Source organism: Meles meles, chromosome 6 (genome assembly GCF_922984935.1).
Source record: "Meles meles chromosome 6, mMelMel3.1 paternal haplotype, whole genome shotgun sequence".
Classification (NCBI taxonomy): domain Eukaryota; kingdom Metazoa; phylum Chordata; class Mammalia; order Carnivora; family Mustelidae; genus Meles; species Meles meles.
The window spans coordinates 136,288,936-136,402,034 of NC_060071.1; the positions used below are offsets into that span (position 1 = coordinate 136,288,936).

At 39.1% G+C, this 113,099-nt stretch overlaps 1 protein-coding gene and 1 pseudogene across 2 annotated transcripts; one reads left to right on the top strand and one right to left on the bottom strand.

Annotated features, from left to right (window-relative positions):
- Nucleotides 1–18,495: 18,495 nt before the first annotated feature.
- On the bottom strand, nt 18,496–98,842 carry YLPM1 (YLP motif containing 1). 2 transcript variants are annotated; one of them, XM_046008038.1, is made up of 21 exons: nt 97,821–98,842; nt 88,701–88,937; nt 87,391–87,570; nt 85,644–86,638; nt 67,783–69,903; nt 65,036–65,156; nt 53,797–54,217; nt 53,595–53,687; nt 52,399–52,594; nt 51,793–51,911; nt 50,379–50,533; nt 46,818–46,880; nt 46,424–46,543; nt 46,001–46,177; nt 45,838–45,921; nt 45,472–45,555; nt 42,082–42,162; nt 38,874–38,925; nt 33,707–33,837; nt 19,229–19,411; nt 18,496–18,915 (listed from the first exon to the last, which is right to left on the bottom strand). In XM_046008038.1, exons 1-20 carry the CDS (start codon nt 98,691–98,693, stop codon nt 19,265–19,267), a joined length of 6,450 nt encoding a protein of 2,149 aa, XP_045863994.1. In that variant the 5' UTR covers nt 98,694–98,842; the 3' UTR covers nt 18,496–18,915; nt 19,229–19,264. The 2 variants fall into 2 exon arrangements, 1 of the variants encoding a protein (XP_045863994.1); XR_006818659.1 differs by lacking the exons at nt 18,496–18,915; nt 38,874–38,925 and having other exon boundaries at nt 19,278–19,411.
- LOC123944803 lies at nt 55,680–56,521 on the top strand (annotated as a pseudogene).
- Nucleotides 98,843–113,099: the final 14,257 nt, after the last annotated feature.

Sequence of the window (113,099 nt, forward strand, 5' to 3'; positions counted from 1 at the left end):
TGTTAGCCTCCAGAAGAAGAAGGGACTGTCTGAGGAAACGTTGAGGGCAGGTAGACATAATGAAAACAGTAAGAGAACATCTACCCCAAGCCTCACCAGCTCACACATCTACCTGCTCTCCGAGGAATCTGCCTCCTCCTTCACCAAGAGTCTTCCGTGCTGTTTGGTTTCTCACAATCTTACCCTTTCATGCTCACAGACTTGTTTTGTTGTTTCCAAATTCTCCAGTCACCCCTCAAACACACACATCGGGTCCTAGTCTTCCCTTTGAACTCCCTTCCCCTCCATTTACTGACTTCTGTGGCTCAGACTCTTATTCCTTGATAACCACTTCTGGCCTGGAAATTGAGCTTTGATAAAGAACGCTGTCTCTACCCTAACCTTTTCCCCACCTTCTCCTCAGGGATCTGATCTGTCACCCCCAACCCCTTCGCTCTCCTCTCCATCAACACCTTTCTTAAGAAGAGTTCTGCAGTTAAGTACGTGAGTCCTGGAGCCTGGTTTCATCCGGGCTCCAGCACCTACCAGCTATGGATCTCTGTAAGTTACTCTCTCGGCCTCAGCTTTCCCCCCTGTAAAAGAGATATAATAAAATAGCTCCTACCTCACAGTGATGTTCAAAGGTTTAGGTTAAAATAACACACGTGAAATTCTCAGCCCATTCCCGGTGCACGGCATGTTGTTAGATGTATTGTTACTTAGCAGTCCTGAACAGTTAGCAGAGTCAGGAATTTGCACAGCTTTACAGTGGAAAAAGAATTCTTAGCTTAAGAATGGCACTGATGGGTGACGTTATGGATAGAAGACGTATTCTGAGTTTTGTGTTTATTACAACCATGCAGTAAAATGCACAAATACCTATGGTGACAGCATGAAACTAAGCTTTAAACTGAGACGTTAACATTTTCTGAGAGGGAAAGAAAATCCAGCTAAAAAAGTCTTGTGCTATAAAGTCCATATGCTTTCTCTCATCTTTTTACAACAGTCCTGTGTTGATGATACTTGGCACATGACGTAACTACCATCGCTATTTGCTGTAAAGCTGTTGCTAAAGGCTTGTCTTTTACAGGCTGATACATTGTAGTCGGACACTCTCTTAACCATAAGCTTAGTGACTGACGAGGTATTTATAAAATTATTCAACTTGCCATCTTTAACAACTGTCCATTGAATAGGCTGTATGGCTTGAATATTTTCTTGATTAACTCCTGGATGGTTGTTCAAAACATCTTTGCAGTTGTTCCACTCCTTAGAAGGCTGGATGGGTACGTAGGAGGGTCCTATACTGACACAATCATACTTTCCCTCTCCTAATGTTTAAAATCCATGCTAGGATCACATTTCCATAAAGGTAAGCTTGCTTTATTACAAATAATCTGGTCCCTTTTCTGTGTGTGTGTGTGTGTGTGTATGGTTTTTTTTTTTCATCTTCTAGTCATTAATGTTGATGATCTCCCTCCTCTGCTTTTTCATGGATGTGGGCTGGTGATGATCTTTTTCAGAATGTTTAAGACTCTTAATGTTTTTTGGCTACTCTGTTCCTAAATAAGTTCTTTTTCAAATCCAGGGTTATGAGACATTGGGATTACCAATTTGATGCTTTGCTGAATTCTTACTATATTAAATCCCTACAAGAAACCCACAGTTATGCCTAGTGGCATGTATTCTTTACCCCAAAGCTGCTTTTGCTCAAGATGATTATCTTGATGTTTAGACACTTTCTCATCACATACCCCATTATTTCATCAGAGCTGAGCTTACTGGACCAGCTGGAATTTTCCAACCAATCAACTCTGGAACTCTTCTCTCCTATAGAACTCTGGCTAAAAATGGAGTCAGAAATGAGTTTCCAAGAAAGACTGGGGTGCAGCTATTGGAACAAAGCATACCTATAAGCAGTTTTGCTAGACTGTAGATTTATCAGCAAATCCTGGGAACAAAAGGTTTAATGACACTGAATTTACATTTCTAAACACCTTGGTTTTGATATACTAGGTGCAAAGACAATTAAGATCCTCATGCCATGTAAATGGTAGGATTATGTATCCTTAAACTAAGGAGATGGCAGTTACCAACAAAACCTAAGCGAGACGAAGTTTAATATACTGACAGTGCTTAGAAGATGGTATTGACTGTTTCCATTTCCTTATTACAGAATCATACCTGTTCACTTCAAACACATCAGGGGTTTCCCTCAGTCTTCTGTTTGAGGAACTACACAGGTGCACCATTTATTGCACAAGTCTCAAATGCTCTAAAGCTTGGCAGAGAAAGAACTTTCTAGCATTCAGTCCATTGCTGTTCTGCCAGAATTGGTGGATTTGCCCCCAAAGTAAAGACCAATAACAGATGTTTACATTTGGGGGTACAAATTTATCATTTCACTTCCTTCACATAAAATGACCGTGATTTACCTCCTTAAAACACAGTCCTTGATAAATACGTCTTTCATGATGATCACATAAAAAGAGAAAAGTCACTTTCTGTTGCTAAGCTAATACCTATGTCCACAAAGCAGCAGTCCCCCAAAATACAAAGTCCTGAACTCAGGCTGGTGATGGGACTACAAGCAAAGTGACTCATTCCACACCCCTTAAGAGTTCTTCAAACCCCACGTGGAGCACAGTATTTTGACCACAGTGGTGTTACATGAAGCCATGCAGGATAACACTGCACAGAAACTCCCCCCACCCCCACAGACACACACTTCTAAAGCTGTAAAAATCTGAATAACCTCTGTGGCATATTCTAATGTCAGTTCCTTAGTTTTGAGATCTCTCTGATTTATAGATGTTACCACAGGTGCAGACTTAGTGAAGGATGCATGAGAACTTCCCTGCACATTTTTTTTTTTGCAACTTCCTATGAATCTATAATTATTTCAAAATACAAAGTTAAAACACACACACACACACACACACACACACACACACACACACACCCGTATAGAATTAGAATCTGATAGAATTCTGTTGAAGGACTGATGTCTCCTAAGAAAGAAGCAAATAAAAGTCCATGCCACCATAAATGAGTGTTTTTATAAGGACATTTAAAACTACAAATAACAATTATCTTAAATACCAAAGTAAGTTAATTTAATAAAGTACATTCTAGCTTCTTTATTATTAATTTTCATTTTGTTAGGGTTTATTTGGTTTTTCTCTGCGTACACAGATAATCAGAACTATCAGCTAGTTCTGCTCTCCTCAGAATCAGAAGAGTCATAGAAAAATAGCCTGTCCCACCTACCCACTGCACTTGTTTTCTCCCATCCATGACCTCTACAAATCAGTCGTCTCTAAACTTTCCAGTTTAAATAACATCGTACCACAACTCACTTCTATTGTTAGGAAACTTCACCGCAACTGGAAAGGTTGTGGCTTGCTTTTAGGCCCAGGGGCACATATGTGTTTCACATTAAAAGACATTTTAAATCTTGGCTTTATTTGCTCCCAGGAAGCCAGATTCTCCATCTGCCTAGACTGTTTCTTGTCTAAAGCATCTTTGGAAACTGCATTAACTTTCAGGCTATATGGATTATATTTTGCACTTAACGAGTTTCATTAATTGTTATTGTTATTAACAAGTATCTTTCCAACATCACCAACATCTTCCACGCCTACAAAGTACTAACACACCAGGGCCTTTGGAAGTTATGACTGCTGAACTTATCTTTAGATGGATATGGAATAAAATTAAACATCTCCTATAGCCCTCTGGTTCTCAAACTTGGCTGCACAATGGAACTACCTGATGGGCTTTAAAAATTACCGATGTTGGGGCACCTGGGCGGCTCAGTCAGTTAAGCGTCTGCCTTTGGCTTAGGCCATGATCCCCAGACCCTGGGATCAAGCTCCGCATCAGGCTTTCCACTCAGCAGGGAGCCTGCTTCTCCTCCCTCTGCCTGCTGTTCCACCTGCCTGTGCTCTCTTTCTAATAAATAAATAAATCTTCAAGAAATAATAAAATCTTTAGGGCTAACTTGCATTAAAAAATATAAAAATTACCAATTTTGGGGGGGGACTGGATGTCTCAGTCAGAACATATGGCTCTTGATCTCAGGATCATGAGTTCAAGCCCCCCATTTGGTATAGATATTACTAAAAAAAATAATCTTTAAGGGATGCCTGGATGGCTCATTTGCTTAAGTGTCTGACTTTGGTTTGGGTAATGATCTCAGGGTCCTGAGATGGAGCCCTCATCAGGCTCCCTGCTCAGCAAGGAGTCTGCTTCTGCCTCTCCTTCTGCCCCTCCACCCACTCATGCTCTCTCTCCCTCAAATAAACAAAATCTTTTAAAAAGAAAAAACGTAAGGGGGCACACCTGGGTGGGTCAGTCAGTTAAGCATCTGCCTTTGGCTCAGGTCATGATCCCAGAGTCCCTGCTCAGTGGGGAGCTGCTTCTCCCTCTCCCTCTGCCTGCTGCTCCCCACAACCTCACTTGTGCTCTCTCTCTCAGTCACTCTCTCAAATAATAAAATCTTAAAAAAAAACTTAAAAAACATTTTTAAAATTACTGATGCCCAAGTCCCATCTCTAGACTAACTGTTATGACTACATGTTATGACTCTTAACTGTTAACTACATGTTACATGCAACATAACTACATGTAGTTAACATGTTAACATGTAGCTTGAGCCTTGGGAGTTTTAATAGATTCCCCACGTAATTTTTTTTAAAGATTTTATTTATTTGACAGAGATCACAAGTAGGCAGAAAGGCAGGCAGAGAGAGAGGAGGAAGCAGGCTCCCTGCTGAGCAGAGAACCCCATGCGGGCCTCTATCTCAGGACTCTGGGATCATGACCCGAGCTGAAGGCAGAGGCCTTAACCCACTGAGCCACCCAGGCGCACCTCCCCACGTAATTCTTAGATGTAAAGTTTTATAACTAATTGCTATACCATACAGCTTTTCGCATAGGGCACTATTTATATTTTGCCATTCTGCCAAACACGCACGCATAGAGAGTACTCTTATGTTCAAGTGCTAATGGAATCTAACCAATTATTCAACTAGAGCCTTACCAGCTCTTGGTTTAAGGCCACCATTGTCAATACGCTTCCCTGACAAACTTTAGGAATGCTTTCCAGATCTTGCAGAGTCCCTATCAACACACTCAGATTCACATCTAGTGAGAGCACAAGGCTCTTATCAAAAACAGAACATCTTCAAAGTATATCCTTAAAAAAAAAACCCAGCCTGAGTCATGTTGGGTTCATAGCAAAATAAAGCAGAAGATACATAATTTCCATATATTACCTGCCTCCATATAGGCACAGGCTCCCTCATGATTAATAACATTCCCACCAGAGTAGTGTATTTGTCACAACTGATGAAAGTACATTGATAACGTCAGCATCACTCAAAGTCTATAGTCTTCATTAGGGTTCACTCTTGGTATTGTACATTCTGAGTTTGAACAAGTGTAAATGACATGTATCCACCATTACAGTATCATACAGACTAGTTTCACTGCCCTAAAACCCCTCCCTTCTCACTAACCCCTAACAAGCACTAACCTCTACTATCCTCATAGTGTTGCCTTTTCCAGAATGTTGACATTTTCCACATTCTCATATAGTTGGGATTATATAATGTGTAGTGTGATTCTTCTTTCATTTACCAATATGCATTTAAGTTTCCTCCATGTCTTTTGATGGCTTGAAGGCTCATTTTTTTTTTTTAGTGTTAAGTAATATTCCATCATTCGGATGTACCACAGTATACTGATTCTTTCACCTACTGAAGGACATCTTGGTTACTTCCAGATTTGGGCAATAAATATTTAAATTTAGGGCTGCTATAAACATCCATGTTCAGGTTATTGTGTGGTCATAGTTTTCAATTCCCTTGGGTAAATACCAAGGAGTGTAACTTCTGGATTATATGGTAAGAATATATTTTTCTACTAAACTGCCAAACTGCCTTCTAAAGTGGAAGTATCCATGTTGCATTCTCATCAGCAATGAATAAGAGTTCCTGTTGCTATACATCCTTACCAGCATTTGGTTTCATCAATGATCTAGATTTTAGCCATTCTAATAGTATGTGTTGATACTTGGCTTTCATTTGCATTTCCCTGGAGACATATGATATGAAGCATCTTTTCATATGCTTACTTGCCAACTGTATATCTTTTTTTTTTTAAAGATTTTATTTATTTGACAGAGAGATAGAGAGCACAAGTAAACAGAGCGGCAGGCAGAGGGAGAGGGAGAAGCAGGCTCTCCGCCGAGCACAGAGCCCGATGCAGGGCTCGATCCCAAGACCCTGGGATCATGACCCGAGCCGAAGGCAGCGGCCTAATCCACTGAGCCACCCAGGTGCCCCAACTGTATATCTTTTTGATGACCTACCTGTTAAAATCTCTGGCCCAATTTTAGGTTGGGTTGTTTTCCTATTCTTGAGTTTTAAGTGTTCTTTATACATTTTGGATAATGGTCTTTTATCAGATATGTATCTTGCAAATATTTTCTCCTAGCCTGTGGCCTTTTAATTCTCTTGACAGTGTCTTTCATAGAGCAAAATTTTAATTTGAATCAAGTCCAACCTATCAATTCTTTCTTTCATGGGTTGTCTTTGGTAATCAAAAAGTCATCACCAAACTCAAAATCGTTTAGGTTTACTCCAATGTTATCTTCTAGGAGCTTTATTGTTTTATGTTTTACATTTAGTCCTATGATCCATTTTGAGTTGATTTTTGTCAAGGGTGTAAGGTCTGTGTCTAGATTCAACATATGTGTACACTGATGTCCAGTTGTTCCTGCACCATTTGTTGAAAATACTATCTTTGCAGGCGCCTGGGTGGCTCAATTGGTTAAGCTTCTACCTTCAGGTCAGATCATAATCCTGGAATCCTGGGATTGAGCAACACATCAGGCTCCCTGCTTCTTCCTCTCTCGCTGCTCCTTCCTCCTCCTGTGCACTCTCTCAAATCAATCAATCAACCAATCTTCAACAACTCTCTTTGCTCCATTGTATTGTCTTTGCTCCTTCATCAAAGATCAGTTGATTATATTTATGTGAGTCTACATTGGGATCTCATTTCTGGTCCCTTTATTTCTGCCTATTATCTATTTTGTCTGTTTTTGTCTTGATTACTGTAGCTGTATAGTAAGTCATGAAGTCAGGTAACAACAGTCCTTCAACTTTGTTCCTCTTCAATATTGTGTTGGCTATCCTGGATCTCTTGCCTCTCCATATAAACTTTAGAATCAGTTTGTCAATATCCACAAAAAAACTTGCTGGGATTTTGACTGGGATTGCATTCAATCTATAGACCAATTTGGGAAGAACTGACATCTTGACAATATTGAGTCTTCCTATCCATGAACATGGATTATCTCTGCATTGATTTAATTCTTCAATTTCTTTCAACAGAATTTTGTGATTTTCCTCATATGGACCTTGTACACATCTTGTTAGATTTATACTTTAGTAGTTTGTTGTTGGGGGTACTAATATAAATGGTATTATTTTAAATTTGAAGTTTCACTTGTTTATTGCCGGGTACATAGGAAAGCAGTTGACTTTTATACATTAACCTTGTATCCTGTAACCTTGTTATACGTATTAGTTCCAGGAGATTGTTGATTCTTTTGGATTTTCTACATAAATGATAGTGTCTTCTGCAAACAAAGGTGGCTTTATTTCTTCCATTCCAATCTGTGTATCTTTTCTTTCCTTTACTTGTCTTGTTGCATTATCCAGGACTTCCAATATAATTTTGAAAAGCAGTGGAGAGAAGGGACTTCTTTGCCTTGTTCCTGATCTTGGTAGGAAAGCGTTAAGTTTCTCACCATTAAATATGATGAAACATGTTAGCTGTACGTTTTTTTGTAGTTACTCTTTATCAAGTTAAGGATGTTTCCCTCTATTCCTATTTTATTGAAGTTTTTTTAAAAAATCATGAATGGATTTTGTCTAGTGTTTCTTTTATATCTGTTTATATGTTGTGATTTTTCTTCTATAGCCTGTTGTGATGGACAACATCAACTTATTTTTGAATGCTGAACCATATCTTGCATACCATCTCACTTGGCTGTGGTGCATAATTCTTTTTACACATTGTTGGATTCAATTTGCTAATATTTTGTTAGAGGTTTTCACATATATGTTCATGAGAAATCTGTAGTCTACAGTTTTCTTGTAATGTCTTTGGTTTTGATATCAGGATAATGCTGGCCTCATAGTATGAATTAGGGAATATTTCATCTGCTTCTGAAATAGATCATAGGAAGTTGGTATAATTTCTTCCTAAAATGTTTGATAGAAATCCCAGTAAACCCATCTAGGACAGGTGCTTTTTGTTTTTGAAGGTGTGTAGGTATTGATTTGATTTCTTTAATAGATACAGACCTATTCCAATTGTCTTTTTCCTTTTATAGTTTTGGCAGATTGTGTCTTTCATGTAACTGGTTGATTTCATCTAGTTGATCAAATCTGTGGGCAGAGTTGTTCATAGTATTCCTTTGCTATCCTTTTAATGTCTATGGGCTCTTTAGTGGTATCCCCTCTTTCATTTCTGATATTAGTTATTTATGTAAAGAATGTTTTTTTTTAATGTTATTTAATGTAATGGGTTTGTTACTTTTTTTTCTTTTTTAAAGATTTTATTTATCTATTTGACAGACAAAGATCACAAGTAGGCAGAGAGGCAGGCAGAGAGAGAGGAGGAAGCAGGCTCCCCGCTGAGCAGAGAGCCCGATGTGGGGCTTGATCCCAGGACCTTGGGATCACGACCTGCGCTGAAGGCAGAGGCTTTAACCCACTGAGCCACCCTGGCGCCCCTGTAAAGAATGTTTTTTAAAATTTATTATTTATTTAAGTAATCTCTACACCCAATATGGAGCTCAAACTCATGACCTGAGATCAAATGGCATGCTCCTCCAACTGAGCCAGCCAGGCACCCCAAAAATGTTCTTTTAATACCTAAAAAAAAATTAACTAGATCTTCTCATGTAAAATGGGTATTCCAGATTTGACCAAACTAATACTTCTTCTTTTATAGGGTATCAGAAGTTTTATTTTCCAGGATTATTCAAACTAGTGCTAAACAACATGTGTGATGTGAGAAAATATTTTCATAGCACCTGTGGATCCAGTTGTCATAATTCCAAAGGGAGAGGAGAAGGAGTTGAAAAAAAGAACTTCATGATTAAGGGAGATAATCTTCTCAGTTGAAAATTTAATTTCCCCACCATTGAAACATAGCACCTATTCCCAAAAACTTAATATGTCTTATCTATGTATGGCTACTATCTTGAACCTATTTTGCTTATACTTATCAATTCCAAATTTATTCAAAAGATTGAATTCAAATGAGAGCAGCATAAAAAACTGGATTTTAAAGTACCAAAAAAAATTTTTTTTGATATCCCAGCCATTAAGTTAGGACTCTTTCTTAAGCACGTGTACAGATAATTATTAGGAGGACATAAAAGGAGGAACTGTTTCCCTATGGCCCACTATTTAAATTCTCCTGTATTTCCCTGGAAAATTTGAAACTATGCCCCAAAAGGGCATTTACAAGAATGCTCAATCTAATCTTGTCATGACAGTGAAAAACTGTTACAAATAAGAGAAATAATCTACATTATTTAGATATCATGTAATACACACATACACATATGTATACTTATATATATGTGTGTGCATATGTATACACACAGACAAAAGGGGTCTGCAGACATGTAAAGAATATCACTCATGTAAAAAAAAACCAATAAAACCATATCCTTATAGGTACATATATATGTATATAAATGCACAGAAAACGATTTGGAAAGCCACACAAAAAAATTGTAACAGTTATTACCTCTAAGATTTTAAAATGTTTGTTGCTTAGTGGGGGTTTTAGAATTTGTAGTTTTTTTTTTTTTAATTATGAGAACAAATGAATTTGTACTTTATGGCTTGAATAAAATTTGAAAAAGTTAATGCCTCAAGACATACTTTAAGAAATCAAACATAGCAAAAGTATACCCACCTTGACATGGACAGGTACCAACAAAGAAGCTTTAGTGACACACATCCTCTTTCCCCAGTAGAAAGAGTAGAAAGCAATGGAGAGTTATAAGGACATTCTGGTAAATTCACAGCTGGGTATGGCTGCTCAGCCACTCTGCTTAGCCAAAGGGAATTCTTGCTATCTTCTTTCTCAATTATCTTCTTTCACAATTAGTGTGCACACACAGGTGCTTACCTGCCATCTTGATGAATGGAGGCACGGAAAGGATGTCACCCAAGGAGGAGGCAAACAGACATGCATCCATATGACAGCAAGCAGTGAACAAAAAATAACCTACTGCAAATTCAACATCAGTGTATTATGTAGATGTTGCAAACTGGCTCAGTGAAAACAGAATTATTTACTCCAAAATATCAGTCACAAGGTACTGATCAAAATATTTACATACAATCTATGTAATCTATGTAATATAACCTGATGTTTCCTCTCTTAGGGACATCTTTACAGTAATTGCCTTTTAGACATCTTTTATATGTCAGAAGTCCCAAATGATAGCCTGTAGGTAATATGTGGCTTCCAGCTGACTTGCTTTGCCACTACTCTACTGTCCTCAGAACATTTTGAAAAGACTGCATCTCATAAAAATCCAGCTTTCCACTTCTATCTTCATCTGGTTACACATTCTACCTTGCCTCACGGCAACCACAAGCTGGAGAAGAGCAGTCTCACTGGGATAGGGCAGGCACTCTGCATCCTCTCAGTCCCTACCATGCCCTACTGCCTTCCCAGGCTGAGAGCCAGTTGCCATTATCACTCTGCTTCCACTGCTGATTTTCTCACAGTCGAGTTAAGAAGAAAATGAACACTTGGACTTTTATCTCTACCCAGTGTGGGAAAAGTAAAGATACATAGTGTAGAATGTTTCGGGAAAAATTGGAAAGAGGATATCTTCCTGTGAGAATGAAGAATACTCCTACATGTCTAGTTTGCAAACAAAGTCTGTTCCTGATGAAAGAACAGAACATGCCATTATAAAACTCCTGGCCAATTCTCTCACTTACGTCTTCCTGTCTATAGCAGGCATTTGAACTTATGATGCATAGTTTATGTAATACTTATGGAAATGCCACCAACTGGAAGATACAGAGGCAGTGAAAAAGCAAACTCAAGAATTTGAGTTCTGTGAGTTACACATATATTGACCCATATGAACTAACTTTATATTTAACTCTATGCATCAATTCTGAATATGGTTGTTGAGCACCAGCTGTACATAACAGGTATTGCATATTAGGGATTCTACGGATGAAAGAAGAGCAAAAATATAGTTCTAACCCTCCAGGAGTTTGCATTTGGAAATGGGAAAGGATGGGGCAGAAAGACAAGACAGGCTTATAAGTTATTCTACTAGAAAGATAAATTAAGAGATCACAGATCTATGGATGGACACTTGGGCTGCTTCCATATCCTGGCTAATGTAAATAATGCTACAGTAAACACAGGGGCACATACATCTTTCCTTTGGGGGGAGGGTGTAACTACCCAGTAGTAGAATTACTGGCTCATTTGATAATTATATTTTTAAATTTTTGAGGTACTTCCACTCTTTTCCCACAGTGGCCGCACCAATTTGCATTCTCATCAACAGTAAGATGGTAATAATGTTCTTACTTACTATGGTGAGCACTCAGAAATGTACCGAACTGTAGCATCATTATATTCTACGCCTGAAACTGTGCATATTAAATCTACTTAAAAAAATTAAATAAAGGGGCTCCTGGGTGGCTCAGTGGGTTAAGCCTCTGCCTTCGGCTCAGGTCATGATCTCAGGGTCCTGGGATCGAGCCCCGCATCGGGCTCTCTGCTCCGCGGGGAGCCTGCTTCCTCCTCTCTCTCTGCCTGCCTCTCTGCCTACTTGTGATCTCTCTCTCTGTCAAATAAATAAATAAATTCTAAAAAAAAAAAAAATTAAATACATGTGGGGTGCCTGAGTGGCTCAGTGGGTTAAGCCTCTGCCTTTGGCTCAGGTCATGGTCTCAGAGTCCTGGGATCGAGTCCTGCATCGGGCTCTCTGCTCAGTGGGGAGACTGCTTCCTCCTCTCTCTCTCTCTGCCTGCCTCTCTGCCTACTTGTGATCTGTCAAATAAATAAATAAAATATTTAAAAAAATTAAATACATGAAAGCCACATCCAAAAAAGAAAAAAAAAAAAAGTGATCATAGGACAAATCAAGCAAAATCCTGTGAGAGCTGGAAGGAGGAGCAAGACAAGAGGGTCAGGGAGAGCACAGCTTCAGGGAGAATGGAGCATGTGAGCTGGGCCTTAACACACAATTCCTAAAGGAAACGGGAAATTTGAGGGAAAGCCGAAGGTACCATAAATCACAGAGTGTGCCTGCAGTGTAGTGTACATGTGGTACGAAGAGTGGAAGAGGAAGCTGGCGAAGTCGTTGGGATCATGTTACTGACGGAGTTGACTGCCATGCTGATGAGCTGTCCTTAACAAGATGGGTAATAGGGAACTTCCAAGTGAAAGAGGTTAAAATGCTTGTCCCTGGAGCTAGAGCAAACAGGCTAGTTACAGAACCTAAGGAATTACAAATTACAGAAAACCATAAAACGTGATTTCCTCTCCTCTGTTCTTACATAAAAATTCAGTACTCGTCAAATTTTTAAACTTCTGCAATTAAAAAAGAGGTATCAAACAACCTAGTGAGCAATAAATGAGACCCCAAGTGTACAGTTATACTGTGGGAGTGCAAGGAAGATGGTTTCAGAGGTAACCAACGGAATCATGTATTTACATCAGAATGTACTTCCAGGTCCACAGACATTAGGAAACATGCACCTGTGCACACACAGACAGCACACACAATACTGGAATGGTCACCACCCTAGAACTTATGAAGGCTTCAGAAAGAAGATATCATAGTTAAGGAAAAAGGAAGTGCCAAGTCAGGGACCAGGAAACCCAAGTTCTAGCCTTGTTTGGCCACCAAACAACTGTAGACTTTGAGCAAGTGATTTGTCTCTTTCGGCCTTGGAAACTTCCTCTCTGAAATGAAGGGATTTGACAGGAATGAACCCTAAGGTCTTTCCAACCTCTTCTCGAAATATCAAGAGTTTCAAACTGGCAGCCTTCAAGTCAGAAATGGCAGGCAAACTACTCAGGCCAAAGCATTTGCAAAAAAAAAAAAACCAAACCCAAAAAACCAACCAAACCAAAACCAAAATCAAAACCAAAATAAATTCTTAGTGCCCAAACACTGATTTCACATAAAAACTCAGATTTTGCACTTTTCTTGAAAACCCAGAAAACCTGGCAACAAGGACCCACATCCCTATATGGCCACAGTCCACTATCTATGGTTGACCAGGCACTGCCTCCCCTTTAGCCAGACCTACCTTGTTCTCCAGTTTGCCAGTCTCCACCCTCTGACTCACTCCTTTGTTACCTGTCCAACTGAATAAGCGTGTGACTACTGCCACGCTCATGGCAGACGGCTCCTCTATTCACTCAAGAGCTACTTGAGCCACGCACCGAGCTAGCTAGATGCTGTAAAAGAAATAAACATTAGACATACCTAGGAATTAGAACTCACCATCAGACCTAATAGGTGTCAGAAAGATTCCAAGTATGGTGGAAGAGATTGCTTCCATGCTTGAAATATAGAAGGATCTGCAATCTAGATCAATGTTGTCAAAAACAAGAATATGCATATTTGGTAGAAAGTGCAAGCTTCTTAAGTAGAAGACTCAAAGTCAAGTCCTTCCCTATACAATAAACCATGAACTCTATAACCTCTTCATAGGATCACAGATGCAAGGTCTTGCTGGCAGTCAGAGGGCTGTGAGTAACTCCAGAAGCTCAGCCCCACTCAAAAGGATGCCGGTGGACTATGGTTTAACGTGAAAACAATGGAGCCCGAGAATGGAATCCCACGAGTCACTGAGGTGCATAAATATCTGGGTACAGGGGACAGTGGCCTAAGGATTTAACTTTCAGTCATGTGTGGACCAGGGACTTATCAGTCTCTATGGCCCTCTAAGATGCATCACGATTCTTTGTCAGAATCCTATCACGCAGGATTTTCCAGGAAATAAGATCTGCCTTTGTCATTTCACTACGGCATCCCTTCTGATAGTTCCCCCCTGTGCTGTCCTGGCTCTTCAGTGCCTGTCACCCTCTGAGGATGTCTAAGTAAAGGATGCCATTGATACTGTTCCTTCATTGCTAGAAACCAGGCAAGCATAGGAAGTGGCAGAGTGATGGTGATATGTGAAATCAAACTTTGTAAGAGCAAAGACAGCATGGATATCCATCAACAGAAACCTGCTATGTTAAATCACACGTTAAGGGCATAGAGTAGTCTGTAGCTGTAAAAGGAAAAAGGGATGGAATGCTACTGAGCAACACGAAGGAACAAAGTGCAAACAGGCAACTGCTACCGCTTGAATGAATGCCAAGAGAATTACGCCATGTGAAAAAAGGCCAAAAATCCAATTGCAAAAGGTTACATCTTAAATGATTTCATTTATATAACATTCTTTAAATGTTACAACTACAGAATTGGAGAACAGATTAATCGTTGCCCCAGGAGATGGGGGGGTATGAGGAAGATGGGGGTGGATACACACGCACACTTGCTACACACGTGATGAAACTGCACGGAGATACACCTGCAGAACATAAATTCCATGCCATGAAAAGGACAGAAATATAAATGAAGCAATTGCTTACAAATTTTCAGTAAAGCTCCTTACAATACAAAGGTACCTTTGGGAAATTAAGGAAGGAGGGAGGGTGCGAGAGGGAAGAAGGAAAGAGGAGAGGATCAAAGGGGTAGAAGAGAGGAAGAAGAGGAGGGGGAATGAGAATGGGAGTGTTCCACACACAACATTTGAATGACCTCCAAGACACATTATTGAAAAGAAGAAACAAAATAAGGTGGTTTGTGCAGCGCTCTACCATTTGAGTAAACAAAACCAAAAATGTTAATACTTAATGCTTATCCACAAAACCTTTCTGAAAGGAAGCAAAAGAAACAGGCAACAATGGTTACCTCTATTGATGGGATGTGGAAGGCTCAGGGCTGCGAAGGAAGGGAGACTTTAATATATATGTCCTTGAACCTTCCGAATTTTAGACCAGATGAATGTATCACAAAATTACTTCCCCCCCCCTTCAATTTATGAAAAAGCAAATCCCTGACTCAGTGCTTTCACCTTTGTACACACCTGTGGTCTGGCCACTGCTTCCTGTTACTACTTAGTACTTAGCCTTTGTACCGAAGCGTCTTGAGCGGCCATACTGGTTCTGAAGGTCAGTTTCACAGCTTACCTGAAAATGCTTCTGAATTATTACTCTTCCAAACCCCCGCCCCCTCCCCACACTGCACTATTTCATATGGCATAGCTTGTTAGTTTAGTTTTTTTTAGTTTTTAGTGTTAGCATAGTTTATAGTAGCTGACTATAAAAGGTGATGATTATCTTCAAGCCAAGTGAAAATTTTTGATTTCAAAAGCAAAAAAGGGAACAAACCAAGAAGTATTAACAAGTAGTAATGACGATGATGATAGCTACCAGTTTTTTACCTTTTACTCTGTGCTTGGTACTGGGCCAAGCAGCTTACAAGTGTCCTCTCAATTGACTACTCACAGCAACCTCTGCTGGGTAAGTTTTGTTATGTGCACTTCATACATGAGGAAATGGAAGCTCAGATAGGTTAAATGATTTGCTTAAGGTCACATAACTTCTGAGAGAGGAACTGGAACGTGTACCAGGGTCTGTCAATACTAACAAGGAAGAATCATTCTTCTGTGGCTTTGTACAATTCATCTCAGTTTTGGTCGCTCTAAACTGTATCTGAAACAGCCATACAATTCCCTTGTAGCTGACGGCTTATTACTTTCACAGTCCTACCAGTGAGCCAGGATCTAGACACCAATTATTACCAAAGTACCTACAATTTGCAGTCAGCAGGATAAAATACTTAACATAAAAGCTGAGGTACCACCAAAGTAAGAAAACCTAGGTTGAAATTTTTAGTCAATCCAATTCAAAATTTAATACTCGGTTTGTCCAAACAACCACCAGAATTCTTTCACAAAGGAAAGAAATCCAACCAGAAAATTTAAGATTTTTGTCTCTGTCAATAAACTCCTGAATTAATCACTGATATCTAAAATCAAACATAACTTCTTGAAAATTATGTGAATCAAGTAAGTGTCAACAGACTACTGTGTATAACTGATGACTTTTGATCCCGTAATCAGTCACGATGTATTCTGAATAAGCCGACTTGACCCTAAATAAAATTATTTCTAAATAGGAAAAATCTCTGCATCTCATCAAGCACAGCTGAATCACTAACGGGAGATTTTTCACATTTAGTTTAAAAGATGTGAAACATTAAAGATACCAGGAACTTTGCCCAACACCAGATTATTTTATATTAAGACACAACACAGGATTTTAAATAAACTTAGTACAATTAAAATAAAAAACTTAAAACACATAACACACAGTTTTCTGAGATGATAAGGAAAACAATGTTAATAAGACAACTGTAGAATGCTAGCAAATAAAAGGAACTCAAATTTGGTCCTTTGTATTCCAAGGACATCTCTTAATGTACTTAAAATATTTGTGTTATCAAGGCATTTTCTACTCACACCAAATTTCTCCAAGCTATTCTTGGGCTTTTGACTCTATTCTCCATCTAGCGATAATGCAAATTCAAGAATTTTTTAACAGTCCCATTAGACTAACAAAGTCAAAAATCAACTGACAGTCTCCATTATTTTCTTTTGGGGGCCCAATCTTTTTTTCATTAATCTTCTTTCATTGAGGTTATTTGCTAGACCAACTTTCTAAAGTAGCCAACATTCTATGTTCATTCCCTAAGGTCATGTTGTTAATCTGTATCTTCCAAAAACCAGCAGAGGCCATTTCTGATGCTGTTCCCTCTTCCCTATCCCCTTTAGTATAAGATCGCAGACACGAAGTCATGGCTGTAAGGCAAAATACGGCAGATTTAAAGTGATTCCTGAGTGATAACCACTTCTTATTTCATTGGAATTCTGAATTCTGTTAGAACATAAAAAGGTTAAGAAAACTAAAGTAAAATATCCCCTATAAGAACATATATATGCTTCCATTGTCTTCTGAACTAGAGAACACATTCTGGAAATACTCTTTTTGGTAAGAAAAGACATTTGGTAGATTCAAGTGGGTCTACTGTACAAACAATAATTCTATTGGCTCTCTTGTGATGTACCTTCACTCAATATCATAAAAGCGGCTGAGAAAGATGGGTGCACAGAAGTGCACTGTGGGCCAATAAGCAACCAGAGTAGCTTGTTCAATACTACAGACAGTGGAAGTTATCCAATGTAGCAAATTATACATTCAATATTGACTTATTAATGATCTCAAAGCCTCTTACATGTAAAACATTCAGAACTTCAGAGAAGAAAGAAGAACAGAAAGTTTTCAGGATTCCCATTAGTCTTCAGTACTATAATTTCACATTCTTGAACCCAAAGCGATACATACTATCTGAATGCTAATAAATACCATTTCTGGTCACACAGTATTTAACGTAGGTCATAAAATTAAAAAGTTTTGCCCATAGCCCAAAAGTGAATATTACAAAATATTCAAGCCTTTTGTGAACAAATTTACAACTTGCTGAGTTGGATTACAAAGTGGAAATGGTGTTTGAGGAAGAAAGCTCCAGTCTTCTCTCATGTTAGGAAATGATGTTTCTTTCTTTGCAGAATGGAAAAGGTAAAAGAGGTTTTTCTTTGTTTGTTTTTTGCTTTTAAATTGGAATATTTGGGTGTTAGCTCTGTGAATTTCTAGGTTCCACCTCATAGTATCCATGAGAGAGGAAACTCTGTGCAGAAGTCCATGCTTTCCAATAACGAGCAATCTGGCAAGAACCTGAAAACCTGACAGGCTTAGAGGCTGCCTGCCAGAGGGCTGCGCATCTCCATACTTGTCCTCCCCTGCAATCTTGATGAAAACATCAACGATTCAAGTTTAAGGATAAGGCAACAAGTTCCGGAGTTCTTATGGAGTACATCAGTTCTGCCCACCAGGAATCAAATCCAGATGAGGAAAAAATCAAAGCAAAACACAGCATGAAGGGACAAAGTGGAAAGAAGGAGGAACAACAAGAGGATCAAAAAAAATAAAACGAAACATCCCAAAAAATAAAACAACGAAACATCCCGCTGTAACTGATATACTCCAGGGAACCGACACTTGGAAGAAAAGGAGGACAGGATACTGGCAATCATCTCTACCAGTCTTCAAGACGCCAAGATAGAGAACGAAATTAGCTATCAAACAAAGATCACTGAGAGCCCTCCTTGTGCTTACAGTATGCGCTATGGAATCACTAAGCTATATAACATTCAATGGGAAAGAGGTTTTGGGATGTTCGGCTAGCACGTAATTAGAACACACCATAGTAAAAGAGCAGTAAAAAATAAAATTAAGAAAACAAGAGAAAGGGGCCCATGCTGTATAGCCCATGAATCTCATCGGCTTTATCGTGAAAGTTTATTGTTTTTAATCCTAGTACAATCAGCTACCAGTTACATACAGTAAAAAACAAAAACAGCCACAAAGCAATGATGATAGAGATAGTCTGTGACATTGTACAGCGGAGGAAATGTTTTCTGTTGGACTCCTCCAGCAGACCCTCCACCTGGCTTCAGCAGTTAAGCTATCACTCCCTCCCTCCCCAAAATAGTTAAAAAGAAAAATTAATGTCTTGCTTGGGTACAGCAAGATTCTAATACCTCTTGGGGACACTGGAGAACTTTAAAAAACTAAAGTGGTAGAAACAAAACAAAAACCGAAACGTTGAAGGCAAGGTGACACACAACGAAGCTCCATGAGGTCGTGGCTTCAGATCACCTCAAAGCGAACCACCTGCAAAGAAAAGAAAAGGCTGTCATGCCACGGCACAGCAGGCAGAAAGTCCAGTACACTCCAGTATCGCACCATTCCACTCCTCAAATCTATAGAATCCAAGCTTTTCTCAACTCTTACATTAAGGGTTGCAGAAAATTGCTCCCCTTTCCAACACCGTGCACTGTAAATGTTGGCAAGCAGCACATACTTACTTTTTTAAGAACCAGAAAATAATATGAGAAGCATTTTTAGCAAAGCATGCTGTCTCCTTTATCTCAAACCTTTCAAAACAACCACCCAGTAGGCTCTTTATACAACTGTGCAATCTTACCTTAGAGGAACAATGACTCCGTTCAAAAACTAAGTATCATATATATTTGGTTCGATTGAGGGCTTTCTCAGCCAGGTGACCACTTTCATCTGTGATCTTCTCCCAATCAGTCTGTCCGACCACAAAACCTATGGCCCTTTTCCTATCTGCGTCCTTCTTTTCTTCCAGGTCCGCCCATCTCACCTAAAAAGAACACAGCGTTAGGCTGGGCTTTAGGGAAAATAAATATGGAAAGAGCTTCTTCACTCTCTGTATAGTCTAAGGGATAGGGTAACTAATCTGAAACCAAGAGATAAAAACATTAGGAATCAACTGGGGGAGAAGCAGAGAAAGCCATGTAAGTTACAGAAAGAAAACTCTGCTCAGTTACCAAGTCCTAACCCTTCCAGCTGCTGAACAGTTCAGCTCTCAGCTCAGTCCTGGCGCCTACCTTTCCTCTGTCTCTCTCCTTTCTGGTTCGCTGATCTTACTTTTCCCTCTGCCTAGTCTTCCTACCTTACACACTCAGTCCCTCCAACCTATTCTGCCAGAGTGATCTCAAAATACACATGGTTATGACTCTCACCTGCTTTAAATCCTTCCCCTGCCTAAAAAAGTAAAATCTAAGCACAAAGGTCCCTCTGGATTTGGCCCTGTCTACTCTCCAGTGGTGTTTCTGGGCAGTGTCTACAGCCTTTTATATAAGCCGTACGAAATTACTTCTAGCTCTCAGAGCACCTTGGGCCATTTCCCATTTCTGTAATTGTGCATATACTCGTCTCCTTCCTGAAATGCCCCAACCCTGTCCACCTGCCGTAAGTCTAGTCAGCTACCCCTGCTTTATCTTTCTTGTTCTTTGCCAATCAAATAATTAATCAATCATTGCTTCCTTAGAGCTACTTCTGGATTTTGACATGTTTACTTTTGAACTTTCACACTATATTGCAATGATCTATTTATAGACCTGTCTTCCCTAAGAGATTAAAATACCCTAGATCAGTGGACTTTTATTTATCTCTACACAACAAATATTTCTTGAAATCTAAACTTAGAAAATAGGGAGCTGTTACTATTTTCATTCATGAGATAAAGAGATGAAGAGATGGACTCAACTGCTAGCATTTATGGAAATATGTAGATTTTAACTACAAATACATAGATCAGGGATATTTCCCTTGGTTGGTATTCTGATATTTTTAGAATATAAGCAAATACATTTTCAATTTTAGTAATATATCAAATATAGATTCTTATATAAACAGTTAAAAAATAAGTAGATATATTCTGCAAAAGCTGAAATACTTGAGAAACTATGAAGCTGTGGACATAGCACCAAAGTCTGCAGAGATTATATATATATTTTTAAAGATTTTATTTATTTATTTGACAGAAAGAGTGAGCACAACTAGCAGGAGCATCAGACAGAGGGAGAGGGAGAAGTGGGCTCTCAGTGGGGAGCCTGACACAGGGCTAGATCCCAGGACCCTGGGATCATGACCTGAACTGAAGGCAGATGACCAACAACTGAGCCACCCAGGAACCTCATGCAGAGATTATATTTTTAAAAAAGATTTATTTGAGAGAGAAGAAGAGAGCATAAGCACACAAGTGGGAGGGGCAGGGACAGGGAGGGAGAATTTCAAGCAGACTCTGCACTGAGCTTGGAGCCTGACATGGGGCCTGACATCATGACCTGAGCTGAAACCAAGAGTTGGACACTTAACTGACTGCACCACCCAGGCACTCCTAAGATTGTATTTTATTTTTATTTATTTATTTATTTTTAAAATTTATTTATTTGACAGAGACCCAGCGAGAGACGGAACACAAGCAGAGGGAGTGGGAGAGGGAGAAGCAGGCTTCCCGCTAAGCAGGGAGCCTGATGTGGGGCTCGATACCAGGACCCTGGGATCATGACCTGAGCCGAAGGCAGCTGCTTAACAACTGAGCCACCCAGAGGCCCCATAAGACTATACTTTAAATTTAGCTTGTGATTTATTATCTGTGACAAGAAAACCAGAGCATGCATACTCCATGCTCTTCACACTGGACATAGAAATGCATTACTGCTCTTAGAGGTGCACTGACCATCCCTATTACCATAATGAAATGACTAGGCTTCTCCAAACAGCAACTATTTGGTCAAAGAGAAGATACGTAGTAATAGGAATGGGAAAAATTGGTAACACAATTAAAAAAAATTTTTTTTTCTTTAAAGATTTTATGTTTATTCGACAAAGAGAGAGAGGGAATACAAGCAGGGGCAGGGACAGAGGGACAGAGGGAGAGGGGGAAGCAGGCTCCCCATTGAGCAGGGTGCCTGATGGCAAGGGTTGATCCCAGGACCCTGAGATCATGACCTGAGCCAAAGACAGACACTTAAGCAACTGAACCACTCAGGCGCCCCAAGCCCAACTCTTTTTAAAAGCAGATTTTTAGTGAGTAAAAAACCTAAATTTCCTTCATGGACTTTAGTAGAATAAATAAATAAATAAGCCTAAATAATGTGGGCTTTTTGTATACAGAGCTCTCTGGGCTTTCTGCTATGGATTTATGCTGACTGTATTTATTTCGATAGATTCATACACTCTCTCAGTTGCCCTTGGGATCAAGGGGACACATTTTAGCAAAAAATGATTATGGTTAAGGGGAATGAAGAATGGACAGACTGGGGGTGCCTGAGTGGCTCAGTGGTTTATCTTCTGCCTTCAGCTCAGGTCCTGATCCCAGGGTCCTGGGATCGAGCCCCGCATCGGGCTCTCTGCTCAGCAGGGAGCCTGCTTCCCCCTCTCTCTCTGCCTGCCTACTTGTGATCTCTCTTTCTCTGTGTCAAATAAATAAATAAAAAATATTAAAAAAAAAAAAAAAAAGAATGGACAGATTGTGGCCACCGAAGAAAGAAATGGTAAACAGTCCACAGTACATCTTTGGTACAGAGTTAAACACACTGGTCCATCTTACCCTGAATAAATTAAGAACTAACTTTTAAGTATGTAGCTTAAATTAAGTCTTTAAAACTGAGATAAAATAAGAACACAGGATTAGAATAAAAAGTATGTAATTATTTTTTAAATAAGCAATATGTTTTAGAACAAATGCCCACAATTTTAAGTTGAAATTAAAATATTTTGGGGGCCCCTGGGTTGCTCAGTCGGTTAAGCATCTGCCTTTGGCTCAGGTCATAATTCCAGGGTCCTGGGATCAAGCCTCAAATCGGATTTTTTGCTCCTCAAGGAGCCGGCTTCTCCCTTTGCCTACCACACCCCTGCTTGTGCTCTCTCTCTCTCTCTGTCAAATACATAAATAAATCTTTTATTTTTTTTTTTAAAGATTTTATTTATGTATTTGATGGACAGAAACAGCCAGAGAGGGAACACAAGCAGTGGGAGTTGGAGAGGGAGAAGCAGGCTTTCCACCAAGCAGGGAGCCTGATACAGGGCTCCATCCCAGGACCCTGGGATTGTGACCTGAGCTAAAGGCAGATGCTTAACAGCTGAGTCACCCAGGTGCCCCCATAAATAAATTCTTTTAAAAAAATTAAAAATAAAATATTTTGGAAACTACTGTATTTTGTTCATATCTTTAATATACACTGGTGCTATATTAACATTATTTATTTGCATCTTGGACTCCTCCACTGGAGGTCTGCTCTTAAGAGGCCTCATTTGCAGATCTGACACACACTCACAACACTGCAGAATGAATGAATGATTACCAAAACACTAAATATCGGAGCAGAATAATGCTTTCAACTTGAAATGGTTTCTTTTTTTTTTTTTTTAAGATTTTATTTATTTATTTGACAGACAAGAGATCACAAGTAGGCAGAGAGGCAGAGAGAGAGAGAGAGAGAGGAGGAAGCAGGCTCCCTGCCAAGCAGAGAGCCCAATGTGGGACTCTACCCCAGGACCCTGAGATCATGACCTGAGCTGAAGGCAGAGGCTTAGCCACCCAGGCGCCCTTGAAATGATTTCTTAAATGTCAGTGCCTCTCTTCCTAGAGGTACTTTAACTGATATTTACCATCTTTTTTTCTCTTTTTTTGCCATTTATCTTAACCATTAAAAAAATGTACAATCCAGAAAAGTCTTGACTGACACTCAAAGGTTTGAGGTATATACGTTTCAGCCACTATCACTAAAAATATTTCTAAATGTGTGAGTCCTGCAAACAAGGGAACTGTTCACCTTCCATTCATCAAAGAGACACAAAGTCCTGGAGCTACCATTTTATGCCCAACTAAGCAACCAAAATTTTTAAAAAATAAATTATATTTTAAAAATATAACATTTCCATCAAATTCTAGTTATGATTAACCCTATAGAACTACCTTCTTGTTACAGTGGACATTAATCCTAGCAACCTGCCTGGTATTTGTAAAAAAACCTCAATTATAAAAAAAGCAAGAGACTCCAGAAAAGGAATAAGTTATGAATTCTGCATTAGTTGCTACCCGCAGGAGCTCCTTATGGTCTGGTGTTGATTTGGTGAGTGCTTTTAGAGTTAGAAACTATTTGAAATGAGGATATGAGGCAGGGGAGGAGTCAAAGATAAGCCACTTCAAAGAACTAGCATGTGGGGATTAAGGAGATGGCAGCAAAGGAGGAGGAGCCTAGGCTCACTCTGGCCCACAAATACAACCAGATAAGGATCAAATCATCCTCAGTAGCGGCACCTGGGTGGCTCAGTGGGTTAAAGCTTCTGCCTTCGACTCAGGTCATGATCCTTGGGCTCTCTGCTCAGCAGGGAGCCTGCTTCCTCCTCTCTCTCTGCCTGCCTCTCTACCTACTTGTGATCTCTTGTCTGTCAAATAAATAAATAAAATCTTTTGAAAAAAAAAGTCATCCTAAATATACCAGAAATCAAGCTGAAGACTGGCAGAAAAAACCACACAACTAAAGGTAGAGGAGAGGCCACAATGAAGAAGGTAGAAAGTGTGGAGAAGAATGAAGAAGTGTGGAGAAGAATGAAGAAGGTAGAAAGTGTGGAGAGGTAGAAAGTGTGGAGAGAAATGGATGCCGGCTGCTGTGGTGGGGAGGGAGCAGTGGTCAGGGAGAAGGGGGAGAGACATACTGACACACTGGGGAGTGCAGGGGAAAACGAATCCCCATCTAATTGTCTTGGAAAGCAAGAGGGGCTGAATTTCATGACTTCTGGTAATGGAGTTTCAAAAGTCAGCAGGCTTGGCTGGGAGACAGCCCTGAGGGCACTGCCCTGCTCTTGGAGAGAAGGCAGGCAAGCATGCAGCGTGGTAACAGCAATCTGAAGAATGCCTGTGGCATACAGTGGGAAGGTCATTTGCTCATCTCGGAGCATATCCCGCATATCCCGGAGAGAGCACTCACAGAGAAAGACTCCTCTGGAAACAAAGAACCGGCCAGCACCATTTCCCTCCCCTGCCCCGGAAGCATAAGCGCAGGACTACTTGTGGGAACCAACACAGCACTGACACCCAACACTTGACACTCACTACCTAACTTGCCTAAACCGAGACCCCTCCCCAGCTCGAGACCCCTCCCCACTCCGTGCATGCACAAACTCTGGTGGACCTGCCTCTCCCAGTCACACTAGCCTCAGTCCCAGCAAGCAGAAACCCTCTCCCCAAGACTGAACCAAAGTCTTGCTCACACTGCCATCTTGCGAGGCAGGAGTTTTGCAGAGCTTCAGTTCTGGCAGTGGGGGCAACAGGTCTCATTTCACAAACTGACCACAGCACACCTAGTTAAAACGTACTACATTCAGGCCAGGGACCTAACACTGCCCAGAGCTGGCAAAGAACCTCTGCAGATAACTAGCCTGAAGGATAAAATGGCTAGGACAAAAGAGCAGATCATATGCAGCATATACTCCCAGAAGCATATACTCCCGAAGTGCCAAGCCTTGGGGAATAGGGAGCACAGAGCAGGGCACTATAGGACCTCTTCTTCATAAGGCCATTACCCTCAAGAATGAGAGATGTAGCTGACTTTCCTAACACAGAGAAAGAGGCACAGAGAGTTAGACAAAATGAGAAAACAGAAATTTATCCTAAAGAAAGAACAAGGACAGGGTCAGAAATCTAAGCGAAACAGATATAAGTAACATGCCTAATAAAGAATTTAAAGTAATGATCATAAAGATACTCACTGGATCTGAGAAAAGAGTGGAGACATCAGTGAGACCCTTAGCAAAGAGAGAGAAGGAACAGCATAGCAGAGATAAAGAATAAAATAAATGAAATGAGAAACATGCTTGAGGGAATGAAGAGCAGGATGGAAGAAGCGGAAGAAGGAATTAGTGATCTAAGGAGACCCAGTAAGGAAAGTAATCAGGCTGAACAAAGGAGACAAAAAAAAAAAAACAAAAAACCCACAATTATGCAAAATGAGAATAGTCTTAGGGCACTCAGTGACTCTATCAAATGTAATAACATTCTCATTATAGGAGTCTCAGAAGGAGAGAGACAAGAGGGGACAGAAAATTTATTTGAAGAAATAGAAATAATAGCTAAAAACTTCCCTAATCTGGGGAAGGAAACATATCCACATCCAGAGAGCACAAAGAACTCCCACCAAAATCAACAAAAGCAGATCCACACCAAGACATATTGTAATTAAACTGGCAAAATATAATAATAAAGAAAAAGTCTTAAAAGGAACAAGACAAAGGAGGCAGTAACTTACAAGGGAAAACTCATAAGGTTAGCAGGAGATTTTTCAGCAGATACTTTCCAAGCCAGAAGAGAGTGGCATAATATATTCAAAGTGCTAAATGGGAAAGATCTGCTGCCGAGAATACACTATCCAGCAAGGCTATCATTCAGAAAGGAGAGAGAGAGAGTTTCTGAGACAAACAAAAAACAAGGGAGTTCATGATCAGTAAACCAGCCCTGCAAGAAATATTAAAGGGGACTCTGACTGGAAAGGAGAGCAAAAGTGACAGTATAAAGGTAGGAAACACAAAAGGAGTAAAAATGAATATTTCTGTTAAAAAATCAGTCAAGAGGGGGGGCGCCTGGGTGGCTCAGTTGGTTGAGCAACTGCCTTCAGCTCAGGTCATGATCCTGGAGTTCCAGGATCAAGTCCTGCATTGGGGGCGGCGGGGGAGTCCTTGCTCAGCAGAGGGTCTTCTTCTCTCTCTGCCCCTCCCCCTGCTCATGTTCTCTCTCTCATTCTCTCTCTCTCTCTCTCTCTCAAGTAAATAAATAAATAAAATCTTTTAAAAAATCAGTCAAGGAACTCACAAAATAAAAGGATGTAAAATATTACAACATATACTTAAAATGTGGGGAGGAGAGGCAAAAAGAATGAGTTCAAACTTAAATGACTATTAATATGGACTGCTACATGCAGAAAAGGTTATAAGCAAACCTAAAGATAACCATATATCAAAAATCACTAATAAATACGCAAAGAATGAGGAGAATGAAATCAAATACATCACTAAAGAAAATCAGCAAACCATGAGAGAAAGACAAGAAAGGATCAGAGAATACCTCCAGAAACAATCACAAAACATAATAAAATGACAATAAAAACATATTTATCAATAATTATACTGAATGTAAATGGATTAAATGCTCCAATCAAAAGACATATGGTGATGGAATGGATAAAAAAAATGAGACCCATCTATAATACTGCCTATAAGAGACTCATGTTAGACCTAAAGACACCTGCAGATTGAAAATGAGGGGATAGAGAAATATCTATCCTGCAAATGGATGTCAAAAGAAAGCCAGAGTAGCAATACTTACATTGGACAAAATACTTTAAAACAAAGACTGTAGGGGCACCTGGGTGGCTCAGTGGGTTAAAGCCTCTGCCTTCAGCTCAGGTCAAGATCCCAGGGTCCTGGGATCGAGCCCCACATCGGGCTCTCTGCTTAGCAGGGAGCCTGCTACCTCCTCTCTCTCTCTCTCTGCCTGCCTCTCTGCCTACTTGTGATCTCTGCCTGTCAAATAAATAAATAAAATCTTTAAAAACAAAAAACAATAAACAACAAAAAAAACCCCAAAGGTTGTAACAAGAGATAAAGAAGGACATAATAATAACAACGAAAGAGACAATCCAACAAGAAGATATAACAACTAAATATTTACGTACCCAACAAGGGAGTACCTAAATACATAAAACAGTTAATAACAAACATAAAGGAACTAATCAATAATACAGTAATAGTAGGGGATGTTAACACCCTCCTTACGTCAATAGATCATCTAAACAGAAAATCAACAAAGAAACAATGGCTTTGAATGACACTTTGGAACAGATGGATTTAACAGATATATTCAGAACATTCCAGCCTAGAACAGCAGAACACACATTCTTTTCAAGTACATATGGAACATTCTCCAGAAGAGACCACATATTTAGCCCACAAAACAAGCCTCAACAAAATTAAGATGAAAGTCATACCATTCATCTTTTCTGACCACAATGCTATGAAACTAAAAGTCAGCCATAAGAAAAAATCTGGAAAGAGCACAGATAGGTGGAGGTTAAATAATATGCTACTGTGAAAGAATGGGTCAAATAGGAAATAAAAGAAGAGATTTAAAAAGTACATGGAAACAAATGAAAATGAAAATACAACAGACCAAAACCTCTGGGATGCAGCAGAAGTGGTTCTAAGAGGGAAATATAAAATATTATAGGCATACCTCAAGAAGAAAAATCTCAAATAAACTTAACCTGACACCTAAAGGAGCTAGGAAAAAAAGAACAAACAAAACACAAAACCAGAAGAAGAAAGGAAATAATAAACATGAGAACAGAAATAAATGATACAGAAACTAAAAAAACAGCAGAATAGAGCAATGAAACCAGGAGCTAGTTCAATATCAATCAGTATCAAATCGATAAACCTCCAGCCAGCCTTACCAAGTAAAAAAGAGAAAGGACTCAAAATCACAAATGAGAGAGGAGAAATAAAAACCAACACAACAGAAATACAAACAATTATACGTGAGTATTATGAAAAACTATATGCCAACAAACCCAGACAACCTAGAGAAAGTAGATAAATTCCTAGATACATACAAACTACCAAAACTGAAACAGTAAGAAATAGAAAATTTGAACAGAATGATAACCAGCAAAGAAATGGAATCAGTAATTGAAAAACTACCAACAAACAAATGTCCAGGACCAGATGGCTTCACGGGCAAATTCTACCAAACACTTAAAGAGTTAATAGCTATTCTTCTCAAACTATTCCAAAAAACAGAAAAGGAAAACTTCCAAATTCATCCTATGAGGCAGCATTATTCTCATAACAAAACCAGAGAAAGACACCACTAAAAAAGAGATCTACAGGCCAATATCCCTGATGAATGTAGATGTAAAATTGTCAACAAAATACTAGCAAACTGAATCCAACAACACATTAAAAAAAATCATTCACAGCAATCAAGTGGGATTTATTCCTCGGTTGCCAGGGTAATTCATATTTGCACATCAATCAATGTCACATCAATAAGAGAAGGATAAGAACCATATGATCATTTCAACAGATGGAGAAAAAGCATTTGACGAAGTACAACATCCATTTATGATAAAAACCCTCAACAAATTAGGTTTAGAGGGAACACAACTCAACATAATAAAGGCCATATATGAAAAATCCACAGCCAATATCATTCTTAATGGGAAAAAACGGAGAGGACAGAAACAAAACAAGGATATTCACTCTCACTACTTTTATTCAACATAGTTCTGGAAGTCCTAGGCACAGCAATCAGAGACCAAAAAGGAAAAAAAGCATCTAAGTCAGTAAGTAAGCAGTAAAACTTTCCCTATTTGCAGACAACATGATACTACATAAAGAAAATCTGAAAGACTCCACCGAAAAACTGCTACACGAATTCACCGAAGTCACAGGATACAAAAATCAATGTGCAGAAATCTGTTACACTTCTATACACCAATAATGAAACTGCAGCAAAAGAAATTAAGAAAACAATCCCATTCACAACTGCACCAAAAAGAATCAGATACCCAGGAATAAACCTAGCCAAAGAAGTGAAAGACCTGTACTCTGAAAACTGTGAAACACGGATGAAAGAAATTGAAGATGACACAAAAAAATGGGAAGACATTCCATTCTCATGGATTAAAAGAACAAATCTTGTTAAAATGTCTATACGCTATCCTAAGCAATCTACACATTTAATGCAATCCCTATCAAAATAGCAACATCATTTTTCTCAGAACTAGAACAACAACTTTAAAATTTGCATGGAACCATAAAAGATCCCAAATAGCCAAAGCAATCTTGAAAAAGCAAAGCAAAGCTGGAGGCATCACAATTCTGGACTTTAAGTTAAATTAAAGCTGCAGTAATTGAAACCGTATGGTACTGGCACAAAAACAGACACACAGATCAATGGAACAGAATAGAAAACCCAGAAATGAATCTACCTACCCACCTACCATTTATAATGGTCAACATAAATTGACCATTAATATGGTCAACTAATCTTCAACAAAGCAGGAAAGAATATCTAATGGGAAAAAGTCTCCTCAACAAATGGTGTTGGAAAAACTGGACAGCACCACGTAAAAGAAAGAAACTAGACCATGTTTCATACACAAAAATAAATGTGAGACCAGAAACCACAAAAATCCTAGAAGAGAATGCACACAGTAACTTCTATGACATGGGCTGTAGCAATCTCTTCCTGGTCTTCTAAGGCAAGGGAAACAAAAGCAAAAATAAACCACTGGGACTACTTTAAAACAAAAAGTTTCTGCACAGCAAAGGAAACAATCAACAAAACTAAAAGACAACTTATGGAATGGGAGAAAATATTTGCAAATGACATATCCAATAATGGGTTAGTATCCACATTACATAAAGAACTGATCAAAGTCAACAACCAAAAACCAAATAATCCAATTAAAACATGGGTAGAAGATATGAACAGACATTTCTCCAAAGACACACAAGATGGCCAACAGACACATGAAAAGACGCTCATCACCACTTATCAAGGGAAATGCAAATCAAAACTATAACGAGATATCACCTCAAACCCGTCAGAATGGTTAAAATCAACAGCACAAGAAACACTAGGTGTTGGCAGAGATGTGGAGAAAAAGGAACACTTACACACTATTGGTGGGAATGCAAGCTGGCGCAGCCACTGTGAAAAACAGTATGGAGGTTCCTCCAAAGTTAAAAATACAACTACCCTATAATCTAGTAATTGCACTACTGGATATTTATCCAAACAATATGAAAACACTAATTCAAAGGGATACATGTACTTCTATGTTTACGACAGCATTATTTACAATAACCAAATTATGGAAGCAGCCTAAGTGTCCACTGATTAATGAGTGGATAAAGATATGGTGTGTGTGTGTGTGTGTGTGTGTGTGTGTGTGTGTGTAATGTGTGTGTATATGTAAATAATGCTAAGCAAAATAAGTCAGAGAAAGACAAATATTACACGGTTTTACTCATATGTGGAATTTAAGAAACAAATGATCAAAGGGGAAAAAAGACAGAGAGAGAGACGAATAAAAACAAAGACTCTTAGAGCACCTGGGTGGCTCAGTCAGTTGAGCACCCGACCCTTGGTTTGGGTTTGGGTCATGATCTCATGGGTCCTGAGATCAAGCCCTGCTTTGGGCTCTACACTCAGTGCAGAGTCTGCTTGAGATTCTCTCCCTCTTTCTCTGTCTCCGCCCTATTTATGCTCTTTCTCTCTCTCTCAAATAAATAAATAAATAAAATCTTAAAAAAGAAAAAGAAGAAAGAAAGAAACAGACTCTGAAGTATAAAGGACAAACTGAGGATTACCAGAGGGGAGGTGATTTGGGGGGGGAATGTGTAGAATAGTCCATGGGGATTAAGGAGTGCACTTGTCATGATGAGCACCAGCTGCTGAATGGAAGTACTGAATTACTACATTGTACACCTAAACCTAGTATAACATCGTATGTTAACTAACTGGAATTAAGATAGAAACAAAAAAAAAACAACAACTAGGATGTGCACAGCCTAATTCTCTTTGTTCACCCAGCTTACACAGTAAATTACATGGGATCACATACTCCATACAGTAATAGTTATTTGACTAAAAATAAACCAGAGAAAATATTTCATTTGAGATTATTCATTTGTTACTGAACTATAGTAAATTATTATTCCCAAGGAGGAGCTATTTCTAATTCTTTTTTTTTCCCTCCAAAGGGAGTTTTAAAATTTTTTTAAAATTCATTTATTTGTCCGAGAGAGAGAGAACACAAGCAGGGATAGAAGCTGGCAGAGGGAGAAGCAAACTCCCTGCTGAGCAAAGAGCCTGATGCAGGACTTGATCCCAGGACCCTGGGATCCTGACCTGAGCCAAAGGCAGATGCTTAACCGACTGAGCCACCCAGGCGCCCTGAGGTATTTTTAATTCTATTGCTCCAACTTTAAAACTGGAATAAGAGGAATCAACACAGGTAGTGCCTGGATAGAATGAGGCACACAGAAGGCCCCTAGTCTCCCTTTTCCCTCCTTTCCAGTTACATGGACATGGGTGGGCCTCGGGGCTGCCTGAACTATTTAAAAGAGCTTGGGGGGTACCTGGGTGGTTCAGTGGGTTAAAGCCTCTGCCTTCGGCTCAGGTCATGATCCCAGGGTCCTGGGATCGAGCCCCGCATCAGGCTCTCTGCTTAGCAGGGAGCCTGCTTCCTCCCCTCTCTCTGCCTGCTTCTCTGCCTACTTGTGATCTCCATCTGTCAAATAAATAAATAAAATCTTAAAAAAAAAAAAAAAAGAGCTTGGAAAACTGGAGTTCTTTGTAATGTTATCCAATGTAATGAAGTGTTACTGGCATTTTTATTCTCTTACAATAAATACTCTTTCAATATTAAAAGTACTGCAGAAATCCATAAAAAAGAAACGATGTGTAAAGATAAAGAAATGACACACAACGTCATCTTAATTAAGGAAATGCAGATGCCATTTTTGTCTTACCTATCAAATTGTCAAAAGTTTAAAAGTCTGGTAATAGCACCTTCGGTGTAAGTGTGGAAAAACAGGCATTTACTTACATGAGGGTGTATGAACAGATGTCATCTTTTTGGAAAGAGAGCTCACAGTATTTGTCAAACTGATAGAAGATTGCAGCTTTAGTGCTATCTACCCTAAGGATATACTTTCAAAACGATGCCAAGAACATATGCACCATGACTTTCCCCATAGTATTTACATTAACAATACAGTGAAAACAGCATAAGTATCCACCAATAAGGGACCCGGTAACTGTACAACCAAACATTAGGCAGCTATTTAAAAAGAATGGTAGGTCTGTATATACTTAAATAGGAAGATCAAGAAATATTATCTAGAAAAGGCTTATCCAGATCATATATAATATGATTTTTTACTTTGTTAATTTTGTTTTAAAGGATATACACAAAGGTCACTTTTCCTAAATTTAATGTCTATGAGGAAGGTCTGTACAATGTTTTGGTTACATTTCTCTGCTCCTTTTCATAGCAAAACTTCATCAAAAAGGTGTCTCCATCTGCTGTTCTACAGTTCATTTCTTATTACTTCTTTAGTCTGCTAAAGAAGAGAGTTAAAGGGCTTGTGCTCTTTAACTCTCTAAGAAACCTTGACTGATTACTGATCAATCAGTGATCTCCATGTTGCCAAATCTAATAGCCATTTCTCTGTTCCCAATTTATTTGCCTTCTCTGTATCATTTAACAATTACCTACTCTTTACTTTTTGAAACATTCGCCTCCACGTGAATTTCTATATCTGGAGGTCCTGTGTCTTATTACCATTTCTAACTTAAATGGTCCCTCACTGACCTCATTTTTTAGTCTCAAGCTGGACTCCCCTGGTTTTCTCTGACTCAGTAAATGGCACCACACACATGGCGTGCTTACGGCCAGAACCCTGAAGATTCACCTTTGCTTCCAGCCACTCCTGGACCCGCTATATCTAACCCACTAGGAAATCCCACAGATTCTTGGGGCGCCTGGGCGGCTCAGTTGGTTAAGCATCTCACTCCTGATGTCAGCTCAGATTATGACCTGAGGGTCATGGGATCAAGCCCCTCGTGGTCATGGGGCTCTGTGCTCAGCAGGGAGTCTTCTTGAGATCCTCTCTCTCCCTCTGCCCCTCCCTGCCCTGCACTCACTTTCTCTCACATAAATAAATAAATCTTAAAAGAAAAAAAAAAAAAAAGAACTCCACAGATTCTCTTCAACACGCTCCTCTGCACCTGGCTATTGTGCCCCAGGACAACAGAGCACAAGTGGCCACTTCAAATTCCGTTAAGGTTGACAATGTGCTGGCCACGAGATTCTGTTCTCCATTTTTAAAGTTACCTGTGCCTTTTAACCTGATAATTGGTAAGGTCTGACTCCTTCTTTTGATCTGTAATATGAAACAGTATAAATCCAATCACTCTAAAAAAGAGCATTCATATTCTTATCTGCCTATAACTTTCTAAAACCAGCTGCCTAAAGGAGCCCTTCACCTAATGGCAATTATTGACAAAGTCTCTTACCCTCTTCTTCCCAGGTTCAGAAGCACGAGTGTCGTAATCATCAGGGAGCTGAAGATAATCCTCCATTCTGCTGGCAATTGCCTCCCAGTCACGTTTCCTTTTAGTACCAGTTCTCAAGCCATCCAACTTGTCTGAGGGACAAACACAGAGCCGCAGCATTAAGGAGGAGTGTGAGTTTGCACACAACACACACACAAAGGAAAAGAAGTCTGGAACACTGTCAGAGGGCAGAGCCACATTTTTGAGAGCAGCATCACTTGCAGATCCAAACTATCTTCTTGACGGAGGTAACAATTCTGGGCAATTTCCATTGTTTATCTGGTGTTCACACTGGCAGGCATTACATGACAAAGTTGGTTTAAGTAATAAACATGGGCAGGGCAAGAAGTCACTTGTCTCCTGGGCTCCCACCCCACCAAATCACACGTCAGCTCTTGTGTTCTGAAGGAAAATGCGGAGACGGGTTTTTCTAAAAGCTATTTCTTCTACTCTTTTTTTTCTTTTAATGCAATATTAACACCACCCATTCGATCTGTAATCATGTGTGATACCGTGTCTTATGAGAAGTAGGTAGTACCAACAACTTAATGAGCCAAGCTAATGTTTAAAAAGGTTTTAGATGAATAGTTCCTTGGGATTTTGACCAGTGTGCAAGGATTCCCCATGAGTTAATGTTTCTGAGTAAGCTGACTGTACGAATCACCACATACTTTGGTTATGCTGTGAAGTGCTACTGACCATTCTGAGGCTAAGAGTTAGTCTGCTGAAGTGACCAGATCTAAATTTTCTTTCTGAATCCTCAATCTGAGAGGGCTAGGCTTCCCAAGGCCCCCTAACTGTAACCAATAAAAAGAAGAGAGATTGAGGATTCAGAAGACATGAGTTTAGAACACATGATGAAAATGTGTAGTCATTTTTAATTGGTTGTTAACACTGATTTTGAATTCCCTATGTGAAATATTATAAGTTATATATATTTTTAGCTACACTGAAGTACTAAACTCTTGAATCATCTGTGATTACATACACACACTATTATTAGGCAAGTCAATAAAAGAAAACCGAAAAATGTCAGAAATACACAATAACCACACTTCATTAAACTCCATAAAGGGTGCAGAGTGTATATATGATAAAAAAATCTGTTAGGCCCCAAGTTGGAGAGAACTTGATATGGAAAGGAAAATACAATGGAAGCAGTGGCAGGAAAAGAGGGTGAGTTTGTGCTTCAAATGTACACGATTCACACACAACTAACTGTACCACACCATACAGGCTTAAAAAACCAGTAAGATTTCGCATACTTGGCAAAGCTTTTATTTCCTAAAACCCTCCCCCATAAAAGCAGTATTACTGAAAAATCTGCAAGCAAACTACAACACTTTACAAAACTCAATAAATTTTTATCATATCACGTTGGAAAAACTTTTAACATGAATGAGTTCAACAGAAACGGTTTCCTGATCTCTTCTGTAAATCCCATGCTGTACCAAATGGCTCTATCTTCACGGGTATGACAGGCCGTAGTGCACAAATTCTTAAAGAAGGGATCCCTTGACTGCTCAGGGACACAGATTATGGTATTAGAAAACCAGTGAAGTCCCACAAACAATAAAACTGTTCTAGTTCAACAGTATACAGGATTACTGGAAGAGTAGGAAGCTCTAACACACTTAGTAAATAAACCTCAGACGATTTCCAAACTTAAGATTAACTTTGACATTAACATACTTCAAAGGAAAAAAAATTCGTATCTGAATTCCAAGAATAGAGCATGGCCAAGGCAGCAATGCAGAAGGGCAAGGGTGAAAACTGCAAGAACGTTTCCTCAGACACCGGGTATGTGACAGGAGTTACAGACCAGGAGTCCCATATTTGCAACATGGAAGATCAGAAGAGCAAGTACTTCTAGTCTGAACACCTTTGTTTGTAATGTTTAATTGGAAATTTCATTGTGCACAGCATGTTTAAAGCTTCCTTCTTGGGGACGAAGAAAGGTTCATACCTCTTCCACATGGCATCCTGGAAACCCAAACACACAGATGTATGGCATAAGGTGAGGGAAGAGGAATCTGGGGTGTTAATTACAGAAGACGGCTGGTGTCCCATACACCCATACTAATGACTTTCAGAGGTCTGAATTTCAAAAGATGAAGTTTTAAGATGAAGATGAAGGTCTAAACATCCAACTTGGCAGGTCACAGAATTTTCCCACATCTTCAGAACGTAAATATTATATAGCACAACAGCAAATTTTTGTAAATACATCTATGCATTTTCTAAATATAAATGGTGTTTCTGAAAATTCATTCATGGTAAACATAATGAGGGTTATGTGCCTATATGAATAAGTGCATTCCAACTGTGAAGAGATGAATCTGCCTGACACGTAGAAGGCTAATACACAATAACCGATAAGCAGAGACAAATGACAGATGAGGAAAGCAAAAGTACTTGGTATGGAGAAACCTATAATAGGATAACACTCTCAGACCTTCTCTTGGTTTCTCACAGTTGGAGAAACCAAAGCTGTATCGTCGGAATTTAAGTAGCTTCAGTGCCGAATCCGAGCATCTGAGGTGGCACGTAACAACCACCCTTGTATGAGGGTGCCTGTGTCCCAGCTGAGAAGGAGCCGGTCAGGGGCAACCGGAGTGGGCCACAGGCAGTCGTTACAACTCCACGACACCCATGCCAGATGCATTTCAGGCTGGTTCTGAATCTTTCTAAAATTACGCCACTCCTGATTTAACACTTAAACATCAGCTGAACTGCATACTGTACCTAATGAACACAGATCAAGAATCCGCAATGAGACTGAACCAGCTGCACGAAAGGTGAACAAGTTACTTTCTCATTGGCAGACTTATTTGTGAATCAAAACTCCCCAGGTACAGATGTAGCTCTTCTGGCTCAGTGTGTGAAACCGATGAAGCTTAGTATGTTTCCATCTCGCATGATCACGTTACCCAAAGTAATTTAAGAATGTTGGTAGAGTACTTACAAAAATTAATTGGACCTGGTAATCAATCTATTGAGTTTGTTATGCTAAAGAAGGCACCATAAATAGGTTAATTCTCAGATGAAAAGCCTCATGTTTTAGGGAAGAATCTTTGTTTCATTTGGCTACACGGACCAATCTCAAAGAAGCCAGCACTTTCGAGAATGCTCACACTCAATCTGCCTTCCTCCACGGGTAGATTGGCTCTTAAGGTAACAGAGTGGTACAAGATGTGAGTCATCACATGAAACATCACTGTCCCTCTTATTAAAACAGCAGCAGCAGCAAACATGGTGGATTTATGTTCTGAATTCTTACTGGACCTGCAGCGCCTTTAACTGAAATGTCTATTTAACAAATCCATTTCTGGAATTAATTGCCTCAAAGTCTTTCTTTAAGATGGACTGAACTTGTATAAAATGTATTTTCTGAGAAGCAAATGGTAGACAGGCCAGGATTTTTTCCAAAATCAATACCAAGTTTAATATAATATTTTCTTGAATATTTATCACAGCTAAATTCCATTATCCTTTCTCTTTAGAAATTAGAAAGAATAGAAAATGGACTGGCTCAAGTTTAAAAAAGCATTATCATAGATCATATATTACACAATGCCTCTGAATATTATATGCTTAGTTAAAATATTGATCACTTTTACAATCCTCTTGTCTCTTTATTTATGATCTTTTTGCCCCAAAAGGTAATTGCTATTTAGAGAACCAGAAGAGGGAAATGATCTTGCAGTCTTATAGGTTATTCTCAAAGTACAGTACAGAACTTCAAACAGACTTAATTTAATATCAAAATAAGCAGATTAAAAAAAATAAGCATATCTAAAGCATTATTATTTAGAAAGTAGTTTGTGATTATTATTTCCCTATGCATTTAATTGCACTTAAACATTTATAAATGCTTTAAAAGTTTAGAGGAAGAGATCACTGACAAAGATTTCCCAAAGAGGGAAGACTAACTTAAGACTATGTCAGTAAGCACACATAATTTTCACCTGTCACACATTAAAAAAAAAATCCTGGACTTTATATCAAAGCACCTATCCCAATAACGGAGTAATACTAAAGTTTACCGAACTACCTTTTACATAGGACCTAGTGAACGTCAATTGCTAACATGATCAGTTGGGCAAAATAAAAGGCAGAAACTTATGCAACTTGTGTAAAATGCACTCCTCTTACATCAGAAACACAATGTATCCCAAACAGTGAAGCAGCTAAATTACTCAGATTTGTTCTATGAACTTAAGATATTTAGATGTTACTTCAGTTTTGGAGTAACACCATGATACTAGAAGAGAAACGCAGAGACCGACAGTTCACTTCATACATTAGAAAGGTCAATCTTCCAGAAAGCCCTTATCTCATTTTTTAAGATTATTTATTAATACATCTTAATCAACGTGATAAATGATTCTCTTTAAGTGAAGTGGAAAAAAAAAAAGAAAAGAAAAAATGTTTTGCAATTATTACCATGAAATACTGGAAGAAAATCCACTGGATATGTTTGATTTTCTACTTGACAGACAACCTCACATTAAGCAACTCCAACTTTTGATTTAGACAGTAATTTCAACCAGTTTACCTTGTAATTTGCCACTAAAACCAAGCTGAAGGTAAGAATCTTATAAAGTAGGCTCCTCAAAAACCTGAATTACATATCTACCTCCCCCCACCCAGAAACTCTATTTATTATACAAGGAAAATAACTACCTTTTAAGGAATGTTTAAACTTCAATATTTATTATTATTACTACTGTTATTTCCCAAAGTATTCATCATCAGGTTCAGCTTTGGACTGCAGTTAAATACTCTTTTAAAAAAGTAGAAATCTCATCAGCGCTAACATTTCTGATTAATATAACAGAACGGATTTTAGAAGTGACAGTATTTTATCGCTAAGTTCATACTTTCCCTTACTCTAAAATCTTGAAGTGACAGTGAAGGTGATTCTTCTAAATACTCTTCTTTCACTCTGTCACAAGATGAAACTAATTAAACTGAAAGCGAGCAAAATAGACTGACGATGTAAGGTAGGCCAAAAATCTTGGTTTAAAGCAGAAATTTGGGGAAATTTGTTCTTCTTACAGCAGAAAGATCTATGACCATTACCATCAGGTATCACATATAAAAACAGGAAAAAGGAGATACCCACCTAGCTTGGCCTCAGATGTGTCCATCTCCCATTTGCTTTTCGGAATGTAACCCTAAATCGCACACAGAGAGAAGCTCGAAGGGTTAGAAAGAGACACATACATGCATATCACTGTTGAACTGGAAAAGCATTAAAACTGGGAACGGATTCAGTTTCCACTCACTAGTTTTATATATATATGTATGTATATATATATATATAATCTCCTTAAGGAACACACAGTCTCATTATCTCTGAAGAAACTGAATTACTCAATTCACCAACTTCACTGCCCAGATTTCAGAGTAGTCACTTCAAAATAGTATCATGAAGGCGCTTTGAGGCAGCTACAGTTCGGGACACACAGTTGTAGTCCGAACAACAGCTGGACATATGGTGAGGACGTATGGTCGTTATTGCACTAGTATTAATACCATTAAGAGTAGCAGAGCATTTATAATAACTAGCTAGCTTATTTTCTAAATACAACTGTGGTTCTCAAGTGATGGTACAAAGAGTGTTCTTTGAGACAGCTACTTTATATCGCAGTGTAAGTTTCAGTACTCGAAAGAAGAAAACATGGTATCACTAAACACAATTACGAAGTTCCAACTTCATTTAAAAATGACTCAACCCATTTACCGGTTAGATCTTACAAAGGCTGGTTTTTACTGAATCAACGTGAGAGCATTTCTTTTTCATCGGTTGGAACCTAGATTACTATTTTCAATGTCTTTTAAAATGACATTTTCCTAATATATGAAAAACCAGAAATCCCCACAGGCATTTATATTTTATTTAGTAAAACAAAACAAAACAAAACAAAACAAAAAAACCTAGGTGGTTTATTTCAAACAATGTCCTGTAAGATTTTCAAATTTCCCAATATACCTATTTTACTATATAGTAATCCTTTCTGCTTATTCACCTAGCAAGTGTACGGTTGCAATTCCTCTTTTCCTTTACTTGGACTCTGTTCTCTATTAGATCCTAACATACAGATCTTTAGTATTAGGGCTTATTATATAGAACAGATTCATCACAGGTGTCAGCATCTTCTTTTAAGAATTAGTATCTCTACTTTTGGGAATATTCAAGTTCATGGAACAGACTGATACAAAGGTAGGTTGGAAAGGATGCTGAACACTTCTTGACAACAGCTGCTGTGTATGAGTACTGGAGCATCATAGTTCTTCCAGAAAACCTACAGGTGTGGCACTTTTCTAGTCTTTAAGCCAGACTAATAATTCACTTTTCACTTAATAGGTAGTACTTCAGATTATAAATCATACCATCTTTCCCAAATGCATTTCTAGAACAAACCAAGACAAGCTATGCTGAAGTGATTGGCGCTAAAAGTACTGATGTGATTGATCTGTACAAGTCATATCTCAGAAATCACCTGAAAACCTTAAGCATCACTAGAATAACATATTTATAGATTCTGAATCATATCTACTAGGTTCACTGAAGTACTAAAGAAGGAAAAATATCATACCAGTGATCCCCCAAAAGGATTCTCTTAACCAAGGAAAGATTGGATTTTGCCCAGTTGCAGTGATTAGTACAAAGCAGAAAATGCAAAGTTTATTGAGAATTCCACTAAAATGGTCCAAATGACATGACACTTGCTCTTAACCCTTTAATTCTCCAAGAATCTTTTACTTTTGGGATAGAACCCAATAGCAGAAGATCTGGATTTGGCATTTTTGAATGGGTTAAGAGAAGTTTTAGAATATAAAGATATGCAAAATGAGTATATTAATTTCCTCCTGCTGGAACCACCCTGTTCTTCCTTAAAACTGTATCATCTTCTCACTGGTTGAAATGTTAAGCCACTTGGAAATAAAAGAGATAGTCCAGCAGGTTAGAGTTCTAAGGCTTCCTTGCCATGTTTTTTGATGTAATAATAGAGTATCACAGCGTGTTTCACTTTTCAAAATAAATAGTACCTTCAATTAAAAGTTCCGAGCTTTGACCTACACTTAGACAAGTCAGATGTTACGAACCATATCCTGAACTGAAATCTCCACAAAAGGAAGACGGAGCTTCAGAAAGCTAGCATTATAGACTTATCACATGATCACTTTCTAGGACACACGCTGCAAGTAGCCACAGGTCATTAGCCATATTCCACAACAGCGTGGGCCTTTCAATGAACTTCCTGCCTAAGTTTTAGATCATATATGTCAAAAAAACAACCTAATTAAGAAAAATATTTTGTTTAAAGAAAAAACATACTGAGACTCAAATGCAATTAACTTTAAAGCTTGTTTTTTAATCCGCATATGAAATCTAGGAATGTAGAGGTTGACACCATCTCTATGTACACACAGTTTCTTTTCAAAGTCCTCTGTATCACACATGGGATTGATGGGACCACTCCGTAGAGAGTCTATATTCTCTAGGGGTAGGAATCAGGGTTCTCACTTTGTACATTTCCAGAAGAGTATGAGAAGCAGCTTTAGCAAGGGCTGATGTATTAAATAAACCAAAGAATATTTTGAATTAAAAAAGCAACACTGTTTCAAGACATTGCTAATCTCTGTGCCTCATTAGCAAACACTGAAAAGTAACATAATTCTACAGGTCGCATATTTTTCAATGACAGGGTAAGGCAAACATCTCTACAGAGGTGTGATCAAAAGGATTTACAGTAGGTACACGGGAACTTTGAACTCACACTACGGAAGCCTCTAATAAGCCTCAATAAAATGCACTGCCTACACACTCAAATCATTTTCCCCGTCACTGGAAAGGATAAAATGCAGAAGAACAAATCAGCAGTCAGTGGCAACCCTCTGCCTTCTCATTCTAGAAGTTCTTCTGCCTCAGTTGACAGAAGCTCAGTTTTGAAATCTCGTAGCAAAGAAGAGACAATTATGCATACGTTGGGTATGCTGTACCACATATCTGCTGGAATGTAAGAATGCCTTTTCATATGTAATTGATTTTTTAAAAAAGTATACTTCCCTAAAGCCACCCACGAGTAGATGAGTGAGTACAGGGTAAGTTTAGCATTCTTAAAATTTTCATGTAACAATACAGTAGAGGGTTCTTCTGATCAGGGGAAAAAGAAAAAGTACCAGAAGTCTCCTTGAAGATGATTATAGAAATTTCTACCATTAAGGTGTAAATCAACAGTAGGAATCTGACCACAGATCTGAGATTAAACCCTTAAAAATTTTAATAGAGACACTTTGTTCAAAGTGGTTGGTCTGTCTCCTACCAGTTCGCTTTCCTCTTCCTCTGCATCTTTCTTTTCTTCCTTCTGTTCTTCAATATTTGCATCAAAATCCTCCATCTCTACCTGCACCACCCCAATAATAATTAAAAAAAAAAAAAAAGATGAGTTAACATTTAGAAAAACGTTGAGTCCCTCAGTGAGATCTGAAACAGCAAAGGTGCCCAAAGCAGGGCAGCACAGAATCACTGTTACATCCTAATTTTAAAACCCTAAAGTTTGAAACAGAACTTCTAAAAACACAGAATGATAGTCCTGCCTTTCATTTTCCCAGGATATCCATCTTAATAATTTCCTATGAAGATGCATATAATAATCTATGCTAAGTTGATGACTACCTGTTTTGAATGCCTGTGATTACCAGGATTTCTCTTCAAAACCTCTAGCAAGTATTTCTCCAATCCAATAAAACATATGTATGATTCAAATTTCAAAATGTAAGAAAGGGTATCGTGAAAAATAAGATGATAGTAGCTTGGCCCAGAATGGTAGCAATGCAAACAGAGAGTAGATGGATTAGAGAAGTATTTATGAGGTAAAATTGACAAAACTTGTAGACTCACCACATGCTGGAGGGATAAGTCTGAAAGTTTGTATAATATAGAATAAAGAGCAAAAGACAACAGAGTAGAGTCAAGGTTTCAGCTACCAAGTGATTGGTGGGTCTAATTACTAAGAAAGAGCATACCAGAAGAGGAACAGGTTTGGATGAATTACATAGCGGACAGGCTGAACTTGAGATGTACTAAAGTACTTGTTTTTGGTAAAGAATTCAGAAAATAATGGTAGAATTATAAAAATCACCCATAATCCCTCCACTAAGATATAACTAGCGTTAAGATACTGATAAAATTAATTTGATTCCTCACAATTTAATATTAAGGGCACATATGTGGCAATCCAAGCTACCAGAAAGATTATCTATATCAAATATACAGAATGATAAGAACCCAAGATAGAGCCCTAACGAACTCCAACATTTAGGACTGAGTAGGAAGAAAAGTCATCAAAGGAGACTGAAAGGAATGGCATGAGGAAAACCAGGATAAAGGAGACTCGCGGGAGCCAAAAGAAAAATGTTATCAAGAAGGTGGACATGGTCAACTAAGTCATATGTGGCTGCAGGATTAGGTAACAGAAGTAAGAATTATCTACTTTCATGGAAATCTTTGCTGAGAATGTATCGGAATGGCTGGGGCAGAAACCAGAGGAAATTGGTAGATGAATGGCACTGGGAGGTAAAAACACCTAAAAACACAATGACAACATTAAGTATAAAAAACTCTCATTCACAGGAGCTCAAACCAAACAGAAGTACACAACTGACTGAAAGAGAAAAATCTCTCCTTTTCATGTTCAAGATTTACTTCCACCAAAGTAAATTCCACCATAGCATTCCTGGTAATGTTTAACTTAAAATGAATCATGTGAAAACAACCAGACAATCCCAAATTGAGGGGTAGTCTACAAAACAACTGGCCTATACTCTTCAAAAATTCCTTGTCTTTCTGGACAATGACATGGCTGAGAAAGTATTTTTTTAATATTAAAGGATGGTCTCCTGGATTTTTAAAAATTGCTGTAAAGCCCATTATGGGAACGTTTAGTGAAATGTAAATATGGACATTCTATGAGATAATTCAGGAAATTTAATTCAGGAAATTTGTCCTACTTAATATAGTACTTTATCAATGTTAAATTTCCTGAATTTGATAATTGGGACTTCTAGTTTTGTAAGAGAATGCCCTTGTTCTTAGGAGATACATACTGAAACACTGTATTAGGGGTGAAGGGTTAAGGGTTATGAGGTTTACAACTTAACTCTCAAACAGTTCTACAATCACAGTGATAACAATAGTAGGAATAAGAAGACATATATACATACATATATATATGTATGTATATATGTCTTCTTAGAGAACGAATGTCCAGACGCATCATATGACGAGGTGCAGTTTCCCAGTGGTCATATATATATATCTGTCATAGCCAACAAAATCCTAGAGAACACAGGCAGCAACTTCTTTGACCTCAGCCAGAGCAACTTCTTGCTAGACATGTCTCCAAAGGCAAGGGAAACAAAGCCAAAAATGAAGTATTGGGGTTTCATTGAGATAAAAAACTTTTGCACAGCAAAGGAAACAGTCAACAGAACCAAAAGACAACAGACAGAATGGGAGAAGACATTTGCAAATGTCTTATCAGATAAAGGACTAGTATCCAAAATCTATAAAGAATTCACCAAACTCAACACCCAAAGAACAAATAATCCAGTCAAGAAATGGGCAGAGGACATGAACAGACATTTCTGCAACGATGACATCCAGATGGCCAACAGGCACCTGAAAAAATGCTCCACATCACTCGGCATCAGGGAAATACAAATCTAACCCACAATGAGATATCACCTCACACCAGTCAGAATGGCTAAAATTAAGAAGTCAGGAAACACAGATGTTGGCAAGGATGTGGAGAAAAGGGAGCCCTCTTACACCGTTGGTGGGAATGCAAACTTCCCAAACTGGTGCAGCCACTCTGGAAAACAATATGGAGATTCCTCAAAAAGTTGAAAATAGAATTACCTTATGATCCAGCCATTGCACTATTAGGTATTTACCCCAAAGACACAAATGTAGTGATCCAAAGGGGCACCTGCACCCCAATATTTATAGCAGCAACATCCCAAAAGAGCCAAACTATGGAAAGAGCCCAGATGTCACTGACAGATGAACGGATAAAGAAGATGTGGTAGAATATAAACGATGGAACATTACTCAGTCATAAGGAATGAAATCTTGCCATTTGCAACAACATGGATGGAGTGAGAGGGTATTATGCTAAGTGAAATAAGTCAATCAGAGAAAGACAATTATCATATGACTCATATGTGGAATTTAAGAAACAAAACAGAGGAGCATAGGGGAAGCGAGGGAAAAATAAAACAAGATGAAATCAGAGAGTCTTAATCAGAGTTTCCTGTGATTAATCAGAGACTCATAATCACAGGAAACAAGCTGAGGGTTGCTGAAAGGGAGTGGGGTATCTGGGTGATGGGCATTAGGGACAGCACTTGATGGAATGAGCACTGAGTGCTATATAAGACTGATGAATCACTGACCTCTACCTCTGAAACTAATAATATACTATATGTTAATTAATTGAATTTAAATGAAAAAAAAAGGACATATATATCTATATAAAGAAAAATGTGGCAAAATATTAACAATCAGAAATCTCAGTGAAAGTTGTGTAGGTGTTCTTACACGATTCATGCAACTTTTCTGTAGTTTAAAGTTTTTTCCAGATAAAAAAGGTGCAAAAAAAGGTGCAAAAAAATGTCCCTTCTGTGCTGCTTTCAAGGCAGAGGACACTCACCTCCTCAATAGCAGCATCTTGCAGCAGAGAACGAATGTCCAGACGCATCATATGACGAGGAGCAGTTTCCCAGTGGTCAGCCATCTATTGAAAGATTCAGGAAGTCAAGTTACCACGGGAAACTACTCAAAGAAAGACCAACTGAGCATTTAAGACAAATTTAACTAATACTGTGAAGTCTAACAGGCCAGTTTCTGGAAGAAGGCCACAATTTTTCACTTAGATACAAAGGATAAGAATCATTTGCTAAAGAAGGTAGAAAAGATTTTCTGAAAGTAAAGAGGATAAACAAGAACTTCTAGACGCCATTGATCATACAAACAAAATGAAGCTGAGACGACAACACTTCCTGTTTCCAAAAATCACCTTATTTATTTCTTTAAGTTTTCTTCCATGAATATTTCTCTTGCCACAAGTCTGGTTATCTGCGCTCATTTCAGCCAAATATACCTAAGAAAGAATGAACAGTGATTAAGCAAACAAATATAACACTTACATGATAATATAAAGTACTCTAAAGCTGTTTTACCTCAAAACCCTTGGTTTTTGCTGCACTCCAAAACTGGTCAAAATGTCTAACTCTGTCATTGATGGCATCCAGGATGATAAAGGGGAAAAAGCCGTCATCCAGAGTCTTTTTGAAAGTTTTGAACATGCTGGTGCGGTAGGTTTCCTCCATCTCAGCTTCGTATTCATATTCCATGACCTAATAAGACATCCCAAAAGAGATACAGAGTTAGTAAAAACAAAGAACCATCCTAAACCTCTTCCCTGGTTAGCTTCTGGATAGAGATAACTTTGTAGTCTTTCCTTCACACCTAAGTACTAAAAGTTTGTGTTCAAAGAAGAGAAATCTTTCTTTGTCTTCAAAAAAGCCACAATTACTCTCTGAACATTTTCCTCTCAATATTATTAATGAATCAGAGCACAGTCGGAGAGGAATATGCCATACCTTCTTTTTCACTTTCTTTCCAGAATCTGGGTCTTTTTCTTCTTTTTCCACTTCAGTGATGAAGTAATCATCTAAGCTTAGAACTCTAGGTGCAGGTCCTCCAAATTCTACCTCTTTATCCTAAGAATCATATAGTCAAGAGAGTTAAAGAGAATCCAAAGAATAAATTAATGAATGCTCAAACCAAAGTTCCTTCTCATGGCTATACAACATGCAATCTTCTGGTGGTTTCAAATCAAGCAAAGGCAAAAATATTTGTTTAAGCAGAATAAAATGTTTATGGGACAGCATCTCCCACATGGGCCAATAAGAATGAATCAAATAGGAAATACCAGTATCAATATCATACAAGAAGGAACAAAAGCAACGGATTTTTTGGCTTTCCCATACTCACTCGAATAAGTTTTGCAACATGTGTCTTTCCACTGCCAGGCAATCCTCTCATTATAACAACAATCTGAAACATAATGAAAAACCAAAAAAAAATCACTCAGAGAAGATTTTTTTTACAATGATATCTTATAGTTAAGTGACATGCCATTCTCCAGGATAGACCATATAATAGGTCATGAAACAAACCTTAATACATTTGAAAGGACAGAAATAATATAAAGTATGTCTCTGACCATAATGGAATGAAATTAGAAAAATTAATAGTAGGAAAATTTTGAGAAACTCACAAGTATGTGGAAATTAAACACCATACTCCCAAATAACCAATGGGTCAAGGAAGGAATTTAAACATCAGAAAATACTGATAAATAAATGAGATAAATAAAAATACCAAAACTTATGGGATGTAGCTACAGTAGTGCTTAAAAGGAAGTTTATAGCCATAAACGCCTATGTGAAGAAGAAAGATCTCAGATCGATAACCTAACCTTCACCTTCAGACACTGGAAAAAGAAAAACAAACTAAACCTGAAGCAAGCAGAAAGAAGGAAATAATATTAGAGCAGAAGTCAATAAAATAGACAACTGAAAAACAATAAAGAAAAATCAATAGAACCAAAAGCTGATTCTTGAAAAGATCAACAAAATTGATAAACCTTTAGCTAGACTGACTAAGAAAAAAGAGAAAAGACTCAAATTATTAGAATCAGAAATGAAGGATGGAACACAATTGGCAACTTTACAGGAATAAAAAAATTGTTTAAAGGAATACTACGTACAGTTGTATATAAACAAATTAGATACCTTAGGTGAAATGGGCGAATCCCTTGAAAGACACAGATAACTGAAAATGACTCAAGAAAAAATAGACAATCTGAATATGCCCATGACAAGTGAAGAGATTAAATTAGTAATTGAAAACTACCTGCTGATGTACTATATGGTGACTAACATAACACAACAAAAAAAAAAAAAAAGAAAAAGAAAAAGAAAACTATCTGCAAAGAACAGCTCAGAGGCCCACATAATTTCATCACTAAATTCCAACAAATATTTAAAGAACTCTTTACAAGCTCTTCCAAAAAATAGAAGAGGAAGGAACAACTCTCTACTCATTTTATGAGGCCAGCAATTCAAATCAAGCAGATATTCTAAAACCAAACAACAAAAACATCACTAGAAAACTACAGGTTATCTCTTATGGATATGGATGCAAATATCCCCAATGAAATACTGGCAAAGGGAGTACAGCAACATGTAAAAAGAATTATACACCATGACTAAATGGGATTTATCCCAGGGATGCAAATTAACATCCAAAAACCAATCACTGTAATCAATACATCATTATCAATAGAGAAAACAAACAAACCAAAAAAAAAAAAACCCCAAAAATAGAGAATAAAATCATACACATTAAAAAATAAAAATCACAAAAATCTCAACTGATGCAGAAAATGCATTAAAAAAAAATCCAACATCATTTCATGATAAAAACATTCACCACACTAGGAATGGAAGGGAATCTCTTCAACCTAATAAATGGCATCTACTCAAAACCTACATCATACTTCATGGTGAAATACTGAAAGTTTTCTCTCTAAGATAAAGAGTAAGTAAGGATGTCTACTCTTACCACATCTATTCAATACTGTACTGGAGGTAAGCAAGAAAAGAAAAAAAGAAAGAAAAGGCATTTGGGTTGGAAAGGAAGAAGTAAAACCCTTGCTATCTGCAGATGACATGATCTTGTGTATAGAAAATCCTAGGGAATCCACTAAAAATTAGTTGGAATAAATGGAGTTTAGCAATGTTGCAGGACCAATATATAAAATAAGATCAATATATAAAAATCAGTTGTATTTCTATACAACTGGAAACCCCAGAATGGAATTAAGCTAACTATATCAATAACAATATTAAAATATGAGTGGCTTAAACAATCCAATTAAAAGGCAGAAGCTGTTAGACTGCATTAAAAAACATGATCCAACTATATGCTGTGCTGTCTAATAGAGACCTACTTCAGATTCAAAGACAAATAGCCTGAAAATAAAAGGATGGAAAAGATAAATCATGCAAATAAGCAACCACAGGAAAGCTGGGATAGCTATACTAAAAATAGATGAAATAGATTTTATGACAATGATTTATTTAGTCAAAATGTCTGATGGAAATCTCTAGTATCAGTTTACTGAAATAGAATCTAACTATGTTGCAATATAAATTTAAGAATGTATACATCTGACACCTGTCAGAATGGCTAAAATCAACAACATAAGAAATAGCAGGTGTTGGCAAGGATGTGGAGAAAAAGGAACCCTTGTGCACTGCTGGTGGGGATGCAAACTGGTGCAGCCGCTGTGGAAAACAGCATGGAGGTTCCTCAAAAGTTAAAAATACAACTACCCCATGATCTAGCAATGGCACTACTGGGTTATTTACCCAAAGAATACAAAAACACTAATTCAAAGGCATACATGCACTCCTATCTTTATAGCAGCATTATTTACAATAGTCAATATATAGAAGCAGCCCAAATATCCATCAACAGATGACTGGACAAAGAAGATGTGGTGTATATATAATAGAATATTATTTAGGCATAAAAAGAAGAAATCTTGCCTTGTGCAATGACATGGATGGAAAGAGCACAATGCTAGAGAAATAAGTCAGTCAGAGAAAGACAAATACCATATCATTTCATTCACATGTAGAATTTAAGAAACAAATGAGCAAAGGGAAAAAAAGAGGGAGAGAGAGAGAGAGAAACAAATCAAGATACAGACTCTTAAGAGAACAAACTGATGGTTACTAGAGGGGACAGGGGTGAGGGGATGGGTTAAACAGGGGTGGGGATTAAGGACTGCCCTTGTCTTGATGAGCATCAGGTGATGTACGGAAGTGTTGAATCACTATATTGTACACCTGAAACTAATATAACACTGTTAACTAACTGGAATGAAAATTTAAACTTAAAAAAAAATACACATTTGGAGGTCACTAGGAAAACAAGCCCAAGCAAATCAAGTCTCCTAATTCTCCCTCTTTTTGTTTCACATGCCATAAAACCAAATCCACTTTCCACCTCTTCAAAATAACAGAGCAATGGATGGACCTCTTATGAACTGTTTTCTGAAGTTTTCAACATCTTTTTCTGCCAAGCAATTAATCTCTAATTTTCTAAATTCTATAGGGTAAGCAGTATGACATTATATAATGACTTGGAGATGGTATGATGCCTTGACTCTGGTATTACCATGTCACAGAAAAATCGAGAAATTCTACTCAGGATAGTTTTTAATTTTTTTTTTTTTTTAGATTTTATTTATTTATTTGACAGAGATCCCAAGTGGGCAGAGAGGCAGGCAGAGAGAGAGAAGGGGAAGCAGGCTCCCTGTCAAGCAGAGAGCCAGATGTAGGGGCTTGATCCCAGGACTCTAGGATGATGACCCGAGCTGCTTTAACCCACTAAGCCACCCAGGCGCCCCTCTACTCAGGATATTAAAAAGATTTCCTATCAGCCTCTGATTGACAAAAAAGTCAACTACATAGGACTTACTCGCTCAGGTCGGCTCTCTCGGCCAGGGGGTTTCAAAATATCATCCACGTTCTTAGATTCGGGTTTCTTCTCAACCCGTGGAGCTGGAGGTGGCTGGTGGCTTAGTGAAGGAGCTGGCAGGGGCATTCGCTCCTCTGGGTAAGTTCTTCGTTCTCCTAGGATTCCAGCAGTAGAACAAAATTACGATTTATATGGTAATTATTATTATTATTATTTTTAATATTTTATTTATTTGACAGCGAGAAATCACAACTAGGCAGAGAGGCAGAGAGAGAGAGAGAGGAGGAAGCAGGCTCCCTGCGGAGCAGAGAGCCCGATGCGGGGCTCGATCCCAGGACTCTGGGATCATGACCTGAGCCGAAGGCAGAGGCTTTAACCCACTGAGCCACCCAGGCGCCCTATATGGTAATTATTTTAAATTTTAACTCTCTTCACTCATGCTAAGGTAATATAATTCATGATTTTTGGGGGGGTCACTTTTAACCTTAATGAGAGAAAGTCTAAAGAAACATAAATCTATTAAAATCAAGAAAATAAAAAGATTCAGGTACGATTTCAGGCAAACAGAATGTCCTGAAAAATACTGAAATCATCTTTGTATTAAATTTAGCAAAAAGTTAAACAACTGGACACAGAGGAAGAATAGTATATACTTTGCCAGACAGGCCCAAGTATGTACCAAGTATGATTTTGGTAGTCTGTCTGTAACTTCAGCTTTACAGCTGAACAAGAGTCACCAGTTTAGGAAAGCTTGTTCTTTCAAACAGGTATGCGTTTCTAGTTTAAGTGCATAGTGGTGAAAAACCAAAAGCAACCTAAAGGTCCAACAATAAGGGTTTTATATTTTATCCATTCAGTGGAATATCATAGAGCCATTATCATAATAGGTTTATATACAGAAAAATATACATGGTACAACATCACTGGGAATAAGCATGATAAATTATATTTCCACTTTGATTAAAACATCACTGATACATACATGAAAAGAGAATAAGAAGAAATATATAAAATTATAATAGTTGTGCTATGGTAGGTGGTGGGATTTTAACTGATTTTGTTTCTGTTTTCCAAATTAATACAAAAGAACAATTTAGTTTTTTTCATTAATTACTCTGCTTTTTAAAAAAATTTTTAAATTTTTAAAAATGTATTAAGTAGGCTCCACACCCAGCATGGAGCCCAACTTGGGGCTTGAACTCATGACCCTGAGACCAAGACCTAAGCTAAATCAAGAATTGGATGCTTAACCAACTGAGCCACCCAGCAGCCCCTACACTGCTACTTTTGATAATAATGTTGCCATCTCTGAAAAATCTGTGAGTACATTTTACTCTGAAAGTTTAAATCCATAGCTGATTTGGATACAGAAACATCTCCAGTGATTTGCATTCTCAATATCCTCCAAACATACCTCCAAACATGGATGGACCTTCGTAGGCTGGTCGGTCAGATTTCCGATCATAGGACGGCCTATCAAATCCCCCTCTTCTGGATGAGGAATGGTCTTTTTTGTCTCGATATGACTGAGTCCTACAAGATGAAACAGGAAGTGCTTTAGAAAATTAAAAAAAAAATGGAGGTCTCTGTCTTACAATGCAATATTACTATCTGCCCAATTTTCTCCATGCATAGCTACTACACACAGTCAACATTTTCATTTTTATTTTGCTTTTCCATTTAGATCTGTCTTGCACAATCACATCTAAAGAGCTCATGAATTGCAAAAATACACTGTTTGCTTACTACGTAGGTAATGACTACACCTTTACTAACAATATTATTTCTTTTCCTTACTAGCTATCTCCATCTCCCATTCAATTCTCTGGAATTCAAGCTCACAAAGTTTAAGCAGACTATGTACATAGTCTGGAACTGCTCATACCTTTCCAAATTATACATACATATGTACAGGAAGAACACATCATTTACTGAATTTCCTTTAGATACAATGACTTTTGCTGAACTTAAGTCTATGATAACTTGTACATCCGGCAAAAAGATATTTTTCATAACATACCTATCATCTCGAGGTCGGCGTTCTCTATCAAATCGATCCCGGTCATAGTCAATCACACCCCGATCCCGGTCTCGGTCTCTGTGTGTCTCCCGATCCCTTTTGAAATCTCGATGATCTGCCATGACATTACTCTGACGATCAAAATAAGGCTCACGATCTCTGTCTCTATCGTAACGGTCACGTTGGCCTGGGTGCTCTATGAAAACAATTAGTACACGGTAAGAGCTACATCCTCTTTTCTGAAATAAAAGTGGACAGGTGCAAATTTAACTTTAGAACTGGTATAAATTATGATTCTAAATTTAACTTATGAATCTTTTAACTATATGAAAGGGAGGCCCAGATAATTTACCAAAAGGAAAATCACATGTAATTAGGTCCTAAAAGGTTTAAGAATATTGATCTCTGAAACCACCTCACACCAGTCAGAATGGCTAAAATTAACAAGTCAGGAAACAACAGATGTTTTCGAGGATTTGGAGAAAAGGAAATCCTCCTATACTTCTGGTGGGAATGCAAGCTGGTGCAGCCACTCTGGAAACAGTATGGAAATTCCTCAAAAGGATGAAAATGAAATGATTCTATGACCCAGCAATTGCACTACTAGGTATTTACCCCAGAGATACAAATGTAGTGATCCGAAGGGGCACCTGTACCCCAATGTTTATAACAGCAATGTCCACAATAGCCAAACTATGGAAAGAGCCCAGAGGTCCATCCACAGATGAATGCATAAAGAACATGTGGTATATATATATATACAATGGAATATTATGGAGCCATCAAAAAATGAAGTCTTGCCATTTGCAACATTGTGAACAGAACTAGAGGGCATTACGCTAACCGAAATAAGTCGATCAGAGAAAGACAATTATCATATGATCTCACTGATACATGGAATTTGAGAAACAAGGCAGAGGATCATAGGGGAAGAGGAAAAAAATGAAACAAGATAAAACCAGAGAGGGAGACAAACCATAAGAGACTCTTAATCACAGGAAACAAACTGAGGGTTACTGGAGGAGGGGGGTGGTGGGAGGGATGGGGTGGCAGGGTGATGGGACACTGGGGAGAGTATGCGCTGTGGTGAGCGCTGTGTATTGTGCACAACTGATGAATCACAGACCTGTACCCCTGAAACAAATAACACATTATATGTTAATAATGAAAAAAGTACTGACCTCTCTGACTCCTACCTGTCTCAAAAGTTGATCTTTCAGGTAGTGGATCTGGGCGCAAAGTTATTCTTTCTCCATAGGGTATCTGCTCAACTTTATTAGTGGACATATCTGGCGAACCAAATCAGGGAAAAAACACTGTAAGAGTGAAGGTTAAAGAAGACAAAGGTGAAGCTAACAACTTAAGAATCCCAAATACAGACCTGTCACCATCACTTACCTCGGCCATGGCCATAATCAACAGTCTGCTGCACTGGCGGTGGCTTGGACATGGGCGGCATACCCAGAGGCAATGGGCCAGGAGGGGGGATGGAAGGGTGAACATGTGGAGGTGGCAATACTGGAGCAGATGGAATTGTTCCAGTTTCTGGTTTAAATTCTGAATTCAGACCTTGTTCATCATTTGTATCCCAGAGACCATAGAAAGAATCTTCATCCCAGCGTTCCTGTTCCACAGCTGAAGTCTGTGGCTTTATTACTGGAGGAGGAGGCGGCGGTGGAGGCGGCGGCGGCGGCGGCGGTGGTATTGGGATAGGCGGCCTGGTCACAGGAACAGACGATCTTGCTGGTGGACCAGAAGGCCTTATAATTGAACCTGGTGGTTTACTCATAGGAAGGGGTGGTCTATAGGACCCCGGAGGCTGGAGAACAGAGTAAATGCTTTAGTGAATAAGCAGACCATCATGTTTTCACACATCAGTAGAAATTAAAATCCGATTCTCCATCCATAAAAGAAAAAGTTGATAAACTGGAGTGACTGACTCAAAATTAAAAACTTTTTGTCTTTTAAAATACGCAAGAGAAATACGCAAATCATGTATCTGATAAAGGACTTGTGTTTAGAATACGAAAAATTTTTATAATAAGACAAACAATAGAAAAAAATATATAGGCAAAAAATTTGGACATTTCTCCAAAGAAGATACTAGAATAAGCACTTGAAAAGATGCTTAACATCATTAGTCATCAGGGAAATACAAATTAAACCATAATGAGACCCTCTCATACCCAGTAGAATGGCTGTAGTTAATGAAACAGACAATAGCAAATGATGCCACGAATGCAGAGAAACAAGAACCCTCTTAGATTGCCAATGGGAATGTAAAATGGTGCAACCATTCTGGTAAATGGCTCAATAGTTGCTCAAAAGGTTAAACATAAATTTACCATACACTCAGTGATTCCATTCCCAGGTGTCTATCTAAGAGAAACATATCCACTCAGGGACTTGCACAAGTATTCATAGCAGCATTATTCAGTAACCCAAAGGTCTATCAGCTGGTGAATGGATAAACAAAAACATGGTATATCCATACAACAGAATATTCTTGGCAATAAAAAGAAATGAAGTGACGATTCACGCTACAACATGGATGAACTTTGAAAACATGAAGCTACTTAAGAGACATGAAAGACCACATATTGTATGAATTCCATTTAAATGACATGTCCAGAAAGACAAATCTAGAGAGTCAAAAAGTAGATTAATTGTTGCCTGGAACCTGGGGCAGGAATGAGGATTAACTGCAAACTGGCAAAAAGGAATCTTATTGGGGTAATGAACATGTTCTAAAACCGGGTTATGATGATGATTACACAGCTTGGTAACATTTATTAAAAATCACTGAGTCACACACTGAAAATGGGTAGATTCTTTGTTATGTAAATCATACCTCAATTAGGTTATTTAGGAAAAGGAAAAACAATGGTCTTTGACCTTTTGCTAGACTGGGCTGCTTGGCTCTTGCTATTGCAGTTGTGACCAACTCATCCCATCTGATATTCTTACATCTGGAGATCTTCCTACTTCTCTAAGCTCTCCACCTAGATACACAAGCCCAGGGCCTTACAATCTCACTCTTTGGGTGCCGAGGTGGCTCAGTCAGTTGGGCGAACCCTCTTGATTTCGGCTCACACAGTAATCTTGGGTTGTGGCATCAAGTCCCACAGCAAGCTCTGGAGTAAGCAGAGACCGAGATTCTCTCCCTCTCCCTCTGCCTGCTCTCTCACTCTCTTTCTAATAATAAAATAAATAAAATCTTAAAACAAACAATCTCACTCTTAGTTTTTTCTTTCCTCTACCCTCAACTCAGTAACAGGAGCATGGATCCAGCTCAGCCCCAATGTCCGCCTTGCCCCAAAGCACCCAATTCTAGGGACTCTTCTCCAATGCCTGAGATTTACAGGCCTGAAGAAAATCATGCATCCTTGCAAATGTCATTTGTTGAGACATCCCACATGGAGACCATCTCTCCTCTTCCTCCCTCCATGGATCTGTTTATTCAGGACAGCCCGATTCTTCCACCAGTCCCAGAGTAAAACTACTACCCACTTCTATAGAGGAGAGAACAGCGAAGAAGGAAGACATGGCCTTGGGCAAGAAACAGAAGATCAAAACCCTGTTCTCTCAGACCCAACTACATATACTCAATGACGAATTTCAGAGACAGAAATACCTCAGTCTCCCAGCAGGTCCAAGAACTTCCCAATTCCAAACATTAACTACAAGCATGTTAAGACGTGGTTCCAGAACCAGAGAATGAAATTTAAGAGGTGCCAGAAACACAACTGGCCAAATAGCAACGGCGTGACTCAGGACAGATCAACAACTACAGAACACCCAGGCTTCTCTTCCTGTCACCAGGGATAACTGATGAACACTTCCAGAACCTTTCCACAGGGAGAAACCATTCCTGCAACAGTCAGACCTGGTGTCCCCAAGCCTGGAACAACAATTCCTGGAACAACCAGCTCCACAACTGTGGAGAAGAAACCCTACAGCCCAGATCCAGTTCTAGTCAACTCTGGTCAGTGATGTGGAGTCTATCTTAGAAACGGCTGGGGAAGCCATAGAATAATACAGCAAACTGCTAAGTACCTTAGCACCCAGCAAAGAATGGATTTATTCCCAAATGACTCTGAACATACAGCCTGAAGATGAGTGACGATGGGTATATTATTCAATCTCAATTTGGACACATCTCCTAGGATTTGTCTTTTAGGGTCCTGTATCTCTGCTTTGATATTCTGTTTCTCACTATGCTGACTGTGTCAACTGAGGGGGTACAAATGGAGTCTAATCAAAGAGGTTTCAGTAGCATTGGCTGCTATGGACAACATAGCATGCTTCTGGCTACAGATAACTAGATGCAGTGATAATTTGGATATCTTAAGGCTCTAGAATCTAATCTCAAGAATTGGAAGTAAAAACACAAAGGTGTGGGATGCCTGGGTGGCTCAGTGGGTAAAAGCCTCTGCCTTCGGCTTGGGTCGCAATCCCAGGGTCTTGGGATCAAGCCCTGCATCAGGCTCTCTGCTCAGCAGGGAGACTGCCTCCTCCTTTCTCTCTGCCTGCCTCTCTGCCTACTTGTGATCTCTGCCAAATAAATAAATAAAAATTTTTTAAAAAATACAAAGGTGTGTGATGAAGGATTAGTTGTATTTTCTGACATTGTGAGGCTTTAGTTGTTAATAACCTCAGTTGTCACAGAGAAGCATTAAGTTATAATGTGCTTCATGGATTTCCTCTGCCCCTTGTGTTGTTTTACTATAACTCCTAATTTGTTCATTATTATAGTATTTGTGGAAAGATGTTTTGTATTTTAATGTATTATGATAATAACACCAGTTGGCTGGTTGGTTTATAGGTTTAAGTATAAATAAATAAAATACCCACTTCAGGGGTGCCTGGGTGACTCAGTGGGTTAAAGCCTCTGCCTTCTGCTCAGGTCATGATCTCAGGGTCCTGGGATCAAGCCCCACATTGGGCTCTCTGCTCTGCCGGGAGCCTGCTTCCTCCTCTCTCTCTCTCTCTGCCTGCCTCTCTGCCTACTTGAGATCTCTGTCAAATAAATAAAAAAATAAATCTTTAAAAAAATAAAATAAAATACCCACTTCAAAAGCACTGGGCATTAACTAATGAATCGCTGAACACTGCATCAAGAACTAATTATATACCATACAGTAGCTAACTGAACATAATTAAAAAACAAACAAACAAAAAAATCTTGTCCTCAACACTATCATCCCCTACCCCCGAGGTACCACTCTCTTTTTCTCCTTCCTGAAAAGTTAGGGAGTTAGCCATTTAAAAATAAATGTCCCAGGCCCACCCCACACTTACTGAATTTCTGCAGGGGGAAAGCCTAGCATTAGTTAAAAACAAAACCTCCATGAATAATTCTGACGTTGACCCCTTGGTTAAAAACCTCTGCTATAAACTTATCTTTCTCACTCTGGTGACCTCTTGCTACAAAAAGAGTGAATTTCCAGTGACAGAAATAAACTCTAGCTAGCCTCCTCATTTCTATTCAGTTGTCTGGTTGACAAGAGTAGTTTGTGGCAAGATTGGTACCAACATACAACATCAACACCAGGAAACAATAAAACAAAGAAACTGAGTGGGACATTTGGTAACCTCCCCAAGAGGGAGTGCCACTGTAGCGTGCAATGTTTACAATGGTTTTCCCAAAGCAATCACCAAATGTCAACAGAAATGTGTATTAAAGAGACAGTGGAACCTCTTGACAGGTCCTATCTACTCAATATTGAACCCCAGTTGTCAAATTTTATTTTAATCTTCACAAGCTTGATTCAAATGCTCACTACACTTTTCTCTTAGTTCATTGTTTCTTGTTTGTTTGTTCTTCACGGACAGCTATTTTAGACCTTATAGAGACCAGCCAACAATATATATTACTTACATATTTTTTTTAAATATTTTATTTATTTATTTGACACAGAGAGAGAGAGAGGTAACAAGTAGAGCAGCAGGCAGAGAGAGAGGGGGAAGCAGGCTCCCCGCAGAGCAGAGAGCCCGATGTGGGGCTCGATCCCAGGACCCTGAGACCATGACCCGAGCCGAAGGCAGTGGCTTAACCCACTGAGCCACCCAGGCGCCCCACTTACATATTTTTTTTTAAAAGATTTTATTTATTTATTTGACAGACAGAGATCACAAGTAGGCAGAGAGACAGGCAGAGAGAGGGGGGAAGCAGGCTCCCTGCAGAGGAGAGAGCCCGATGCGGGACTCGATCCCAGGACCCTGAGATCATGACCTGGGCTGAAGGCAGAGGCTTAACCCACTGAGCCACCCAGGTGCCCCTATTACTTACATATTTACTCATGGATGGGTTGTACTTCAAAAACAAACTTTTTGAGTAACAAATGTATTTGGCCAATACACAAGAAATGTTGTTTAACTAGAGATCACTATATGCTACAGTTAAAGAAAAGGGTTACTACCTAAGAGTAAACATTCAATTATGGCATTTTAAACTTGAAGAAAATGCCAATATAAGACAAAAACTATTGTGTCTGGAGCTATCCAGGCCTGTTTCAAATATCTTAAGAACTCTTGGGACCATATCTATAAATAAAATAGAAAGTGTTTTCTTCACACTACACAGTGAAAGCAATATACACATTTGGAAAAAACAAAAACCAAAACATCCCTACAGTATTTACATAAGAAAGAATAACTACACTAATAATAAAATAAATTGCTAAGAAAAACCTCAAGAGTCAAAGAGATAAATGCATAAAGAACAAAACAGAATTTTTACAAGAAGAACAATAATATGGAAAAAAACCCACATTCACTAATTATCAAAAATGCATATATTTTTTTTAAAGTACAATTTGGTTTTTTTTTGTTGTTTTTGTTTTTTTTAAGATTTTATTTATTTGACAGAGAGAAATCACAAGAGAGGCAGGCAGAGAGAGAGGAAGGGAAGCGGGCTCTCCACCGAGCAGAGAGCCCGATGCGGGACTCGATCCCAGGACCCTGAGATCATGACCTGAGCCGAAGGCAGCGGCTTAACCCACTGAGCCACCCAGGTGCCCCTCAAAAATGCATATTAAAATATCTTATTAAAACTATTAAATCTATGAAACTAGGAGCTGGTTCTTTGAAAGAATCAGTAAGATTGATAAACCCCTGGCCAGACTTATCAAAAAGAAAAGAGAAAGGACCCAAATCAATAAAATCATGAATGAAAAAGGAGAGATCACAACTAACACCAAAGAAATACAGACAAATATAAGAACATACTATGAGCAACTCTATGCCAACAAATCTGACAATCTGGAAGAAATGGATGCATTCCTAGAGACATATAAACTACCACAACTGAACCAGGAAGAAATAGAAAACCTGAACAGGCCCATAATCAGTAAGGAGATTGAAACACTCATCAAAAATCTCCAAACAAACAAAAGCCCAGGGCCAGACGGCTTCCCAGGGGAATTCTATCAAACATTTAAAGAAGAACTAATTCCTATTCTCCTGAAACTGTTCCAAAAAATAGAAATGGAAGGAAAACTTCCAAACTCATTTTATGAGGCCAGCATCACCTTGATCCCAAAACCAGACAAGGATCCCACCAAAAAAGAGAACTACAGACCAATATCCTTGATGAACACAGATGCAAAAATTCTCACCAAAAAACTAGCCAATAGGATTCAACAGTACATTAAAAGGAATGCTGAAAAAGCATTTGACAAAGTACAGCATCCCTTCCTGATCAAAACTCTTCAAAGTGTAGGGTTAGAGGGCACATACCTCAATATTATCAAAGCCATGTATGAAAAACCCACCGCAAATATCATTCTCAATGGAGAAAAACTGAAAGCTTTTCCGTTAAGGTCAGGAACACGGCAGGGATGTCCATTATCACCACTGCTATTCAACATAGTACTAGAAGTCCTAGCCTCAGCAATCAGACAACAAAAAGAAATTAAAGGCATCCAAATCGGCAAAGAAGAAGTCAAACTATCACTCTTCGCAGATGATATGATACTATATGTGGAAAACCCAAAAGACTCCACTCCAAAACTGCTAGGACTTGTACAGGAATTCAGTAAAGTGTCAGGATATAAAATCAATGCACAGAAATCAGTTGCATTTCTGTACACCAACAACAAGACAGAAGAAAAAGAAATTAAGGAGTCAATCCCATTTACAATTGCACCCAAAACTATAAGATACCTAGGAATAAACCTAACCAAAGAGGCTAAGAATCTGTATGCAGAAAACTATAAAGTACTCATGAAAGAAATTGAGGAAGACACAAAGAAATGGAAAAATGTTCCATGCTCCTGGATTGGAAGAATAAATATTGTGAAAATGTCTATGCTACCTAAAGCAATCTACACATTTAATGCAATCCCTATCAAAATACCATCCATTTTTTTCAAAGAAATGGAACAAATAATCCTAAAATTTATATGGAACCAGAAAAGACCTCGAATAGCCAAAGGAATATTGAAAAAGAAAGCCAAAGTTGGTGGCATCACAATTCCGGACTTCAAGCTCTATTACAAAGCTGTCATCATCAAGACAGCATGGTACTGGCACAAAAACAGACACATAGATCAATGGAACAGAATAGAGAGCCCGGAAATAGACCCTCAACTCTATGGTCAACTAATCTTCGACAAAGCAGGAAAGAATGTCCAATGGAAAAAAGACAGGCTCTTCAATAAATGGTGCTGGGAAAATTGGACAGCCACATGCAGAAAAATGAAATTGGACCACTTCCTTACACCACACACGAAAATAGACTCAAAATGGATCAAGGACCTCAATGTGAGAAAGGAATCCATCAAAATCCTTGAGGAGAACACAGGCAGCAACCTCTTCGACCTCAGCCACAGCAACATCTTCCTAGGAACATCGGCAAAGGCAAAGGAAGCAAGGGCAAAAATGAACTATTGCGATTTCATCAAGATCAAAAGCTTTTGCACAGCAAAGGAAACAGTTAACAAAACCAAAAGACAACTGACAGAATGGGAGAAGATATTTGCAAACGACATATCAGATAAAGGGCTAGTATCCAAAATCTATAAAGAACTTAGCAAACTCAACACCCAAAGAACAAACAATCCAATCAAGAAATGGGCAGAGGACATGAACAGACAATTCTGCAAAGAAGACATCCAGATGGCCAACAGACACATGAAAAAGTGCTCCACATCACTCGGCATCAGGGAAATACAGATCAAAACCACAATGAGATATCACCTCACACCAGTCAGAATGGCTAAAATTAACAAGTCAGGAAATGACAGATGCTGGCGAGGATGCGGAGAAAGGGGAACCCTCCTACACTGTTGGTGGGAATGCAAGCTGGTGCAACCACTCTGGAAAACAGCATGGAGGTTCCTCAAAATGTTGAAAATAGAACTACCCTATGACCCAGCAATCGCACTACTGGGTATTTACCCTAAAGATGCAAACGTAGTGATCCGAAGGGGCACGTGTACCCGAATGTTTATAGCAGCAATGTCTACAATAGCCAAACTATGGAAAGAACCTAGATGTCCATCAACAGATGAATGGATAAAGAAGATGTGGTATATATACACAATGGAATACTATGCAGCCATCAAAAGAAATGAAATCTTGCCATTTGCGATGACGTGGATGGAACTAGAGGGTATCATGCTTAGTGAAATAAGTCAATCGGAGAAAGACAACTATCATATGATCTCCCTGATATGAGGACGTGGAGATGCAACATGGGGTGTTAGGGGGATAGGAGAAGAATAAATGAAACAAGATGGGATTGGGAGGGAGACAAACCATAAATGACTCTTAATCTCACAAAACAAACTGGGGGTTGCTGGGGGGAGGTGGGGTTGGGAGAGGGGGAGGGGTTATGGACATTGGGGAGGGTATGTGCTATCATGAGTGCTGTGAAGTGTGTAAACCTGGTGATTCACAGACCTGTACCCCTGGGGATAAAAATACATTATATGTTTATAAAAAAGAAAAAAAAGAAAGAAAGGATGAATACCCAACTTTTGTAGCAACATGGACGGGACTGGAAGTGATTATGCTGAGTGAAATAAGTCCAGCAGAGAGAGTCAAGTATCATATGGTTTCACTTATTTGTGGAGCATAACAAATGACATGGAGGACATGGGGAGATGGAGAGGAGAAGAGACTATGGACTCTGAAAAACAACCTGAGGGTTTTGAAGAGGCGGGGGTGGGAGGTTGGGGGAACCAGGTGGTGGGTAATAGGGAGGGCACGTATTGCATGGAGCACTGGGTGTTGTGCAAAAACAATGAATACTATTACGCTGAAAAAATAAATTAATTAATTAAAAAAAAGAAAAAAACTATTAAACCTACCAAAAATATTAAGTAGCTGACACTTGCAAGGCTCTAGTATACATGTTATACAACTATTTTCAAGAGCCATTGGCTTTACTCCAGGAATCATTAAAAATGTCCTTATTCTGGGGCGCCTGGGTGGCTCAGTGAGTTAAAGCCTCTGCCTTCGGCTCAGGTCATGATCCCAGAGTCCTGGGATTGAGCCCCGCATCGGGCTCTCTGCTCCGCGGGGAGCCTGCTTCCTCTTTTCTCTCTGCCTGCCTCTCTGCCTAGTTGTGATTTCTCTCTGTCAAATAAATAAAATTTAAAAAAAAAATCCTTATTCTGTAACTGAAGTATCCCACTTTGGGAATTTAAGATTATTCTTATCATTATTTTTTAAGATTTTATTTGAGAGAGAGAAAGTGTACAAACAAGCAGGGGGAGGGGCAGAGGGAGAAGCAGACTCCCCTCTGAGCAGGGAGCCCAACGTGGGGCTCAATCCCAGGACCCTGAGATCACAACCTGAGCCGAAGCAGATGCTTAACCAAGTGAGCCACCCAGGAAAGACTAGCAAGGTAACAAACTACAATAGGATAATGGCTATGACAGAGGCTTGTACAAAATGTTACAGGGGTACATGTGAAGGCAACCATCTACACAACTGGAAGAGAAGACACAGAGCTGAGCTCTAAAAAATGAGCAAGAATGAATGAGGTGGAGAAGGGGATAAGAAGAGAAAGAAAAGAAACTCTGGCTTTAGAGAACAACACGCATGTGCAAAGGGATGGAGAGGTAAGAGCCTGGCACACTTGCAGAGTTGTAAGAAGCTCCATGTGGAAGAAAAGCAGAGTGTAGGGGAGTGATGGTAATGGTGAGTAATGGTAAGCAGAGGTCAGGCCAGTTCAGGAAGAACATAAAATGTCATGCAAAGGACTCTAGATTTTATCCTGAAAGCCATGGGGGAATAGGGCGCACACAACATAGTGAGGTTTATGTTTTTGCATGTCCATCTGGCTAGAAGTCCTATCAGTGCTATCTGAAGTGAAGCCGAGGGGTACAGAATGGCACTAGAGAACTTTGGGGGGGTAACAGAAATTTTGTTCTTCTTGGTATTTGTCAAAACTCAAGCCCACGTAGGCTTAAAATGACTTATGACATGTAAACTATACTTCAAAATTTGATTCAAAAATACAGTAAAATAATTACTCTAGCAGCAGAATGGAGAATGGATCAGAGGGGAATGAGATGGGGAGATGAACAAGGATGTTTCTGAAATAATCCAGCCAAGAGCTGAGGAAGGCTAGGACTGAGGTTGTGGGGAAGTGCAGGACAATGTATTTGAATAATATTAAAAAGGTAGTAAAATTGGTCAACAGAATGATTGAAGATGGAAGGGCAGGACAAAGGAAAGAATTAAGGCTGCCTTTCAGGTTTCCAGATTGGGTGACTGGGTGATGGTGAGGAGAAAGAACAAGTTTAGTGGAGAATGATAATGAGTTCCAATTTGAATATGCTGAGTGACAGGACACAGGTCTGGAAGCTGACCGATGCACACAGGGGTCGGGACAGCAGATACAGAGAGGTGAAATCATGGTGGTCGTTGGTGTTAACAACTATGTATGCGTTTTTTTTTTTGTTTTGTTTTTTTCCCATTTTATTTATTTTTTCAGCGTAACAGTATTCATTGTTTTTGCGTTTTATCTGTTAGACAGGGAGACGGGGATGAAAGGGAACACTGAAAAATGAAGAGTTAAGCTCATGAAATGGTTTGAGCTTTTTTCTCTCATTGTATTGTTATAAAGTTATTTGCATGACAACATTTTTTAAAGCCCATCACTGGTGAAAAGGTAAAAACAACAAACAACAAAAATGAATGGAAAACAAAGGGAGAACTTGATCAAACAAGTCTTTAGCAGAACTTTACCGCCTGAACTGGGGCATGATGTTTGATCCCTTCCATAGCTGAGGAACCAGTAGCCCAAGGAGGTGGGGAGACCAGGAGGCTCACAGGAACAAGGTTCATGGGGAGCCCCTGCAACTGCCCAGATGAAAAACAGGACTTTTTGAACAAAAGAGATTATTAGGAAAATTCTACAGTTTTGTGATCATGAAGCCATGTAGCTCAGGCATGCTTGGTGTACTTATCAAAACCTAGGGAAAAATGCACTTGTCACACTTCCGACCACACAAAAGATTTTCAAAGGTCAATTACCATTAGCTTTTTACTTTCCCCAAATTTACATTTTTTCTAGAGGAAATTTTATACTCACTACAACAGAAAAAAAAAACCAACCAAACAACATACAAACAAACAAAGCAGGTACACCTTCATTTCCTGAGCACATATTTTCCCATACCGGGTACATTCCAGGCCTTGAAGACGCGTTCTGCAACCTAGCGTCCTGGGGCGGCAGATGGTCAGGCATCTGTGGCTCCGACCCAAAGTCCTTCATCTTCTGAAGCTGTTCTTTCTGTTCCCTGTGAACAAATAAAATTGCCATGGTCCATTAAGGCATGTTTACTCCATTCCTAAGTGACTACAATTGTTATCACAGAACAAAAAAGAGACCTAAAAACCTTGCTCTAAAACCCTCTACAGTGCCCACAGAGCACCTACAGGGTAACACTCTCTTGCCTTTATACAGCTAACTGACCTGTCATCTACAACCTATAAATGACTACAAAGTATTCAGGATCTTCAAGGGCAGACTCTACAATCTGCCTCATGAGTCTATTCTAAAATATTATCTACTTGTTATGTGTTTCTTTCACTGAACAAAAAGTTCTCTCGCTATATTTTTTGTTCAAGACTCTAGACCAGAAGTTGCAAAATGGTGGCCAAATATGGCCTAGAAATTTTTTTGTTTTAAATTGGCTTTCACATCAGTTTTTAAAATCTGAATTAGCTACCATTATTTACAAAGCAAAATATTTCACATAAAAATTCACATATAAATTCACATTTTAAAGGGATTTGGTAACAATGGGCCTACGTTCCCTCATGTCAACAACGAACGGACTGGAGTAGTGGGCTGTCCACTTTACATGAAGCAGTTTCCACATTTCTCACCACACCCCATAAGTAATTATACTGGCCCACTTTTACTCATTTTAGTTACCTGTGTGGTTCTTGTGGGTATTTTAGTTACGGCCCTGCTGTGTACAGTGAGAACAAATGTCAGTCTATACCCTTAAAAACGACAATTCATATTCCTAAAGAGTAATTTTGTAACTCTTTATGCTTTTCTTCAAATCTCTGGTCAAATTTTTTTTTTTTTTAAACTCTTCCTTAAAATGCCTACTTTAATCAGGTGTAACATCTACTATAACCTCTTCAGACCTTTTATAATTTTTTCCCTACATTGGGTGTAGTGACTCAAATAGACACAAAATAAGGGTCAACATAGTTTATTTTCTGCCTCATATAAATCATATTATGACTGTACACCAATACAACATAGCTTACAATGTATTCAACTATGACAATTCTTACCCATCACCTTCATATATTTGAATTATGTTTATGTTGCCTAGAAAGAGCTTTATTAAAAAAGATGGTGAAGAAGAAGCACCTTTTATCCATCATTTCCACATAAAGCAATAATGGACGACAAGGAAATTTTTAAAAGAAAAGGAAAGAAACCTTGGCAGCTTGCTAACACCAATCAGCTTGGTGTTCTCCATAAACAAAACGGATTTTAGAGCTGGACAGACTGCATTCAAATTCTGGGTTTGCCACTGATGAGCCAAGTGGACTTAACCTCTCTGAGCTTTAGTGTCATCTGTGAAGCGAGGATATGGATGCCCATGCATCTACTTATCTTTGCAGGCCTTTGAGATAAAAGGATTTGAGACAGGAGGACTGAGATAATATATACTAAGTTATTAGCACAGTGCCCCGCACACAGTGGGGGTTAAATTAAAGGTGTCTATAACTTAAAACTGAACACTGTAGCAACTAAATGTTCTCTAGCATGTTTTCACACCTTCTTCATGAGTAATCTGGAAGCCTCCAATCTCTCAGAGCGTATCTTCTATAGACAGAAATCTCCTGTGCTGCCCAAGGTACCAGATCTTTCATCTGGACCTATAGGTACTTTTCCTCAATACACTTTTCTAGTCATAAATCTGCAGTTACAGTTTCAATTGTATAATCCACAAATGTAGACAAGAATTGAAAAATGAAGGAAACATAATACACTGGAATATATCAAAACCTAACCATTACTTTATTTTCTTAAAACACTGTTAATTCCTAAGAAATTACTCAAAGGCTTACAATCTATCAATGACTCCTAAATTCTCCTCTCAGGATACAGTTGGTTTAAGGATTAAATGAATATATACAAAGTATTCAATACAGTTCCAGGCACAGAGTAAGCATGCAATGTTAGCTTTTTTTATTTTATTTATTTTTATTGCAACTACCTGGGAAGCATTATGTAGATCCCTATACATAGGTGATTGTAAATCAAGAAATCCAAGTTCTAGTCTCCACTTCACAAAGAAAATATTTGATTATGCAGAAACAAGTAACATCCTCAAGTAGAGATATCTGCTTCTAGTTATAAGGAAAGATAAAACACCCCAGAAAGAAGTATCAATGGGTTAGACAAATCTGAGGACACTTTCAGGTAAACCATTCTTGGCTTCAGCAGAGAAAAACCTTACAGCACTTTCCAAAGTTTTATCGAAGATTAGCGAATATGAAGTCTATGAGATCTCATACCAAAGAACAAAATGCCTCCTGGGAGGGGTGGGGGGAAGGTGTTACATATGAGCTCTGTGAAGTCCAGAGCACTGGAAAGTTGAAGTTTGACACTTGAAACATGCACAAGTATACGGTATGTCCACAACACATCTATAAAAGCCAAGAGTGGCTACCAAATTTTCACATTTCGGGACATAAGCTTACAATTAACACAGTTCCTAAATACATATCCTAACCCTAAAACAGCACTGAACGGCCAGGTTACAAATTTAAATTACAAGGTAAGAACTCGAAGCAAAATAATTCCATTCAAATATATCAATCACATCACTTTAAAAGAGCAGTCTGCATGTGGTTTTGACTAAAAGAAATGATCTTAAGTAGTCAACTTACCGAAGCATTTTCAGTTCTTGTGCAGCTTTCAAAATGATTTCGTGCTGCCTCTGACTGAGAACCATTACCCCTCCAAGGCCTTGGTCAGAGTCTAAGTTTGTATCCGACCCCATCATTTCAGAAGAATGATGTGAGGAGGGCATATGTTCCGCCATGGGGGAATGTCTATCCACATCAGATGGGTACCATCTGTCTGACAACCGTTCTCTTTCCCAGTCCATTCTGTCAGGGATATAATCTCTCTTTTCCCGCCATGTATCTCCTCTTTCTGGATACTCTCGGATCCTCAACTCACCCCTATCACGAAAATCTCGATCATACCCATGGTCTCGATTTCTTTCTTCTCTCCATCTATCATCCCGATATCTATCCAAAGGTGGAAGAGGTGGGAGGGGTGGTAAAGGTGGAAGAGATGGAATATCCCGTTCACGAAACTGTGTTTCTTGTTCATCCAGTGGTCTCCCATAATCTCTGTCCCACTCATTATCCAAATTTCTATCATACATATCCATGGGTCTTCCAATCCGATCCACATCCCTGTCCAAGTCCCTGTCCATTTCCCTGTTGTAGTCCTCATCCATATCCTGATCTCTCTCCCAATCATCCCACCAAGGGCCTCGTCTATCTCCATCATGAGACCGAGATGGTGGTGCTGAGAACCTGTCCTCTCTGTTATATGGATCTAGTGTTTCTTCTTGATAGTCACGTTCACATTCTCTCCAGTATCTTTCTCTATCCCAATCATCAAGTCTTTCTCGTTCCATTGGAGCATTTCTACCATCTAATGGGAACTCTTCGTGCCCTCTCTCTTCTCCATGGTTCCATGGAGCCCTAGGAGGCTCATCTCGGTGATATGGATACATTTTTTCCCCACCATCTCCTGGTTCTGGTCTAAATGGACCTCTGTCACGACCAAAATCTGGTCTTCCCAGTCCCCTTTCCCTACTGCCAGGCCCTCGAGGCGGTCCCCTCTCCCTACTCCCGGCTCTTCGTGGTGGTACTCTCTCTCTACTTCCAGCCCTTCGAGGTGGTCCTCTCTCTTGACTGCCAGCCCTTCGAGGTAGTCCCCTTTCTCGGCTGCCAGCTCTACCCCTGTCCTGGCTGCCTTGCAGACCACCCGGCACTTTCTCCCGACTGCCTCCTGGCCTCATCAACCCTCTGTCTCGGCTGCCTTCTCCTCTATTCATCTTCTCTCGACTGTCTTCTCTTCTACCCATCATCTTATCACGAAAGTCTTCTTGCTTGACCAACCCTGGGCCACGGCTGAGTGCCTGGCCTCGACCTCTATTTACTAGTCCTTTTTCCCGTGTGTCTTCCATCCTGTTTTGCCCAGGACCTCTGTAAGATGAGCTGCTGCCTCGATTGCCTTCTAACCTATTATCTCTGTTATCTGGCCGAGGCAGCCCCTTCTCTTGGCTGTTTTCTGAATGGGGCAGACCGATACCCAAAGGTTTAAAATCATTATCTGCAGTTAATGACGATGACGTTGTCACTGCTGCTCCTCCCTCCATCCCCCCTGGTTTTGAGGGAAAAGCAGATTGAGAAGGTAGAGGTTTATTTGCAAGGGATACAGGCTGAGTAACAGCTTGGGCTTTGTCCATTTGAGTCTCCATACTTTGAGAATTCTGGTCCCAATCAGAAGGCTCTATGGGCCCTTCCGAGACTTCGCTTTTAGGTGGCTCTTGTTGAGAGTCGCTTAGATTCTCATTTGACTGAGCCGCCTTGGTGTCCTTTACATCTGCAGCAATGGAAAATGTAGCTGACTGCATTTTAAAATTCTTCTGCTGGTTACTATTGGTGTCTGCTAATTGTTCTTTGTTTCCTGAAAGAGGTTCTGCTTGTGACTTAGGTTGCTGCTGATGTTGCTGTCCAAAAGCTGGCTTGGGGCCTTTCCACTGTGGTCCACTTTGTCGAGGACTGAGGGACGTATTGGGGGTAATATAAAACTGAGATGCTGGCCCCCGGGGAATCATTCCCCATTTGCTTTTAGTGCCCTCTGGTGGGTGACCTTCATATCTGGGTCTTGGCCCATCGGGGCGATTTCCTTCAAAACGAGGCCCTTTGGGTCTCGGTCCTTCACACCTTGACCCTAAATCCTCAAATCTTCGAGGACCATCAAATCTACAAGTAAAACAAAAGATATTACTCAAGACAGTAAAGCAGAAAAAAAATATTCTCCATGTAAGAATATTTAAGGCAATCGTGCCTTAGAATCTGTTTACAAAAATGACTCTTTCAGTCATCATATAAATCCTGAGGCATCTACCTAGAATCAGTATGCTAAAGTGGCAGTGCTCAGAAGGTTTTAGGACAGGCTTTAGAAATCACGTCAATATTATTATAATTCACTTCAAAACATCTCCTGCAGCAAGTCACTGATACACTAAATTGTTAAAAAGCAAATATAAACATTGTGACTTAGTAGACGGAAAAGTCCACTCATTTTTAATGGGAAAAAAATGCCACAGCTAATTCTGAGCATACTTTCAGAATTAAAATACAGCCAAAAACTAAATAGGAAACAATTACTAGTATATTAAGGGATGACTATAAATATTGTTGGAACTAATATCATCTGGACTAACTGACAAAAATTCAAAAAGACAGTAGCCAGCTATATCTTAGGAGTGCACCCTGACATTTTAAAGTTTGGACAGGGCCCTAAAAATCTGCTATGGACCTACTCGCTCATTCTGTAAATTTTTAGTGCACATCCCCTGCCAAGCACTATAGTACATCCAAGGGATATACAAATAAAACGTCATCTGTTGCCTTCAAAGGGTTTACAATAGAAGAGAAAGAGAATCTAAGTGTAAATAAGTGCCCAGAGGTACAATGACATAAGTCTATCTGCATTTAACAAAGGCAACAGAGGAGGGGATGGTCATTTCTACCAGACTAAGGGGGTACGCGCTGCTGTGCAATAAAGGCTTTATACAATAGATGATGCTGACATTAAGTCTTGAAAGACAAATTCTCTGAGGCCAGGCTAACAGAGTGTATTGGAAATAAGCGAAATGGGTGGCGAGGGCATCGAAGGTTAACGAAGCACTGTGAGGAAAGGCAGAGAAACACACAGCAGCATGGCATGTCTGCAAACAGTTCAGCATGGCAGCAGCAAAGAGGAGCCAGAGTAGGTGAGAGCTGGGAAAGGAGTGCAAAGGGAGGGAACGGAGAGACCAGGTAAAGAGTAGGCAAGAATCAGTCTCCAGGAGACCTTGTATGCCTTGTGCAGAGACTACTGGTGCTTCTCCAGTAGTCATTCCCCCTTTTCCTTCAGTAACTAAAGCCTCTTCATTTTTAGCCAGACACAAAGCTAACAAAACTAAAGACTGACTCTCCCAAATTCTCCTGTGGCTAGAACTTGTAGCCATGTTCTGGCCAATGGGCTGAGAGTGAAAATGACTGGCACATTCTTCTGGGTTATAAGAGGAAGGGCACATCTTCCTCTTCAACATTTCCTTTTCCATGCTGGCTCTGACACGATGGGGAAGCATCTTGGACCATGCAGATAAGGGCAATATACGAGGGGATGAAAAGTAACAAATTAGAAGGAACCTGGACTCTTGACATTGTACAGCCATCATAGAAGTGCTGAGAAAGAATAAACCTCTAATTTATTAAAGCATGTGACTGTGGGTTTGTTACCATAGATGAATTAATTCAGCTGGGTAAGAAGCTGGGAATTACTTAATGAGACTTAGAGCCACTACAGATGGTCTGATTTTTAAAAGATTGCCCTAGCAGAAAAGTAGCAGATGGATAGGTGGGAAAAGTTTTTTGTAGATTGTTTCTACAATTGGGGTAAATGAAAGTGAAGCCTGTTCTAAGGCGGTGACTGACATGAGGATGTAGAGGAGATAAAAGTGAGAGATGTGAAGGAAGGTAAAATGGATCGGATTTTCTAACAGGTGAGATTAAAATGATAACAAAGGAATTTAGGATGATTCCAAGGTTTCTGGCTTAGGCCTCAACCGATGGTGATACCTTTCATGCTTTTAATGAGAAAGAGTTTTTCTCGTATTTGCTTGGGAAATCAGTGAAAAATAAAAATTTCAGTTTCAGATAAAACATTTATCTCCTATCCCTATCAGGAACAGGCATCAGGTTTTGCTGGTCTAGAAGTCTTTTAGTATCAAAAGGAGGAATGCTCCCACCAGGGGACACAACAATAACTCCAAAACTCAAGTTGAGACTGCCACCTGGCTACTTTGGGTTCTGAACCAAAGGCAAAGAAGGGACTTACTGTACTGGCTGGGGGTGACTGGCCCTGAGCTACAAGGGGAAATTGGGTTACTACTGCACAATGAGGATAAGGAAGACTATGTCTGCAATGGAGAGCCTCTAGAACACCTCTTAGCACTTCCACGTCCTGTGATTAAAGTCAATTAAAAATTATAGTAACTCAATTCAGACAGGCTTGTCAATAGCCCAGACCCTTCAGGAATGAAGGTTTGGGTCACTCCACCAGGCAAAAAACCAGGACCACCTGAGGGACTATAAAATGGGTAGTGGAAGAAGGAAGTTATAAATACCAACTACAGTTACATGACCAGTTGCAGAAAGAACTGTAATAGTTATGAGTATTTCTTCCTTAATTTGGTATGTTTAAATATATACATATTAGTCAAATATTGTTGGTTGATTTTTCTTCCTTATCATCTAACATAAGATGTATAAATAATAGTTAATTTTATATCTCAGAGTTTAAATTACAGAGTCAAAGAGAGAGTGTGAACCAGCTAGAAGAATGAAGATTTCTCCATAGACAAAAAAGGGACTTTATATCCTCTTCTGGGAAATAGGTAAGAATCTTTTTTCAGTTGTCCAGGGATAAATATTTCATGTCAGATGCAAAAATCTCCCTTGTGACCCACCCTAATCAGAAACATATAAGGGAACTCTGGGAAGGGTACTACAGCCTAGCCAAACTGACACCACACAGAGTTATCACAAGGAATTTCGATACACATATATCCATTATAAACAGAAAGGAGACCCACAGCAGATGAGAATTTTGTTTTTAAATTCTGGAAGACAAAGAGCAAACATGAATGGTAACATATGGAGCAAGGAGAAGCTGCAGTTTAGAATGATGGTAGTAGGACATAAAATAAAAATGGGGCTGGTTTGCTCACAGAACCCTAGAGAGTCAACATTCTCAGATACCATGAAGGACAGAAATAAGACTTGAGGGCTAAAATATGTAAATTAAAATCTATATTCAGAACCATCAACCAGACTTTCTTTAGGCTGAATGTCCCTAAATTCTTGAATCTGAGAGCCCTCTAACATTAGCAGACAGTTCTTTGCCCTACCACCTAAAACAAAGCCTGAATTTACTGAGTGAGAGCAAGAATAGTTGATAAGCTCCCCATCTGCACACAGAGTTTCCAATTAGCTTGTCTGTGTCCCCCACTCTTAAATATAAATGGGTATTTATTTTAATATATAGATATTTGAGGAGGGTCTCTAAAACAAAAGGAAGAGACCAAAGGTAAACAAGGTCCTAAATCTGGAAAAAACAGAGATAATGCATAAAACACAAAAGAACTTTAAAAAAAAACAAACCCAAATAATATCCTCAGAGAGATTCTTAAGGATAATGTACCTATAAATCAATTTGCTATATATAAAAAAGGATCAGAACCAAAAGAACTATAGAAATTTTTAAAAAAATTATCCAAACAAAATGCAATAAAAGGATTAGTAGTATCTCAAAGTACAACCAAATGAAAGAGAAAAGAGACAAATAAAATCAATCTAGCAGGTCCAAAAGTCTACTAATGAGGAGTTCCAGAAAGAGAAAAACATAAAAGAAAAAAAATTAATGAAGAAATAGCATAAAAATTTAAGAGTTAAGAGACTCTCATATCCAGACAGAAAGAGCCTAGCTCACTAAGTACCCAGTATAATTAATAAAACAAAACAAAACTAACTATGAACTTTTAGAATACTAGGGGAGGGGGGGAGTTTCTGGCAATAGGGAGAAGTCATCTAAAAAGGACAAGAATAAAAAAAATTTTTTGAATTAAAAAAAATAAAAAGGACAAGAGTCAGAACAGTACAGCATCTACAGTAAGTGACAGAAGAAAACAGAATGATGTTCCTAAAACCTTGAGGAATAATTATGTTCAACTTCAATACTTAAGTGGTATTAAATAGTTTGGTACTGGCATAAGAACAGACACACAGATCAATGGAACAGAAGAGAGAGGCCCAAAATAAACCTGCACATATACGGTCAATTACTTTATGACACAGGAGCCACGAATATACAATGGAGAAAGGATAGTCTCGTCAATAAATGGTCCTGGGAAAATCATCAAACAGCTACATACGAGAGAACGCAACTATGGTGCTATCTCACACTATACATAAAAACTAACTCAAAATGGATTAACGACTTAAAAGTAAGACCCCAAAACATAAAACTCCTAGAAAAAAAACAAGAGGTAAGCTCCTTGGCGTAGGTCTTTGCAATGATTTTTTTAATCTGACATCAAAAGCAAAAAGCAAAAATAAACAAGTGGGACCACATTAAACTACCAAGCTTCGGTACAGCAAAGAAAACCATCAACGAGGGCACCCGGGATGGTTCACTCGGATAAGCATCTATGGCCTTCGGCTCAGGTCATGATCCCAGGGTCCTGGGATTGAGCCCCACATCAGGATCCCTGCTCAGCACGAAGCCTACATTCACCCTCTTCCACTCCCCCTGCTTGTATTCCCTCTCTCGCTGTCTCTTTCTCTGTCAAATAGATTTAAAAAAATCTTAAGAAACAGACAAACAAAATGAATGCCATCAACAAAAAACAGAAAGGCAACCCACTGATTGGGAGAAAATACTTGCAAATATTATATCTGATAAGGGGCTAACATCCAAAATAAAGAACTCGTACAACTCCGGCAAAAATACAGACAACCTGATTAAAAAATGGGCAGAAGATCTGAACTGATATTCTTCCAAAGAAGATATACAGATGGCCAGTAGGTACATGAAAAGATATTCTACATTTTTTGTATGCATCTTTCCTGCATTAAGGAAGTGCAAATCAAAACCACAATGAGATATTACCCTACACCTGTTAGAATGGCTATTTTCAAAAAGACTAGAAATAACAAGTGTTGGCAAGGATATGGAAAAAAGAGAACTCTTGTATACGGTTAGTGGGAATGTAAATGGTGCTGCCACAAGGAAATCAGTATGAAGGTTCCTCAAAAAATGAAAAGTAAAACTACCATATGATGATACATCAATTCCACTTCTGGGTATATACGTGAAGAAAACAAAAAACCAACTTGAAAAGACACATGCATCCTCATGGTCACTGCAGCATTATTCACAATAGCCAAAATATGGAAACAACCTCAGCGTCCATCGACAGAAGAATGGATAAAGAAATCGAATACTGAACTGAATATTATTCAGCCATGAAAAAGAATGAAATCTTGCCACTTATGACAGCATGTGGAATGTAAAAATAAATAATCAATAGAAAAAAACTAAACTCATAGATACAGAGAACAGGCTCGTGGTTGCCAGAGGCAGGTGTGGGGTAAGGGGGAAATGGGTGAATTAATTTTTTTAGTTTAACTATATCAAAACATTTTAAATTCTCAACTTCAAATTCTATATCCAAATGATTAATCAAGTGTGAGGTCAGAATAAAAATATTATCACACACACAAGACTCAGAAAATGTACCCACCTCCAACCCACGATCTCTCAGTAAGTTACTTGGGCATGTACTCTGGGGAAAAAGAGGCACTAAACCACAAACAGGAAGCCATGAGATTCAGGAAAGAGTGAATCCAATCCAGAAGGATAGTCAAGGGAAATGCTGGAGTAACAGCCATAAGGCAGATCTTTTGAGCAACCAACTACCCAACCCACCCAGGTGAAAAGCAAGAAGATGAATAAATTTGGAAGAGCGATCTCCTCAGGAAAAAAAGAGCTGGTGCTTTTGAGACTAGGGTTGGAGAATTATTTTAAATATTTTTCAAGAAAACAATTGGAAATTCTAGAAAAGTCATTACACTAAAGAAAACATAATTATAACACACTGCTTACCTCTATAATGTATTAATGATATAATACATTAATACATTTATATATAATATAATAATACATTAATACCTTAATGATATAAATGTATTAGACAGATGGGGTTGGAGTAGTGTAAGAATTAAATCCTTATCAGACCTGGAAGCAAATATATAACACCTAAAATGTGTAAGTCAAGAAAGCCAGAGCATATTATTTAGTGACAGGAAGTAATTACCAGAAGAAACAGCTAAAGAATTAAAAGATGTCATTAGAATCTAGGCTGGCTGCTTTGCCTGATTTTTCAAAACTGTATGTATGTACCACTTGGATAAAAATGTAAAATGAATTTAAGTGGCACAGAGAGATTACCCCTAACCATGAGGAAGAAGGACTTACTCTGAGGCCAGAAGAAGAAAGATGAGGATAGAAAGATAAGGTAAACAGAAGGGCAGGCAGTGAGTTTCACTGGGCCAGAAAGCCTTGATTTTCTCTGGGAGGCAGGAAGCTAAAATAAAGATACAAAGCAAAATAAAAATGTTTGTGGAGACAAAGAGAGCAGCACTAGTGCAGATGGTCTCTGCAAAGCGGTGAAGGCTTGGCATCGTTACTGTCGGGCAAAGGGAAAGGAGCCGACCAGAGACTTGTCAAAGGATACACCGCAATGCTTAGGATGGAGGTCACTTATTTACTTCTTTACCTATTGATGATACTATTTCATGGATTGTGATGGTTTAGTTCCTTTTCTTGAAGTTACATTTATTAATTCAAAGTGCCTGGAAAAACACCTGAGATCATTAAAATTGTGTAAAGCCATCGGCTTTGTATTCAATTCAGTAATCACTAGTTCACTTAAGTGTTAAGTAAGACTATCCTCTACAAGGTACAAGAGTAAGAACCCTTGCGCATTTGTTACCAAATCATGAATCTGAATACAATGATTTTATCAACAAATCTGAATACAAATGAACTGCCTTCCTAACCAAACTGTGAACGCCTTCAGAATTTTGTCCATAACCGAGACATTCTGGCATAAGCAAGACTGATTGAACACCTGTCAGGACCTGTCAGCTCTAGAAATAAACGGATACATAACTCGAGTTCACAGTCCACGGGATGAGCGAGGCAAGTAAACCAACAATTAGAACACAATTTGACCAAATGGGACATGTTGGCCTTGTTCACTGAGGGATCCCCACGGTCTGACTCACTGAAGGATCTCAACACATAATTACTAAAGGGCTCCCTGCCCCTAGGGCAGGAAAAATAGGAAGTAGTAAAGCCAAAACTGACAGGAAAGGGATTCCAGACAAAGAGAAGAGCACGTGTCAAAGCCAGAGGAAAGGAAAAAGGAAGCAAGAGGCACTAAAAGATGTGCAGAGAAGGAAGAAGAGAACACAGTGGCAAGGCTGTAAAAGTTAAGGAACTCATTACTACAAGGGTCATGCCCGCACATACAGTATGCAGTTTCCTTAAAGGGGAGGGTGCTTTGCTTTCAGATTAAATTGCTGATCAACAGCGAAGGGTCTTCATTTTATTTTTATTTGGGGAGTAAGAAATGTGAAAGCAACTGAAATATACTTTCAACACTACACGTAAATGGCAATTATTTATCAACACTGAACTTTCAAATTTTTAAAGCTTGAGGATGTAACAAAATGTTAGACTATCAAACCTTTTGTACTTATAAAAGTGAAGAATTTTTAAGCCTTTAGAAGAAATATATTAAGAGATATTCAATTTATAAGTATGCACAAAAATAAGTCATGTTTACATCAATACAATGAAATGCTATGACCTTTTTAACATATAAAAACATTTGAAATAAAGTACAAACATAGTATATATTCACTGAATACAATCACATAAAAACACATGCATTGCCCATTGATTAGATGAAAAGAAAAACAAATATTTGGTATTTAAATATTTAGAAAATTTTTGTACAGTTAGGCATTCCATAAACTTCTAAAAAATAAAAAAACCTCAAACTAGATATGAAACCATCAGAGGTATTTATAAAACTTTTAAGATTTGACATAAAAAAATAGACTCCAAATGTTGGTATAAAAACTCAAGAGGTATGCATAAAGACATATACCCTTAAACAAGATAACATCTTATTGTCACAACAGTTACATAAACATACTCAAATCAGCTGACCATGGGAATTACAAAATACTCAATTCTGGAACCAAATTCTCATCCTTTTAATTTTCATGTGAGATAGTTTTTCAGTTATTTTCTAATATGTACAACCAAGATCCTAAAATCAAAATTCCCCCAAGAGTAATCTCTATAAACAGGAACAACCATAACAAATGAAAGCAAAGAGTAAAATTATAGTGTTTATAATCCCTTGCTAATCCTTTTAAGACAGGTACAGAACAGAAGAGGTCCACAATTCCAACCCTAAAACCAATCAAAAAGTACGTGTGACAGATCAGAAGCCGAGATATTACAAAGATGTCAATTCTTGTGCAAAATGGTCAACAGATTCTATGCAATTTTCATCAAAATTCCAGGGTTCTGAAAACTGACAAGCTGATTCTAAGCATTACATGGGAAAGAGAGAGGACCAAGAATAGACAAGTCAATCTATTGGGGGGGGGGGGTCAGTAAACTAAGGCCCATGGGGCAAATCCAGTTAAGAATGATTTTTTTTTTACATTTTTAAAGGTGAAAAATAAAAGGAAGAAAGAAAAATATTTGACAGAAACCAAACATGGTCTACAAAGCCTTAAAATATTTACCATCTGGCCCTTCACAGAGAGTTTGCCAACCTCTGATCTAGAGACACAGAATTGGAGGACTTATACTAAGAGATATTAAGATTTATTAACAAAACTACAGTAATTAAAACAGGATACTGGTGCAAGGATGGACCAATAGAGTCCAGAAATAAATTCCCACATATAGTCATTTGACTCATGATGGAGTTACTACCAACATAGTAAGGAAAAGATGATTTTTTCAATAAATGGTTCTGGGGTCAACTACACAGCCATATGAAAAATAATAAACCATGACCCCTACACCTCCTACCACACATTAATGATCAATTCTATATAGATTGTTGACTTAAAAATAAAAGGTAAAACAATAAAAGACAGAAGATAAAATAGGATAACGTATTTATGGCTTTGCAGTAAACAAAGATTTCTTAAACAGGACACAAAAAAGCACCAACCATGAAGGAAAAGATCAACAAATTAGACTATTAAAGTAAAATCAATAATGTCTATTAATCAAAAGACACCATTAACCTTTGAGGTTCCTCTGGGTTCGGTGGGTCCTAATTTTAGAACTGTTTTGTTTTGTTTTTAGACAGTCTAGTATACTCACGTCTATGAGAATGGCTAAAATCAACACCACAAGAAACAAAAGCTGTTGGTGAGGATGTGGAGAAATGGCAACCCTCTTACACCATTGCTGGGAATGCCAACTGGTACAGCCACTATAGAAAACAGTATGGATGTTCCTCAAAAAGTTAAAAAGAGAACTACTCTTTGATCCATCAATTGCACTACTAGGTATTTACTCCAAGAATACACAAGTACTAATTCAAAAGGATACATGTACCCCAATGTATACAGCAGCATCTTCTACAATAGCCAAATCATGGAAACAGCCCAAGTGCCCATCCACTGATGAATGGATAAAGATGTATGTGTGGGGTGTGTGTTTGTATATATACATATACGTGTATATGTGTAATGGAATATTAGTCAGCCATAAAAAAGAATGAAATCTTGCATTTGCAACAATGTGGATGGAGCTGGAAAGCATTATGCTAAGCGAAATGTCAGAGACATAATTACCGTATGATTTCACTCATGTGGAATTTAAGAAACAAAACTAATAAGTAAAGGGAAAAAAAATAGACAAACCAAGAAAGATTTTCTTATTTAAAGTAGGCTCTACTCCCAACATGGGGCCTGAACTCAACCTTGAGATCAAGAGTCCCATGCTCTACTGGCTAAGCCAGTCAGGTGCCCCCATCACAAGAAACAGACTCTAACTCTAGAGAAAAAACTGATGTTACCAGAGAAGAGGTGGGCAGGGGTGGGGAAGGGATGAAAAGAGGACAGGGATTAGAAAGCGCAGTTGCTGTGATGCATACCAGGAGTTGCATGGAAGTACTGGGTCACCATATTGTAATACCTGAAACACACATTACACTGCATGCTAACTAACTGGAATTGAAATAAACTCTTAAAAAATAAACAGTTCTATTATGAGGATTGCTATTTCATGACTTTTTTCTTATAGGCTTTCCCGAGAACAAAGAGAAAATTTACCTCTTAAAAAAGAGAATAAAACTTACATTACCATGCAATTACTATATGGGTCCATTACAGTCTTTCATAAATTTAAGATACACTACGGGATCCCAAGTGACTTTTTTCTATACCTTAAATATTCTGCAATTTCCTTATCCTAGAATTCATTACTCACTCATCATTACTTATCAATTATCCCCACCTATGCCAAAGAAGATTAAAATACAAAGGTAATGAAGGAATGATAGATTTGCCTAAAAGATGAAGCAAAGATGGAAACAGCTGTCACCTCACCCCACTTTGTACTGCCCAAAATATTACACCCTACTTTTAGGCTTCATTGAACACAATTGAGAATTTAGAAATTTTCATTTCCTGACTAGCATGGCAAAGAAAAGTGAGAGAGGAAGCTGTGTCAAAATCAAAAAAATAAACACAGAGACAGAAGCACTCTAGGCTCTAATAAAGCTGTGAAACCGATCATAAAAGTGAAATCTCCAACTGTTAAGTCCTCAGATGACAGTACCCTAGATTAATATTCTAAAACCCAAGATTCGATGAGTGAACAATAGATTTCTAAGAACAGAAAGGAAATGTACTGTCATCCGCTTAGTCATTAAACTGGAAGGATATCATCACATAATATTTTGTGCCAAGAACCTGGACCATTTTGCTTTGCCAGGAGAATGTGTGACAGGATTATTTCATCTTTTATGTTTACGTTTATGTGCCAAAATTTACTTGAGGCAGAGCTTTGCGCTTGTAAAATATTTATAAAAATTCCTATAAGTTGTTCTTCAAGTTACAGAAGTTGTTACTTCTGTAAGTTATTTGTAAAATTCCTTTAAAATGTTAAAAGGGTCTGGATCAATAGGACACTTTTTCAGTACAGTGAGGATGAGAAAGACAAAGGGCTGTAGAGTGAGAAACAGTTGAGACAATCTAGACACAGAATGATATCTAGCATACATAAGGAATTCCTACAAATCAGTAAGAAAAATACATAACCCAATAGAAAAACTGGGAAAAGACCTCAATCAACATTTCATAAGGGAGGAAATTCAACTTAACAATCAAATGGAAAGACAAGTTAACCTCATTTGTAATCAGGGAAATACAAATTAAAGCCATGCCACAACACCACTAGATGTCCACCAAGATTGCTAAGATTTAAAAATGTAACAATACCAAGTGTTGATGAGGATGCAAAAAACCTGCTGGTGAGAATGTAAATGGACACAATCATTTCGGAAAACTGTTTGACAATATCTATCAAAGCAGAACCATAGCTACCCCCTAATGAATCAATTCCAATCGCTGGTACATTTCTAAACAAAATACACACACACACACACACACACACACACACACACACACCCCTAAAGGGACACATACAGCACCAAAAGACACAAAGCAGTGCTCTCCGTAATAACCAAAAGCTTAAATGATCATCACTATTAGACTAGATAAACAGATTGTGGTACATTCACAAAACAAAATACTGTAGAGAAATGGGAATGAACAAGCTGAAGCTACACACACCAGGGATGAATCTCACAATAACATAATGTCAAGTGAAAGATGCCAGACTCAAAAAGAGTGCACACAGTAGGATTCCATTTACATAAACTTCAAAAATAGGCAAAACTAATCTATGATATAAAAAGTCAGTCTAGTGGTTATCTTTGGGGTGAAAGAAAATGGGAAGGGGCATGAGGATACTACTCAGACACTAGTAATCTTTATGTCTTGATCTTAGTAGTGATAACACGAGTGTGTTTACTTTGTGAAAATTCACTAAGCTATACACTCAGGATTGTGCATATCTCTGTATGTTACCCTTTAATAAATAAATTTTATGACTGAAAAATTAAGGGTTCTGGGAAACCAACATCCACTGACCTAACAGTTTTAGAGCAGTGGTAGTCTTCTAGAATACCTGATGAATCAAATGACAGACATACATACACACAACTTCAAAACAGCTGCCCCAGATGGTCCAGTATGAAATTTACACATGATGCAGTTCTATCCCTGGACTTCTTGGAAACCTTCACAGTTTTTAGAAAGCAGCCTAAATCTGGATTTTGCAAAAACTCAAAGTAATTTACATTACTTTATTTTGATAGTGTGTTATTGGTAAGTTAGTTATCTGTGTTCTCCATTTTTGTTTCTCTACGCAGCTTTCACAGGTTTCCTTGACAGTGTGGATTATTCCTACCTCAGTCTCTTTCATTCACTTAACAGCTTCCCACTGATTTTTATTTTTTTTTAACCTAGGTCCACAGGAGGAAAAAGAACCATGCCTAGGCAATAGTCAAATTAAACATGATATGAGCAAAGTGAGCAAAAGAACTAGAAGGATAAGAGAAATGGAAATGACAAAAGCTAGATTGGGGAAAGGTTTTAAAAACAAGGTAGATAATGCAAGTGAAAAAGCTGGAGAGGAATATCTAAAAGCAATATAATCAACATTTATTAAGATTGCAGCAGACCAGAAAGTTGGCCCAAACCTAACTAGATGAAATGTAAAATAAAGTCTTAGAAAAAGAGAAAAACAAAACAAAAACAACTATACAAGTTCGGGATGAGAGAGATTTGCCCTAGTAATGGCTAATGTGAAAAAGACCAGGGAAGCCAAACTGATGTTTTATTCAGCTACACAAGTACGTTATTTATAACAAAGCTGGTAACAGGCTCTATGGTTCCCTGCATCTGAAGTAAGTGTTCATTCTGAAGGAGAGACTGACAAATCCAAAGCCCTTCGCGAGACAAGGAGCAATGTAGCAGGAGGATGCCAGACCCAATGTTAGTGTGAAAAGAAAAGAAGAATCTGAGTTTCTGCGATGGCAGAGAAGAGCAGGTAAGGCCCGATGGGGGAGACACGAGGGCGGTGTTTAAAGAACCGCAGGGACATGCTATAGATGGGGATAGGATAATTATGTGTTGTACCATAGAGCCAGATCTAGAATCAACAGGCAGAAGTGACAGCAACACATTTAGGCAACACAAATAAACTTTCCAGAAAACTGTCAATACCTTATATGCTGGTTTTCCTTATCACAGTGCCAATGATTAAGAAGAGGCCATCAACTACTTGTCACAGGAAGTAAAATGAACTCAAAAGTAGATCGGGGCACCTGGGTGGTACAGTTGGTTGAGTGTTTGACTCTTGGTTTCAGCTCAGGTTATGATCTCAGGGTCGTGAGGCTGAGCCCCACATTGGACTCCACGCTCAGTACAGAGTCTGCTTGGGACACTCTCTCCCTCTCCTTCTATACATACCCCCACACCACTGGCACAGGCTCATTCTCTCTCCCTCAAAAAAAAAAACAAACCTTAAAAAAAGGGGGGGGATCAGAAGGCCTTGGATTCTAATTCCATCTCAATCATTTACTAGCAACGTTATCTGGGGCAATCTATTTAGAATCTCTCCAAATCTTAGCTTCCCTTATATGTTTACTTCATGAGATCACAGAGAAATATTAAGATAATATGTACAAGACTCAGGATGACAACCTAAAATGCAACACAAATATCAATTGCTATAGACGGGATATTGTGCTAGCTAATTGCTAAGATCTGCCTAGAAGTGAATTATTAACTGTACCTTAAGGTAAGAAAAAAACTTAAAATAGGTCCTAAATTTACAACAAGATTTGGTGGGCAAAAGACAGAAAACATTAATATGATAGGGAAAAAAGGGAGCAGGAAATCTCTGTTTCTTAAGGTGTTAAGAATAATGTACTTTTCTGACAGCAAATTCATCACCAGATCCAAAAGGCAATGCTTAATCTAAGAGATAAGTGGGAATTCTAATAAAAAACTTACACATACCAAGTAAATCAAGATACAGAATGTACTTGTGTAATCACTAACAGTATGAATATCACTGAATCATGGCATTAAACACAGCACTAACCCCTAACTAGTGGTTTTACTCTGGGAGCACCCTGGACTCTGCTCCCACTGGGTGTGGACTCAGCCTCTACTCTCCCAGTTACATGATGCTGAGCAAGTTACTCAAACCTCTCAGGCTCAGTCTCTAAAGGGTAAATACAGGGTATGAGCCTGCCTCGTTCACAGGTTGCTGAGAAGACTCTACGAGGTAACATAATGTACGTAAAGCCTCTGGCAAGGCTTCTGGCACCCAGAGGAATTCATGTTAATTATGTGTTACCACAGAGGCAGATCTAGAATCAACAGGTAGAGGTTACAGCAACACATTTAGGTTCAATGCAAGAAATAAGTTTTCTAGAGAACTGTCAACACCTTATTCGATGGTGGAGGTTTGTGCCATGTTGTTTTAAGAGTTATAAATTTGGGAAACAAATAAAAGATATATTTTGTTTCCGAAAGTCAAAATTCAGGTTAAATTAAAATAATATAGATAAATAAATAGATAAAATCTTTAAAAAAAAATATAGATAACACTGACACTGAGATGGAAAACTAACCAATGTACTGACGAGTAGAAAAAGTTTACAAGACTAAATGCTCAGTATGATCCCATTTTGATGACATATATATTTTTAATTATTATCTCTAGATTGTGGAATTAGGTGAATTTCACTTTTTAGAATTTTTTTTGTATTATCTAAATTTAGTATAAGGAGTACGTATTTCTATCACAATTTCCAATTGGAAAAAAATGTGATTGGTAAGGTTTCTCTACAGGAAAATTAACATTTAGGTCAACCTGCAGGGGGGGAATATACTTTTACAAACTTGAAAAAACGAATTTAACACCTTTTAAAAAGCAAAGCAAAAACAGACAAAAAACAAAAGCAAAAAAACTTAAGACTATTAGTAAATTTCTCTGTGTGCTTTTCTAAATAAAAATGTGGTTCAGACAAAAGGAAAACATCTCCCAAATTGGGGGAGATATACAGGAAATAAGCTCCATGGGGGCAGGGATTTTGTCTGCTCTGTTATACTCTTTGCTATAAGCACAGAGCAGGAATAAATATTTGCTGAACAAATGGATTAAAGTCCTATTTACTCTTATACTAAATTTTGTTGCCTATTTCATTAGAATATTGGCTTATTCATCTTTATCGCCAACAGCAGGCATATTCTCTAACAAAGAGAAGTTACCAATTCAGTTAATTGTGAAATTAAGGGAAAAAAAAACAAAAAAGATAAACTTAATAAATACTACTTCTGAAGCTAAAAAGTCAGCAAGATGTGCTCGCTTTGGCAGCACATATACTAAAAAAAAAAAAAAGTCAGCAAGAAATTGAGAAGCATTACCCTAAAACAGGACATTCATTCTGGACTATGATCTCTACATGTAGGATAAAAGCAGTGACATAAAAGAAATGGGAGCATGTTACTACTTCTAGATTTTATTATGTCGCATCTAAGAAGTGAACAGTACTAACATTATTAACTGTAAACCAGGAATGTATATAAAAGTACAAAAATATAAAAATCGTATAAATAAAGTTTTTTATACCATCAAGGCCTACTCAGCCTAAATCAACAAAAAAGCCAAACCAAACCAACCAACCAAACAAAGGCAGACCTACCTTGGGCCTCTTGGGCCTTCCAAGTAACTGCTTCTAGGAGGATCTGGAAGCAGTCCACCTGACCTCACTGGCATGTCCTTGACTCCAGTGATTGGCTGAGATGGAGCAGCTGAAGACTCCCCAAGTCCTTGCTCAGATGAGAATGAACTATATGGCAGAGTAGACTTGCTCAGAGGAGCTTTAGAATTCATTTGTTCTGATGGGCTAACAGCTGATTGCAATGGAGGGTGGTAGGCTGAGGGCGGGCCTGAACCAAAAGACACAGGAGTGGGAAGCAGTGCTGGTCTAGGTTTCTCTGGAACCTGTGAACTCTGAGAAGTGGAGGCTGGCGGGACTGGGGCTGATCCTAACTGAGGAGGCATCCCTTGCGGAACCCCCGGGGGAGGTAATCCTGGAGGAGGTGTGGCTAAAGACAACGGTGGGAGGGGCAGGACAGGTGGAGGTGCCGTTGAGGAGAGGGACGGCGGGGGAAGAACGGGCGGTGGCCCTGCAGAGGAGAGGGAAGGCGGGGGAAGAACTGGCGGTGGCCCTGCAGAAGAGAGAGATGGAGGCATCCCGGGTGGGGGCACAGAGGTTGGTAGAGAAGGTGGCATCACAGGTGGGGGCATGCCAGGCGGTGGCACTGAAGCAGGCAGGGCAGGGGGCATCACTGGTGGTGGCAATGATGGAGGCAATACCGGAGGGGGCATTGTCGGTAGAGGTGGAGGCATCTGAGAATATGGAACGAAAGGAGGTGGCATTGACATGTTCCCCATATACTGGTTCTTCATGTTCTGAAAGGAATTGACTTTCTCCTGGAGATAGGTCTGAGTCGCTTTCATATGTCCCTGCCATGTTTTCCACTGCTTCTCATACTCCTGAAGCTGATCTTTATGAGGATAAGAATGGAGCTGCTCCTCCCACAGCTGAAACTCCCGCTCCCATTCTTGGTAGAGATGTTGAAACTGTTGCTGCTGCATCTCATAATGCCGCAGCTGCACGTCTACAGACATGGTCTACGAACAAAGGGTGACAATTATTTCAAGACATTCATAAGAGAACTGACCCTAAAGTTAAAATACTAACGAATCAAGGACATCTATAGTCCTAAGAAATTAAAACGCTAAAGACTCTGGGAGACTAGTAAGGATAAACTTGTTACATCTCCTTAATGACGATCATTCTTTCTTCCTTTGACTCATTTCTCTGAGTTATCATAGAGCTGGAGAAACCAACTAAACGCTAAAGCAAATACCTATCTCAGTAATAACTGTTTTCAAGTTTTTCGGACTACCATGGATCACTTTAAGAATTTAAAAAATGATCTATTACTATAGACAGACAGACACAAGTTTGTGTCTTCCAGATATAAAAAGAGCAATTATCTTTTGTGGTATATTCCCTTAGGTTCTGTGGTGATTGCTATGATCTTTTTGGTGGATTTTTGCTTGTCTGTCACGGAAGTGATTTGTAGGCAACTTGAAACTACATGATAAGAATCTCTGTTTCTTAAAATCCTTAGCAACTGTCCTTTAACACCTGCCTGGGTTGACATGACCAGAAGTCTGCACTACACCTGCCCCATCCCAAGGGCATTTCCATAGAGCTGTACTTCCCAAATCCCTGGTGATGTGACAGGTAACTACTTGGAAGCCCCGTGGAAAGATCAAATTTAATTTCTCTCCTTCACATTTAGCTCTCTTTCAGGAATAACAACTCCTCCATGACTTGGGGCAACTTCCCACGTGCGAGCTGAGGAGGCACTTGCCTGCATATGTGGCGGCTGCTGGATAATCTGCTGGTACTGCTGGAGGATCTGCTGTAACTGAGTGTGCTTCTGCATTATTCCCTGATACTGGAAGCCAACTCGATGCTGCTGGTGCTGCTGCCAGTGCGCGGCTGCGGCCTGCAGCTGTTTTAACCTAGCGTCCTCTTCCGGGTCTTCAGACTAAAAGATAAAAGAGAGAATACACTTTTATGTTAAGTAACAAAACAGCAACCAAATTAACAAAAGACCCAAATATTTTATTAAGTATTGTATTACAAAGTCCAGAATCTCTACAACTCTGGCTGACCGAGAAAAGTTATTTTGTGTTTAGATAAAATCCCTGGCTCTGCTTACACCATGGCTCATGAGTACTTATATAAAGGACTTTATGAATCCCATAGTCTTCACTGAAATAATCATCTCACTGTTCCTGAACAGGGCAACCATTTCCCCAAAACAGTCGCTTTATAGCTATGTCCTTTGGACTCTATGAGAAAACTTTGGGGCGCCTGGGTGGCTCAGTAGGTTAAAGCCTCTGCCTTGGGCTCGGGTCATGATCCCAGGGTCCTGGGATCAAGCCCTGCATCAGGCTCTCTGCTCAGTGGGGAGCCTGCGCGCCGCCCCCCCCCCCACAGCCTGCTTCTCTGCCTACTTGTGATCTCTGCCAAATAAAAAAAAGAGAGAGAGAGAGAGACCTTCTTCTTTTTCACGTTAGCCACTTTCAACTAAGAGATTACAATGTCATCATTATGGCTCAATAAATTTCCACACAGGCTCTTGGGAGAACAAATACCTTCAGACCAAAGTGAGAACTTTCCGTGTGTCAGCTGGTATGTTCAGTGACAAGGATGATCACACTGAATGCTTTAACAGCTCTGTAAGATAGCCACTGTTTGAATATACCCATTTTGCAGATGAGGAAACTGCAGCACGAAATAGCTAATCGACTTGTGCAGAGTCCCCACCATCAGCAAGGGGCAGTGCCTCCCCTGCCGCCAGGGCAGCTGAACAACAGACGCGGCAGCTCCTAACCGCTGCCCTGCGCTGCCACTGTGATAGCTCCCGGGTGTCCCTTTAGCGCTTAGCCTCAGTTCAGAAGACTGTCTAATTCTTCACTCACTTCAACCATCAGAAAAATGCCTTCTCTAAACCCGATCAGGCATTTATCCAATTTTCCCATATTGGAATTTTACATGTTTTAAAAAAAAACACACAGAAAAACATATATCCATTTGACAAAGGTATATACAAAAGAATCAGAAAAAAGCTAAACAATTTCTTAAACAGCAAATAATTAGTTTTATGGTTACCTGGGGTTCCTCAGGTGGGAGAGGAGGCGGTACCTCCTCATTAGGTGGTGGCAATGGGGGCTCCTCGGACGAAGAGGGTTCTGGTACTTGACTGGTGGCAGGTACTGTAACTTCTTCTTTTACTGGCTCAGGGGCATCCTTTGCTATGACGGGACCTTTTTTGTGTCCTGGCAAATGCACTTTTGTCCTCTGCTGCAAACTAAGCAGGTGCTGCCGATACCAATACTGCTGCTGTTCCTACAACAGAGGGCATTTTTAAGAATTTTAGTTGAAAATCCTATATATTTGCAACTTGGTGTTGACAGAGACCTGCATTTGTATTTGTGGTCACATGTCTGTATGTGAGAAAAGGCAAAGCTGGACTGAGAAAGGCAAATAAGTAAACACGATCTTTCAATTCCTCCCCCAAGTATATACATTTAAGTTAAACCATATATATTAATTCAACATACTTCTCTACTCTTTTAACACACACATACTTTTGGAAGTGAGAGCAGTCTTTTTGATAAATGCTCAGAGGAAATCCTTTCAGTATTCACAGCTGCTTGTTTTTAACCTGCCGTTGGCTGGTGTGGATTTATCCAAGGAGTCTTATAATTAATGAACACAACCAAATAGTTCTGTCTCTTCTTTGCCTTCTCTCTCCTCCAGTGCTCTTCCCTCTTTTGAACACCTGCTGTATGCCAGCTATATACACATAAATGAGAATATACTGTGTTTTAGAATACTATTTATTTTAAGTCACAGCTTTGTCCTCCAAATTATACTGTAATTTAACTTTCTGGAAGCTTGTTTTGTGCGTCCGCTTGAAAAACGTTACAACAATAACAAGTCTAATGCAGAAATAATTAGAAAAGACAGCTGATCCTCATTATTCATGGATTCTATATTTGCAAATATGCCTACTTGCTAAAGTTTATTTCTAACTCCAAAATCAATACTCGGGAAACTCTGGCTGTCATTTGTGGACATGCGTAATAGAGCACTGGAAATTCTGAGTTGCCAGACTTGCACATTTCCTGCTATGGCAGAACAAGGCCATGCTCTGCCTTTTTGTTTAGCTCTCATACTGTAAATAAGTGTCCTTTTCATGGTCTATTTAGGACCACATTTTTCAGATTTCTGTGATTTTTGTTGGTGACTTTGCTGTTTAAAATGACTGCAAGCATAGTGTGGTGTGCTGTCTGGTGTTCCTAAGTGCAAGGAAGCTGTGACGTGCTTCACACAGAAAACCTGTGTGTTAGATAAATTTCATTCAGACATGTGTTATGCTGTTGGCTGTGAGTTCAATGTTAATGAATCAACAAAGTATATTAAATAAGGTGTCATTAAACAGGAACACATGTAAAACAAGGTTATGTATTAACTGGTTAGATGAAAATGAGACCAAACCAAAGGCTCACAGGAACCTAACCCTGTATTTCCCCCTGGGAGCAATGGTTTAGTATTCACTAATTCAATTTTCTTGGCAACTTTATGGAACAAATATACCTCAAAATAAGGAGAACAGACTGTACAAATAAGCAATAACTAATTAATTAAAACCAGTAAAAAAAAATCTCCCCACTCCGACCTAACTACAGGATCTTCATTTTCCCAGTTATTTATTATATAATTCCCTATGGTTACAAGGTTGCATACAGAAAAGAGTTGTCATAACACTAAAATATTCATTCACACATGTACTACCCTTTATACTTCCATAATTAACAACAGCATGTATTTCTACTACAATTATAAGGATGTAGGATTTTATGAAAGTGATGCTGGAGAACTTTGGAACCCATTACTGACAGCTGAGGATCTAGCAGAAGTCCTGTCAGTTAACAACCAAAACATTTTTTATAATAGGAATTGCAAAAGAGAATATGAATCTCAAAGTCTGAAAACAGCCCCTAGGAAAACTGATAAATCTCTATTTTCTTTTTCAATATATCCAAAACCAAAATAAAAGATGACATATAATGCTGCCATATAACTGTGTTGGTATTATAACTAAAAGTTATAGTACAGAAACCAAATCAACACTATTCTTTGTTCATTCTAAGACTCAGCTATCCCTTGTGATTTTGGGCTTTGTTTTTTAAGATTGTGTCCCAAATCAAATTTTTTACTTTTTACATAAACTTTGGGTACTTGTGTTGAGTGGATTCGTTTTGTTTAGATTCACTGGGATTCACTATCTTTGGATAACCAGGATTTTCTATATTGCTAATATTTTATTGTACATCCTATCCAGTTTCCCACATGGAAGCAAAATGGATAAAAAATATACAATATATACTCTTTTCTCACTGAACATAATGTTTTATTATCTGTTTTTTCACTCACAGAATGTAATTTTCTTGGGAGAGAGCTGTCTCATGCTTTTCTTATATCCTACCTGGTACTTAAGCATAGTGCTAGAGCACAGGAGAATGTCAGGTTATTGATCAACTGAAGACTTCCTTTCCACTCATTTCTATGACCTGAAACTTGCTTCAAACTATTGAAAGGAATAAATTCCATCTCACTACCTACATCTTGAAGTCTGGGTCATGAATGAGCTGTTATGTTTTTAATTACCATGTACATAATCATCAGCTCCAGAAATATAATTACTTTTCCTATTGAACATTAAAAAAAAAAAACCAGCACACACTGACCATGACAGCTGACAATAATGTACCATTAAAACATTTTCAATGTCTTCCACTATTTTATGAAAATAGCAACAGGCTTATCTTTCAGCTTAAAAAAATTAATAAACTCAGTCTCTTTCAAGTAGAAGTCAAAAGTTTCCCTTGTTTTTAGTTGCTTTGAAAGCATCACTAAAAGATACAAAGATGCAAACCATCTTTCATAAACCAGAAGCCAATGGCTACAGACATGGAAGACTGTACAGATCTAGATTCTTGATCAATTTGTATGCACCCACCTAACTGTCAATGCTTCCCATCTTTGTCTAAGACCTAGTCTAAGGTTAAGAACCTTATTAGGGGCTCGAGTACTTGTTGATTTGCTGACAGTAGCACTGTAGGTCAATTTCTATCTCATATGAACCCAAGAAGCAGAGTAACTAGATCTAATTCAGTACTAGGACCAGGCTTCGGCACACTTTTAAAGCTCTACAGATGAGCATCATTCAGACGTGTCCTCAGTGACCCCAAGAGAAAAGTGATTTATCTCTATTTTAGAAAGGAATAAAACCTGCTTGGACTTAGTAATGAAGCCAAAGCCAAACTAGTAGCCACTTTTTCTGACTGTCCCGTCATATCAGACAACTCAGTCTTACATGGGATGCTAGTTCATAGATAGAGGAAAATCACTGCATACGTCATATTCAAAAAGAGACTGAATGAAGAGAGTTCAAAAGGATGAAAGAATTATTTGTCACAAATATCATTATCAAAAAGATGCTAATTTATTCAGCAAGCATTTACTAAACACTTGCTACCAGTACAGTAATGAACTAGGTACTAAATGATTATCCAAGCAGGGAAATATAAAGCAGAGAATGTGTGAGGTGGGGCAGGAAGGGAAGAGACAGAGAGGGAGAGAGAAAGAGAGAGAGAGAGAGATGTTTTAGAGATCAATTTCAGAAGGTTGCCTTTCCTATCCACATTATTATCAATGCCTGTAACACTAAATGTACTATGTCCTACATCCTAAAGCAAGGGGTGGGGAGAAATCTGGCAAAAATAATGGTTTTCCATTTTTTAGTCTTATTTAAAACATATTTATTTTTAATACTTTTGAGGTTCACATTCCACTCCAGGAATTAAGGTCACCAGATAATCTTAGTCCCATCTAAAAAAAATTAGAACTAAAAAAGAAAGCTCCTTTACTTCACCTCTTCCTCCAGTTCCTGCCCTCATTCTCTCTCTCTCTCCTTCAGTCAAACTTCTTGAAAGAGTTGTCTATACTCACCATCCCCATTTCCTCACCTTCCATCACTCCTCAAATCAATGCAATATGGCTTCAGTCACTATGAAACTGCTCCTGCCAAGGTCAACAATAATCTACATGTCAGTAAATGCAAAAGATAACTCACAGTCTTTATCTTGCTTGGCCTCTCAGTGGTAGAGACACAGCTGACCACTCCCTCTTCCTAGAAACAGTCTTTTTTGTACTTCTGTGGGACTGCACTGTCCTGACTTTCCACCTACCCGTTTGGTCCTTCTTCTGTTGGTTTCCCTGGATACCGAGATTCTGTGGGACTAGGCTCAATGGCCTTTAAACTCTATCCTTACTCTACACACACTCCTCAGGAGACCTCATCTATTTCTGTGCCCCAAATTCCATTTTTATGCTGATGACTCACAACTCTTTCATGTCTCCGAGATCTCACTTCTAGACTCCAGACCTGTACCTAACTTTCAATTGAACATCTTCACTGGAATCATGTGGCTCACGGACCTCAAACTCAGTAGGTCTAAAACTACACTCGCCCTTTCACATCATTCCCAGACCTCCTCTTCCAGGTTTTCCTATTTTATTAGTAAATGGGACCACCATCTACCTTCCAGTCGACTCCAGAAACTCAGGAATCCCCCTTGACACCTCCCTCTCCACTACTACTCAAACTCCAATTAGATTCTAGTGCACAAATACTTCTCCAGTCTTTCCACTTCTCTCCATCTCCACTATGACCATCCAAGTCCAAGCCACTATTATCTCTTGCTGGATTATTTTATTAAGCATTGTCTCTAAATCACCCTTGCCCTTCTCAGTTTCACTCTCCAGACAGCAAACACAATGAGCTTTCAAAAAGGCCCATCTGTCATACTCGACTATATAAAATCCTTCAGTGGCTTCCTATTGCCTGAAAGTCCTCATAGGCCCTCCCGACCTGGTTTGTGTCTCCCATTCTTACCCTGAGCTTTCAGTAAGCGTTACTTTGAATGCTATCTGGTTAATTCCTACTCATTCTTCAGGTTTCACTTAAATATCACTTCAAAGGGAGGCCTCTTCAATTAGGTTATAGTTCTCAACTATATTCAATCACTGAAAAAATACTTGTTTCTCAAAAAAAAAAAAAAAAAAAACTTGTTTCTCACCTATGACATGCTAGACCCTGAGCAAGACACTGCAAATGTAATGGTGAGCTTAAAACCAGAAAACAAAACAAAACAAAAAACCCTGACCTTTTCCCATTCCTCATGGAACAGTCTAGTGATACAGTGTATTGTATAATCCCACAGCACCTTGTACTCCTCTTAATTACTTATTAAATGTCCTGTTCTTCCCATTGGGACAAGTCATTGAGGGCAAGTGCCATGTCTTACTTTCTTCACTATTTAATCTCTGGTACTAAACTAAGCACAGCACTTGGCACATAATTGCTACTCAGTAAATACATGAATATTAAATAAATGACTGGGGCGCCTGGGTGCCTCAGCCGTCAAGCAGCTGCCTTCAGCTCAGGTCATGATCCCAGAGTCCTGGGATCAAGCCCCGCATCGGGCTCCCTGCTCAGCGGGAAGCCTGCTTTTCCCTCTCCAACTCCCCCTGCTTGTATTCCCTCTCTCACTGTGTCTCTCTGTCAAATAAATAAATAAAATCTTTAAAAAATAAAAAAATAAGTGACTACAAATTCTAATCCAAGTCAACAGCTTAAGTTTTGAGAATAAAAGGATTAATAAAGTCACAAGTTATGAAAAAAAGGCTAGTATGCACTCTACCTAGCCAGTCCCTTAAACACATAGAAAAGTTAATTCTTCAAAAATACACATTCCATTAAATCATCAATGCTTTACCCCGAAAACCAGAAATTAAGTGGAAGAATATTAAGCGCTTATCCTACCTTTCCTATACCAACTGTATTTCCAATTAAATAGTTCTAGTTCATCAAAGTTTTTCTTTACAGAATTCCATATAGTAAATGTAGAAGAAATGGCAGGAAAAAATCACCATGTAATAACTTTCAGAGAAGAACTAATTTACTCAGGCAAAGACTATCAACGGATGAATCACCAGATGGAACATCAGAGGCAAAATTGATGGGACAATGGAGGGACTCGACTGTTAACCCCTGATCAATCTTGGCTCCACTAATAGTGGGACAACCAGGCACTGTGTGTCTCTTCATGGGATGCAAATGAAGTACACAGCACCACCCTGGTTATGAAGTACACTTGCCAAAAGAAACGTGAACTTAAATCTAAGCTTTCAGTTTACCCGAAACGTGAAAGGGAGTGGGAAAGTCAAATGATAAGACACCAAGAGAAAGCAGACAAATCAAGAATGTGGGACATTCTGCAGAACAAGTGAGACAGATTTCTCATCAGGTTCAATGGCATGGGGTAGAAAAAGAGAATAGGAGAGACTAATCTAGATGAGGCGTTCTTAACTGAGGGTGATTTTAACCCCCAGGGGATATTTGGCAATGTCTGGAAACATTTTCGTTTCCCACTGGAGGCTGCTACCAACATCTAGTAGTTACAGGGCAGAGATGCTGCTAAACATCCTACAATGCACAGGACTGCCTTCCATGACAAAGAATGATCCTGCTTCACAATGTCTGTATTGGATCCTGATCTGAATAAACCATTAAAACATGACTGAGTTCACTGGGGAATTTTAACATGGATGATACCACGGAATTTTTTAAAATTAGTGTGATGAGACCATAGGGGAAGTCTGAATGGGTTAGGTATAAGATGATACAAAGAAACTGTTGTTACATTTTATAGGTGTTATAATATATTTACCTAAGGAAAGGTCCATTTAAAAGAAAAAAAAGATTTTATTTATTTGACAGAAAGAGACACAGCAAGAGAGGGAACACAAGCAGAAGGAGTGAGAGAGGGAGAAGAAGGCTTCCCACTGAGCAGGGAGCCCAATGCGGGGCTTGATCCCAGAACCCTGGGATCATGACCTGAGCCAAAGGCAGTCACTTAACAGCTGAGCCACCCAGGCGCTCCAAAAAGGTCCATTTTTTTAAAAAGATGACTAAGAATGTAGAGATGACATGACATGACATCTAAGATTTGCTTTAAAATATTTCAGCAGCAATAAAAAAAGGCACAGGTCAAGTAAACATGATAAAATCTTGACAGTTTTTGAATCTGAATGATGGGTTTAAAGAAGAAACCATACCATTTTCTCTACTTTTGGGTGTGTTTATAATCTTTCGTCATCAAAATTTCTAATGACACATTCCAAAAATAAAATATGAACCAAAGAATAATAAATTTGCAGAAGGGTTCATTGTCAGAGATCAGTACTGGCATGAAGAAAACCTGTGTAATCTAATAAGCCAAAGTATCCTAAGTCTAGAACATGACAACTCTTGTAGCTTATTCAACAAATCTCCATACAGAGCCTACAATTTGCAAGGCACTGTCCTAGGTGCTACAGAGGATAAAAAGATGAGTGAGATGGTCCCTGTCTGCAAGGGACTTAAAATCTGAAAACCAACCAACCAGATGGGTGAGTCAGAGATGGCTTCACAGAGACCCTGATATTTGAGATGCACCTTGAAAATAATACAACTAAGGCAGGGAGAGAGGGCTGAGAAACTTGGGGTGAATTCTAGACAGAGGTAAGAAAACCTGAACAAGCTTACGAGGCCCTTCTTGGTCTGCCCCCTACACTTCTCAAGGCTCATCTTCCACTCTTTTTTTCTGGCTCTCACCAAAGAACTGGAGGCAATGGATACGCAAAGCACTGAAAGAAGTTCAGTACAGACAAGGGTGTAAAGGCAGAAAAGCAAAACCAGCAAACCAATGTTCATGTATTTGTAATAAAGACGGGTCTGATTCCTCCTCCCCTCCCTCCAAAAACAATTCATTTGTCTCTCAAAAGGCCAGAAGAAGTCTAGTAGAGAGGAGGATATGGATGTTGTACTTTGGCATGGACTAACTCCGATAGTGTTTTGACAACAAAAACAATGGGAATTTCAGAATGGGTTGGGAATGGGGACAGAAATTTCTTTTCTATAACAGAGGAATCTGGGGGAAATAACCTGATGGGATGGTGTAAGCCCACAGAATCTCTTATTCTCCTATTTTACTCCAATATCACAAGTGTCTTCTCCTGATGATGTGTCAAGCACAACATCTTGCTTACTTAGAACAACTTGTGTTCTTAATTTCTACTGGCAAACCATTAGAGCACCACATCCCTATCTTTTGGAAATCTTTTATATGTAAATCTCAGCTTGCAGACTAAGACTCTCTTTTCATTAGGGAATCTAAGGTAGATTAGTAATTGCTAGAAGTGTCTATTGTAAGAAATGATTAACAAGTTATTTACTCCACTTTAGTTCTACCTTCTTTCTTAAGGGAGGAATTAATTTGTTACTGCTATCCTGTCCATCTGTGACTGCTCTGTAGCAAGCATCACTTAGAACAGAAGTTTATAGGAATGACTCTCTCATGGAGGAAGAGATATCAGTAACTTTTCTTCACCTTGGCCAAATTCCAAGGCAGTTACTCTGGAGCGAATGGTAACAATGCATTGCAGCAAACTGGTTATGTCTTAAAGCTTTGCTTTAAGTGATGTGGGAAAAGGATGAATGGGTCTATTCCTTAAAATAACCAAGAGACTCCCAAATGGTCAAAGGTGAAGAGACTTCTTATGTATCGCATAACGCACCTATACACCTATTTAGGATGCTCCTGGTAAGAATAAGATTTCCATTCCTCATTTGCTAACATTTGGAATTCACGAAGCTGACAGCTATCAGTGGCCCCTGAATAACTTTTTAAAGAAACTAACTAGTCATAAGGTTTGTATACATTTCAAGTAATAGCCCTTTGGGAAACTTCTTTTTTATGCTGCCTCTCAAATGGAAATTTGAGGTTAAAACACAATTTTAAAAGAAAGTGCTTTGTAAAAGCAACAAAATCTAGGAGGTGGGTCAAAGGGAACCAAAGAATATGTCTGAGAAGTAATTCTTCAGCCACTCCACTACTCTGTGGTGTTCAGAAACATCCTCAAACACTGTTCTTTTAATAATTCACATTTAGCTACTTGAAAAGCAGAGATGTCAGACCTGACTCTTAAGGAATCCTTTGGAGTGTAAATTAGCTATTCATTGTGTTGGAATTAGCCTAAGCACAGGTTAAAGCCCTGAGGCCTGCTCACTTAGGGCCCTCTAGGTGAAAGATGTGGCTCAGGCAGATGTTTTCTTACCTGTGGAGTCATTGTTGAGGGATCTGGCTCTGGGGCAGCTTGCTGTTCAGCACTCTTGTTCTTGGCCCCACTCTCCAAAGGCTCCTGCTGGACAGTTGTCTTATTCCCAGAAGGGGCGGACGGTGGTGGTGGAGCTAGTAGCTGGGATTTAGAATGGCCCTGGGAGGGGCGGGAAGGAGATGCCTGAGAGGAGGGCAAGTAGGACTGGGAATGGCTCAAATAGGATTGCGAGGAGGAGGAAGAGGAAGAATAAGAAGGGGTGGGCGCCAGGTAGGATTGGGAAGGTGGGGACTGAGAAGGGGACGGCTGAGCGGGAGGTAGGTAGGGCTGAGACGAGGCCGGGGGGTAGTACGAGGGTGGCGGCTGAGGGGGGGCCATGTAAGACTGAGAAGGGGGCATATAAGATCCCGGCGGTACAGGGGGAGATTCAGGGGGGGAATCCAGCTCCATGGGAACCAAACCAGGAGACCCATCTCGTTGGTGGTGGAGCATCTGGTGTTTGTACTGCTGCTGCTTCTGATAGCTGAGGGCCGGCCCAGGCGGCGGGGGCATCGGTGGCGGCGGCGGCTGCCAGTCCCCGTAGCCGCCCCCCGGCATCACCGGCGGGGGCGGCAGGGGGGGCGGAGGAAGGTGATGGGGCTGGAGCACGCACTGCATTTGCTTCTGGTGCATCTGCTGCAGCTGCTGGAGCTGCGCCAGGTGCTGCTCGCGGAAGCTCATGAAGCCCGAGGAGGAGGGGGCCGCGGGAGTCGTCGAGCTCGAGTACCCGGGCCCCGGCGAGGCCTCAGGAAGCGCCACCGGCGGTGGCGGCGGCGGGACCGGCGGCGGCGGATAGTGGCTGCTCCCGCCATACCGGCCCCAATTCGGGTACATATCGGAGAAGGCGGCGCAGGGCTCGTCCCGGCGCCGTTACTCGTCGCAACCGACCTCCAGGAGCTGCGGCGGCGACGGCGACAGCCGGAACTCGCGGCGCCTACAGGCCCCGGAGCGTGTAAACGGAGCGCGCCAGTGCGCCGGCGCTACCGAGCTGGGCCCGCGACCGGGAAGGCGGGGACGGCACTGGAACGACTACGCCTGCGCAGTAGCCACAGAGAGGAGAACAAAGGCGAGATAGAGCGACCCTTTGCTTAGTGACTCTCGGTTGCCATCTTCCTTCAGGTTCGGATAATGGACGTGCGAGTAGAATATTCTCATAGAACCAAGGAACCATAGAGTCTCACCGCTGAAAGGGTTGGTAGAGATCCTATCGCTCCAAAGGTTCATTTTTGAATGAAAAAAAAAAGGGGGGGTTCCATTCACAATAGCAACAATCTCAACAACAAAAAAGACATGAAACAAGTAGGAATAACTCTAATAAGAAATATGTAGAATTTATATGAAGAAAACTACAGAACCATACAGAATCATATCTGAGGGGAATAAATTAGACTTGAAATAATGGAGAGGCTGGCCATGATCCTGAATGAAAAGGGAAAAATTGTAGAGATGTCAGTTCTTCTCAAATTAAATGAGTAGAGTTAATCCAATTCTAACAAAAAATCCAGTTGGGAACAAAGCTGTGAAGAATAGAAACATTTTGAAGACAGAATGTAAGACTACACCAATCCCTGCAGGTATATGAAAGATAAGGTCTGCTAAAGGTGAAGAATGGAATTCTTTAGAATAACTCAACGTATAAAAATTCATGTTGAAAAATCTCAATTAAAGCAAAGATAGCAAAAACCAGATTCAAAGATTGTCCGGAGAGGGTGACCTAGAAAATAATCCTATCTGTCAACATAATACTCAACTTTGGCTTGAATGAATCACCGAAAAACAAGACTGATACACACTGAATTCTGGGGAGAGAAAAAAAAAAAACAAACTACCTAACTGATATTAAGTGTGTCAGTGTGTCAGTTGTGAACCACTTAAAGATTTGACCTTCCTTCCATCTTAGCAACCCAGATCTTCACCTCTCTTAGGAGGCTGATGTGAGTGGAAATTGGGGCATCTAAGTATCTTTCAGAAGAGCTTTCATTCTCATAGGAATTTAGCTGAATTTCTCTTAATTTTTGTTGACATATAACATATATACATAAAGTTAAACATCATAAGTGTACAGGTTAGTGAATTTTCACAAACCAATCACACTGGGTAACTAGCACCCTGATCAAGAAACAGAATACTAGGGGCGTCTGGGTGGCTCAGTGGTTTAAGCCGCTGCCTTCGGCTCAGGTCATGATCTCAGGGTCCTGGGATCAAGTCCCACATCAGGCTCTCTGCTCGGCAGGGAGCCTGCTACCTCCTCTCTCTCTCTCTGCCTGCCTCTCTGTCTACTTGTGATCTCTCTCTGTCGAATAAATAAATAAAATATTTTTAAAAAAAGACAGAAAGAAAGAAAAAAAAAGAAACAGAACATTAGGGCCAGGTCAGATGTTTGCCTGCCCTTGTGCCCCTTCTTTTCCCAAAAAGAGAAGAGAGAAAGAAAAGAGAAACAGAACATTGTCCAACTCATAAATCCCACTTACTTGGAATTTTAATATTTTCTATCAAAGTTCTTTTGAAAGATATTAAAAATACATGTAATTTACTATAGTGACAGCCTAAAGGAGAATATGAGATGATTGTCTCATTAGATGAAGAAAAAGTGTATGACAAATTTCAACATCTGGTCACAATTTTTAAAAATTTTAGCAAACCAGAAATAAAAGGGAACATCTTAATCTTACAGAGTATTTGTTTTTAAAAACTACAGCAAACATCACACTGAATTGTGAAAAGTTGAAAGTTTTCCCACTGGGATCAACAACAGATGTTCAGTACCATCACATCTGTTATGGATTGAATTGTGTCCCACCCCACTCCCCAAATGTTTAAGTCCTAATCCCCAGTACCTCAGAATGTGACTTTCTCTGGAAACAAGGTTGTTCAGATGTAATTAGTTAAGATCACATTATAGTAGGGCCAACCCAATACGACTACTGTCCTTATAAAAAGATGGTCATGTGAAGACACAGGCACACAAGAGACAATGCCCATGTAATGCTGAAAGCCAAGCTAGGAGTTATGCAGCTGCAAGCTAGAGTGGAACAAATGAAATTCTCATACACTGATGGTGGAAGTAGAAATTTAGGGCAACAATTCTGAAAAAACTATTTGTCAGTACTTACTAAAGCAGAACAGACCCATAGCCTATGACCCAGGAATCCCATCACTAGGCATATAATGAAGAGAAATGCATGTATATGTTATACAGAAGATATGTACAAGAATGTTCATAGCAGCACTATTTGTAATGGTTGAAAACTGAAAAGCAACGCAAAGGTCCACCTCTGCTAGAATGTATAATGAAATTGTGGTACATTTATACAAAGTAATTTATAAATGTACATTTATACATTTATACAAGAACAATGAAAATGAACAAACTATAACCACATACAACAACTCAGGTGAATCTCACAAACATAATGTTGAACAAAAGAAGTGAGGCAAAAAAAGAATATGTACTGTATGTTTTCACATATATAAGTTCAAAAATAAACATAATTGATATGCAACATTAGAATTCAGGATAGAAGTTACCCTTGGGTTAAGGGATAGTAATTTAAAGGGGGCGTAAAAGGCAGCTGCTGGTAATATTCTGCTTCTTGATCTGATAATGTTAAAAGTGAGACTAGTGGTTGCCTTTGGGGAGAGGGAAAGGGTAGTGGTTAGAAGGGGATACAAGTAGGGTTTCTGAAATGTTAACAATGTTCTATTTCTTGAACCAAACAGTAATTCCACAAACATTTGCTTTGTTAAAACTCACTGAACTGTATGTTTATCCTTTGTGCTTTCCTCTTTGTGTGGTGGTGTACTTCACAATTTTTTAAAAGCTAAAAAAAAAGTGGGAAGGAGGAAAGTGATAGAGAAAGAAGAGATTAGATGGAAGGAAGTAGAAGGTTTCTCTTTGTCTTTTTCTTTTCCACCTGGCATTGGTAGTTTCTAGCTGTCCTGTCCTCTATTCCATCCCTCAACAACCAAGGGTTTTTCAGCACCTACTTGGGAGACAGCACTTATGTTTAAACAGGCCCTTCCACATTCCCCTCATTATTTCAAGATAAAGATCCAACTGGGAATTGTTTTAGATGCTATAGGAAATCCTGTCCCCTACATTCTTACTCTCAGGAAATTAACATATAGTTGGCCACTCAAAACTTCTAGCCTGCACAGTTTTCAGAAAATCACAGCCATCTTTAGGATACAGAACCCCTATCCATACCAGAAAATTCTTGAAAAGAAGATCTCTTCAAGACATCTTAGTGACACTGACTTCACATTATATGACCAATCCAGGGCCAAGTTTTTAGAGATGAATTTTACTAATCTAGGTTGAAAAAAGTAACAACAAAAATATGAAGTGCTCCTTCAAAATGAGCTAAGGTTTGAATTAAAGCACAAATCACGCAGAAGGTTTTTGTGTGGAAGACTCCAGAGGGGGTTAGCTCTTAATTGTCAGTGCTGTCAAAGTCAACTTGCATGAGTCTTTTCTGGTCTAGGTTTATAACCCAGCTGTACTTCTTTCCTGTTATATTTCATTCTTGCTGTTGCTAGGGGGACTTGGGTGAGGTCTGGGAAGAGGAGGTGGCATTTGATTGGTTAATGGTCTGAGGTCATATTCTGATTGGTTGATGGCTTACATACCATCTTGAGGAATACAAATCTCTGTTAGCTCTTGCAGCTCATATTGCTCTAAGCAACAGGATCTAGAGGCAGATTGTCTACTATTGGGCCTTTGCATCCTTAGGCAGGCAGTTCACCAGGATTTTAGATGGTTAATGTCTAGACTTAAGAGTAAACTGGTCACACATAACCTTGGCCATGTTAGTGCTTCTTCCCCTCCCTATTACACTGCCCTCCTCTATTGTTCTCATTTTGTCTTAAAGAAACCCATAGGTGTTCATATGTAATCCCAATTAACACGTAGCAAATCCTTCCAACCATTTCCAATGGATCACAGTTTAGAAAAGCCTGGAACTTAGGTGTGGTTGTATCTCTTACAGTTCTTTTGATGTTATCCATAGCAACAGCTGAAAATTTTTTTTTTAATGTGTTGAAAAGATACTGTGGGAATCACAAAATAGACAAGAAGGTCATTTAACTAGATCTAGAAGTAGTACAAAGCCAAGGCAGGAGCTATTCTATCATCAAAATTCTGAATGCTGTAAGAAACAAAGTTCGACTCTTTTTTTTTTTTTCTTTAACCTTTAGCCACTCGGTGCCCTTGCAGATATATGGGCTGGTAAGAGAAAGGATCTAGAAGAAAGAGTCTCCACTGTTCCCGTATCTTTTATAGAAAAAGAGCTGGATACTCTGATCTAAATCCTGCAGACAATTGTGGAAAATGCAACACTGGGGAAATTGCATACAACTGGGGAAAATGTAACGTTCAAAACCAAACCAAAACAAAAAAGTCTGGGTGCTGTTAGGAAGAAAAAGTGGATGTGGATAAGCAACAACAAACATCCACTACCCTGGGCCACTGTTGTCAGGCTAATATGCATAAGGACAGGAGCATAAAAAGGAGTTTAGCAGTATAGATCAAATGCAAAAAGAACATCACCAGAAAGATCTTGAGAGAGAACAAACACAAGCCCTCTGAGCAAGGGTGAAATTGGGAATGACTTTAAACTGAATAACTAATGTATTAATTAGGATGCAGTCTAAGCTGCTATAACAATGAGACACTATAGTGGCTGAAACAAAAGTTCTTTTTTCACTCATTAAACAGTTCAGAGGTAATCAGCCCAAAGTTATCATCTTCAATATAAAGTTTCCATTTCTGGGTTCAAAGTGGCTACTCTGGCTCCCGCCATCAAATCTGCACCTAGCCTGTAAGCAAGTAGATGGGTTAGGGAACCACACCTTATAAAAAGCATACCTTTTTGGCATCACAATTCCAGACTTCAAGCTCTATTATGAAGTTGTCATCATAAGACAGTATGGTTCTGGCACAAAAACAGACACATAGATCAGTGGAACAGAATAGAGAGTCCAGAAATAGACCCTCAATTCTACAGTCAGCTAATCTTCGATGAAGCAGGAAAGAATGTCCAATGAAAAAAAGACAGTCCCTTCAACAAATGGTGTTAGGAAAATTGGACAGCCACATGCAGAAAAATGAAACTGGACCATTTCCTTAAATCACACACAAAAATAGACTCCAAATGGATGAAAGATCTCAATATGAGAAAGGAATCCATCAAAATCCTTGAGGAAAACATAGCTGCAGCAACTTCTTCCTAGAAACATCGCCAAAGGCAAGAGAAACAAGGGCAAAAATGAACTGTTGGGACTTCATCAAGATCAAAAGCTTTTGCACAGCAAAGGAAACAGTCAACACAACCAAAAGACAACTGACAGAATGGGAGAAGATATTTGCAAACAACATTATCAGATAAAGGGCTAGTATCTAAAATCTATAAAGAACTTATCAAGCTCAACACCCAAAGAACAAATAATCCAATCAAGAAATGGGCAGAGGACATGAACAGACAATTCTGCAAAGAAGACATCCAGATGGCCAACAGACATGAAAAAGTTCTCCATATCACTTGGCATCAGGGAAATACAAATCAAAACCACAATGAGATATCACCTCACACCAGTCAGAATGGCTAAAATTAACAAGTCAGGAAATGACAGATGCTGGCGAGGATGCGAAGAAAGGGGAACCCTCCTACACTGTGGGTGGGAATGCAAGCTGGTGCAGCCACTCTGGAAAACAGCATGAAGGTTCCTCAAAAAGTTGAAAATAGAACTACCCTAAGACCCAGCAATCGCACTACTGGGTATTTACCCTAAAGATACAAACGTAGTGATCCAAAGGGGCACATCCCCCCAAATGTTTATAGCAGCAATGTCCACAATAGCCAAACTATGGAAAGAACCTAGATGTCCATCAACAGATGAATGGATACAGAAGAGGTGGTATATATATATATATACAATGGAATACTATGCAGCCATCAAAAGAAATGAAATCTTGCCATTTGCGACGACGTGGATGGAACTATAGGGTATTATGTTGAGCGAAGTAAGTCAATCAGAGAAAGACAATTATCATATGATCTCCTTGATATGAGGAAGTTGAGAGGCAAAGTGGGGGGGTTTGGGGCTAGGTAAGGAAAAAAATAAAACAAGATGGGATCGGGAGGGAGACAAAGCATGAGAGACTCTTAATCTCACAAAACAAATGGAGGGTTGCCGGGGGTAGAGTGGGTAGGGAGAGGGTGGTTGGGTTATGGACACTGGGGAAGGTATGTGCGATGGTGAGTGCCGTGAAGGGTATAAACCTGATGATTCACAGATCTGTACCCCTGGGGCAAATAATACATTATATGTTAATTTAAAAAAATTTTTTTAAAGCATACCTTTTAAAGTAACCCAGAAGAGATACATATCACTTTCAGTTACATCCTGTTGGCTACACCTTAGTTGGTTGGCCTTCCCTAGCCTCAGGAAGGCTTGGAAATAAAGTTTCCACCTGGGCAATGCAGATAAAACTCATGAGAGATATTATTAAGGGAAAACAAAAGAGTATCCGGGGACAACTGGCAGTATCTGCATTCAGGTATTGAACTTGACAATACCAAGTTCTAATGAGGCTGTGGAGCAACGGAAACTTACATATGCTGTTGATGGGAGTACAAAGGTGTACAGAAAGTGTGACTTGACAATATCTATCATCACTGAAGATATACAGTGCCTTATGACACAATTTCACTTTTAAGTATATATTGGGGACTAGAGATACTTTTATACATATGTACAAGGAGGCATGTAAGAGAATGAATGCAGTCCTGTTGGTAACGGCAAAAATTGGAAATTCCAATGACCATCTAGAGGAGAATGGATAAACAAAATGTTTAATAGTCACACAATGAAATATCACGCAGCAATTAAGGTGAATGAACGACAGTTCCACCTATTACCATGGATGAATCTTAGAAACATAACAACAACAAAAGACTATATATATTAGGAATATGCCCAAAAGAACTGAAAGCAGAGACTTGATGGAATATTTGTAGACCCATGTTCATAGAAGCATTATTCACAACAGCCAAAAGGTGGAAACAGCCCAAATGTCCATTGACAAATGAATGGAAAAACAAATGTGGTTTATGCATACAGTGGAATATTATTCAGTCTTAAAAGAAGGACGTTCTGATACACAACAACATAGATGAATCTTGAACATTATACGAAGTGAAATAAGCCAGAAAAGGACATATACTGTATGGTTCTACTTAAATAAGGTACCTAGAGTACTAAAATTCATGGAGACAAAAATAGAATCATGATTGATAGGGACTGGGGGAAGAGAGGAGTGGGGAGTTGTTGTTTAATGGTGACAGAGGTTTAGTTTGGGAAAATGAAAAAAAAAAACTCTGGCGTTGGCTGGTGGTGATGATCTCACAGCAATGTGAATGCACGTCATGCCACCATACTGTCCACTTAAAGATGGCTAAAATGGTAAATTTTGTGTTACCACATTAAGAAATACTACATATGATTTCATTGATAGGGAGCTCAAAAACATACACCTTACAAATATATAGTCAAGGTATTCAAATGATGGGTAAAACTATAGTGAAAATCAAAAGGACAAAAATATAAAATCCAGGACCATGTTTACCTCGGAAGTGGGATGGAGTTGAAGGAAGGGGAATGTAATCAGGGAGAATTACATAGAAAGTTTCAAAGTTATGGGTACTATTCTTTTTCTTAAATTAGGATAGGGTACAAGGGCGTCTATTTTAGTAATATTCTTTTTTAAAAAGATTTTATCTATTGGAGAGAGAGCACACATTCACAGGAACTGGGGTGAGGGACAGTAAGCGGACTCCCTGCTGAACAGGGCGCCTGACCCCAGGTCTCAATCCCAAGACCCTGGGATCATGACCTAAGTTGGAGGCAGATACTTGATTGACTGAGCTACCCAGGCACCCCTAGTAATATTCTTTATACCTTAAATATACTCTATATAGCCAATATTTATATCATACAATTTTTCATCATTCAAAGGCATATTCAAATATGTAACAAAATGCATAAAGTATTACATACTTTAATGTGGGAAAATTAAAGGAGAATGGAGAAATATTAAAGTGGGTTGAGGGGGCGCCTGGGTGGCTCAGTCGGTTAAGTGTCTGCTTTCAGCTCAGGTCCTGATCTCGGGGTCCTGGGATCGAGTCCCACATTGAGCTCTCTGCTCAGCAGATAGTCTGCTCCTTCCTCCCCCTCCCATTCTCTCTCAAATAAATAAAATTTAAAAAAATAAAGTAGGTTTAGGAAAAATTAGAAAAAACTGTTGACATTTATTCTATACTCTAAAACATAGTTTCGACTTGTGTAACTCTACCTCAAACACTCAAGTATTTGAGAATGAGGTGTAGTGAATACTGTTTGTCCATAGAACATCCATTTCCTTCCTTCTTCCTTAATAAAATTTCAGTTTTGCTCAGGTGTTCACAACTCCTTGTATATACCCCATGTCAACTCAGAAAAAACTGACCATCTCTCGCTCCAGGAGTAGGTCCCAATTAGTTTAAGCCAATCATGATTATATCTTCCCTCTTGCCATTTATTGGGAGATTCTGTAGTAACCTAATCAGCATGTGACATTTCTTTGGCCACCCAAGGGTTGGCATCTGCCCAAAGTTGGTACAATCATACTGAAGACAAGGATTTTTATAACATAATTGGGAAAGAAGCCCTCTTTCTTTCTAATGGATGTGAACAATGAGCTTGTTGCTCCAATTGCTGTTTACAGCCAACTTGGGGCTTTGATGACAAAGTGCAGAATTGAGGGATGTAGAGCTTCTACTGATTGTACTGTGCATAGAGCTACACTACCTTTGAAATTCCTGTTATTTAAGATTCATTTCCTTATTGTTTGCCCTGAAAGCACCATAACTGAAATCTAGATATATATTCCAAGGATACATATAGTAACAGGAATCTCAGACACAGAGCTGGGCCCACGGAAACTCAGAAACTCCACTAGGCACTATCAGAAGGGCTGCATATGTGGATCTTACAGAGATGAGAATGTGTTTCAGAATCTCAGTGGTGCTTAGGACCCAGAGTAGATGTAGCTGTTACTCCCTCAGCATTAAGAGATTCTCGGTCAATTCCTACCCCGGGATCTGACATTGTGGTACTCTGGTATTAAATGCACCGCTGCTTTTACGTATGGCTTCTATTCTATGACTATTCAACTCTTCATGTCTTTGGATCTAAAGTCCCCAAAGAGAAGATCTACTTCCTTAGGACAAAACTTTCTTAACAGCCCACCTCATGATCTCTTGGCCAATCTGCCCATTGGATATTTGTAAGTAATTTGCCCATAACTTTGACTCAATTAACAGAATCAAGTTTGTGATCATGAAGGACCAGCTTGGCAATTTATATTGAAGGAACCTCTTAGAATTGGCCTATGTGTGTGCTATTTATGCTAGGGCTTCTCTTCAGCACATAGATGGATTAATCACCGAACAACTTAGGCTCAAAATTTTTTCATCGTGTCAATCTCAACATCTTTATCCACAATTGGTACCTGTACAGCAATATCAGCCCTTATCTTTGCTGGAACCTCTGATACTTTAATGACATATCTCAATCTTTTTTTAAAGAGAATTTATTTATTTATTTATTTGATAGACAGAGATCACAAGTAGGCAGAGAGGCAGGCAGAGAGAGAGGAAGGGAAGCAGGCTCCCTGCCAAGTAGAGAACCCGACGTGGGGCTTGATCCCAGGACACTGGGATCGTAACCTGAGCCGAAGGCAGAAGTTTAACCCACTGAGCCACCCAGGCGCCCCACATATCTCAATGTTTTATTTCTATAGCCCTCTCAATCCCCAATTTTTTATACACATTAGTCAACCTTCTTGAGTCCCAGCCCCTTGACTGATCCTTAACCCCCAGTTCACTGCTCCTCTCGTTGGTTTTACTCCTTTTCCTATCAATTCTTGACTCTATGTTACGCCAATTCAATCTCTCTTGCATGCATCCTCAACTCTGTTCTACTGTGGTACTTGGCCTGTAAATTTCCCCTATACCTTAATGAACTTTCTTTTACTGAGTGGTTATGGAGAAACTACACAGCATGCAATTAGTACTACTACTAATTCAGGTTCTGCAGTCCTGTCTGGGTTCTCATCATTACTTTGCCATCGTTTCATGTCATCGACCTCTCCCACTCAGTACAGTAGCTATCTCAATCCTTCACCACAACCTCAAGCCTTGTCCCTCAATAAATGGCCTCACTTTCAACTTTACAGGACCAATAGGCACAAACTCCTTCAACTTCTGCTCGCTCTCCTACATACTGGTCTTTACTGGCAGCCACCCCAGCCTCCTATCCTCCAGTTCTGAGTGGCTCTTCTCCTGTCCCAAGTTAATGCTGGTCTTCATGTTCTAGATTCCATCCCTTGACACTACTCTCAGTTTTATTTTCACTCTACCGTGTGTTTCACTTATATTATTTTTTCATGACTCTATTTTGAAAAATGCCAAACCCAGAGAAAAGTTGTAAAAATAGTAAGTAAACACCCCTCTACCCCTCATTTAGGCACACCATTTGTTAGCATTTTCTCACATTCTCCTTCTTCCTCCTCCTTTCTCTCTCATCTATGTATGTATGTATGTATCTATCCCTCTTCCTATCTATCATTCATCTATCTATCTATCTATCTATCTATCTATCTATCCATCTCTCCTCCCCCAAACCACCAATTACTTGAAGACACTGTAACCCTTCATACATAAACATTCAGCATGTATTTCCTAAAACAAGGGTATTCTTACATGTAATTACAATATAATGTTCATGCTAAAATATCTAACATATATGCAATTATGCTATCTAGTAATCAGTCCATATTTAAATTTCCCTAAGTGTCCCAATATCCTATATGGCTTCTTGGTTTTTTGGTTTGCTATTGTTTAAAGATTTTATATATTTGAGAGAAAGTGGGGGAGCAAGTCGTGGGGAGGAGCAGAGGGAGAAGAAGCAGACTCCCTGCTGAGCACAGAGCCTGACGCAGGTTTTTATCCCACGACGGTGAGATCATGACCTGAGCAAAAATCAAGAGTTGAACACTCAACTGACTGAACCACCCAGGCACCCCTGTTTCGTTTTGTGACAGGGCTTGAATTCATGACCCTGAGATCAAGACCTGAGCTGAAATCAAGAGTCAGATGCTTAAATGACTGAGCCACCCAAGTGTTCCATCTTTTTTAAAATTTATTTAAATTCAGAGTCTAGTCAAGGATAACACTTTGCGTTTAGTTGTCATGCCTTGTTAGTGTCCTTCCATTTGCCAGCCTTTTTTTTCCCCTCCTCTGTCTCATGCTATTGATATTTTTAAAAATCCAAGCCAATTCAGGTCGTGATCTCAGGTCATGATCTCAGGGATCAAGCCCTGCACTGGGCTCTGCACTCAACGGGGAGTCCACTTCAGGATTATCTTTCTCTCTCTAAAATAAATAAATGAATCTTAAAAAAAATCCAAGACAATTTTTGCAGACTGTCCCTCAATTTGGGGTTTGATAGTTTCCTCATAATTAGATTCAGGTGAAAAAATTTTAATTTGGGGGACAGAAATATTACATGGGTACTGTATCCTTCCATACATCACATACATTATGTCAGTTTAAACCCTTAATAGAAATATCCAGCTTGATCATTTGGTAAAGGCAGTGACTGCCAAATTTCTCTATTGCAAAGGTGTATATAACTAATCTGTGTGGTGATACTTTCAGGTTCTGGAACTATCTTGTTCCCCAGTCTTCCACCAATGGTTCCAGCATCCACTGATGATTCCTGCCTGAAACAGTATTACAATGGTGATTATAAAACAATGATTTTATATTCCAATTATTCCTTCCACACTTAATAGTTGTCATATTCCTATATATGACAAGCTCTCCTATCCCATTTTATTTGTTTATTCTTAGTATTTTATGGACTCATGGATTCTTTATTTAAAATCAGTATGGGGGCGGCGCCTGGGTGGCTCAGTGGGTTAGAGTCTCTAACTTCGGCTCAGGTCATGATCCCAGGGTTCTGGGGTTGAGCCCCGCATCGGGCTTTCTGCTCAGTAGGGACCCTGCTTCTCCCTCTGCCTGCTACTCCCCCTGCTTGTGCTCTCATTCTCTCTCTTTCTGACAAATAAATAAATAAAATCTTTAAAAATAAATACACCTTAAATTTACATATTGTATGTCAAATACAGTTTAAAAATCAATGTGATAATCCATTCCTGTCATTATTAATTTTGATGATTAAATGGTCTCAAATTTGGCCAGAAGGAGCCTTTCCAAGCTGGCTCCTATTTCTTTTCACAAGTCCCCATCCATTTTTGAGCACTTCTTTGCATTTCTCTATAATTAAAAAATGTCCTTTTATGGAGAAAGACCAAGACACTGACATCAGAGGCTCCTGAACTTCGCTCTTCCTGTGGACACACGGAATGTACACACAAATTTGCCTCCGAGAGAAATTCAGAAACTGGCTGAGTGACTAGTATACATTAGGCAAATGAGAAATACTCACCCCCAAAAGGGTAGGAAGGGCTAAGCCATGCTGTCATCGTGAAGCTCATCCTCAGCATAGCACTGAATACTTGGGAGGTAGCCCCCAACTCCCAGCTTCTTCCTGAGGACTGAAGGGTTTGCACTACACATCTAATGCCCCAACTTTTTTAAAATTAATTAATTTATTTTCAGCGTAACAGTACTCATTGTTTTTGCACCACACCCAGTGCTCCATGCAATACGTGCCCTCTCTATTACCCTCCACCTGGTTCCCCAACCTCCCACCCCCTGCCCCTTCAAAACTCTCAGGTTGTTTTTCAGAGTCCATAGTCTCTCATGGTTCATCTCCCCTCCCAATTTCCCACAACTCCCTTCTCCTCTCTATCTCCCCATGTCCTCCATGTTCTTTGTTATGCTCCACAAATAAGTGAAACCATATGATACTTGACTCTCTCTGCTTGACTTATTTCGCTCAGCATAATCTCTTCCAGTCCCGTCCATGTTGCTACAAAAGTTGGGTATTCATCCTTTCTGATGGAGGCATAATACTCCATCGTGTATATGGACCACATCTTCCTTATCCATTCGTACGTTGAAGGGCATCTTGGTTCTTTCCACAGTTTGGCGACCGTGGCCATTGCTGCTATAAACATTGGGGTACAGATGGCTCTTCTTTTCACTATATCTGTATCTTTGGGGTAAATACCCAGCAGTGCAATTGCAGGGTCATAGGGAAGCTCTATTTTTAATTTCTTGAGGAATCTCCACACTGTTCTCCAGAGTGGCTGCACCAACTTGCATCACCAACAGTGTAAGAGGGTTCCCCTTTCTCCATAACCTCTCCAACACACGTTGTTTCCTGTCTTGCTAATTTTGGCCATTCTAACTGGTGTTAGGTGATATCTCAATGTGGTTTTAATTTGAATCTCCCTGATGGCTAGTAATGATGAGCATTTTTTCATGTGTCTGATAGCCATTTGTATGTCCTTATTGGAGAAGTGTCTGTTCATATCTTCTGCCCATTTTTTGATATGATTATCTGTTTTGTGTGTATTGAGTTTGAGGAGTTCTTTATAGATCCTGGATATCAACCTTTTGTCTGTACTGTCATTTGCAAATATCTTCTCCCATTCCGTGGGTTGCCTTTTTAAGGGCTCCCACACCAGGGATGGGTCCCCAAAACATTGATATCTGAAACCCAACAGGGCTTAAGTCCACAAGCCTATTGCAAACAAAGCAGCAGTTCTTAATGGGAATGGGACTTCCTTCGATAGTTAACTTTCATTTCTCACTGTGTATTTCTTTGATCTTATATCTATCTTTTATTGTACTAAAAACCACATCACATTAAATTTACCATCTTTTATCATTTTTAGGTGTACATGTCGTGTTAAGTATATTTACATTGTTGTGCAGCAGATCTCTCCAACTTTTTCATTTTGCACAATGAACTCTCTATCCACTAAACACTAATGTCCCTTACCCACCTCTCTTCTGCACCTGGCAACCACGTTTGTACTCTCTGTCTCGATTTTAGCTTAATTTAGACACTTCATGAGTGGAATTATATAGTATTTGTCCTTTTGTGACTGGCTTATTTCGCTTAGAATAATGTTTGAGGGGCGCCTGGGTGGTGCAGTGGGTTAAGCCTCTGCCTTCGGCTCACGTCATGATCTCAGGGTCCTGGGATTGAGCCCCGCATCAGGCT

Coding starts and splice junctions, on each gene's coding strand:
- YLPM1 (XM_046008038.1), bottom strand. CDS start 98,693: ATGTACCCGAATTGGGGCCGGTATGGCGGGAGCAGCCACTATCCGCCG. Junction 69,904..85,643: donor GAAGGCCCAAGAGGCCCAAG/GTAGGTCTGCCT, acceptor TTTTACTTGTAG/ATTTGATGGTCCTCGAAGAT. Junction 65,157..67,782: donor CAAGAACTGAAAATGCTTCG/GTAAGTTGACTA, acceptor ATTTGTTCACAG/GGAACAGAAAGAACAGCTTC.